At 40.0% G+C, this 136,308-nt stretch overlaps 3 protein-coding genes across 16 annotated transcripts in view; 1 reads left to right on the top strand and 2 right to left on the bottom strand.

The window, feature by feature from the left end:
• Positions 1 to 25,970, bottom strand: part of LOC143027841 (uncharacterized) — a 35,335-nt gene extending 9,365 nt beyond the window's left edge. Inside the window, exons 1-4 of one of the 5 annotated variants that reach the window (XM_076189485.1) lie at positions 25,829 to 25,970; positions 4,447 to 4,731; positions 3,872 to 4,211; positions 2,585 to 2,701 (exon numbers count right to left, since the gene is read on the bottom strand). In XM_076189485.1, the coding sequence (XP_076045600.1) occupies positions 2,585 to 2,701; positions 3,872 to 4,211; positions 4,447 to 4,720 (731 nt within the window). In that variant the 5' untranslated portion in view covers positions 4,721 to 4,731; positions 25,829 to 25,970. Of the gene's footprint in view, positions 1 to 2,584; positions 2,702 to 3,871; positions 4,212 to 4,446; positions 4,732 to 7,608; positions 7,763 to 25,788 lie in introns of those variants that run through there. The other 4 variants (XM_076189484.1, XM_076189486.1, XM_076189487.1 and 1 more) reach the window with 4 other exon arrangements.
• Positions 25,971 to 41,398: 15,428 nt separating this feature from the next.
• Positions 41,399 to 60,221, bottom strand: LOC143027840 (kelch-like protein 26). Of its 6 annotated transcripts, none has more exons than XM_076189478.1 (4): positions 60,112 to 60,221; positions 49,736 to 49,967; positions 45,589 to 45,834; positions 41,399 to 43,340 (listed from the first exon to the last, which is right to left on the bottom strand). In XM_076189478.1, exons 2-4 carry the CDS (start codon positions 49,955 to 49,957, stop codon positions 41,889 to 41,891), a joined length of 1,920 nt encoding a protein of 639 aa, XP_076045593.1. In that variant the 5' UTR covers positions 49,958 to 49,967; positions 60,112 to 60,221; the 3' UTR covers positions 41,399 to 41,888. The 6 variants fall into 6 exon arrangements, with proteins under 6 accessions (XP_076045593.1, XP_076045594.1, XP_076045595.1 ...); XM_076189479.1 differs by having other exon boundaries at positions 60,134 to 60,209; XM_076189480.1 differs by having other exon boundaries at positions 60,119 to 60,207.
• Positions 60,222 to 73,267: 13,046 nt separating this feature from the next.
• Positions 73,268 to 132,418, top strand: LOC143027839 (uncharacterized). 5 transcript variants are annotated; one of them, XM_076189473.1, is made up of 18 exons: positions 73,268 to 73,374; positions 83,749 to 83,841; positions 90,137 to 90,197; positions 90,578 to 90,815; positions 91,096 to 91,154; positions 91,683 to 91,749; positions 98,742 to 98,861; positions 101,816 to 101,910; positions 102,283 to 102,316; positions 102,798 to 102,920; positions 111,061 to 111,189; positions 115,702 to 115,827; positions 119,015 to 119,073; positions 122,293 to 122,391; positions 125,471 to 126,520; positions 127,000 to 127,074; positions 128,122 to 128,321; positions 130,180 to 132,418. In XM_076189473.1, exons 2-18 carry the CDS (start codon positions 83,795 to 83,797, stop codon positions 130,370 to 130,372), a joined length of 2,775 nt encoding a protein of 924 aa, XP_076045588.1. In that variant the 5' UTR covers positions 73,268 to 73,374; positions 83,749 to 83,794; the 3' UTR covers positions 130,373 to 132,418. The 5 variants fall into 5 exon arrangements, with proteins under 5 accessions (XP_076045588.1, XP_076045592.1, XP_076045589.1 ...); XM_076189474.1 differs by having other exon boundaries at positions 73,292 to 73,374; positions 83,676 to 83,841; XM_076189477.1 differs by lacking the exon at positions 98,742 to 98,861.
• The last annotated feature ends 3,890 nt before the right edge of the window (positions 132,419 to 136,308 follow it).

The raw sequence follows: 136,308 nt of genomic DNA, 5'->3' as shown, positions 1-136,308 counted from the left end.
TAAGATAAAGGAGGCAAAGATGAGAGTAGCTGTGAAATGGAGTAAGAGAATGACAGAATTTTTTCTAAAGTAATAGAATGATGTTTTGGAAAGAAGTTAAAAGAAGAAGAGGAGGCGAATCAAGTAGAGAGAAAAAAAGAGGTAAAGGGTGCAGATGGAGATATGATAATGAACGAGACGGCAGCTAGAGGAAGATAGGCAGAGTATTTTAGGGAGTTGCTAAATGTGAATGAGGATAGGGAGGGAAAGTTAGTTGCAGTGTGAAACGCTGAGAAAATGACAGTGATGAATGAGGAAAATGGAGGAGAAATAAGGAAAGATGAGGTGAAAGCATTTATTAAAATGATGAGAGCAGTTAAGGCACCTGGGTTGGATGGGTGTCATGCGAAGTGTATAAAAATGGAGGTACATTGATGGTGGACTGGCTTGTGAGGTTGTTTAATGTTTATCTAAAAGGGGGTAGAGTGCCGGAGGACTGGATGAGTGCCTGTATAGTTCCACTTTACAAGGGAAAAGGGGAGAAGTGTGAGTATAGTAGTTTCAGAAGGACCAGTTTGTTGAGTGTAGTTGGGAAGGCTTATGTGAGGGTTTTGATTGAGAGGATTAGGAGAGGAACAGAGGGAGTTTTGGGGTTGCGTGGATCAGATTTTTGTGGTAAGGCAGATATGGGAGAAAGTTTTAGGAAAAGTTAAGGATGTTTTTGGTCCTTTATGGATTTGGAAAAGGCTTATGACACGGTATTGCAGATATATGGGATAGGGTGAAAGCTGTTAAGAGCAGTCAAGAGTTTTTACGAGAGTAGTAGAGCCTGTGTTAGAATTAGAAATGGAGAGAGTGAGTGGTTTGAGGTACAGGTGGGCCTTCGTCAGGGATGTGTTATGTCGCCCGTTGCTGTCCAATTTATTTATGGATGGGGAGGTACAAAAGGCAAACGCAAGGGTAATAGGGCGGGGATTGGAGATGAACCGGTTGTTGTTTGCTGATGACGCTACGCTTGTGACAGGATCAGAGAAGGGATTGGGGAAGTTAGTGATAGAGTTTGGGAAAGTGTGCGAAAGAAGGAGGTTGAAGGTAAATGTGGGTAAAAGTAAGGTGATGAGATGTAGAAGGGGAGAATGTGGCAGCAAATTGGAAGCGAGTATTAAGGGGAGAGATTGGAAGAGGTGGATAACTTTAGATACTTGGGTGCGAATGTAGCGGGAAAGGGAAGAGTGGAGGTGGAGGTAGCATGTAGATTGAGAAAAGCAAGTAAACGCATTGGGGGGATTAAAGTGTATAATGAGAAATGAATATTTGGGAATGGATGCTAAGAGGAGATTGTATGAAGGAGTGGTTGTACCGACAGCACTGTATGGGGCAGAAACATGAAACATAAGAGAGGAAGGTTTTAAATGCGATTAAGATGTGGTGCCTGAGAAGTATGATAGGGGTTAGTAGGCTGGGTAGAGTGAGAAACAAGGAGGTGAGGAGAAGAGATGGAGTGGAGAGGGAGTTGGGAGAAAATGTTGATAAAAGAGTATTGGGATGGTTTGGACATGAAAAGAATGAGTGAAGAAAGATTAGTAAAAGAAGTGTGGAAGGCAAAGGTGGAAGGAGTGAACATGAGGGGTCGACCTGGGATGAGATGAATGGATGGGGTAAAAGTGGCATTGGGAAAGAGGGGAATGTCTGTTGAGGAAATAAGGGAGAAGACAGAAGATAGGGGTGAGTGGAGAATGGTTGTGTATGGATGATGTGATGCATGAAAGGGAGTTAGCGGGAGATGGAGGGGGTTGGGTGAAGGAGTAAGTGTGAATGATGTTTTGACGCAGCTCAAAAGGATTTTTCACGTCTTCTCTTTTTCTGCAAGAGGCGACGGAGAGGGGTAGTCGCCAATTAAAAGAAACGGCTTTGTTGTGGATTTACTGTGTCCTCCGTCATTGCCTCTGACCCAGGGCAGTGGGCGAGATGCAGGGATGACCAGTCATCCAAGAGGTACCAAGATAAGAGGGAGGAAAGAGGGTGGAGGGGAGGGGAGTATGTTAGGGACGGAATGAGGGGTTTAAATTGGACAAATTTATATTTAAGAAGGAAGTATAGACAAGAACTGGTAAGAGGGTGGGAAAGAATTTGGTATATGTATGTATCATTATTATTATTATTATTATTATTATTATTATTATTATTATTATTATTATTATTATTATTATTATTATTATTATTATTATTATTATTATTATTATTATTATTATTATTATTATTATTATTAATATTAATATTATTATTATTATTATTATTATTATTATTATTATTATTATTATCATTATTATTATTATTATTATTATTATTATTATTATTATTATTATTATTATTATTATTATTATTATTATTATTATCATTATTATTATTGTTATTATTATTATTATTATTGATATTATTATTATTACTATTATCATTATCATTATTATTACCGTTATCATCAGACCAACATGATCTTTACTAATATCATAATTTTTAACATTACATTTATTAACATCATTACTGTTACTGTTATTTTCATCAACACGCATGAATGTATTCCACGCCAGGCCGAATCGGTTATCACCTTGGGTAGACGTAGCGGTAGCGTCTGTTGTCTTTGGGTATCATGTCCAAGTAGACGATGTACAACTTGCACGGATCCAAACCCCGAACCCTCACTTTGATCACCGGGAACATCCGTCTGAGGAATTCATCAAAGATTTTCTGAAGGGCAGGTAGATGGTTAGGTCATCATATTACGACAGCAGGGCAGGACAAGTAGTAATGGGTTTGAATTGGACAAATTTATATTTAAGAAGGAAATATAGACAAGAACTGGTATACCAATAGAGTGATAAATGGAAAAGACCTAATAACCATATAGTAAGCGCTAAAACAATTGGTTGTTTCAAAAGAAGGTTAGATAACTTTATGAATGGGGATGGTAGTATTGGATATGGAACTGCTTAGTGTAGGCCTTATAGTCTCTTGCAGTCTCCTCCATTCTTATGTTCTTATGAGGAGATTAATAATAGATAATATTTCAGTATGAATAATAGTAACCAGCGGAGTCTTGCAAGATTCAGTTCTAGCACCTATAAGCTATGTTAAAAAAACTAATGAAAGGCATAAGCTATTCTAACATGTTTGCTGATGATAAGATCATGAGAAGAATAAAGAGGACTGTCAACTGTTGCAAAAATATCTAAACACCATTTTCGCATGGGGGCAAGACTGGAAAATTAACATCAGTAAGAAAAAAAAATCCAAATTATTACACATAGATCGTGAAAGTAGTAGCTGTTGATCACGAGTTCAAATGTGATCCAAGAGTTGTGAATCACACGCACAGAAACACGTATTGTGTGTAGTGTGTGTGTGTGTGTGTGTGTGTGTGTGTGTATTCACCTCGGATCTGCTGCAGCCTCTTTTCGAGACAGCCAGACACCACCCTACGGCAGTGAGCTCAGAGCTCATTATTAGCAGATCTCTGGGTAGGTCTGAGACCACTCACACTCCACACACCGGGAATGCAAGGTCACAACTCCTTGACTAACATCCCGTACCTACTCGCTGCTAGGTGAACAGGGGCTACACGTGAAAGGAGACAAACCCAACTTGTCTCCGCCCGGCCGGGGAATCGAACCCCGGTTCTCCGGCTTGTGAGGCCAGTGCCTTACCAATCCGCCACCGGGCCGTGTGTGTGTGTGTGTGTGTGTGTGTGTGTGTGTGTGTGTGTGTGTGTGTGTGTGTGTGTGTGTGTGTGTGTGTGTGTGTGTGTGTGTGTGTGTGTGTGTGTGTGTGTGTGTGTGTGTGTGTGTGTGTGTGTGTGTGTGTGTGTGTGGTTATTACCATTATTATCAACACAAACCTGCCATTTTTTGTGATGATCATCTCCGTACCCATTTGATAAAATTTGTTCCAAAGTTCTTTTTGTAACAATTCGACTGTGATTTTGGGTCCGTGATCTGTTCCCAAATTCGAACGCGTCTCTCTGCTGCTTGGGTTGCTATTTCTGGTCATTGACTCTGCGTTTAGGTGATTCTCAACAAACATACTTGCAGTCAAGGGATTGAAGAATAAGTGAGAGTGTGGATGGGAATCTGTGGTGACATGACGCCCTACCACATCTGGGGGTGACCGACAAACTGGAGAGGTTTCAGGAGACTCTATGATAGAAGTGTGATCGATCACGGCATGTGCGTTCGAGTCTGAAGTGATAAAATATATGATTAGATGCACACATTTCACATTGCAAATTGGTTATCAGTAACTCAGATGATTAAATGGCATATACTAATATATATTAATGGGTGTATGTAGAATCGAGATGGACACTTATTAAAAGAAAAACGATTGCAAATCATTTACTAGCAATTTGTTTCATTATTAAACATTCGTTAAAGATTAAATGAAAATTCGCCACGAATCGATAGTATTTCATACCTAAATCTAATTTTTCTTTTGCACACTGTGATTCGGATGATCTCTCACTATCGTTTAGACAACATGAGCCTTCCTCGGGGCTTGTGCCACAGGTCACGTCATTGTCCTCCGCCGTTTTGTGGAAGCCTTCATCGTCCGAGGGACAGTTTAGTGGATAAATCTCCTTCTCATTTGTTGCTGATGCTGCTGTCAGAAGTGTTTCTGTAGTGGGACTCCATGGTGAGTGGCTGAGCAGGGCTTCTATGGTGAAGGCGGCCGCCCGGGAGCTGAGCATGGCTGGCTGCTCTTCGGAAGAAAACAAAAACTTATACAAAGAGGTACATTAAATACTTCGTATAACCCAACCCAACCCCCCCTCTCTCTCTCTCTATCTATCAGTCTCTCCTCAATGGTTGGCAACGCTCCTATAGCTCTTATAGATATATAATTGTTGTCTTTGTTGTATTAGTGGGGGAATTTAGGTGTCACGGGCTAATAGCACTAGGAGGAGGAGGGGAACAGTGAAAAGATGAAGGAAACACAGTTGAAGCTGATAGAGACATCTTGGATCTGGTCCGGGGACCAAGTGTCAGTTCTTCGGTGGTGCACTTACAGATGGAGGTTAGAATGTTGACGAGTTTAAAGAAAACTAGGCAATCTACCCAATTTTCTTTGTCAAGCAGATTTTTACACACGGCAAGTAATATGCAGCTAATAGCTTGCACGCTCGAATTGCCTCTTAACTTGCCCCATGTAAATGAAGCTTTACAGGGTGACAAGTCTAGGAATACGTAACCCATGTTAGACCGATCCAAATACCTATTCGTTTGTCCTTCCCATCTCAAGGTACGTTTTGTTTGGTGTGCGATTATCGCCCATCGATGATCGTTCATGGCTCAATATTTATCGCCAAACGATTGTCAAGTGTGTGTGTGTGTGTGTGTTTATATATATATATATAAAACACACACATATATTATACATGTATATATATATATATATATATACATATATCTACATATATATATATATATATATATATATATAGATATATGTTGAGGCTTTGTGACAGGTTGGTGAAGGTAGGTGAGGAAGACATAAATCAGAGTCCAAGTTTATTTCTAACTAGTTTCGCACAAATAGGCTTCTTCAGAGAAATAATGTAAAAAAGAGAAAATAATACGAACATATACTGTATATGGGGCACTGAGGAGCTCCGGAGAGCTCACCCAGGATCGTCTCTGTATATTTGGGATTTTGTCCTGTTGTCCGTTATTGAGGGGTCTTTGTTCCGGTGGCATAATGTCTTAGTTGTCCTGTTGTCCGTTACTGGGGGGTCATCGTTCCGGTGGCGTAATGTCCTAGTTGTCCTGTTGTCCGTTACTGGGGGGTCTTCGTTCCGGTGGCGTAATGTCCTAGTTGTCCTGTTGTCCGTTATTGAGGGGTCTTTGCTCCGGTGCCGTAATGTCCTAGTTGCTGTTGCTATGGCTGCGGTGGATTTTGTCCATTTGATGTCACCCGTTCTTTGGTTAGTATTTTCATTGGTAGCAATATACAGTGCTTCCAGTACTTTCCTTTTCTGTTTGGTTAAATTTTCTTCTAGTATTTCTGCTGCCTCCCATTTCGGTAAATGACTCTTTTCTTTGATATGATTGACTAAAGCACTAGTGTCGCGATGGTATCTGACATCCGCTCTGTGTTCGCTGAGCCTTTTCTCTAATCCTCTGTGCGTTTCTCCAAAGTAAGAAAGATCACAACTACTACATGGATTTTTTTTGAACAAAATACTTTTTTTTTCTTGTTTATCTTCTATTTTTTTTTTTTTTTTTTTATGTCACCTATCTTTTTACCTGCGTCACTCACGATGGTTAATCCAGTGGATATTAAAGCTAGTCCCAACTCGTCTGTGAATTAGAGAACAGGCTCAGCGAACACAGAGCGGATGTCAGATACCATCGGGACACTAGTGCTTTTGTCAATCATATCAAAGAAAAGAGTCATTTACCGAGTCATTTACCGAGTCATTTACTCAATAACGGACAACAGGACAAAATCCCCAATATACAGAGGCGATCCTGGGTGAGCTCTACGAAGCTCCTCAGTGCCCCATATATATGTTCGCATTATTTTCTCCTTATTACATTATTTCTCTGAAGAAGCCTATTTGTGCGAAACTAGTCAGAAATAAACTTGAACTCTGATTTATGTCTTCCTCACCCACCTTCACCATATATATACATATATATATTTATATATATATTTATATATATATACATATATATATATATGTATATATATATATATACATACATATATAAATATATATATATATATATATATATATATATATATATATTTCTAAACAGAAATGTAGTAGCACATTTGTAGCACAGTTGCCAAGTTGGTGCGGACACTACATCCTCCCCTCCTCACCTCCTCCCTCCCCCGTCACCCCAGTTTGCCCCGCGCCTGAGTGAGGTCAACTGTCCACATCTCTTCTTACTGTAGTTTATAAGTCCCCTCTGTTCTCTATCTTATGTACTTTCCTGAAGAGGGCTACAGTTATATATATATATATATATATATATATATATATATATATATATATATATATATGTGTGTGTGTGTGTGTGTATATATATATTTATATATATACACACACCGGGGCGGCACTTTTTTTTTTCTTTTTTTTCTTTTTGAGGGGGACACTTCTGGTGAAAAGAAGGTAAAGCAATTTCCCCCTTATATACTTTCAATTTATGATTGATTTATCATGAGTTGTGTGTATGAATGATGTGTGTATAAACGTTGTTTTGGGGATGAATGTTACATGCGAATCGTACTAGTGACCATCAGATGTGGAAGGTGGTGGTAGTGGTGGTGTGTGTGGGGGCGGTACTTTTTTTCGGGGGGGGGGGGAGTGAAGTATCACTCCCACGGGCTTTGAGCCCGTTCGGTGGTGCTTATGTAAGACACCCCTTGTGGAGAGGAGGTGGAATAGTGTAGCTATTCAGAGGGGGATAGGGGCAGTAGAAAAGAGAAGCTGCAGCTGTTAGAGCGGAGGCGGACGCTCTGGTAGCTGACGGAGCTTTTCGAATCGCCCCGGAGCGGCACTTACCCATGTCGGGGCCTTGATTATCTGTGATAGTAGGCTGATAAATAATCGCACCCAGCAAAACGTACCTTTAGCTCCTCGTGGATGAGAGAGAGCCCAGACGCCCGCCACACTCTTCGGATTAGAGGCAATGTAGTAACGCAGCACTTCTACATTAGGGCCCAAAAGCTGAAGCTGGTTAACCCCCACCGCTTCATTTCATATCTAGTCGATACAAAGCAGACAAGAACAACTCCTCATTCCGTGCAGTTTCCTTATCCATTTGCAACCATTCTAGAAAGACTGCAGCGTAGAGTAATAAAGGTCATTCATAGATTGCGTGTTATGGGAGCCTGTGTATGTATAATTAATAATAAGAACGTACATATAAATGTGTATGTATATATATATATATATATATATATATATATATATATATATATATATATGTATATATGTATGTATGTATGTATGAAAAAATCCCACTGTCGGAGAAAGTAATCGGATGAAGAATAGAATTAACAGTATATTTCGACCATCCTCTGCGATCTTCTTCAGCAGATAGTTACATGGTGTACAAGTAAGAATTATATAGTCGATACAAAGGGATATAAAGGGAACATGGGAAGGTGGCTCAATTAATTCTGCCTTGGTAACGATTGTTCTCTTCCAGGCCATTTACATTGGGTAAAAGTTTTTTAATTGCTAATGTTGTTAAACAATCTGATGACTATTGTCCTTTTGATGTATTATAATTTGGGTAATTTTTAATTAATGATGACTCGATGATCTTCCTCCGGAAACTGCACTTAGAGTTGTAGATGATTTCTGCTTTCTCCCAATTTATGCAATGGTTTTTTCAAGATATGTAGAAATACAACAAAATTTTCTTGTGCATATTTCACGGAGTTCTTATGTTCTTTAATTCTTGTTTTGAGGTTTCTTCCCGTTTGGCCCCAACAAACTTGTTCACAATCTCTACAAGGCAGAGATTGTGAACAATTAATGGTGGCAGCGGAAGAAATCTGTGAATAGTGAACAAGTTCACAATCTCTGCCTTGTAGAGATTGTGAACAATTAATGGTGGCAGCGGAAGAAATCTGTGAATAGTGCCCTAGTTCACAATCTCTGCCTTGTAGAGATTGTGAACAATTAATGGTGGCAGCGGAAGAAATCTATGAATAGTGCACTAGTTCACAATCTCTACAACAATTAATGGTGGCAGCGGAAGAAATCTGAATAGTGCACTAGTGAACTCTTTAGCATCCCGAGTGTTCGAGCGCGTCTGTTTTTTCCTTTGTCTTTTCCTTGTTTTCACAGTTATGTTCGGCCTACCAAACTCACGGTAATGCAAGGAAACTATTACGAATTTGCAAAAACATTCTTGTGCGACATGGTAGAGTGCTTCATATTTGCGGGACATCTCCACAGCCATTATCGCCTTCGAAGTTTGTGCCTTGTCTCCTGGCTACTTGTTCCCTCCATCGGCCCAGGCTGTATTATCTGCGTGTTTCGAGACTCCTCAACTTCTTGCTGTGCTGTGGTTGATGCGTTTACATCGATGGGTGCGCGGATGTTGTCAGATGAGTATTGACTTTCGGGCCGATTCCGTGCTTGGCTCTCGTCGAGAACGGACCTACACCTGAAGGTGCGAAACTATCGCCGTCAACTACTTGAATCCAGTGCTCGTCGTTAACGACTCGTACCGGCTGTCTCAAGTTGTGTTACAGTGCTACAAACTACTGCGCGCTAGTAAATCAGCCTACCTTCTTATCAAGGCCCTCCCTTCCTCGATGGAATACTCGGGGTCGGAAGCGGCGTCCAGCTTAGAGCAGGACTTAATGATTTCCGACACTGATGACGACATTAGTGTTAACCACTGGCCCGACCTGCCTCGTCCTACCTCCACTCCCCATCACCCTCCAACAACCACCCAGCATGATACCCACCAGTCTACATCGCTCCCCAGTACCAAACGGCGGGCCGACGACACCTCTACCTTCCCCGCAGGAGAATGTCAACCGCCTGCTGCCAAGACGATCAAGGGAACCTCAAGTGAGTGTAATAAGGCTCCTATTCGCCCTACCCTGCCTAATCACAGTGCTACTCCCGTTGCCCCCACCCGACCCTCACCCGCCCTTCCAGCATTTGCTCCCCGAGACAAGTATATTAAGTTGGCCTTTAGCGGGAACCCATCCACAGAAGTTAAACTCCGCTGGCTGTCAACTATCACCAAGACTTTCCACCTGCAACGGGATACGGCCGAGGTTAAGATGGCTGCACTCACCTCTCGATTCATCTACATATCAAGACAACGCACAGACATCCTGGACCGAGTTACTACAAATGAATTTATGTCACTGCCTCTTCTCCCTCAAGACTCCCCCGAAAGACCTCGTAAGTACCCCCAATACCTGCTCACTCGCTATCCCGTTGACGTGGATCACAAGCTTGCCCTACAGCTCCCAGGAGTACACTCAGCCAGGCGCTTCATGCAGAACGGTACCCCCATCAACCGCATTGTTATTGTGTGGAGCCTCCCCGAAACACCCCCCGACACCATTACCTTTGACTTCCTCCCCCTCCTCCCCCCGTGTCAAGTCCAAAGACTCCGTGACGACCGACCCTGGTGCTACAGGTGTTGGGGTATCGGTCACATATCCAGGTACTGCTCCGCCTCCCCTAAGTGTGCCTGGTGTGCCGCCGCCCATGAATCCAGAGAATGTCCCGTCCGAAGTGCGCCCCCGCCCCCATCTGCGACTACTTCCACCTCTGAACCTCCACCACAACCGAACCCATCACAATGGAAGTGCCCCCGATGTCTACAGCCAGGTGTCAACGTCTGGCACGGCTGTACTCGGCGCCAGACCCAGACCAATGGCCCCACCTCAGCCCCACCACCTCCTCCCGCCCGGACTGTTCTCTCTGCTCCCACCCCCCCTCAGCAAGACGCTGCCCTCCGTAAGGCCGTTGCAGCCCTTCAGGCGCGATGTGCAGCACTCGAGGACCGCTTCGCCTCCATTGACACCAGGATTGACAGCCTTGTCTCAGGCCAAACTACTACTGCCACCAGACTCTCCACACTGGCGGAATCCCAACAAACCCTCGTCTCCTCCATCTCCATGCTTGCCGAGAGAATGGAATCCATTGCAACTCGTCTCGACAAACTCTGTAAGTTACAACCCAGTACTAGCCAGTCTTCCTCGAATCGTCCATCCACCTCCACACTCCGGTCTCCTACTAGCAAACGCAACGTTCGTAACTAACATTCACCTAGACCTCCTTTCATGGAACATCAATGGTATCACCAACCACAAAAAGTACACACAATTGAAGGCATATGTACAGACACATCACCCTTGTGTCATTTTTCTACAGGAGGCGTTTCCAAACCGGCCCAACACTGCACCACAGGCACCCTCCCTTCCCGGATATATCCCCTATATTCATACGATACGAAACGGTCTTCTAACATACATACACAATACACTGATACACCGTCTTCTGCGCTCCTCTACAGACCCTGACATAACATTCCAACTCTTCGAGATAGAAATTGGGGGCGGAATCCTACAGCTCTGCAATATCTACTCTGCTCCCGCACGTCTTCGTCCAACCACTCTTCCACCACCTACGATCAAAGGTATAATATACGCAGGGGATTTCAATGCTCGACATCCTGCATTGGGAGATCGTCCTGGCACCACTAACCGCCCTGGTGTTCACCTACTATCCTTCATCCGACAACATCATCTGACCCGCTGGGACACAGGTGGCGCCACACACTCCCGGGGAGGCACCCTGGACCACGTCCTCACCTCTGGCTTGGTATCATCCCGCATCCAGTGCTCCTCAGTACCTGCATTATTCTCAGACCATATTGCTCTTCTCTTCCACTATTCTCTTCCTACGATACCTACACCCCCTATCACACGCCTACGCCTCACCATACCCCCCAAATACTGCCCGACGTACATTTCATACATGACCTGCATACTACCTACCTTAGACTGTTCCTCACCCGACCAGTTATATAATAGCCTTGTCTCCGCCACCCACGACTTTTACAGGCTTTACGTATCACGACCCCACCTCCAACGTCGCCCTCCTCCTCACTCGTGGTACCTAGACACCCGACTTCAGGACGCACAGAAAGAAGCGGAGCGCGTTGGACTCATGTTCCAAACTAACCCATCTCCTGAACTACTTCATCGTTACCAGCAATCCAGAGACGATTTGACAACCCTCCTAGAATGTGTAAGTACTGACTCCTGGAAGAGATTCACGGACAGAATTAATCACCAAACTAGTGTAGCCTCCATGTGGCACCTTATTCGCAGGGTAATTAAGAAGACTCCTGCTACTGCCCGTCATCATTCCCCCACCGTATTTGCCGAACAGCTCATCGTCACGTGGTCAAACCAGTCCAACCCTGCCAACCTACCTACCCCCGTCCAGGATGCCCTCTCCTCCGGTGCTTTTGCTCGTGGACTCCGCTTAGTACATGCTCTGCTGCAAGAGGATGATGAAGAAAATATACCAATAACTGAAGATGAACTACGACGTGCTCTCTTGAGAGGTAAAGCCACGTCCCCTGGGGATGATGGCATTACCTACAATGTGCTACGATTACTGCACCGTGTACCCGGTAACCCCCTCCTTCGCCTCTACAATATGTGTCTACGAGATGGATATATCCCACATGCCTGGACCACGAGTACAATAATCCCCATACCCAAGCCCGGTACAGCAAATTTCAGGCCCATCTCCCTTACATCCTGCTTCTGCAAAGTAATGGAAAGAATCTTGCTCACCCGACTGATGTACCAACTACAAGATCGCCTTTCTCCACGTCTCTTCGGCTTTCTACCCCAACGCAGCACCCATCACTGCCTCGTCGACTTATATTCTCGCCTCTCCCGTGACAGTGTTGTGGCATTTATAGATCTAAAAAGTGCATTTGATATAGCAAACCGAGACGTTATTTTAGATCAATTAATTGACTTTGGAATTAAGGGTAAATTACTACGATGGATTAAGGGCTACCTCAGTAACCGGACCTCCCGTGTCTTCTTTAGCGGTGCCTACAGCTCCTCACGGGATTTTCATCTCGGCACTCCTCAAGGAGGGGTACTAAGTCCATTTCTCTTTAATATACTTATGCATCGTCTCCTCACGTCTTTGCCCACTATTCCTGAGGTCACAATTACATGTTATGCAGATGACCTATGTATTCACTCTACCTCCCCAACACACCTACAACTCTTTCTTACTTCTCTCTCCCAAGCTTCTGCTAACTGTGGCCTTGTTGCTTCCCCACAGAAGAGCAGAATTTTCTCCTACCGCCCTCCTGCCACGCTGCCAGAGTTCATGATTGGAGACTGCATCATCCCACTAAGCTCCCAGTACTGCTACCTTGGTGCACCAGTACGAATCTCGGAAACTCTTTCTGCCCGGCGTCAATCCCATACCGTAATTCGTGAATTGCTAGATCGTCTACAACGTCGGCTCCGGCCTCTCCAGTGGCTCACCAACAACTCTTCCGGTATCTCCATCCCCGTGGCCAGAACTGTCTATATTACTTTTATACGCTCTGTTGTTGATTACCTCTCCCCTGCCTTAATTCAACTTCCTCGATATGCTTTAGAGCCACTGGAGATTTTTCAGAATAAAGCCATGAGAATCATTCTCGGTTGCCCAATGACTACCAGAATTGTCAACATGCAACGGGAATTACGGCTTCCATCCCTAGTTGAGAGGATTTATTCTAATGTCACCTGCCTCACAGTTAAGTGTATACACTTTCCCCACATCTCACCGCACTTCACAGCACTGGTCAGAGATTCTCTCGGCCCCGCTCCGCCCGTCCCCGCCTCATGCCCCCCGGTCGCCGTCTTATAAAGTCTATCTCCTCCTTCATTCGCAGCCTAGATTTACAAGTACCAGTAGCTGACATACCACCAGGCCCTCCCCCGTGGACGCTACCATCGCCTGTGATTAGCTTCACTCCTACAGCAAAATGTGACCCACCTCCTCTACAACTACAGCTAGCCTTGGAACATGTTACCCAGGTAACATCCTCCATCACTGCTCCGCATCGCCTCTACACTGACGGGTCACTACAATCGGATGGTGCAGCTGGAGGAGCAGTCTACTCACCTGACCTACCGCCGCCTCCTGAGGGCTGGGTCGGCCGTCGACTCAGAGATCACTCCAGCTCCACGTTGTGTGAACTATACGCCATCTTAGATGCTATCAGTCTCGTTTGCCAAAGAGGAGTGAATGCTGTCATTATATGTGACTCTAAGCCTGCACTGCAATCCCTCACCGCTATTCATCCCACTCACCATTCTGTTGTACAACAAATCCTTTCCTTTCTATCCCTACTAACTATCCGTAATCTCTGCATTGAATTTATTTGGATTCCATCTCATGTAGGTTTGCACCACAACACCAAAGTAGACCGCCTAGCAAAAGAAGCCTGCCGACTCCCCCGTCGTGGTGATGGACGACCTCTCTCCCTGCTATGTTACCTCAACAGGGTCCGCTCCGCTGCACTTCTGCCTGAGCAACGTCGACGGGACACCGAGAGACCCTTCAGTGTCACCATCACCCACTACGAATCCGTATGCCGCCACAAATACAAGTACCGCCGCAAGGGACTTATGGTTCGTCGCCACAATGTTGTATCAGCCCGACTGCGACTAGGCTACCGTCCACCGTGGCAGGTCGCCGGGGTGGAGGGCGAGCCTGTATTCACAGAATGTCGCCTATGCCACGCTCCACTAGCCAACACCATCGAGCACTACTGCCTAGCGTGCCCCACTGTAAAACATCTAATACCCCAGGGACTACCATTAGATGCAATCTGTCGTCATCTCCTATCACAAAATAGACTAGATGAAATACTTGTCCGTTACCCCCGCTTTGGTGGGTTCTCATAATACCTGATGCCCTGCGTGACATCTCAGTCATATATATTACCTGCAACCCATGTATTTGTTTGTGTATATAAGTGTATGTGTACGTGTGTAAGCATGTGCATACCAGTTGCCTTACTACATTCATTATGAAAACCTCCCCCACTGTATGACGCTAATGCGTAATAAGTTAAATAAAAAAAAAAAAATAAAAAAAAAAGACTTTCGGGCCCACGCGGTATCCATTACTTGCCTCATTCTTTGGCCACCTTGGCAGACTGCAGATGTTCTCCCATCCCCCTTCATCACCTCCTCTGTCTTCGACACCTACACAGAGCACCTCTCCATCACCTCCTCTGTCTTCGAAGCCTACTCAGAGTATTCCTACATCTACTTCTACCATACTTCAATGCAAGTATTGTAACAAAGTAGGTCATTCCAGTGGTTACTGTTCCCTTCGTAAACGTCATGAGCGACAATCTAAACAGCCTCTTGTACGTAGACGTTTTTCCTCTCCTAATCTTGCTCATGACTTTTCAAGATTGTCATTTCAACTACAATCTAGATACTGCCATGTCCATGGACAGTGTAGCCATTCTACTGATCAGTGTTCCAAGATTTTGCAGCTTAGAGTAGACAATAGTTCAGTCCCCAAACATACTCAGTCCCATTTTCACAAGCGCCCGTATCACAATTCTAAAGACGGACTAACTGTGACCAGTCCAAAATCGTCTCTTTAATTGCTGCTGTCTCTTCCCGACTCTTTACCTTTCAGTGTTACGTGGACCAAATGCCTATCTCTATAACAGTAGACAATGGGACAGAATGTAGTATTATCAGTGAGAGAGCATATTCTGCTCTCAAGGATTTGTATAACGTACCATTGTTACCTTCTTGTAGGGCTTTGCAAGCTTTACAAGGCTCTCCCTTGTCTATTCTTGGATTTATTTGCATTCCCTTAAAGTTTTTTTCCCATGTTAAAGTGTTTTATGTTAACTATGTGGTAGTTTCTGATTTCATACTTCAGTGTAATTGTTTTCGGTTTTGATACTTTAGCAACTCATGCTATAGACATATCTCCTCGGCGCCGTATGGTTACTTTTGACAACAATGTAATTTCCGCAATAGCCAGGCCTGTTTCTATCCATAGCTAATCCTCTGTGCATGATCTGCCCAGGCAGTCATCTTCTAAGGGTTAAAAAAAATTAGGCCCTCCTGTACTTTCTTGTGCTGCTATTGTTGCAGTTCGAGTCCCAATGCGTATTTCAGAGGCCCCAATTGGTTCAGACGTTTTATCTCAACCTGACTATGTTCGTGTTAGACATCTTGCTTTAGAGGATACTCTTCCCACTGTTCGTGAGGACCAAGTTACCACGGTCATGATAACCAACGTCACTGGTGATCCCATCATACTCTCTTCTGGTGTTCATTTAGGTTCTTTTGGTGTCGTTGAAGTCTACACTGTTCAGGATCCACCTCTTATAGCAGCTTCTATTCAATCGTCTACACATGCAACTGACACAGCTCATTTAGACTCCCAGTATGCAACATATGTAGGTAACATTGATTTTTCTAAGTTAGGGACCGTCTCATTGCATTGTTATTAACCCATCGTCCAGCTTTGGCCTTACCTGGTAACCGGCTAGGAGTTATGGATCGTGTTGTCCATAGCATTGATCTTAAACCTGGGTTACGTCCAGTCTATGCACCTTCTTATAGGTTGCCTCATTCTCGTAGACTTGTAGTTTATTCTTTGGTTGACGAGTTGTTGAGTGAAGGTGTAATCCAAGAGTCTCATTCTGAGTGGAACTCCCCAGTATTTATTGTACCCAAGAAGAATGGATCATTCCACCCTGTTATGGATTATAGGCATGTCTTCAGTCCATAGGATCAGGTAACAGTGTTCACCACCTTGGACTTAAAGGATGGACTTTTGGTAGATTCCTTTGGAGGAAAAATCTCGTAAGATCACGGCTTTCTCTACTCCGTCAGGTCATTATGAATGACATCGATGCCCCACGGGTTTGCGGAATGGTCCTTTAACATGTCAGCGTCTTATTAACTAAAATTTTCATGGACTAGTGGGTAATGGAATTTTTGTGCATCTGGATTCTAGTTTCCAAGGATGTGGAAAGTCACTTCCATAAATTTTCCTTTGTCTTACAACATCTTACTGAATCTGGGATGAAGCACAAATTACCCAAATGTTCATTTTTTAGGAATACAGATGACAAGAATAAAGCTATTAGAAACTTTCCTACACCTAAGACAGTTGACTACATACGCTCTTTCCTCGGTTTGGCAGGATGCTATCGTGCTTTTGCAAAAGATTTTGCAAAAGGAGACTCGTCTCTAAAAATAAATAAATAAATTAATTAAAAATAATCCTTCCAGTGGCATGATGTTCATTAGAAAATATTTGACACCTTGAAGCAGGCACTTGCTCAGGCGCCTGTGTGAGCATTCCCAAATTATACTATTCCTTTTATCATTTGCATTGATGCTTCTGGTCTAGGTATTAGAACTGTCCTAATGCAGCGAGTAGATGACCGTCGTTCACATGTCATTGCATATGCTAGTCGCAAACTCAACCATGCTGAGTCTCGCTACTCTGTTACACTGGAATCTTTAGCAGTGGTGTGGGTTTTAAAGCATTTTCGTGACATAGTTTTTGGATATCCCATTACAGTTTACACAGACCTCAGTGCTGTTACACAACTTTTCAAAAGCAAAAATCTTTCAGGCCGCCTAGCCAGATGGTTTTTTACTACTGAGGAGTTCAATCCAGTCCTTAATCATATTCCGGGACGTGCAAACAACGTTGCAGATGCAATTTCACGTAATATGCCCATAACTGCTATTGCTGTTATTCAAAACTTCTCCCTACGATATTTAGCCAAAGCTCAACATGAGAACCCTGTTTGGTCTACTGTCATTTACGCCTTAAAATCTGGCGATGATACTACCTTGCCAAAATTGCCTGTTCCTCTGTCTCAATTATCCTTGCAAGACAGTGTTCTTACTCGTAACGCGAAAGCGTTTGAGCAAGATGTGGCGCAGTTAGTGATCCCTGAGTCTTTAATCCCTGTTGTTTTATCTCTTGCTCATGATTCCTCTCAAGCTGGTCGTGACAAAACTCTGGCTATGGCTCGCAAGAAAAATTATTGGCCTAGAATGCGTTTAGACATTGTCACTCACGTAGCTCAATGCGAGTCTTGTGCTCAGAACAAAGGTTCTACTCACACTGCTCCTATTCTAGAGTATCATACTCCTCGTCCCTTCCACACCATCGCCATAGATCTCTTGCAATTGCCCCGTAACATCAAATGCTCAGTGTACGTTCTTGTACGTGTTGATCACTTTAGTCGTTTTGTAATAATGGCTCCCTTGCGAAACAAATCTGCTCCAGAAGTTGCTCATGCTTTAGTCTCCCATGTTTTCTGTCCTTACTCTACCCCTTCAGTGTTGCTTAGCGACAATGGGGCTGAGTTTAAGAATGAGGTCATAGCTAACATCTATGAACAATATAGCATCACCCAAGCATCACCTCTTACCACCCCTCTTCTAACGGTCTAGTGGAGCGGACGAATAGGAAAATACTTGGCATCCTACGGCATGTTGCTAGTAATCTGCAGGAAACTTGGGAAGACTGGCTACCCAATGTCAGTGCCTGTATTAACAGCACTGTCAAATGTAGCAACGAGACAGACACATCATTATATAATTTATGGTTCTGAGAAGAGGTTTCCGTATGATTTTTTTTTTTCATAATCCTATTCGTCCTCTCTACAACTTTGAAGATTACAGTCACCTTTAATGTCATACACTGCATACCATTTATGATTCCGTTAGAAGGAACCTTCAGGAGTCTAGATCCAGCATGATTCAGAAACAACTTAGTAAAGTTACACCTGTTTCCACCTAAGTCGGTGATCATGTGTTTAAACAAATGCAGGAGCGGTAGTCTAAGTTAAACAACAAATTTACTTGTCCTTTTCTGATGACACAGAGGCTTCATCCCAATATGTTCAGGGTTTTTGACCCATCTCAGGGATTTAGTGAGGTTCTGCATTCTGATAGGCGAAGACTCAGGTGCCCATCCCTGCATTTACCCAGCCTCCCCCAAAAGCTCAATGTCCCCATTGTGTTAGCCCTCGTTCACCATTTGTATCATCTACGTTCAAAAAGTACAATGCCTTGATGGTCGAGTGCGGCCTCAGTTGTGCTTGACATAACTGAGGGTGATGTAATCTTTGCTTATATTCAAGAGTTCTTCTCTCTCTCTCTTTATTTTCTGTCCAAATGTTTGTCTATTATCTATTTCATATATATCAGTGTATCTCTTATTGTGTGTTTTGTATCATGTCCCGGACGTCCGGCGTATGAAACTGGTCAGTATGTGTTTGTGTTGTGTATTATATTTCAATATATGTCCATGTCTCTTATGTATTATGTGCTAGTGTGTGTTATTATTATTTTTTTCGTATATCATGTTCCGTGCCCTTGTGTTGTCTGCTCCCTGCCACGCATGTTGTTCCCTCGGTGAGGACACTGAGAGGTGGTGACCGAGCGATGTTATGGGAGCCTGTGTATGTATAATTAATACTTACAATGTCATATAAACGTGTATATATTTATATATATATATATATATATATATATATATATATATATATATATATATATATATATATATATATATATATATATATATATATATATATATATATATAGATTCATTGTCACCCTTTCCTAGAACATCCAGAACAAGCCGCACGAAGAGTGTTTATATTAATTAAGTTTGTATAGTCTCTCGAAACGGAGATTAAGGGGTCTTCAAAATATCAAAGGAATTGGAAACATGGATGTGGAGAAACATTTCAAGATGGACACCTCCAGCGCAATTAGAAGTAATGGATGCAATATTATAGGAAAGCACTTTCATACAGACGTTATTATAGGAAAGCACTTTCATACAGACGTAGCAAAGTACTCTTTCTTCAATAGCGTTGTATATGGAATGATCTACAACCTCATCGACTGTTGCACTGTAGATATTCAAAAACTGTCTCGACAATTACTTAGCTATAAATCCACAACAAGAATTATTTACTTCTAAATAGATTAAGAAAAAAATAAAAGTAATAATAATTGTAATGATATAATGTTAATGATGATAATAATGATAATGATGATAATAACTGTAATAATGACTAAAAATAATAACAGTAATAATAATTATATCAATCATTGATTAGGTACCGAAACAACCATGTAAGTACCAATAGGTCTGTTGCTGTTCGTTTGTCCATGTAACTCTATATTCAATTGTATTTTTGCTCTCATTTTCTTGCTCGACTGACATTCATCTTGCATTTAGTGTCCCCTTCACACAATACATGCGGTTAACCCTCGATTCGACGACCTTCGGTATTACGGTCATTTCGCGACGTTTGAGCCTAGAGATGATCAGTCGTTTCTAGCGATTACATAGTCCTAAAATCCGTAGGATTTGATTCAAATCAGTTTCTTGACGCGTGTCGGCCATTTCTGATACGGGTGGTGGGTTTTCCGTGTTAAGTTGACTCAACAGTGATAAACACAGTCTATCTATCCATATATTAAGGGCTTCTTCCCCTTATAAGGAAGGAAGCCAAGGCTCCCTCCTACAGCAAAGTGGGATGGAGTGATGGGACTAGGTATCCTGCCCTCTGTAAAATTATCCTACGAGAAGATAAACACAGTATTTATACAAAATGCAATTACATTGTGTAATGTGCTGCGATATACATATGTAGTGACTAAAAATGTGTGTTTGTGTATTCTGCTTTTTTCCAGGTATACGTCCAGCTGCCCATGTATTCCCGTGTTATTTTATATCAACAGTGTTTCAAGTATATGTCCACTGCTATTCCTGCAAATGAAAGTGAGTTTTGAAAACATATTCAAGATCAAAATCCCTACTAGGGAAATTGGTGGTCGGTTAAGGGTTATCACACTGGGCTAATTTTCCTTCAACCTCCGAATAATCGGCGGTACCGCCCACTCCCAGAACTTTTTCCACTATTAAAGCACTGTGGCGAATTATTTTGTTTTCTCGACAAAAATACATAAAATGTCATTTGATATGCTGGAGGAAAATTATTTTCCTCCAGCATATCAGATTCTTTGCCGAAAGCTGCGGGCTGCAAATCTGCTCCAACGGTCGAAGGAAAAAAAGCCCAGTGTGATAACGCCGTAAATGACCACTGGATATAGTGAGCCTTCGATTTTAATTATCTACACCTCTACACACCCACCCAAACAACGTTATATCAATAATCTACTATAATGAGTTGCAATGATAAAGCATGCTGACAGAAAACTTTTCGGTCTACAACAAGGTCAGATGAATAGATAGATAAATAGATAAACAAAAAGATAAATAAATGAGAATATTTGGAGTTGTATTTCTGACGTTACGTCCTCACCAGGACTGTGTTTACCTCACCATTACCATTCATTTGTCTTACATCAAATAAATGAATGAATAGATAAACAAATGTTTGAATAAATAAATTAATAGATGAATGGATGAATGTTCAGGTGTTTATCCAAGTGTATTTCAAAGCCATAAACCGGATTACATTTAGCTTCCATTCCTTCAAGACGCGGCTGGTGAAATTGTTTCTAAACACTTCTTAGGCCTTTTAGTATTCAGTATGAAAATACTAAAATTATGTTATCAATTCCCTTTAAACCATGAGTGTTGTATGACGTGATCCCTGACTCATGTTTTGTTTTTGTTGTTTCAAAGAAAATGGGTTAAAATGTTTGAAAATTATTTTCGTAAGTTTTGTTTCTTATATTTGGGACATTTACGTTGTAACGATCCGTAACCCCAGAGTACATGAGCTTCGTTTATCTTTACAAGCTAATATTTGGGTTTTTGGCTGACCCTAACAAGCTCATTCTGAGGAAAGTTAGGTTAAGTTTATCATGATCTTCACTGTTGGGGCGATTTATATTTACAAATTCATTTCTGGGATTGTTACTCTTTACAAGCTAATATGTGGGGTAACTTATCTTTACATGAGTACTCAAATGAGATTTGAGGGACCATGCAACTGTGTGCGAACCAGTGATACACGTAACAGCTTGATTTATATCTGAACTTTTGAGGTCAAAACATCGTACTACCAGTCCCATCAACCTCTGCTTTCTCTGAGGCAGAAATCCAACGTTTAGATGTTTTTAGGACCGTTACTTATAATGATAGCAAGATCAATTTCATTATTCACTTTTTTCCATTTTTTCCAAATAATTGGGGTCATACTTAGGAATGATCTTAACCTATAAGCATAACTTTATATTTACTTGGGTTGAATTTCATTAGCTACGAATATCCGCGTAAACATATATGAAGAAAAGAACATAGAAACAAAGTAGTTGGAGCAGTGAGCATTATCTAGATGTGGATATTCGACCTTAAGGATTTTGCTTGCTCAACAATGATCGTTCATAGATCAACGATGATCATCAAACGATTGTCTGGAGCATTAATTCTTTGTTCTTGAATGGGGATGTTTTGCTCTGATAATTTTAATCGAACCTACCAATGCGTTTACCTAAATATGATGCCAGGTAGTAGGATGCGCGTCGCCCGCCATTAATGGCTGTTAGACTAATAATCGCGCTGAACAAAGCGTACCTTCAGGTCGACACCGAGGTTCCTAAAGTCGAGTACGTGTGGCCCTGGAGGTAGGACAAAGAATCCCTGGGGTTATGCCACTTCTTTGCAGTATTCTACCTAATTTGCATGCGATCGTTCCTGAAAGCCCTGGACAGGAGGGGAGGTGACCTAACCTCGGCCTAAAAAAAAAATAAAAAAAAAACAGCAGCTTGCCGCAAATGACAGGGGTTTTTCACTTTCCACTGCGTGGGAGTGAAATGGTTTGTTTCATTTATACAGTCGAAGGATGAGATAACTCGTGATGATGCAAAATTGAAAATTAGATTGGATTACTCATTATTATTTAATTCATACTGTAACATAATTATTTCACTTAAATGGCAAAAAAGGGTCACGTGGTAGAATAACAGTTGAAACATTATCAAACAGTATTTTTTCAAACTTTCAAAAATAGATTTGATGCAGGCTGCATTTAAATTCACCTTAACATGCAATTGTTTAAAGATTTTTGATTGTTAATGCTAAGAGAGGAGTCCACATTGGCCAGACGATTTAATTCATCTCGGGGGCACTTGTATTGAAGGAATCATAATCCTGTAGATCAAGTTGGTATTTTGTCAACAATAACCTTTGGGAACAAAATCGCACCCAAGAGACGGAGTAATACAAATTAATTTTGCGTGTGTGTGTGTGTATTCACCTCGGATCTGCTGCAGCCTCTTTTCGAGACAGCCAGACACCACCCTACGGCAGTGAGCTCAGAGCTCATTATGAGCAGATCTCTGGGTAGGTCTGAGACCACTCACACTCCACACACCGGGAATGCAAGGTCACAACTCCTTGACTAACGTCCCGTACCTACTCGCTGCTAGGTGAACAGGGGCTACACGTGAAAGGAGACAAACCCAACTTGTCTCCGCCCGGCCGGTGAATCGAACCCCGGTTCTCCGGCTTGTGTGTGTGTGTGTGTGTGTGTGTGTGTGTGTGTGTGTGTGTCTGCGTTGTCGTGTACAAAAAGTAATCAAGGAATGATGAGGAAAATTTGTGAAACGTGATACTTTATGAAACAATATCCTGTCGCAAGGTGTCGTATTGTTTTCTCCGGCCCCTGAATATCTATTTCTCCGATTACCCCCCTCCCCAGCAGCAGTGGGGACAATTCACCCCCACCTGTTTGAGAACCACTCGTACTGAGTATTTTATCAGGACGAAAGGTCTTTATAAGCTGAATAGATTCGTTTGGTGTTAGAACAAAAATAATTGAAGTAAACGTTTGATTTTTTTTTTTTTTTTTTTTTTTTTTTTTTTTTGTCGACTAGATACTTCCAGGATGAGGTTGTAGCAATGGTTATCAACTCATTACAGATCATGAAGCACCATCAGCCTAATCATAATATACCGTGAGTTATCTCTTTCAGCAATGATATAAAAATATACATAACAAATAATTCGGTTTGAAATATGTTTCTTACAAACAAAACTGAGAAATTACACTGAATAGTTGGCAAATGTATTTTCGAGGCGGAATCTTTTATAGAAGTACATACACAAATCTCCAGTTTATCTCCAAATGTAGTGATCCTCCTATGGACCTAGAAGAGAGTCACCGTGGACTATCAGAGATCAATGGAATACACGTTAGCAGCCACCGTAATAAAAGAAAGAAAAAAAAAATAACCGCGATAATTATCTATAAGAATAGAAGCGCTGAAGAAACGTCCGCAATAATGTTGATGATAATTATTCATAATGAACACAGGCACCGATCCATCGTTGGCAAGCAATTGTTTTGTTCGTGTCTTTATATCCCTGAAAGTGGGTCAACAAACTTATTTGTACAAATTTATATTAGTTTGTATTGCAATAATATACAACCCACCTATGATAATTTCCTAAAATATTCTAAAGATATTATCTTGATAATAAACTATATTGATATAAATGGTTGATTTGGTTAAATTTTGCATGTCTTCTTCATCTGCGTTATATGTTTTGGCGGGAGACAGCTGGTGATTGTGTATTTATCTAATTATGACATACTTTTCCGTTTTCTTTTAGTATATTCACTCCTTTAGTTATATACTTTAGTTCTTTAGTTCTTGTACTTCTTTCAACCGTTATACCAAATCCATTCGCAATGCTCTGTGGAGTGAAATTTTACCATTTCGCATAATGATGCATTTCCTTGTCTTTTTCGTGTCATCCACAAGTACTTTCAATATTCTTGCCTGTGGCTCTTTGTCTACATTTTCAGGTTCGATGTTTACTTTCCAATCTTCGGCCCCACCACCTTCATTTCTGGTTTCATTTTTTTCATATATCTCTTTTGTTTTGACAATTTACACTCCACATGTCGGTAACCCCATTATTTTCCCTTTTTTTTTTTATTACAGTTGGTATTTTCCTCTTCCATTTGGCCAATTTCTTTGTTTCTTTCCAAAGATTTATTACATCTGTCCATTACGAGATGAGAATAAGATGATAATATATTTTGGTACTCAAATTATTGTGACAGAATGAAATCAGTATAAAATTTACTGGTTCATGTATTAGTTTTCAAAGAAAGATTATTTCTATTTATCATCTCTGGCAGTAGCGCCCATATTTGAAAAAAAAATTATTTTTCCTTATTTTTTAAATATATATTATAGAGGCTATAGCAATGTAGTTATATGTGGGCCTTTAAATGGTGCTAAAATAATTCAAAACTTTGTTAAAGATGAAGTTTGGATGTCTTAGTTATAAAAAACAACAAGGTGGTAAAAAGTAAGATGCGTCGATCATGATTTGCAACAACGGAAAAGAATTGCGCATTAGAGTGGCTGGTTATTTTTCGTATATACTGTAGTCTTTTGTGTTTTCTGTAGTATTTATTCGCGAAGTGAAATATATACACATTTGTGCAAGATGACCCACATTAGAAAAACTTAAGGTCAGGTTCCGTGCATCAATCTAAATCTAATCAGCTTACGTATTATGATTCTAAACCTTGGCGAATAGAATTCGTATTTTTCCTGCAGGTCTTTCTGATTTTACAAAAGATTGATCTATAATTTCTATATAATTTTGTTATTTTCTTATAAAACAAGTTATACAAGAGAAATATTCAGTACTGAAACTACCTAAGTGTTCTTTGCTACGGTATAATAGGAAGAAACGAAATTTATATATGTACTTATCATATTTGACATGAGCACAAAGTACCTCCACCGATAGAATAAGAAATGTCGACGAAATGTACATTTGGCAAGAAAAAATCAAGGAAATAACTAAATTAATGTATGTAGATGTCTAATCACAGCTTGTTTTGGCGAAGTTTGCTAGAGAATGAATTACCTTAACCGACAAAATAATAAATGCAGACGAAATGTACATTTCTGACGCGAAAAAGAAAATTCAAGGTAGTAATTAAATTCATGTATATGTCTAACATAGTTGTCTTGTTTTAGCGAAGATTTACTAGACAACATTATATCAGCCGATAGAATAAAAGTTTCGATGAAATATTTACCTTTACCACGAAAAAGGAAACTCAAGGAAGTATGAGGAGATATTGTGAAACGTGATAATTATGAAACAGCTGTCCAACAAAATCGTTCGAGTACATCTTCGCCATCTCACAACAAAAAAAGAAATAAATGCTCAATCATATTGCTCCACAAAATAAAGACGGGTACCATGAAATGAGACATAATATATAGGTCTGTCAACTGCTACCTGTGCAGTGAGACGGAGTGGGGAACAGCTGTACGTGAGGGTTTTATGTAAACACGAACAATAACAGCTGTCTACAGGCAGCTGCTGTACAACTGAGTCACACTAATCGCTTATAAGCTACTGGAGAGAGAATGTGTGTGATAGCAGCCCAACCCTTTATCAATTATCGGACCCTTATCAGCAATCAAGCAATCGAATACACTTGACAAATGTCATCTGTGATGACAAGTAGAGGATGATGTGACCCCATCAGATACCCAAGGACTCGGACGCAGACTCTAGCCCCGATGAGCTTCGACTCCCATGTACATTTGCACGAAAAAGTACAAAGGGTATTTTTCAAATATCAGTCTTTTAATATAACGTCTTCTGTATCGTTTTTTTTTTTTTTTTTTTTTTTTTTTTTTTTTTTTGTCCCAAGGAGACCTATTCGTACGTTTCCTTCGTCGCATACTTCTACTAGAACGTCCTGTATGAACATGCAATGAACCTTTATTGTACAAAGTATGCTAACATAACATTATAATTTTCATAATTTTCGTCTTTTTTTTTTTTTTTTTTTTTTTGCACATCTATGTGGGGATTTACTTTTTGAGGGGCTAAGCTCCCCATACGCTCCAGGGGACCTCTACCCCCGCATGAAACTTATGCAACCGATCTTATAGCAGTTTTATTGGCATCCCTGTGGCCCAGAGTCACGTAGCGTCCCAACAAATTTCTTCTTTACTACCTCTACGGTATTGTCCCCAAGTATAGAACCGCTGGATATTGCTGACCAAAAACCCTCATTGGCGAATGACTTCTACCATTAGAAAACGGAATTTTACATGAATCTTCTTATTTGTCTTTTTTTTTCACTGGTGTATCCATAAAATCTACCGGTAATTTGCAGTAGTAGAATGACCAAAATGATACATGGACTCAGAAGTTTGCCTTACGAAGAGAGGCTTAGGCACCTTAACTTACACTCTCTGGAAAGACGCATAGTGCGAGGTGATCTAATAGAGGTGTTCAAGTGGATCAAAGGCTTTAACAAGGGTGATGCAAACACGGTCATATTAAAAAAACAGGGCAAAACTCGCAGTAATGGTTATAAACTGGACAAATTTAGATTTAAAAAGGAAATAGGCAAGAATTGGTTTACTAATAGGATGATCGACGAATGGAATAAACTTAGTAATCATGTAGTAAGCGATGAAACTATTGTTTTAAGAAACGATTAGACACCTTTATGGATGGGGATGACAGGTAGTGATGGATACGGAGCTGCCTAGTGTAGGCTTTATGGTCTCTTGCAGTCTCCTTCATTCTTATGTTCTATGTTCTTATGTATGTTCTATCGCCGATGAAGTTAGTCAAAAATCTAATTTCTAGTGGAAGGCTGTGTTCGCCAGATCTGGCGATATGTTTTTAAGGTACCTAAGTTTGGAAACCTAGTTCTAGGGGCCGGATTGAGTTCACGGAAGACGAGTCTCACCTGACTAAAGTGGTTATCACATTAGGCTATTTTCCCCCAAGATCCTACCTCCAACCTCTATTTGAATAATTAGAATATGACTTCGGTTACAGATATCTAGACTTCTCTAAGAACATTTCAACAGTAGTCTAACATTCGTATAGGTTTGCAATATTTTAGTCATTTAGTTTTGCTATATATGACGTAAAGATAATTTGATATTTGCAGATTTGAAAAATGAAATATTGTAACCGAAGTCGTTTTTACTCAAACGAACTCTCAACGAACGTCGCTGGGGAAACCCGTGGAAGTCCAGTGTGATAATATCTTAAGGAGGGACTTTTATGACGGACAAGCTGTTTTGGAATCTAGCGGATTAGTGCATCGCTACTTGCGGCGGAAGACGAGATGCCAGCGAGTTGGACCAAGGGCATGGCTCGTTAAATTCCACGTTACAAAGTCCTCTGTAAGGGGCGCCGATATAGTCTCCTGAAAAGGAGGAGTTCGTAACGTTAAACCGAATTAATCGCTCTCTACGTGATTGTTAACACTGGACCATCTTGGATTACATGGTCGCAGGATGACCTGGTCGCTGTTTAAGGAGATGAGCATTTTGTCTTGCAATGTGAAGTATCCGGGTGTGGCCCTCAAGGTGGCGGCACACTAGGCATTTCTCGCTAGCATGCTACTTGCTTTTGCTACTCCGTTTGAGTAGAAACGACTTTGGTTACGATCTTTTGGTTTTCAAATTTCCAATTGTCAAATTACTCTTTCGTCAAATACTGAGAAGCTGAATGATGAACTAAGGGAAGTTAAACACATACGAATACTAGACACATTGTTGAGATTTCTTACGGAAGTCGTATCTACTCAAACGAAGTAGCAAAAGTAATTAGCATGCTAGCCTAATATGCCACCACCTTTATCAAGCTTCGAGGCAGACTGTCATTTGACCCAAACCATCAGAGCTGGTCGCTTTTGTGGCCACTTTCCTCAAACAGCTAATTTCGCAATTTTTTAAATGTTGCAACATTCCGATAGTATATAAGTTAGGTTGTGGTAATATTTTTGTGGATGAGATGCCACAATGTAGTTCGTGTCCGCCACAGAGCAGCACTGCTTCCTAAGAATTAGCTATACCCTCCTAAATGTACTGTAGAATTCTTAGACTGATCAGGAGGACAAAAGTGAAATTGCTGATTTGGTCCTCAATGTACTGGCTGCTTTAGGGTAGAGATGCAGTGGCTAGACGTCGCAGCTTTAGGGAACCTGACAAAAGCCTGTCATCCCTCATATTGTAATATTATTAACTTATTAGTGATGTAATACTAATATCTTCATGCCACCACTAACCAGCACCCATAACCTGGGCCGGTTTTAAGTTCATTTGACCGATTTGATCAAACTGGGCCCCGCGCGGGAGTGCTTGAGCGGTATGTCTGTATTTGTCTTAACTTGTATTAGTAAATTAAAACTTTCATGTTGTCTTTCAGTATAGAGTATAACAAACATTTAATGATCTTTGGCCAAGACTGGCATACTACACTGAAATAAAACATAATATTCGAACTTTTGTAAAGTAGAGACTCCGCCAGTTCTAGCGCCGACCCTGCCCACGAGCCATCATCCTCGCATCCTCTCCCCTTCCTTCCACCCATCAGTCGCCACCACCTACCTTCATAGGTGCCGGGGCGGCGCTCCTGCGAGCTTCGGCAACACTTCGCCTCTGCCGTAGGGTAAAGTTCCACCACTTAGTTCACATGTCCGGTACTACGTGGCTCTGGTAAGCAGTAATCCAGCTTGCCAGCGGTGTTCCACAGCATATTATTTACTTTTCTTCGACTAAAGTTCACTTCCTTTCTGACTTTCTCTCATACTACATCTTTCAGTTTACCTCTCACTATTTTTTTCCATGTCTCTATCTTTCTCTACGATTATGTCTCCGACAAATTTCTTTGCTTTTGGTTGATAAAGATGCAAACTTCAATGTCCAAATCTCCTGCCCATGCCTCGTGAGCCACGATACAAGCCCTAATAAATATCCTAGTGTTCAGTCGCAATAGCCCTCTTTTATACATGACAATCACTTCATTTCCCAATAGACTTCTCTTCTACAAAAACCGATCCGGAGCGAGCGGACAGTCTGTTCAAGGTAGCCAATAGTCTCTTGTCCTTTAATTGTATTGTACAGGAACGGACCTACGCTCGTGGTGTCCTGTCTCTTACTTTTCAATTATCATACATGGTTTTGAATTTATGTGGAGCACTATATCAACAGCCTAAACTAAATCTACTTGATCAACTGATTTAATTGATCCAGAATCAAATTAAACTGGCTCTCTGATCCTGGAACGGAGAATAAAATAGACTGCCATTGCGAAAATAAAAAATCAAGATGACTATGGAATTGTGATTGAGGAAGTTAATTGATTTTTTACGCATTTGCAATGGTGGACTATTTTTGCGCATCCACACACATAAACCAACAAACACACACTCACTCGCACAGGGGGAAGAGATTGTAGTTGTATCGGTGGTGACACACTAAGCTATCATGCTACTCGCGAGAGTAATTTGACATTAGGAAATTTGAAAAACAAAATAACATAACCGAAGTCGTATCTACTCAAAGTAGCAAAAGCAAGTAGCATGCTATCGATAAATGCTTAGTGTGCCACCACCTTTATTAGCACAGGTGCACGGCGTTCCAGGGCAATATACCTTACACTCTGAGCAAATTTAGTAAAAATTCGTTGGGAAATGGCAACGTTGCAAACACGGCTCTAATTCATTTATCTATTTTCTATTCGAATGCTGATATCCCCCCCCACTTTTAATTGGAATTATAGCACATTTTGGTGTCGCGTGATCTTTTATACTTTGATACTCTCCAGAGGATGTCAGCTAAACTCGATAGAGGTCCCATATGGCCATAGAGTTTGCAAGTCTTTTTTTCACACACACACACACACACACACACACACACACACACACACACACACACACACACACACACACACACACACACACACACACACACACACACACATACACACACACACACAATAGCTCAGTTGGTAGAGTTCCTGGCGGCTACTACGGTGGTCCGCGTTCGTATCCCGCCCAGGGCTAAAATAATTTCAGTATTGCCGACCTGTGAGTCGTTACTCCGATTCTCGTGGGCGGGGAGTTGGGTGTGTGTGTGTGCGTGTAAGGTCACAGCATTACCCATAGATTGGTCATATGAGCTCTGAGCATCTCTTCCGGGAGGGAAATTGCTGTCTATCACGAGTACAACACGTGATCCAAGACCATGGTGAATCACACACACACACGAAGGTAGTTCTATAAGTAATGCCTATGTTTTTACTCGTAACTCAAAAAGATGAAGAGCTACAAAGATGGGAGTGGTACCACTAAAATGAGCGGACACTTTTACTCGAGAATTTGTTTCCACTTATTCACCCCCCGCCACACACACACACTTTTTTCCAATGCATTTTCGCCAGCGATGAGCAGGGCTTGTGCATGGCTGTCCGGAGTGCGGCTTGTCACTCACATCTCTGTCGCCACTTCGGACTCGACAAACCCTTCTCCTAACCGTACTGACATCAACTGCATCGGTTCCGTAAATGTTCACCAAGCGCCGGAGAATGTCAACTGGTTCCACTTTTGCATGAAGGAATTCGTATCTCCGCTTCTGACGCACATCCATGACATGGGTTACTTTATTAGACTGTCGCACCGTCAATACCTGCAGTAGAGATGAAAAATTAAGGTTATAAGCGTGAAGGTTCAGTCGTCATAACAATCCCCTCGGATCCCTTAGTGCAGAATGATAATGATAATAATAATAATGATAATAATAATAATAAATAGCAGGCATTACTTTTGGAATTACCCTCGTGTATATATATATATATATATATTTATATATATATATATATATATATATATATATATATATATATATATATATATATATATATATTTGTGTGTGTGTGTGTGTGTGTGTGTGTGTGTGTGTGTGTGTGTGTGTGTGTGTGTGTGTGTGTGTGTGTGTGTGTGTGTGTACATACATATACCAATGGCCATTTCCCCCCTTCCAAGGGAGGTAGCCAAAAATACATTGACATAAAATCCACTCCCACTCATTCCATCCCCACATACTCCACTCCCCCTCCCCACTACCTCCCTCTTATCTTAGCACTTCTTGGATGACGGGTAATCCCTGCATCTCCCCCACTGGCCTGGGTCAGAATCAATGTAGCAAGACACAGCACGTCCACAACAAGGCCGCTTCATTTAATCGGTGACACCCTCTCTCCGCCCCCTCATGCAGAAAAAAAGAGATGGAGAGAAATCCCTTCGGGCTGCGTCAAAATATCGTTCACACATATTCTCTCACCCCCCATCCCCCACCCACTCCCTTCCATGCATCACAACATCATCCATACACAATCATTCTTCACTTACCCTTATCTTCTGTCTTCTCCCTTCTTTTCTCAACAGACATTCCCCTCTTTCCCAATACCCCTTTTACCTCATACACCCATCTCATCCTTGGTCGCCCCCTCATGTTCACTCTTTCCACACCTCTTTTACCAATCTTTCTTCACTCATTCTCTACATGTGTCCAAACCATTCCAATACTCTTTCATCCACCATATCTCCCAACTCCTTTTCCACCCCTGCTCTCCTCTTCACCTTGTTTCTCACTCTATCCAGCCTATTAATCCCTATCATAGTTCTCAGACACTTCATCTCAAACACATTCAAACTCCTCTCTTATGTTCCATATTTCTACCCCATACAGTGCTGTCGATACAATCACTCCTTCATACAATCTCCTCTTAGTATCCATTCCCAAATGTCTATTTCTCATTACACTTTTTAATCCTCCAAGGCATTTACTCGTTTCTCTAAATCTACATTCTACCTCCACTCCTCCCTTTCCCGCATATTCGCACCCAAGTATCTAAAACTGTCCACTTCCTCCAGTTTCTCTCCCTTAATACTCACTTCCAATTTGCTGCTACATTCTCCCTTGTACATTCTTCACCCTACTTTTACCTACATTTATTTTAAACTTCCTTCTTTCACACACCTTCCCAAACTCTGTCACTAACTTCCGTAATTCCTCTGATCCTGCCACAAGCGTAGTGTCATCAGCAAACAACAACTGGCTCATCTCCTACTTTTCTCCATTTCCTTTAGCCATCTCCAATCCCCGACCCATTATCCTTGCGTTTACCTCTCACATCACCCCATCCATGTATAGATTGAATAGCCAAGGTGACATAACACATCCCCGGCGAAGTCTCACCTTTACCTCAAACCACTCACTCTCTCCATTTCTAATTCTAACACAGGCTCTACTACTCTCAAAAAACTCTTGACTGCTTGTAACAGCTTTCCTCCTATCCCCATATACAGGGTGCGGCAGAACCGATTGAGCAGTTTTGAGGAGTTATAAAAAAGTAATGGGGGTATATAGAGAAAAAATGTTATTATACTCGAGGTTAGCAGTACATACCATTTATAATCCTTAATTTCTGAAAATAATGTCCTCAAGATGGCGGCCGTTAGCAGCAACACACTGTTGGAGTCGATCTCTGAAGTTTCGTACAGCACGTTCACACATACTGCGGAGTATGGCGTTAACTTCTTCATTGATCCGCTCCCTTAACTGTGGTAGGGTAGGGCGACGTTTAAACACCTTTTCTTTCAGAAAGAAATCACAAACGCTCAAATCAGGTGGCCGCACAGCCCACCCTAAATCACCATTCAGAGACCAGGCGTCCGGGAAATTTTCTTCTAAAAATATTGAGTGAATTTTGGGTTGTGAACCACATGTCCCCAAATCCCTCATTTTCAGCAATCTCTTCCATTCTGGGCTGGAGAAAATTTTGCAATATGGAGACATAACGTTCGAAATTCACGATCACGGTCCTTCCCTCCTCTTTAAAGAAATACGGGCCTATCACGCCAAATTGTGATGTGGCACACCACAAATAGTGGGAATGTAGCAGTGTTTCCTGGATAACACGGGGGTTATTTTCAGTCCAGTGGCGGAAATTTTGCTTATTCACAGCTCCACTAAGGTGAAAATGTTCTTCGTCGCTACTGAAGCTGCATCGGGAGCGATCTGTGCATTTTCTCACACAGATTTTGGCGGTTGGTGTAGTCTGTTTGGTTCAATTCTTGAGCCATCATAATTTTGTAAGGATGAAAATTCAAATCCATATGCAGAATCCTCCTCAGACTCTGGTCGGAGATTCCCAAAGCAACATATGCCTTCGAGGAGAACGTCTTGGCGACTGCACGATCGCTGCTCTCACCATCTCCACATTTTCTGGTGTACTGATGGACCTACGTCGGCCATGCGTATCTCTTCTTAGTGTGCTACCAGTTGCCTCCAACTGCCTAACTCAGGACCGAATTGTGTTCGCCTGAGGAACGGCACCATTGTGCGGAATGTTGAACCGTCGCCGAAAAGCCCTTTGCGTCGCAGTCACAGATTGTTCTCAAAATACGCGCGCACGGCAAAGCCACAATGTGCTCCTGTCCATATCATGTTGGTTACTGAAATGGGGATGTCTATACGGAGTAGATATCTTCATGTTAACAGTTGTCCTAATGGTTATAGTGATCAAACAGGTTTTATGCAAGAAATTACAGCATTACTGTATCTTAATTTGCCATTTTCATTCCAGTGCTTAAGTTTTTAATTACCAAACTAATTTATTCATATGAAACACTTCAAATGAATTGCTCATATGAATGATTGAAGAACTAAAAGAATTTCAACAAAGGGGACCTCAATCAGACAAAAATCAGTAATGATGTGTCAACAGGTTTCCTTGGTACCTAGCCCCCATCAGTAATAAGGGTGCAGTGTAACTGAAGTGTAATGATTGTATATTGCTTGTGTGTGGATGTAGCACAGATGAGAGTAAAAGGGAAGAGATAGGCAGTATGTTTGTGAGAAGAAAGATGGATGTGTTGGCTTTGAGTGAAACTAAGTTGAGAGGGAGGGGCGAGTGTGAGTTTGGGAGTGTAGTTGGGAGGTTCTCAGGAGTGAAGAGAGGACAAGGGAGAGAAGGGGCGGTTATACTAGTAGGTGAAGAGATAGGTAAACATGTAGTGGAGTGTAAGGAGGTTTCTTCAAGGTTAATGTGGATGAAGGTGAAACTGGGAAAGGAGATGTGGGTTTTTGTAAGTGCATATGGGCCTGGTAGTGAGAAGAGTGTAGAAGAAAGGGAATGCATAGAGGGATTAGGGAGAAACGTCAGTGTAATAGTATTGGGAGACCTTAATGCTAGGGTAGGAAATGAACCAATAGACAGAGTGGTTGGGAAGTGCGGAGTTCCAGGAAAGAATCATAGTGGAGAGTTGATGGTTGAGATGTGTCTGGTGAGTTGATGATAGCAAATACAGTGTTTAGGAAGAAAGTGAAGCATAAGTACACATGAGAGAGGGTAGTGGATGGTAGGGTGGTAGACAGAGCATTAATGGAGTGTGTAGTGGTAGATAGGAGTATAATAGGAAGAGTTAAGGATGTACATGTTCCACGAGGAGAGAGTGGGGGATATCAGATCACTTTCTGATGGAAGGTAAGTTGAGAGTGGAAGATAGATGGAGAAAGAGGAAAAGGACAAAAGGTAGGGAGGTGCTTAGAGTGAACTGCTTAAATGAGAAAGAAAAGGAGTACAAGAAGAAGCTGAGAGAGGAGTGGGAGGGAGTGAAGGATAGAGTAGAACTAGGAGTGGAGGAGGAATGGAGATGGTTCAAGGAGGGCGCCACAAGGTGTGCAAAGATGGTGTGTGGAACAAGGAGGATGGGAGGAAATAGCAGGAAAGGTAGTGAATGGTGGATTGAGGAAGTAAAGAAGGTTGTAGAAAAGAAGAAGCGAGCTTTCACAGATTGGTTACAAAATAGGAAAAGGAAATCATATGAGAGGTACAAAGAAAAGAGAAGTAAAACATAAGATAAAAGAGGCAAAGAGGAGACCAAATTTGAAATGAGGTAAGAGTATGACAGCAAATTTTGAAAGTAATAAAAAGATGTTTTGAAAAGAAATTTAGGAAGAAGTGAATCAAGTAGAAAAGGTAAAAGGTGCAGATGGAGAGATGATAATGGAAGAGAATGCAGTAAGAGGAAGATGGGCATAATATCTTAGGGAGTTACTAAATGTGAAGGAGGATAGGGAGGGAAAGGTAGTTGCAGTGGGAAGTGCAGAGAAAATGACCGTGATGAGTGAGGAAAATGGAGGAGAAATAAGGAAGGATAAAGTGAAAGTAGTTGTTAACATGACAGCAGGTAAGGCACCTGGTCTGGATGGATGTCATGCAGAATGTCTAAAAAAAAAAAAGGAGAGTAATACAGCGTGTGTCAGGATTAGAAATGGAGAGAGTGAGTGGTTTGAGGTAAAGGTGGGACTTTGTCAGGGATGTGTTATGTCACCCTTACTGTTCAATTTGTACATGGATGGGGTGGTGCGAGAGGTAAATGCAAGGGTGGTGGGTCAGGGATTGGAGATGGTTTAAGAAAATGGAGAAAATTGGGACATAAGCCAGCTGTTGTTTGCGGACGACACTGAGGAGGGATTGAGGAAGTTAGTGACAGAGTTTGGGAAAGTGTGCGAAAGAAGGAAGTTGAAGATAAATGTGGGTAAAAGGTGATGAGATATACAAGGGGTGAAAGTGACAGCAGACTGGAAGTGAGTATGTAGGGAGACTGTAGGAAGAGGATAGTTTTAGATAATTGGGTGTGAATGTGGCAGGAAAGGGAAAAGTGGAGGTGGAGGTAGAATGTAGATTGAGAGAAGCAAGTAAATGCCTTAGTGGATTAATAAGTGTAATGAGAAATAGACATTTGGGAATAGATGCTAAGAGAAGGTTATATGAAGGAGTGATTGTGCCAACAGAACTGTATGGGCCACATGGAATATAAGAGAGGAAGAGAGAAGGAGTTTGAATGTGTTTGAGATGAGGTGTCTGAGAAGTATGATAGGGGTTACTAGGCTGGGTAGAGTAAGAAATGAGGAGGTGAGGAGGAGAACGGGGGTGGAAAACTGGGAGATAGGGTTGATTCAAGGGTATTGGGATGATGTGGACACATGGAAAGAATGAATGAAGAAAGACCAGTAAAAGAGGTGTGGGAAGCAGATGTGGAAGGAGTGAACATGAGAGGGTGACCTAGGATGGGATGGATGGATGGGGTGAAAGGGGCTTTGGGGAAGAGGGGAATGTCTGTTGAGGAAGGATGGGAGAGGACAGAAGACAGGAGTGAATGGAGAATGGTTGTGTATGGATGATGTAATCCATGAGGTGGAATGAGTGGGGGGTGGGGGAGGGCGAGTGTGTGAGAAAAATTTGACGCAGCCCGAAGGGATTTCTCCCTGTCTTCTCCTTTTCTGCATGAGGGGACGGAGAGGGGGTCGCCGATTTGATAAAGCGGCCTTGCTGTGGATGTGCTGTGTCTTGCAATACTGCTTCTGACCCAGGGCAGTGGACAAGATGCAGGGATAACCCGTCATCCAGGAGGTGCCAAGATGAGAGGAAGGGAGGGGGTTGGAGTGTGATAGGGATGGAATGGATGGGAGTGGTTTTTATGCCTTTGTTTTTTGGCTACCTCCCTTGTAAGGGAGAAGCCTTTGGTATATGTATATTAATTAACATTTTTGGTTAATGATGCCTATCACTGTTCATGCAAAGCACAACTAGGTTAATATCAGGGTTGGCAATTTTTTTTATCTAAATCAGATTTATTTGATTTAGATATTTTTTTTTATAGATTTTAAATATTGTGGGATTCCTATCTGGTATGCGATCTGATTGCTAAAGGACATTTTTAACATATCAATATAAGGAGCAATGTTGTATAGACTTGCCACAAGTATACAAGGAACAGTATAAGCCTACATGTAGCATATATCACTGTGCAGCCCACAACAAGTTTCAACAAGATTCTTGTTGAAACTTGTTCTGGGTAAGCAACCTCTCACCGAGTCAGTGGCTGCTTTGGAATCAACCAGGAAGGATGTCTTCTGGACCTGGCAGAGTAGTTCCTTCAGGCAGAAAAAATTATCCTGTCTGAAATTATTTTGAAAAACTACCAACAACTTCTGGCAAAGGGTACTGAGCTAAATGCAAAGACTGCAGCCAGGAACTACAGGGCATTGTGTCAAGATTAAAATCTCAGAGATAAATGCCAAGGTTAGCCACAGCATACAGAAGAAATTGATGACCCAGGTAAATGATTTTACTTATATTGTGTGCATTTCTCCCTTTTCATATGCAATTATATAAATTTGGTGAACAATGGAGAGCATGTGCAATAAAAATGTGAAGGCCTAAAAAGATGATACTTCAACTTCATTACTTCTTAATTTGGGTAATGACTATATCACTATAATATACTGTATCCACTCAAGTAGATGACTGTTATCCATTTCATTCAACATTATGTAATATATTTCATAGGTTCCATTGGAATTCAGTCTAACCTAACCCAACTAACCCCTTATTTTCAGTGAATTTAAAAGTGGACTGAATCCTGTGTGGGCTGAATTCCAAGCCCACCTATTTCATATCCTGTTAATTATATCCAAATAATTTAGTGGCTTGCAAGAATATGATCATTATTTAAAAAAAGTAACTACTGTACTCAAAAGTAGCCTAAATCACACTATTCATTTATTTATTCATTTACAAATTATGCAATATGCTAAAATTTTATTTTTCCATTTCAGGATCTGTATCAACAGATTTAATCTCTTCATCATCGGTTCCACCTGAATTATCTGCAAACCTGACTCCATTAAAATGGTCACTATCAGATTCCTCCACAGGCACCACTTCTGCTAAATCATTTTCATCTGAAAGTCATCAACATCTCTGGACAGATTTATCATAAAAACTTCAGCCTCTCCAAAGGAAAATCTTGACAAATAAGTTGCAAGAATTATATTTGCTATAAATTCACCATTTTGTCTTGTTCAGCATCCTCAGTTTCTCAAGATGGTTCAGAACCTGAGGCCAGGTTGTATTCCTCCATCCAGAAAAGATATTGCTGATAAGTACCTGGATTTCGTGTATGAAAAGGAATATAAAAAGTGTGCAGATGACCTGAATGATGTAACTGTGTCTTTCAATTGATGGGTGGTCTAACATCCATAATGAGTCCATAATATGTGTCACAACATCCACTGGTCAGATTTATTTAGTTGACACAATAGACACATCAGGGAAAACTCACACTGCTGAATATCTTCTACAACTTGTACAAAATTCGATCAAGAAGGCTGAACAAGATTTTGGTTGTCACATTGTAAGTGTTGTGACAGACAATGCAGCAAATGTCGCCAAGATGAGAAAACTCTTGGAGGAATCGAGTGAACTTGAGCATACCATCCTCACAAATGGATGTGCAGCACACCTACTAAATCTACTGGCTCATGACCTTGGGATTGATAATGTAAAACAACATGTGGTTCATGTAGTTAAATATTTTAGAAATAATCATTATGCTGCTTCAAAGTATCGGCAAGAAGGTGGTCATTGTCTAGTCATGCCCCAGGACACAAGGTAGAACAGAATGTCAGACTGTCTCAAGGCCTAAATAACTGGCCAATTCTAATGAAGATCTGTGAAGTCAACAGGGAAGCTATTGATACTGAAGTAAGAAACAAACTATCAAATTTAGGCCTAAAACGTTCGGCTGAGGAATTACTGGATCGATTACAGCCAATAGCAAAGGCTCTAGATGAGGTACAGAGTGACAAGTGCACTATTGCTCAAGCAGTAGATGTTTGGAAGAAATTACTTGGCCATTTCACAAACAATAAACAAGCTGAAAAACTGGTGAAAAAAAGGTATGAACAGTTTATCACCAAAGCTCATATACTTGCCAACATGCTTCATCCAGCACTTCAAGAGGTGAATATTAATATGGAGTATGCCAATGAGAAATATACAACACTTGTTCTTGTCATTATGAAGTTTCAGGCAAAATCACTTCCTTTCCAGGCATTCAAGTTTACCGAGTCTGTGACCAAGACCCTGATAGACAGTGATATTCTGTTATCAGTGCATCAACTCCAAACTGCAGTAGCCTCATCATCAAGAGTTAAAAGTTTTCTCCTCCTATGGACTTGTACACACAAAATTAAGGAACCACCTCAGTACTGAGAAGGCAGTCAAATCGGTCTTCCTTTTCAAGGCAATGAACTTGAATGTAAATAATGATTAATGTAAATAATGACTTTCTCAAATGTTAATGTAAATAATTATTTTTTTGTTCTAATATATTCAACTACAAAATAATTTATTTTTGCAAACTTGCAAGGTATATAATTTTCATTTTTTGTCAATTCTATACTTCCATAATAAAAATTATGTTCATAATTTCTGTAACTTCTTAATACAATAATAAAACTTGATTATAAAACCCAGTGTCTTAATTTTATTCATGCCATTTCAATTTTCAAAGCATAATACAAAAATCAATTTAAATCACTGATGTTTAAAAAAAAAAATTTGACTGATTAAAATCATGATTTGAATCAAGGGCATGGTTCATTAAATTCCACGCTACAAAGTCCTCCTTGAGGGGCACTGTCCTAGCCTTCCAATAGGGGGCATTTGTGACGTCAAACCATATCATCATCAATTCAAGATGAAAATCAACTCGATTTAAATCAACCAACCCTGGTTAATGTAATAATTTTTCTGTAAAAACACCTATATACAAGAAGATCTGGGCTTTCATGGATTTGGAAAAGGCATATGACCGTGCATTATGGAATGTGTTGCACATGTATGGTATGTCTATTGAGGCAGCCAAAAGTTTTCTTGAAAGTAACTGGTTGTGCAATATATAAATATATATATATACATATATATATATATATATATATATATATATATATATATATATATAATATATATACATGTATATATATTTATATATATATAAATATATATATATACATATATATATATATATATATATATATATATATATATATATATATATGGATGGGATAGTGAGGAAGGTAAACGAAAAGGCAGGGGTTTGGAGTTAGGGAGTGAGATTGGAAATGAAAGACAAGCCAGTTGTAATTTGCAAATGACAATGCACTTGTATTGGAGTCTGAGGTTAGACTGTAGCAATATGTGGTGGAGTTTGGGAGGGTATGTTAAAGGAGAAAGCTGAAAGTAAATGTGGGCAAAAGTAAGGTGATGAGTTGTACAAGAGGTGATGGTGGAGATGGGTTGGAGGTAAGTTTAAAGGGCAAGGGTATGGAGAAAGACAGCTTAAAGTATTTGGGGTCAATGTAGTAGGGAATGGAGGAGCTGGGGTGGGGATTAATTACAGAGTAAGGAAAGAAGTAAATGTCAGGGGGAGGATGAAAAGTTTTGTGGAAAATAGGCATTTGAGGATCAGTCAACCAATCCATTGGCCCTGGTCTCTTCCAGAAGGCATGGGACCTTCAGGTAGCTTGTATATGTATGTATAATCGGTCCAGTATACTGTGGAAAATAATAACTACCTAATAAAATAGAACCAAATAAATCTAAAACATCAATATATCATCAGGTTTCTTTCCCTTACAGGGGAGATAGATATTAGTGGAAATAAGTAAATCAAAGCAACTAAAATGAGCACAAAACTAGAGTTGCAGTGGTAGGGTAGGTGAAATAAAATATCTATATACCAAAAGGCTTCTTCTCACATGGGAACTAGCCACCCTCCCCCATCCCACACCCATGTTTCCTTAGAAAAAATAAAGTAAATAAATAAATAAAATAAATAAAAATAAAAATCATCATCATCTCAGCTCCTTGTAGATGAAGCGCCATCCCTGACCCCCACCCACTGCCTGAGTCCAAAACAAAGCACAAGGGCCCAACAGCTGAAGCTCATTTGCCCCAACTATTTCATTCACACAGACTTTCCCTCCTTGTCCCCTCATAAGTAAATACAGAAGACGAGGTGAACTCCCTTCAGGCTGTATCAACTTACCATCTTCCACAACCTTACTCCACTTCCACCTGCTGTAGTAAAAGCCATAGAAATGCCAAGGAAAACAAATCAAACACCTTGGAGGAACAAAAATCAAAACTGTAATAGGTACAAGACAGTTTTATCAATTTTAGTATGAAGGCTGCCTTGACTGAATACAATCATGTGGTGTCAACCTTAAAAAAATGCCACAGTAGTGAGGAAGCTCAGTAATACAAAACATACTATAGTTCATAGGAAAAAATAGCAACAACAGTGTACCCTGTAGGATACATTATACATCTATCTACAATATACAATCTTGATGTCATTCTAGACAATTGAAACAAACTTCGGATAAGTTCAAAAGAATTTTTGGACAAAAATGATCAATATCAACAAGTTATACACAAAGCTACAAGAAGAATGTAGTAAATCTTAAAAGTAGGACAGTGAACAAAGCTCTAATGTGCAATGATCATTAATGTAGTACACAGTACTACCCAAAATTACACATATTCAATTATGCACAGGATACTGTATACAGTAATTTCCTGCTTGATATTGCAAAGAATACTTCAGCAGTATTTTACATCACTTGGCAATGGGTAGTACATCCATGTCTTCCCGCATGCGTGGCACATACAGAGGAACACAGACATGTTCCCAAATATCATGTGGATACGATACTTCACTTGTCCATGTTTCTGTTTCAACATCAAAACACTCAATAACACCTGTTGCACGATCAAATGTCGCATCTGAATGGAAACCACCCACCACATATAGCCGAGCACCCATGACCACAATCCCTGCATGGTAGCGGGGTGTTGGCACACTTGTCACAGCAGTCCAATCATCTATTTCAGGATCGTACACATCTATAATATCCACAAGCACTCGTGAATTGGATGCTTCATCCTCATACCAGCCACCACAGGCATAAACACGCCCACCATATGTAACGAGACAGTGATCTGCACGTGGAGTAGGCATGTGAGCACAGGCAGTCCAGACACCAGTTGCCGTATCAAGGGCATGACATGAATCCAATACATGATCACCTTCTAAACCACCAGTCACATACAAAAAACGACCTAATGCTGCTGAAGCATGTTGCGTCCGTGCCCTTGGAAGCGCTGGAATTGGTGTCCATGTGTCTGTCTCAGGGTCATAAGCTTCACAGGGGCTTTCATCTTCAAGAGGGGGTCCTATACCCCCTCCACCTTGACCACCACCTTCGTCTGTCGATTCACTCGCACCACCGACAGCATAAAGACGACCTCCTACAACTGTTAGAGAAAATCGACAGCGCTCTCGTGCCATTGGAGCCATGGTGGACCATTTATTGTGTTGTGGGTTATATCGAAATCCAAACGGATGGATGTTTTCTTGTAAGGCTTGATTAAAACATCCACCTACTACGTAGAGTTCATTGTTCAGAACTGCTGTGCCATAGTTACATTGTTCAACATGCGGGATTGTTGTTAGGTGCCGCCACCTACCTGTTGATCCTAGCAAGTATGTTATTTCATTAGTCACTCCAGAGATACTAAAGCCACCCACTTTGACCACACCTAGCTCTAGGCCTCGTGAGTTGACAAGACCTGGTGGGGGTGAGCATCCTCCTGCAGCTTCCAGTGCTGGAAGCTGTTGAGGATTTAACCCCCATTGTGATGCTACACATTCAGAAATTAAAGTTCCTACATGAGGTAGCCTTGCTAAACGGTGCACAACATGATATGGGACCTCGGATAAGTTGACGTGACGTAGGAGTGCAAGTGCATGAACACCACGCTGTGCAGGATTGTGCTGGAGCCATGCGACGACTGCCAAAAGCACCTCTGCTTCACTGCAGTCCACTGGGTAGTCAGATGCTAAAAGCTGTGTTAGTTGTGCACATGAGAGCCTCTGGAAGTCTGATGTACGACTAAACTGCTGCAGGTGACCACTCATAAATGCATAAGCTCCCCGTCGAAGACCATGCAGGCAGTACGTCTCAGCTAATGTAGCCACATCTACACAGTTGTCAAGATCTAGCTGTGTCTGTAAAAGGCAAGATTTTTTTCAATTAATTGAGAATACTAAAAAATCATATTTAATCAAATTTGAAAATCTGAGGAGTGAAGAAAGACTAGTAAAAGGGGTGTGGAAGGCAGAAGTGGAAGGAGTGAACATGAGGGGGTGACCTAAGATGAGATGGATGGATGGGGTAAAAGGGGCATTGTTTTATTATTAATATGATTTTTTTTTTCGCAGCCGACCTAGATATGGATCACAAGGTCTCCTGTCGGCATGCTCCGCCTTTGTAATCCTTTGTAAGAGGGGAATGTCTGTTGAGGAAGGATGGGAGAGGACAGAAGATAGGGGTGAATGGAGAATGATTGTGTATGGATGATGCTGTGATGCATGTGAGAAATAAATTGACACAGCCCAAAGGGATTTTTCCCCATCTTCTCCTTTTCTACATGAAGGGACATACAGGTGTTTATATATTTTTTTTTTTTTTTTTTTTTTGTGCCAATTTAATGAAGTGCCCTTGCTGTGGATGTACTGTGTCTTGCAACACTACTTCTGACTCAGGACAGTGGACAACATGTAGAGATGACCCATCATCCAGGAGGCAAAGATAAGAGAGGGAAGGGGATGGATGGGAGTGGAGTATGTTGGGGATGGAATGGATGGGAGTGTTTTTTATGCCATTGTTTTTTGGCAACCTCCCTTGTATATGTATGGAAATCTGAACATCAAAATAAAAACAGTAACAGGGTGAAGTAAAAATAGAACTATAGAATAAAATTAAAATATACTGTAAATATTACATTAAGAAAAAAAATCTGAACCTGGTTTCAGCTACATTAAGACATATTGATAGGTCCAGAAAAGTGATATATACACGTGTTTGTATTCTAACCTAATTTCACCATAATTCTACCTTTCAGCATCTGGATCTTAGAAGCTAAGTGGATGATGGTTTGAATCCTGCAAGGAAGTCAACACATGATGACAGTGAGGAAATATGGTCTTAAATCCCCAAGTTCTGACAAAGGTATTTGTGCCTAACTACCTCCTCAACCGAGTAACAACTGGAACCAAATTCACTCACCATATTATTTAAGCTCTTATCTATGCCAGCAGAATCATATCATTTGCATACACTAGGCTACCATTCATTATCGCACATCTTCTCCAACCTCACAAGATTCACCTGGAACATTCACACAAGCTTCATGCCCATCATAAAAGCCCCTCAATGCCTCTACAAAATTTCCCCCTATCTTGTACAGCCTCATGGGCTCCCATGTTACTTTCCTATCTATCCTACTTATATTACTTTCTTATCTATTTTATCACCTTCTCTGGATCCATAAAATAGGCACAATACCTTACCTTTCTCAGTTTTCTCACTGAAAATCAGTTCTACATGAACCCTTCCTTTACATTGTTCCTCTCCTATTATTTTCTCTATTAAACTCTCTATTCTTTTTGTTATCATTCTGCTCAATACCTTACTTGGAATGCTCAAAATGTTAATACCTACTAAGTTCTTACAAGTGCACCTACAACTTTTATTCTTATAAAGTGCTACTATGCATGTTTTCTTGCAGTCTTATTACATGACATGCCCTTACTAGCCACATTCTCACTCCCCTCCACACAGTCCATCCAGTCATACTGCCTTCCCATATTCCAAGCTTGCAACTAACTGGAATGTATTTACATGTCACACAAAACCACCACATGCAACTCACTGACAGTCATTGGAAAATTTGTCTATCTATATATATCATAAATTTGTCTATCTATATATATCATAAATTCAGCGACCCCCTGCAGAGGGGTTCGCCGAATTTATGAAGTGGCCTTGATGTGGATGTGCTTTGTCTTGCAACACTGCTTCTGACCCAGGGCAGTGGACAGGATGCAGGGATTACCCGTCATCCAGGAGGTGCCAAGATGGGAGGGAGGGAGGAGGGTGGAGGGGAGTGGAATATATAGAAAATGGAATGGGTGGGAGTGGTTTCTATGCATTTTTCTTTTTGGCTACCCTCCCATGTAGGGGGAAAAAGCCTTTGGTATATGTATGTATACACCAATGGCTTTTTTTCACCTTATAAAGGAGGTAGCAAGTCAAAAGGCACACATCCACTCCCACCCACTCCATTCCCATATAACATACTTCCTTCCTCTCACCTTAACTCCTTGTATCAGCTAAATTAATTAAATCTAAGCTGAGCCTATACATGAACAAATTCAAAATATGGGTTAATACCTAATGCTTTAGCACACCTACCTGGAGATAATTGGAGCATGCCTCAACAACTGTAAGGACCTGAGCATGTGCTGCTGCTGCTAGAACATCCTGAATATTTGCTAGGTTGAGGGCAAGACGAGATGTATATGCATACTCTAGTAGTCCTTGTAGTCCTACTGCACTGACTCCTTTTAAACGAATTTCACTTTGGCCTCGCTCACGCATGGCATCCGTGAACATGGCTCGGAAGTAATCACTACATGATGCAAGAACTACACGATGTGCCTGTACCAAAAGAAAGATATGGATAAAGTAAATTGTTCTGTACACCAGATAAATCATGCATTTGCTTGCAAAGTGTATGAATGGTGATGAGGGACTGTGCCTTCAAATGGTAACAATGAGGTGATGAAAGGAGGGAGGAAAGACCCCAGAGAAACTGCATCCCTAAGGAGGAATCATCCACTAACTAGTCCACCATTCTTGGTAACTCAAAAACACCTACCTCCATCTGGAGGCATGCAGCACCTGATCTCCAGAATAGGCCCACTGTTTACACATTCTTTCAGAACACTCCAGCTTCCTTTCATCCTAAATTTGCTCAATATTTTTTGTTAAAGAATGCAGTTCTCTTTTCCGCAACCCAGCTACACTGAAACAAATCCAGACCCTTCCAAATGCCCAGTGCTCAAGATTCATTGTATATACACCCACACCTTTCCACTACTATTCTTGGGTCCATTAAGAATGCATCACATTTACAAACACAAAAAATAAATAAATAAATAAAAAAAATACACTACAAACTGGATCTTTGGAAGTAAGTCTTAAAGGAGAGAGGCTGGAAGAAGGGGAAAGCTTTAGGTACTTGGGGTCGCATGTGGCAGGAAAGGGAGGAGTAGAGGTGGAGGCAAATTGTAGATTGAGAGAAGCAAGTAAGTACCTTGGGGAATTAAAAAGTGTAATGAGAAATAGGCATTTGGGAATGGATGCAAAGAGGAGATTATTTGATGGGGTGATTGTGCCGACAGCATTGTATGGGGCAGAGACATGGAATTTATGAGAGGTGGAGAGGAAAAATTTAAATATGTTTGAGATGAAATGTCTGAGAAGTATGGTAGGGGTTATAAAGTTGGATAGAGTGAGGTGGTAAGGAGAGCAGGGGTGGAAAAGGAGATAGCAGATAGGTCTGATGAAAGAGTATTGGGATGGTTTGGATACATGGAAAAAATTAGTAAAGAAAGATTAGTAAAAGAGTTGTGGAAGGCAGAGGTGGCTGGAGTGAATATGATGGGGTGACCAAGGATGAATGGGGTGAAGGGGGGTGTTCAGCAAGAGAAATGTCTGTTGAGCAAGGCAGAAGATAGGAGATAGGGGTGAGAGGAGAACAGTTGTGTATAGATGATACTGTGATGCAAGGAAGGGAGGGGGGCGGGGATGGGGGGGGTTTGGGAGTGGTTATGTAAGAATGATGTTTTGATGCAGCCAGAAGGGATTTCTCCCCATTTTCTATTTTTCTGCAAGAGGGGATGGAGAGGGGGGGGGGGGGTCACCGATTAAGTGAAGCGGCCTTGCTGTAGATGTGCTGGGTCTTGCTGCATTGCTTGTGACCCAGGACAGTGGGCGGGATACAGGGATGAGGAGCTAAGATGAGAGGAAGGAAAGGGTGGTGGATGGGAGTGGAATGGGTGGGGATGAAGTGGATGGGAGTGGGTATATGCTTTTTGACTTTGGCTATCTCTCTGGTAAAGGAGGAAAAGCCCTTGTTATATGGATGGTAAGATGGGACAAAATCGATCTGCAGCCTGGACATAACTCCCTGACAAAAGGGGTGTGACCAAGTCAAACCAAACACCCATATCCAATCCATCCAAAACATTCATTGCTCCTCCCATCTTAGCTCCTTATTGATGACGGGTCATACCTGTCCACTGCCACACCATTCCATTCTTATCCAAAACACTGAACACAAACCTAAAATTCTACAAATAAACATAAATGGGATCACAAACAAATGCACTGAGTGAGAAGTGATAAGTGGTGTCCCGCATAAGACCAAAACTTGAGTATGCAGCAACACTATGGACACCCAGTACCAAAAAAGAATATAAGAAAATTAAAAAGAATACAAAGAGCAACAACGAAACTAGTACCAACTCTTTCCAAATTGACATATGAGCAAAGACTGTCCAAACTAGAATTACCAACTTTGGAACAAAGCTGGGAAAGAGGGGACTTGCTGACTATCTATAGAATAATGAAAGGAATGGAAGTCTTAGATAAGAATGACTTGTTAATACGGGATAATGCTAAAACAAGAGGACACAAAAAGAAACAAAAAAAGGATAGTTACAGAAGAGATTTGAAAAGGAACAGCTTCCCACACAGAGTGATAGATACTTGGAACAAATTAGACAACAAAACAGTGTGTGCAAACTCTATTCAAGATTTTAAGAAAAAACTTGATGCTGAGAAATACAAAGACGGGTCACCACAAGCATAGCTCTCTTCCCATATAATACAACTAGGTAAATACACAAACAGTCCATACATATTGCAATAATACAAGAAACAAAATTCACCACAGACCACACTACCAGCCTTAAGAGACTACACTACAATCAGACAAAACAAATCACACATCATAAAGGTGGAATTGCAACACATACTGTACACAAAATCATTCCATTCTCCAACAAAACAAAATAAACTAAACAGTCACTCACAGACAATAGATTAGAAATAACTACCATACAAACACAAAGAAAACAACATACATCACAAATATCTAAATACCGCAACTAATGACTTCAAATACATATATACTGTACATGCTCAAATATACTTCAAATTCTCAGTGACTTAACAAATCAGATATTGAGCAGACCTAAATGCAAAAAGAGATTTATATAAAATGCTGGTTCAACAAAAGATGTAGTGAGGCTAAAGCCAGGAGAGATAAAGCCTGGAAAAATGGAAAAAAGACAAGAAAACATCTAAATGGCAAACATATAAAAAATTTAGAAACGAATATGTAAACATACACAGGATAGAAAAAAGAGAATATGAAAGGGACATCATAGACAAATGTAAGGATCAACCAAAACTCTTTTACAGATATATAAATGACAAACTAAAGGATGAAAATGACATAGTAAAATTGTGCGAAGGAGACAAAGAATACATAGATGACACAGAGGTGGCAGAAGTTATGATCAGGCATTTCAGGTCTGTTTTTACAATTGAGAGCTTACAACCCAGGGAGGATGGACAACTAAAAAGTTCACCCATGATGAAGGAAATAAAAATAACACAAAGTGAAACAAGAGACCAAATAAAAAGCCTAGATGTCAGAAAGTCTCACGGACCACATGGAATTGCAAATTGGATACTGAAAGAGTGTATAGATGAACTGTCAGATAAACTACACAAGATAATTGACTTCTCACTAAAAGTGGGAAAGGTGCTGCAAGATTGGAAAGATGCAAACATAGTACCAATACATAAAGGAGGAAATAGAGAAGATCCTACAAATTTTAGACCGGTGTCCCTCACAAGTACAGTAACAAAAATATGCGAAAAGATTATTAGGAGCAGATGCACCAAACACTTGGAAGAAAACAAAATAATAAATCCCAAACAATTCAGTTTTAGAAGTGGAAGATTGTGCACCACAAATCTAATCTGTTATTACTCAAGACTAATTGAGATAATACAAGAAAGAGATGGATGGGCAGACTGCGCCTTCTTGGACTTGCACAAAGCATTTGATAAGGTACCACACAAAAAATTAATAAGTAAAATTGAAAAAATAGGGGGAATTCAAGGCAAACTGTTGGATTGGGTGAAGGATTTCTTAACTGGGAGAAAAATGAGAGTGATTAGCCATACTGCCAACAGAATTAACAAACCATACATTATTTTGTTGAAGATAACCACTGCTTGTTTGGGAACAGTATCATGTCCAAGAGATGGAGTCAGAGGTTCAAGGATGTTAAAGGTGGATGTTGACAATCCAAATATGACCTGGGATCTAATTATTTTGTCCTTCTTCTTACATGCACTCCTAGTGATGATATGCATCTATATGAGCTCATGCCACCATACTACTTTAATATCCCGTGAATGATATGCATTAAAATCTGTGAATATTAGGCATCAAAGTGTCAAAATGACCTTAACACACCTTGAAAGCTTGACCCCCAGCAATGAGAGTTACATCAAGGAGGAGACCTTGGGATCGTAGTGTATTGAGTCCAAAGAGGAGAGCACCCATATGTGAAGGGTGCTCCACCTGCACAGGATTCAGGGGCCGTTCCTGCTGTAGACTGCTTGATCCTTGGCCACAAGCCCCTCCCCTTCCTCCTCGGTCTGCAGAAGATCCCACTGCAATACCTGCCCGTGTCATGGCCTCATACCTGAGGAAAAACCATCAGTGAACAAAAGAACACCAAAGTTAAAAATAATTTATTCATTGTTAATATAATATTTCACTGATCTAATTTACATTTTTATGATTATTTTCTATGCATCCATCACATATGTATAAATGGGTGTACAGAGAACAATTATGATGAATGTGGAATAGTTATATACTTTGACTCAGCCATCCTCCACCCTTGTGTGTATTTAGCTAGTTGTTTACCTAGTTATATTTTATGGGAAGGGGAGCTATGCTTATGGTGTCCTGTCTTCATATCTCATTTTATCTAGACTGTTTTTAAATTTGTGTATCTTTTTTGCACACACCACATTTTCATCTAATTTGTTCCAAACATCTATTATCCTGTGAGGAAAGCTGTTCTTTTTCAGGTCTCTTCTATAATTGTCTTTTTTTGTTTTCTTTCCATGTTTTCTTGTATCTCTACTATCCCATTTTATTAGATCCCCTCTATCAATAATTTCCTGATTCTATAGTTATCAAGTCTCCTCTCTCTCTTCTTTGCTCTAATGTCCGTAGCTCAAGTTTTGTCAGTCTCTCCTCATATGATAGTGCTGAGAGCATTAGTGCCAATTTTGTAATTGCTTTTTGTATTCTTTCAAGTTTTGTTATACATTTTTTTGTACTTGGTGACCACATCATCACTGCATACTTCAATCTTGGTCTTATCAAAGTGACTAGTATTTTCTTTACCATTTCTTCATCCAGGTATGTAAATGCCACTTTGATTGTTCTTATCAAATTATAAGTTTCTCCAAAAAATTTGTTTACACGTTTCTCAGGGGACATATTATTCATAATAATGACACCTAGGTCCTTCTCAATTTCCAATTTTTCAATTTCTTCCTCTCCCAATTTATATGATCACACTATTCTTTTTCTGCTTCTTCCAAATTCCATTATGCTACACTTCTTAATATTGAATTCATCTCCCACTTCCTACTCCATTCCCAAACTTTATTGAGATCACTACAGCAACTCACAATCTTCTACAGTGTTCACTTTTTTCAACAGGTTTGCATCGCCCACAAAGAAGCTCATATAACTTTCAATTCCTTTATCCATATCATTAATATATATATAGCAAACATTATTGGGGCCAAAACTGTTCCTTGTGGAACTCCACTAATCACTTCATCCCAATTAGAATGTTTGTCTCTTATCACCACTCTCAGTTTTCTTTCATGCAAGAAGTCTTCACCCACTTCAGCAGTTTGCCCTGTATTCCTCCTGAAGTTTCTGATTTCATTAGCAATTTATGCGGCACCTTATCAAAAGCATTTTTCAGGTCTAGAAATGCACAATCAGCCCATCCATCTCTTTCTTGTATTACATCTATTAGTCTTCAATAGTAACACATCAAGTTTGTGACATATGATCTTCCTTGTCTAAATCCAAATTGCCTTGGATTTGGTACTTTTTTTTTCCAAATGCCTTACCCATCTAATTTTGATAGTTCTTTCACAAATTTTAGCTATCATATCTGTAAGAGAGACTGGTCTATAGTTAGTAGGTCTTTCCCTTTATATATTGGTACTATATTTGCTCTTTTCCAATCTTCTGGAACTTTTCCCTCCTTCAATGAACTGCTTATTAGACTATGTATTTTGTCTGTTAGTTCATTCCTGCATTCTCTAAATTAAATTTTGCTATTCTCCTGAACCTTTACCAACCACTTACCTCTTTTGCTATGGACTCTTTATTCTCTTTATTATTCCTCTTTAATTCTTTATTATCATCCTTTATTTCTTTTAACTGTCTCTTTAATTCTTCTATTTTTTTTTATTTAGGTTTTGGTTCTCCTTTAGTTCTTCCAATTTATCAACTCTTTGTGTAATCAGTGCAAGATGACTGAACCTAATCTCCCATAATTCGTTCATTTTTGTTAGTTTTTCCTCTAGACTTGCTAATCAGGGGAGGTTGTCATCTCCCTCATTAAATCCATGGATATATTATCTCCACTTTCTATTGTGCTGCTCTTATCTATATTTCTAATTTCTATGCCTTTATTGATTTCTTTGACTTCACCTCTGTTGTCTATACATCTCTTGTTTGCATTCCTTCTGATGTCTGTAATGGTGACATTTCTTGTGTTTTTATGTACATATTTCCAGTTTTGTTTAATTATTGATATATATATTTATTATTGTATATTTTTGTGAGCATTTTTGTAATCGCAATGCAATTCGTACCTGTTTCCAGCCAATGCAAGGTTGACATGGGTAGTCTTGTTCTCGTCTTCGAAGTGTATGCACGCTGTCTGTGCTTGATAAAATTACTTTAAACAAATAATTATTTTTTTTTATTCAGCCACCCCATACATGTCCAGGGCCCGTTTGTTCCCTTCCTTATTTTCTTCCATTGTCTTCAATAATCCCTCCCCTTCTCCTTTTTCTTCACCTTCCCACTACACCATGAGCTTTCTCCTTCCCTAATAATACAACACAGGCACTCCCTCATCATTGAAATCCATGAAAATTGCATTTTTTCCCATAGTTCCAATCTTCACCGTCAATTCGATGATTGTGTGTTGTGTGTATATACAGTGGTACCTCTATGCGTGCCCTTATGTACACAAAATTTTATTTATGCAGTCAAATTATGGGGAAAATCTTGTTGCTATTAACACAGAAAATTTCTATCTACACCGGCACATTAGTGTCCATTACTGCGCGGAAAATCAAATCCCGCACCACCATCTTGCTGACATCACCATTCATGCGCTGTGTTGTGTCTCCTCCCACCATCTTTGTTGTGTGCACAACTGGTCCTTCTTTCAGCACCTACCCCTTGGTATTGTACTGTTTGTGCCTTTAAAATGCCTCCAAAACAGGTGAGAAGTCCTACTAAAGCTGGTGCTTGTAAGAAAACCAGCATCATGATTGAGAAAAAGCAGGAAGAGATTGCCAAAGCTGCTCAAGGTTTACGCATGTGTAAGCTGGTGAGAGAGTTTGGTATGCCTGAGTCAACAATAAGAACCATTCTTTTAAATAAAGATAAAATTCTGTCAGCTAATGTGTCTAAGGGTATAAGGTATGTGAGCACACATAAGAGGCCAGCATTGTTGGATGAGGTGGAAAGGTTATTGCTTGTGTGGATACAGGAGAAGCAGCATAAGAGTGACAGCTTGAGTGAGGAAATGATCCATTCAAGGGCTTGCCAAGTGTATGCCGACCTGCAGCGGCAGCAGGCTGGTACCAGTGGCCAGCTTACACCACCTTCAGTGCCCTTTACAGCCAGTAGGGGGTGGTTTGAGAAGTTTTGGCAACATACGGGCATCCACAGAGTGACATGGCATGCTGAGGCAGCAAGTGCGGACACGGATGCAGCTGAGGCGTTCATCAAGGAGTTTGAGGAGCTGGTGTGTCGTGAGGGTTACCTGCCACAGCAGGTATTTGTGATGAAATAGGGCACTTTTGGAAGAGGATGCCTAACAGCACCTACATTACTGCTGAGGAGAAAGCTTTGCTGGGGCATAAGCCTATGAAAGACAGGCTTACAGTGATGTTGTGTGCTAATGCGAGTGGCAACTGCAAGATCACGCCACTTGTAGTGTATCATTCGGAGACACCAGGAGCATTCAAGAGGGGCAACGTCCTGAAGAGCAGACTTCCAGTGATGTGGCGTTCCACCCCGACAGCTGTGCCAGGAGTGGCTCGAGGGGGCATGCGGCCGAGATATCAAGAAGTTTCTGCAGGGGACTGGACTGCCATTGAAGTGCCTCCTGCTGCTGGTTAATGGCCCAGCACATCCCCTTGACATGCAGGCACATCTTCCCCAAGACCTGGATTTCACCACAATTAAATTCCTGCCTCCAGACACCACTTCCATTCTGCAACCGATGGACCAGCAGGTCATTTCTTATTTCAAGAAGCTGTACACGCATGCTGTTTGAACGCTGCTGCAATGCTACCACTGACACAGACCTAACTCTGTGAGAATTTTGGAAGTCTCACTTCAACATCTTGCACAGTGTAAAAATGATTAGCAAGAGCTGGGAGCAGGTTACCATCAGGACTCTACAGGCAGTGAGGAAGAAGCTTTGGCCATCATTTGACAGGGAGGAGGATTGAAGGCTTTGAGCCTGCTGGTCCATCAGTCATCTTGGACATTGTTGCACTAAGGAGGGAACAGGGCCTGGAGATGGAGGACAGGGATGTTGAGGAGTTAGTAGGGGAGCACGAGGATGAACTGACCACTGAGGAGCTGAACGAGCTGCATCAAGAGCAGGTCGCCGAACTGGCCTGGGAACAGCAAGAAGGGAGATGACGATCGTGTTCAGGGCCCCACCAGAGAGGAGGTGAAGGAGGCCTGTGCAATGTGGAGGAAGCTCTATGATTTCGTGGAGGTCACACACCTGGACCAGACACTAGTGAGCTGTGTTGCAGGCCAGTTCAATGAACTGGTTATGCCTCACTACCACCAAATCATACACACACAGCACCGGCGAGCAACCATCACAGAGTTCTTCCAGCCTCGTGCCAAACGACAGCGCCCTAATGAGGGTGCCACTCTAGCTGAAGGAGCACCTCCTCCTTCAGAGGGGGGTCAGTAAGCCCCCACCACTCCACCACCTCCTCACCCCCATCCACCTATGCCAGCTGCAAGTCTTACCATCGGTAGGTACAAAAGATTGCTTTTTCATTATATTTTTTACCTTGTAAGTGGTCTTTAACATTGTTTTTTTGGCATTAATGTTGCAGGAACATCATAATCATACCTATTTATGTCCGTTTTGTGACAGGCTTCATCATATCAGAGGGAAAAAGCATTTCCATTTACGTGAATTTCTATTTATGCAGAGGCGTACCGAACGGATTAATCACGTAAATAGGGGCACTGTATGTATATATACAATAGCTGCCATAATTTTGGATGCAATAATGCTGACGTCACTACTTATACCACAAATTGGAAGTCCCTTGCCTTCATTATCCCAAGTGACCTAGAAATTTTTTTGTATGCCTGGTAGCGAGACCAAGGTTGGCTGCCACCACGGCATACTATATTTCCAGGCTTGGTGCTGTTTGAAATTCTGTGTTGCCAGCTATGGATAGTGGATATGAAATTGAATGTGACAAGATTGCTCCCTCTCTAAGACATGCAACACCAAGAGGCCTTTTCAAAGACACTTTTCAGTTTTAAAAGCAATTTTAATAACAGGTATAGCACCACATAGGCTGGAGGTAGTGAATACACATAAAAAAATATATATATCAAACAACCTTATCAACAAGGCTGCAAAGAGTATGGTGATTGGTCTGAATAGCACATACAACACTCCAATCAGGCAAGCAATTATAAACACCAATAGCTGGTTGGCACTTTCATCACAAGAACACCAATTGGGACACCAGGTGTGTTTAGCCTGAAACTAACAAGATGGCATACATTGGCAAGGAGGAAACACTTTTTCATGCATTGGAAGAGTCTTTTGTAAGAACTAGTCATAAGCCACAGTGAGAATTATTTTGAAATTCAGTTTGACAAGTACATTGAGACTAACAATGGAGAAGCAACTTAACACTGAATCCTATGCCTCTTAGCTATCATTAAAGGTAAGCATAGCCTAACTAATCCTCTCAATCACATGGATTTCACAGATAGCCTGGCAGAGCCAGATTGACATTAGTACTGCCTAGCAGGGCAAAAGAAGAGTTGATAATAATGGATGATTTAAGGCCAGATCTACAAAGCCAGGGGTTCATTAACAAATATATTAAAACAAATACCATGTGAAGACAGTCTTTATTAGTACTATGTTTCACTTATAATAGCTTTATTAAGTATACTTGATAAAGCTGTAACAAGAAAAACGTCATACTAATAAAGGCTCTGTCCTTACATGGTATTTGATTAACAGACTTGTCTGCAACTGCCGATTTGATCAAATTATATCCTTAGGCCAGATTACCACAATGCAAGTAAGTTCTACACCTACCACATGATAAGCTATAACGCCTTTATTAAGTCTTTATTTCTCCACTGGGTGTTTATTTTTTCACCCAAGATATTATTGCAAATGCATGATTTTGTAGGTTTTTCAAACTTAACCTCATCATTTATGGTCTTCCTTTCTGCTGAACAGAATTGTAAGTTGCTTCATATTAACCAGAACATATCACCCAAATTAAACAGGTTACTCTTTAAGCATCTTTGGCTGTGAGGTTCTTCTAAACCAGTGGTTCTTACAGTTTTTCAGCCCCGATAACCCAAAGTTCAACTCCAAGTCAACCTAATACCCCCTCTCCAACTGACAACTGACTTTTGATTTACTGTAAAAAAGAAAAAACAGGATGGCTATGAACAAACAGCCGAATTCTAGGGACTTTTTAAATAAATAAAATACAATTCTTACACAAAACTATTAATTTGATATTTTCCAGGATGCCTTTTTGGATACCCCCAAGAACCAGGTTCAATGTCCCCTTGGGGTATTGTGGCACTACTTTAAGAATACCTGTTCTAAACCAAATGAAATTGACAGATATTAGCCAAAAAAAATATCAACACTGTCTCTTTGAGTTAACATGGTCAATCAGACTGGATTTGATTAGGTTCAATTTCAGTAAGATACAGTACTATGAAATTGACTAGATAAACACCATATGAGGACGGAGCCTTTATTTGTACGACGTTTCGCTTATTACAGCTTTTTCAAGTACAAGTTGAGATACAAATGCTTGAGATTAAATAAGGGGAAAGGAGGGAACGGGGAGAGAAAAAGGGGGGGGGAAGGAAGAGGAGGAGGAGGAGGAGGAGGAGGAGGAGGAGGAGGAGGAGGAGGAGGGTGGGGGGATGGACACTGGGAAAGGATGAGAATGCCGGCCCAAACGTCCGTGAGCGAAATGTCCACAAAGGGTGGTTTAAGTATAATATTTTGCTGGCAGACTGCCACTTTTAAGTACTATGAAATTACTATTTTTCACAATCAAATTGATGCATGTACACTGCCACTAAAAAGACAGAGCTTTATCATATTGGTGTAGATCTTTGCAATATGTAAATGCAGTCATACCAAAGACCAACAAACACAGACAAACACCCTATTTAGACAGACAAATAACTCAAAATGACCAAAACCAGACTTTTTTTTTTATTATCATTATTATTATTGTGGGTTGTACTGTATGTGTGTTGTAACTGTAACTTTGAATGATCTGGATCCACATAGAGTTTCAATTTGTATCATTACAAATTGACTAAGTAAAGTATTTATTATTATTATATTATTATTATTATGATGCTTTTTTCATGGCAAAAAACTATTTCTGCTACATCATATATAAAAATTATTGCAACTCACTTAAGAAATAAGTTTTTCTCTGCTGACAAGTAATCCCTGTGCCAAATCACCTGCACCACTCAGTAACAACACTGTGATAAGTGGCAATTTTGTATGCTTTTAAGCATTTTGTGGTCCTCTTCCAACAACTATGTATTGTCTAAAGTATTTATTTACACATTGTATTCTCACTGGGCCAGAGATTTTTGCCAACAGCAGCTAGCATGTGCCTCTCCTCTTGAGTGTGATAAATGGCTAATTTTTATGCTTTTAAATGTTTTGTAGCCCTCTACCAATAATTATACATCTCCTGAAGTATCTATTTACAGATTATCATGTCAAACAAAAACAAACATGGTATCTGAAAGCTCATGTCAAGCTTGGAGTTATTGGTAGTGTATCACATCTTGAATCTTGATATTGATGAGGCCAAATGCTTTAAAACTTACAGATATGATAAAATATAGTGCAAGTAATTAATTTATGCCAATATTAACTAAATAAATTAATATCATCAGAGTTGATGGTAGTTGTTGGTAATTAGTATGGCCCATTAGGGGGTCAACTACTGACAACTACCATCAACTCTGATGATATTGCTTTTTGTTAATGTTGGCATAAATAAATTATAAGTACTATATTTTATCATATCTAAGTTTTAAAGCATTTGGCCTCATCAATATCAAGATTCAAGATGTGATACACCATGGACAACTTAGAGCTTGACATGAGCTTCGAGATGCCATGTTTGTTTTCGTTTGACATAATAATCTGTAAATAAATACTTTGGGTGATACATAATTGTTGGCAGAAGGCCACAAAATATTTAAAAACATATAAAATAACCACAAATCACATTCAATGTGAGAGGCACATGCTAGCTGCTGTTGGCAAAAATCTCTGGCCCAAATCTAGACAAATTAGGAAATAATAATCTGTAGATATAAATGCTTTAGGCAATATATAATTATTGGTTGAGAACCACAAAAAATTTAGAAGCATATAAGATAACCACTTATCACAGTGTTGTTATTAAGTAGTGTGGGTCACTTGTCAGTGGTTCGACACCGGGATTATTTGTGAGCAGAGAAAAATTTATTTCTTTAGTGAGTCATAATAACTTTCATATATGATGTAGCAAAAATAATTTCCACCACAAAAACAAGCATTATGTTAATCTATATGCTGCTTGTCAGTCATTTTGAATTACTTGTTGGTCCAGATATATTACTTGTCAGTCCTTGTCAATCTTTACTAAATGTAAAAGGAAAAAACTATTTTAGACACATTATGCTACTTCAACCTTAAAATTCGGGTCTCACTTATTACCAACCAAACCCAAACAAGGACTGTTTTTGCTCAAATGCACAATTTTATATGAAAAATTAGTATATGGTTGCATTATTTGACCTATTTTCTTTAAAGTGTGTGATTTCGATGTAATTTGATCAAAGAGAAGTTACATTTTTATCCTCTGCAAAATTACCAACCACAGCTACAAATACTGTCCGACTCGGTAATTACCAACCAAACCTGAACAAAGACGGTTGTTGCTCAAATACACAATTTTATATATAAAATTACCACATGGTTGCATTATTTGACCTATTTTCTTTAAAATGCATGATTTTCCTGTAATTTGATCAAAGAGAAGTTATGTTTTTATCCTCTGCAAAAATTACCGACCACAGCTACGATTCATCCAGCCCACCATCTATGATCACTGATGGTATGGATCAAACTACACTCTATTAAGTTTCTTACTATTGTGTTATTAGTGTAACAGATTGCATATAGTTGAATTATTTGAACTATTTTCTTTAAAATGTGTGATTTTCATGTAATCTGACCAAAGAGAAATCATGTTTTTAGCTTCTTCAAAATGACCAACCACAGCTACGAATGGTTGCATTATTTGAACTATTTTCTTTAAAATGTGTGATTTTCATGTAATTTGATCAAAGAGAAGTTACATTTTTATCCTCTGCAAAATTACCAACCACAGCTAAGAATTCCGTTCAGCCCGCCATCTTTGATCACTGTTGATATGGATCAAATTTCACTATTAAGTTTCTTACTAATGTGTTATTAGTGTAATAGATTGCATATAGTTGAATTATTTGAATCATTTGCTTTAAAATGTGTGATTTTCATGAAATTTGATCAAAGAGAAGTTATGTTTTAGCCTCTGCAAAATGACCGACCACAGCTACAAATACCATAAAAAAAATAGCATATGGTTGCATTATTTGAACTATTTTCTTTAAAATGTGTGATTTTCATGGAATTTGATCAAAGGAAAGTTATGTTTTTAGCCTCTGCAAAATTACTGACCACAGCTACAAATTTACCGACACAACACTTACTTTAATCCAGTTCCAGTAGCTCTTAACTGAACCATTCCATAAAGAATTAATTTTTTTCCATGCAAAAATAAAGAAATGAAAAATGTGTTTCCATGATACTGAAATAGAACCCATAAATCCACCTTTGACTGCAATAAAACAAAAATTACCTAAAATGATTTATCCTAGTGTATTTGTTTGTAGATACTTATGAAGTTTATTGAAAGTAAGCAGGTGCTGTACCTTTATGTTTTGCATGTTATATATAGTTTATATGACTACTGAATTATTATTACTATTATTATACTCCACAGACCACAGGTAACATCCTAGCCCATTCAACCATTGCAACACAAAGCACATAATTATAATATAAATATAGCTACTCTCTGGACCAAAAGAGCACATATGTACCATATAATTACCGCACCTATGAACTCATGTACAAAACAGACTAAACAGATTAATATTATGTGTATTTTTTAACTTGCCTAGCACCTTTTGTTTACCAACCTACTGCCACTACACTTCCTTTGTTTTGGCACAGCACTTCCTAAGTTCCTTCACATAATTAGAAACTAACGTAAACAAACCAAGTTCCAATAATATATATTTTTTTATATTTACAACACTGAAATTTAACATATTTCTGATATGATAACGGGATATATGCATCTATGAAAATATAAACATTTGTCTTTAATATTAACAAAAATTGGGAAGTTGGTTTTACTTTCCCATTGCCTTTAAGGAGATTTATAATTTATTTAGTATGATGTACGTCAAGGAGATCTCGGCCTTCATTATATACGTTTCATCTAATTCTTTAGGTTATCATATCACTTATCCAAAAATAAAGTAATTATAAAAAGAAATCGTGTGATTACAAAATATTTAATTCTAAAACCAGTGTTGGGCAATGTAAGCGGTGGAACTTCCTAGAACTATCAAATTACATCTTGTATTCATCATCTTGTATGACTCGTCCTTATCCACAACCTTTGATATTCTATTAATACCCCATATATTATTTCTACTCTAAGTCTAGTGAGTATATTCAAAATTTAACTTGCCTCAGTTGCAAATCTTCAAAATCTTCAGAGCTCTTCGATATATATACATATCTATATATGTATATGTATATATATACGGTATATATATATATATATATATATATATATATACTGTATATATATATATATATACATATATATATATATATATGTATATATATATATATATATATATATATATATAATACTGATGACCCACTTTCGGAGAAGAATAAGCGAAGATAAAGAGATCTGTATATTTCGATCACTTACTGTGATCCTCTTCAGCAGATATGAGTTACAAAGTAGAGAACAATGTGTATTTATAATGAAACAGTGAGGTAGCAAGAAGGGACGGAGGCTCAGGTCACATGCCAGGCACGCGTTGTTCTCTACTTTGTAACTCATATCTGCTGAAGAGGATCACAGTAAGTGATCGAAATATACAGATCTCTATATCTTCGCTTATTCTTCTCCGAAAGTGGGTCATCAGTATTATTTTACAAATGTGCTACGACATATCTTTGTTGTGATATATATATATATATGAACTCATATACATATATATATATATATATATATATATATATATATATATATATACATACATATATGTTCCATGGAACATAAGAGAGGAAGAGAGAAGGAGTTTGAATGTGTTTGAGATGAAATGTCTGAGAAGTATGATAGTGGTTACTAGGCTAGAGTGAGAAATGTGAGAATGAGAAGGTGAGGAGAACAGGGGTGGAAAGGGAACTGGGAGATAGGGTTGATGAAAGAGTATTAGGATGTTTTGGACACATGGAAATAATGAATGAAGAAAGATTAGTAAAAGAGGTGTGGAAGGCAGAGCTGGAAGGAATAAATATGAGGGGGTGTCCTAGGATGAGATGGATGGATGGGGTGAAAGGGGCATTATTAAAGAGAGGAATGTCTGTGGAGGAAGGACGGGAGAGGACAGAAGATAGGGGTGAATGAAGAAGGGTTGTGTATGGATGATGCTGTGATGCATGAGGGGGAGTGGGTGGGGGATGGGGGGTGAGGGAGTATGTATAAGAAAAAAATTGACACAGCCCATAGGGATTTCTCCCCGTCTTCTACTTTTCTGCTTTGGGGATCGCCGAATTTATGAAGCGGCCTTGCTGTGGATGTGCTGTGTCTTGCGACACAGCTTCTGACTCAGGGCAGTGGATAGGATGCAGGGATGACCCATCATCCAGGAGGTGCCAAGATAGGTGGGAGGGAGGGGAGTGGAATATGTAGGGAATGGGTTGGAGTGGTTTCTATGCCTTTTTCTTTTTGGCTACCCCCCATGTAAGGGAAAAAAAGCAATTGGTATATCTATATGTATATATATATATATATATACATATATATATATATATATATATATACATATATAATATATATATATTATCACAAACACACCTCCCGGCGCAGTGGTTAGAACACCCGACTGCCACTACGGCGGTCCAAGTTAGAATCCTGACCAGAACTGAAATTATTTCATTATCGCTGCGCTGCGGGTTGTTACTCCAACTCTCGTGGGCGGGGGAGTTTGGTGTGTGTGTGTGTGTGTGTGTGTGTGTGTGTGTGTGTGTGTGTGTGTGTGTGTGTGTGTGTGTGTGTGTGTGTGTGTGTGTGTGTGTGTGTGTGTGTGTGTGTGTGTGTGTGTGTGTGTGTGTGTGTGTGTGTGTGTGTGTGTGTGTGTGTGTGTAAGGTCACAGCATTACCCATAGATCGGTCATATATGAGCTCTCAGCTTTCTTCCGGGAGGGGAATAGCTGTCGATCACGGGTTCACACGTGATCCAAGACCATGGTGAATCACATAAAATTTTCACGTTCCAAGCACCTGCACCATACGTAGGCACATTGGATCACCCCTTCACATAGGCTTCCTTTTGGATCCGTCCGAATATATTTCACATGACACTGTTCATCCCCCCGTGACATTTACTCGTTTTCCTCAGACTGTTGTTTACCTCCGTTCCCCTCTCTATTCTCTGTACAAATGACCCGAAGTGCTAAAAACTCCCGACTAGCTTTTAACTCATCGCTACTCTCTCCCTTTGTACATCTCATCACCTTACTTTTGCCCACATTTGCTTCCAGCTTTTTCCTCTCACATGCTCTCCCAAACTCGGCTACTCGCTGCTTTAGAACCTTCTTTGACCCTCTCGCAAGTGCATTGTTATCCCCAAAGATCCAAGGGTTCATCTTCCCATTCTCATTAAACAGTACCAAAGCTATCACCCTCGCATTTATCTCCCGTACAGCCATTGTGACATCACACAACCCTGCCGTAGCCCCACCTCCACCTTGTGGAGGATATTATGACTTCCTACAAATTTCCCATCCCTTTTAATACGTAATGCTGACGGTGTATGTTCAATCTAGGTGACCGCCCCGCCGAGTTCATTCTGGAATACTCTCGTGAATTTTCACAACGTTCAGAAGCAAAAAACTACATACCTGTGATCGGCAGGGACTCGACGATCCCTGAAAAGTACAATGGCATCACAAAGCATCATGTATCTGTGAATGTGTAATAATTTCACCTTTTCTGCTTTGTTTGGACATTCCATTACAACATAACTTACCGTGGCTTTGGGGCCATTTGGTGGGTTTCTTCCTCTTTGTTATGGTGTTGATGGTGTGTGGGAACGGAAGGAAGGATGAAGGTATGTATTGACGGGAGACTGGTTCTCTCATAGAACTCGCCCCCTCACTGCTTTAGCACACGCTTCGTCGCATTTGCACTTCACACTGTTGGGTTTATATGAGGTCTGTGATTAGGGGTAAATTTCACATCACTCCCCAGTCACGAATCCTCCGTATTACTATTTGCCCGGAGAGGGTACAGGGCTGTAGTTGGATCCCCCAGGAGGTCCCTGAAGTGCTGGAAGTGTTGCCCCAGGGCGGGGCAGGTGAAGAGACAGTGGTTGAAAGAGGCTAGCTCCTTGCCTGATGGGAACCCGGGAAGCTTTCCCGAGTTTCTGATTGGATGCCGGCTGGCTGGCCTAGACGTCTTTGCGAACTACGCTTGCAAACTACAGCGAGTATATAAGCCTAGCTCGAGTTGTGTGACGGCCAGTCTGGTTTTTACCAACGGCGCGTCACTACACTATTGACCCTGTCATGAATATCTTCCAGATCCATAAAAGCCCAACAGATACTCTTATATTTATATATATATATGTATATATATATGTATATATATATATATATGTATATATATATACACACACACACACACACTTCAGCGAATGGACGGCTTGGATGACGTTCTGAAGAAAACTGAAGTCTGTGGATCCCAACGCAAAGAGAAGTGCCTAGTGTTTTTACAGGGTGGGGGGGAAATTGCTCGTGGAGTAGTGGGAAAGTAGGGAAAGAGGAAAAGGGGAGGGATTACTGAGGGAAATGGAAGGAAATGAGGAGGGAGTAGACTTTGCCCAGCCAGACAAGAGAAAGGTAAACAAAAGACTGAGTGAGGATGAAATGTTTAATAAAAATGTAAAGATTAGAAGTATAGAGAGGAGCAATACAGAAGAAAGTGACGAGAATATGTTCCAGGGATTTAAAGAGGGTGGGGGGGACACAACCCCCCCCCCCGACTGATAAGACTAGAGGAGAGAGTTGATAAGGTGATCGAGGACTTGGAACGTAAGTTAGGTAATGTAGACTCCATTTTCCAGAGAATTGAAAGGTTGGAACAACTAGAGAAGGCTAACAGAAACTTAACTGAAGAAATAGAGGACCTAAAAAGACAGTTAGGAAATGTAAAGGAGGAGAATGAGAAATTGAAGAAGAATAGTAATGAAAACAGAGAGAAAATAGCTACAGAAGCTAAAAATTGGAGAATAACTCAAGAAGGGAATAAGGTTTCATTCACTGACATAGTCAAACAGCAATTGAAAGAACATAATGAAGACTCAGTTATTAAAGTGATGAGACAGAAGGAGAATATAGTAAGAGAATTAGCTGACAAAAAGAAATGTATAATTATATTAGGAATGGAAGAGAAACATAACCCAGATAGAACCGCAAGAATCAAGGAGGAAAATGAAAGAGTAAGCAGTTTATTAAAATTAGTCCAGGAAGATGAACCAGAAATCATAAAGGAAATTGAGGAAAAATTCAGACTCGGAAAATATAGTACAGATAAGACCAGACCAATTAAGATTAAATTCAGGTCACAAACAACGGCAGAGAAAATTCTATCCAAGACAGGGAAACTAGCAACAAATGATCAATATAAAAAAGTTATGGATAAAAAGAGAAATGAACAAGGAGGAAAGAGAGGCAGAAAAGCAGAAAAGAATTGAAGCTAAGGCAAAAAACGAGGAAAGAACGGAGTCAGAGAAAGAGAGATTCTATTGGAGAGTAGTGAACATGAAAATAAAACAGTTCGACATACTAAAGAAAAACATAAGGGAAACAGAGAACACAATGGAAGTGGCAGAAAACTAAGAGTGTCTTACACAAATATAGATGGATTGATAACAGGATTGAATGAACTGAATGATTATTTGAAAGAAAAAGAACCGGACATAATGGGAATTGTAGAAACAAAATTAAAAGGCCCACTACCACCCAACAGTGTAGGACATGATACATACAATTATTGGATTAGAAACAGAGAGAAAAAACAAGGGGGTGGAGTTATGTTCCTGACTAAGAAGGATATAAACGTGAAAGGTGTCATATATGGAAAGAATACAGTAGAGATGATTATGATAGAAGTGGAAGACCGAGATAAGAAGAGCAGAAAATTTGTGATAAATTATGTGTCTCCGAAAACAGCCTCATGGGAGGAGAGTGAACATAAAAGTATGTTAGAGGACACAAAGATAGCATTAACTAAAATAATGGAAGACGGAGGAAGAATAGTTATGATGGGCGACTTTAATTGCAAAGAAATCTGCTGGGAAGAAATGACAGTAAAGAGTGGTGATGACTCATGGGGAAATGCTCTACTTGAGATGATTACTGACCATTCAATGACACAATGGATACAAGAGAACACTAGGTATAGATATGAAGAAGAACCATCGAGGCTAGACTTAATAATTACATCTGAACCTAGAATAGTGGACAAGATTGAATATAAAACACCAATAGGTAAAAGTGACCACATATTGATTGAACTGGAACTTAATGAAGAAAAATATATGAAAAGAAATGAACAATATAGAAAAGGAAGAATGATGTATGAAAAAACAAACTTTGATAAAATAAGAGAATTCTTCCAACAAGAAAACTGGGAAGAAATATACAAAGAAGAAACATCAGTGGAAGAGAAATGGAATATTTTGACAAAAATTTACAAAAAAGGAGTGGAAAAGTATGTCCCAAGACAAAAACAAGAAAAAGAATATGTAAAATGCTGGTACAACAAAAGTTGTAGGGAGTTAAAAGACAAAAGAGACAAAGCCTGGACCAGATGGAAAAAAGACAGAAGACCTGAAAAATGGAAAATATATACTGGTTATAGAAATGAATATGTACAAAAGTGCAGAGAGGAAAAAAGAAAATATGAAAAAGATGTTATAGAAAAGTGTAAAGATCAACCAAAACTATTCTACAGATTTGTAAACAATAAACTGAAAAACAAACAAGACTTGGAGAAATTAAGACAAGGAGGAGTTGAATACACTGAGGAAATGGAAATGGCAGAAATTATGAACAAACATTTTAAATCAGTGTTTACAAGGGAAAATATACAACCTGAAGAGATTGAGTGGAAGGAAAAAGTCCCCCCTATGGAAGAAATAGAAGTAACAAAGAATGAAATATTGACACACTTGGGTAATTTTGATGTCAGAAAATCGCATGGGCCAGATGAAATAGCAAACTGGATTCTGAAAGAATGCAGGAATGAACTGGCAGACAAAATACATAGCATAATAAGCAGTTCCTTAAAAGAAGGAAAAGTTCCAGAAGATTGGAAAAAAGCAAATATAGTACCTATATATAAAGGAGGAAATAAAGAAGAACCTACCAACTATAGACCAGTCTCTCTAACAAGTACAATAGCAAAAATTTGTGAAAGAATTATCAAAAATAGATGGGTAAAATACTTGGAAAAAAACAACGTACTAAATCCAAGGCAATTTGGATTCAGACAAGGACGATCATGCGTCACCAATTTAATATGCTTCTATTCAAGGCTAATAGATATAATACAAGAAAGAGATGGATGGGCTGATTGTGCATTTCTAGACCTAAAAAAAGCTTTTGACAAAGTACCACATAAGAAGTTGCTTAAGAAATTAGAATATGAAGGAGGAATACAAGGTAAATTGCTAAATTGGATGGAAGACTTTTTGCAAGAAAGAAAAATGAGAGTAGTGATAAGAGATCAGCACTCAAAATGGAATGAAGTAATAAGCGGTGTCCCGCAGGGAACAGTTCTGGCCCCAATAATGTTTGCTATATATATTAATGATATGGATGAAGGAATTGAAAGCTATATGAGCTTCTTTGCAGATGATGCAAAATTACTGAAAAGAGTGAAAACTGAAGAAGATTGTGAATCACTACAGAGAGATCTAAATAAAGTACAAGAATGGAGTAGGAAGTGGGAGATGGAGTTCAATACAAAAAAGTGTAGTATAATGGAATTTGGAAAAAGCAAAAACAGAATAACAGGATCATATAATTTGGGAGAAGAAGGAATAAAAAGAGTAGAAAATGAGAAGGACCTGGGAGTCATTGTTATGAATAATATGGCACCTGAGAAACATATAAATAAGATTTTTGGAGAAACTTATAATTTAATAAGAACAATCAAAGTGGCATTTACATACCTGGATGAAGAAATGGTGAGGAAAATCCTAATCACCCTGATAAGACCAAGATTGGAATATGCAGCAACGATATGGTCACCAAGTACAAAAAAATGTATAAAAAAACTTGAAAGAATACAAAGAGCAATTACAAAATTGGCACCAACACTCTCAAAACTATCATATGAAGAGAGACTACAAAAACTTAAACTACAGACACTAGAGCAAAGAAGAGAGAGAGGAGATTTGATAGCTATTTACAGAATCATGAAAGGCATAGAAATTACTGATAGAGAGAATCTGATAAAATGGGATGACAGAAATACAAGAGGACACGGAAAGAAAATAAAAAAAGACAGCTATAGAAGAGATTTGAAAAAGAACAGCTTTCCTCACAGAGCAATAGACAGTTGGAACAAGTTAGATGAGAAAGTGGTGTGTGCAAAAACAATACATGAATTTAAAAATAGTTTAGATAAAATGAGATATGAAGACGGGACCCCACGAGCATAGCTCCCCTTCCCGTAAAATACAACTAGGTAAATACATATATATATATATAATCAAGCTCTTCTAGGTATTCTTTGCGTCGGTGCGTTTAGTTTTAATGGCGACGAGTATGAACAACACAGAGGTCTCGCTATGGGTATTCCTTTAAGTGCAGTGATGGCCTCTTATGCATGGAGTTACTGGAAAAAGAAAACTTTATCAGAATTAATGATAGAGGATCACACTGGTTTAGATATGTAGACGACGTCCTCGCTATCATACCCGAAAACACTAACGTAAATGATAAAGTGAGAATGCTTAACGCGGTCAACAGCGATATCCAGTTCACCGTGGAAGAGGAACAAAATGGACAACTGCCCCCCCTAGATACATTAATACGACGAGTAGGAAAAACTGTCTTTCTCAGTATTCAGAAGGAAAACAAAGAGGATTTGGTACATTACTTCTCCGCACATGATGATACGACAAAGAGTGGTATAGTAATAGGCTTTTTTTCTTAGGACACTACGAATATGTAGCAAAGAATACCTATAAGAATAATCTGATTATATTGTGAAAACCTTTGACAAACTTGGATACCCAGAGGGAGTATTGAGGAGAATAAAAAGAAAAGCAATAGATATTTATAATCGTGGAAAGAAAGGGAGAAATGGTAAAGATACTACCAATTTTGTATCAGTACCTGGCTCAGAAATTTTACCAATGATAGACAAATATTTAACAAAAACAGGCATAAACATAGCTAAAATGACTAATAAGAGGATAGGTGATTTGGTAAAGACTTCCGAAAAGAGAACCAATTCCAAAAGCAGTGTCATATACAAAATCCCGTGCAATAGTTGCACAATGGCATATTATGGCGAGTGATCAAGGGGATTAAATAAAATAATTTATGAACGTAAAAACGACATTAAAGCACATATGACATTAATTCTTTAGTAGTTCATGCTGAAAGATTCGATCATTTACCAAACTGGAGAGGAGCTGCAGTGCTGCATAAAGGTTTTGATAAATTCGCTAGAATTGTAGAATCAGCATATATTTCAACTAAGATGTCATCGAACCATCGAGGAGGATTTATCAATTTAGCAAAACAAACTAGTATTTCAATTCTAGAACACGCCAGAAAAACGATTTTTCCCAAGTATCCGACAAGATAACTAAGTTTAGTACATACACTTCAATTACAGTTTTCCGTACACTCTCTGAAGAAGTTCTACGTGAACGAAACGTTAGAGTGTTTAGGGTTCCGTGCCTTCCCCTGTGTTTATGTTCTCCATCATCCAAAACATCTTCCCATTACTACCTTTACTTCCATTACGAGGGGTGATCAAAAAGTAATGACAGTGATACCATATATTTTCACGGTACAGAGGTAAATCCAAATAGTGGCCTACATTCCTTCAAAGTACTCCCCTCCTGCCTCTATGCAATGTTCCATCCTCTTTCGCCACTTCATGAAGCACTCACGGTACTCAGAAGCCGATATACCTCGTAGCTCTGAATTGACTGCTCGCGCCAGATCTTGGATGCGATGAAACAGCTTCCCTGCGATCGCACCCTTGATCTTTGGAAACAACCAAAAATCACAGGGAGCAAGGTCAGGCGAGTAGGGTGGGTGGGGGAGAAGTGTGATCCCCTGCTGCTCCAGGAACTGCACAGTGAGGCGAGCTTTGTGGGGGGCAGCATTGTCATGGTGCAGCAAAAGGCGCGATCGGCGACGGGTTGGTGCAGTCTTGGCCTGATATTCCAGGACTCGAGGAAGGACGTGATCAGTGTAGTACTGGGCTGTGATAGTACACTGTTGAGGCATTACATCCACACACATTGGTCCTTGTGAATTGAAGATGGTGAAAAGGCGCTTCCTGCTGCGAAATCCTTCCTTCAGAATCTGAGGTCGAGGTTCTTCATCACTCAACCACACCATGTTAGACTGCTTGTCTCTGGTGGTGAAGAAAGAAATCCAACACTCATCTCCGGTAGCTACATCTGAGAACCGTTTCGGACCATTTGGCTCGAATTCAGCCAGCCATAGACGACAAATCCGCACCCGTTCGCTCTTCTGCTCTTCCGTAAGCAAATGAGGTATCCATCGAGCACACTTCTTCCTCAGCCCTAAGTGTTCGTGCACGATGTCATGTGCGCTCCCATAACTGACACCGAGCTCCAAGGATAAGAATCGAAGAGTAACAGTTGGATCTTCGTCAATGATGGCCCGCGCACGGACCGTCGTTGCTTCGGTCACGGATGTCCGAGGGCGGCCAGGACGATGATCATCTTCTAGCTGCAATTTTCCGGCTGCGAAAGCTCGAGTCCAGTGATGGAGTAGACTCGGGAAAAACTTGCAACAATTCCTCTCTGATCTCCGTTGCTTTTTTCCCGAGTTTCCACCTTGTGAAGGTGTAGAATCTGCAGCCTTCTTTCGAAAAATCCATGTTTCCGGTTAGAGAGGCAAACCAACAATGACGCAATCGCACAGCGCAACGATAAAATGTAAGCTAGACAAACAGCGACAAGCTCAAACATGTAACAACAGGCAACACTTGCTGCCCCTTGCTCCCCGCCCCCGAACACTTATAGTCTCTCAGCTACGAGTCCGACTGTCATTACTTTCTGATCACCCCTAGTAACATGTGTCCGTCTGGACCCTTTTCAATTTACTCTCTGCCTGACTCACCCTCTCCCTCTCTTCATTTCTTTCCAAAACCTTTACATTATTTCCAAAATTAACTGTCAATCTCATACACCACTTTACATCTACCCTCCTCTTTGCCTCCCTCACCTTGCGTTTTGCTTTTCCTCTATTCATGTGCCTCTCATATGCTTTCCAGATTCTACCTTGCAACCAGTTCTCACCCGCTCGCCTCTTATCTTTCACCTCTTCATTCCACCATTCGCTGTCTCTCCATCTGTTCCCTCTTGCCCTCCTCGTCCTACATATAACATTCGTGCACTTTATCACTTCATCTTTGAAAGAAATGGGTGTGGGATGGGTGGAGGGTGGGAGTATGCCTTGGTTAGCTACCTCCTTCGTGAGGGAGAAGAAACTCTTTTGTATGTAGATAGATAGGTAGATAGATAAGCCACTTCCTCCTTGAAACGGACCCATTGTTATTTTTTCCCTCATCATTTCCCACACTCCTCTCAGCTTCTGATAGTCTTTCCATTTATCCTTCTCATTCTGGTGCGCTGGTGGCGTGATCGGAAGCGCGCTGATCTCGCATTCGTTTAGTTACGGGTTCGAATCCCACATTTCTCTCCGATTCCTAGCAGTGACTGTTACCTGCACAGTAGGGTGAACCTGGTGGCTTCAGCCGCAGCTACTCACATCCTGGCTTGTGCTCCTCACCATCTCAGTCTGATTACTCTCTGTATTTCTCGACTTCCCGTCTTTTCCTCATGTTCCACTCCTTTAACCTCCCTTTTCCACAAAAATTATCTGAATCTTCCACTCTCTCCCCTGAAAACATTAATGACCAGAGCTCTTCCACTCCTCCTTCTATGTACCAATACACAGTCCATCAATGCTCTATCAACCACCCTTCCCTCCACCACCCTTTACCATGTATAGTTATGTTTGGCTCTCTTCTTACTTAAACACTGGGTTTGCTGTCATTAATTCCCTTTCTAAACACACATAATCTCTCCACTATAATTCTTAACATATATAGCAAACCTCCTAACCATTCCATCTATTAGTTAATATCCTACTTAAAAATTAAAATTCCCCATCACCATTGGATTTACTTTCCTCCCAAAAGATCTCAGTACACTCATTTAATTCGACCTCAAAGGCCTTCCATTGCCCCTCATTTTTCTTACTAAAACCCATATTGTTCATCCTAATTTCATCTTCGTCCACATTATCCTTGAAATCCCTTCACTCCGCCGTGCACTCTATCTCGCTACTTACCAACAAAGGCACTACTTCCCTCCCTCGGTTACTGATTACTCCCAACATACTCTAATACTTAAACTCACCCCTCCCTTTCAGCTCAGTTCCACTTAATACTAACACATCCATCTTCTTTCCTTCTCACAAACCGCCAATTCTTCCCATATATCCTCATCTGTACCACAGCCACACGCATTTATTGGTTCAATGATATTTATGGTTGGATTCTTGTGAGGGATAGCTGAAACCGTTATGTTTTTATGACGATACTTAACCCCAGGTGTTGATAAATATTTACCAAAAACCAATAAATAACAATGATGATGACGACCACCATGATGATCCACTGAATCCACTATGATGGCAGTGATGGTGAATGACCTGTTCTGAATAAGAAAGCATGTAGATAATTTTTTTTTATTATCGATGTACACAATCCAATTTCCACTCAATGAGTTAAAATGTTGCTGAATTATAAATTTCACTTTTCATGTGTACTTTTAACAACCATAAATGTCAAAAGAACACTTTGGCTGAAGGAGAGATGTAAATGGGAATGGGACGAAACCGGAATCATGAAATATTTTCAGAGGTGGTAAGAGATAGTTTGTCAGAAAGACCACGACTGGCTTCCTTAACGGAAACCCATAAGTTTGGACTTTGGACACCAAAATTATGATTCTACAACAATTAGAAGCAGAGATACAATGAAAACCACAATTGTACGAACTGCTTCGGACTCTTACGGTTGACGATATAAATTAAAATATGTTAGAATTGCAAAGAACATCCCAGTTTATTCATTATTCCTAGTCTAATTCGGATAAAAGACACGCTTCGGTAAAAAGTATTTTCGCTCTGTCTTGGGGAGTGGGGTTCATGGGATCGGGTATTGGCCGGTGGCCTAAAACATTGAACCTAGAAATAATACCATAGAAATGTAACGGTACGCAAAGTAGGGTGACCAGATATCTTATGCGGAGTTATATTAGACGGTAGCTAAAATTATGCTATATTATATTGGTAAGAATAATGCTAAATATTTTGTTCCTCGTACTACGTTTGGATTATGTTACATTCTTTTATCAATATAACACATTCAGGTAATATACGTTGTATCGAGCATAACTGTGCTTTTGTTCATCCTACTTTGACGTTGGTTACTGACTAACACTACAGACTGGCAGAAGTTGCGAAGCGTCGCCTTGCAGGATGTAAGTAATTCGATTAACCCCAAATAATAATCCAATACATCTTTCTAATTACAAAATGTTGTAAATGGAGAGTTTAACTAAATAGTGTATAAATTATGCTTCTATATAAACAAAATATACTTCTTTGGTATATTTTGAATTGTTATTTACCGGTTGAAGGGAAATTATATGTATGTATCGCATTTTAAAAATGTAGCCTCTAACCGAGCGATAAACTCAAATCAAAACAGCAACAAACCAGCGAAGATTTGAATGATGTTTGTACACTAAGTGCATGTTGACACCGTACCAAGGTGATTGACGTAGTTATGTAGCTGTGGGTACATAAGTAGGAGAAATCATAGTAGTTGTAGTGCTCTGGGTGACTTATCAGTATAACTTACCAGGATAATTTTGCGAGATTGACTGCAACCATTGCTGCTTTATCATGCTCACCCCCTAAGACTAGTTACACTTTTAACATATATTCATTCTAGATATTTATCCTAACTTATCATATCTATGTTTAAATTCATATGCTGTGGTCGAGGTAAAATTCTAGAATCACGCAAACTTGCCTCATTTAACATGAAATTTACATTGTCCAATAACTCCTAACATAACAACATAACCTAATCATTCCATTGATTGTATTTCAAAGCAAAGTTTGAAAAATATAGACCTTTGAAATGCAAGAACAGAATAAGTTAAAAATGTGTTTGCATGATACTGGAATAGAACCGTGTTTACTACATAATTTTAAATTTGGTATCTCATTACAAGAACCACTGTTAAAAAAAATATATATAAGTTTTTCAAAAACTTATATATATTTTTTTAAATACTGAGTAAATCTCCAGAGATGCACACCAAAGTGATATATCAAGAAAATATATATTTTGTAAATTATGATATATCAATGTAATGTATATTTATTAGTGGCTGAAATAAATAATAAAGAAATTTGCTAAAAAGTCATACACAAAGTTTGAAGGTACAACACAGAAGTTTGAGATCCTGTGTTTTTGTTTGTTGTCAAAGACAAATTAATGGAAGCCTTATAAATTGGTCAAGTCTAACCTAACTTGGCATAACCTAACCTAACCTTTTATGGGGTATGCACTTAGTATCCCAAGAAGTTATAAGATCAGACTAGATCAATTTATTAGACTTCCATTAGTTCATCTTCGTCAAGAAACATGGTGTCTCAAACCTCACCAACATTCAAGTTGTAGCTAGTGTACCACTTTTACCAGTTTTTTTAGTTATTGATTTCTGCTACTAAAATGTATATTACATTGATTTATTTTAATTTACAAAATTAGTATCTAATTTTTTACTAATATATTGCTTAGATGTGTATTTCTGGAGTAATACCAAATTTTGTGTTCATTTCCTCTTAATCTATTGAAATTCTCTTAGAAAAAGATAATAGTATCTACATTCTCTATTTTGTCAGTTATTGACAGCTGAGATGGATCTCCACTGAGGCCAGCCAGCTCTTTTCCCTATATGATCCAGCGTAGTAGGCTGTTGTAGTTGGACCGTGGGTATCCTGGCATAGGTAGTTGGTCTGGAATCTTGGCCAACCATACAGATTCCTGAATTTTGTCAGGATGCAGTTGAAGAGATGTGTTCCATTGTAGATGAAACTGTGGTGTGTCAAGGTCCTAATTTTTTTAGACGTTCTTTGGGTGCTCCTGATACAACACAGCCTTCCTCTTCTAGCATGCCCAGGTCTCAATTGGATTGTCCCAACTGGCCCACCTGAATGGCTGAGCCTGTCCTCACTTTGGTATCCCACCTACCAATCCACAGTTTCCTGGGCCTCCGGGGTGGCAGTGTTTGTCCCTACTCTGGTTTTTGCTTGCTGATTTATCATATCCTGGGCTTCCTGAGCCTTTTCTGCCCATTCATCATTGCGGTATTTTGCAGTATAGCACCTCTCACAGGTGTACCTCCTGTGTATTTATGAGACACATCAGCTGGTACAGGGGTAGATGCATGCTAAAAAAGTGTATCCAGTTATTGCAGTCATTGCAACAAATGGTATGATCTAAATAGTCGTCATTACACGGCCCTCACATGCGGGGGTCAGGGGGGACATATGCCCTTGGGCGGCACATTTAGGGGGGGGCGGCAATTCTAGCCTGGACATGCTGCCCACAAGGCTGACAAAATAATTATAATAAAAAAGGTCAAAAGAGCCCTGAATATTTTACTGTAATATATGAATTTTGTGTTAGAATCAACAGAATATGAAATATTTTCCCTTATCCTTTCTGCAATAGGGACATTAAATACAATTTTTAAAATCCATTTAATTATTTTGCAAGCCAATAGCTAAAACAGGCTCTAAGGGATGGTGGAGATGGGAAGTGGTGATGGGGAGAGGAGGGGGGTGTCACTGAAAACTTTCCCTGGAGCGGCACTTTGCTGGGGGGGGGCAGCAATTTGTTGGGGGATGGAACTTTGCCGGGGGCGGCACTCGGGCATGTAAGGGCTCTGCATCCTTATCACATGCTGCACAAATATTCTTTTTCTTGTTTGTTTTGAAGTGGCAGTGTTGGTGGTAGCCATTTTGTTCATCTTGGTCAGGTAAGGGAAGGATAAAAAGAGGAGGAGGTGGTTTGAATGGGGAAATAGGATGGAAGAGATTTGGGTTTTTGCTTGGATGAGGGTAATAGTAGGGAGGAGGAGAAGGCTTGGATGAGGGAATAATAGGGAGAAGGAGGAGGAGGAGGAGGCTTGGATGAGGGGAAAGTCAGGAGGAAGAAGAGGAGGAGGCTTGGGAGATATGAGCATCAGTTGTCCATAGCTGTTTGCTGTCATTGGGTGAGGTGGATTCGAAGGGATTATAACCTTCCACAATGGCACCCTTGCTCTGGTTATGACCAGGCTAGTGGCTGTAGAACTGATCTGGGCCATGATAGTTTTATTCTATTTATTTTATTCATTCATTTATTTATTTAGCCACTACCAGTTATTTTAACCATATTAAATGCATAAGTGAATCACTCATAGATCACTTCTCTTACCTTTCCCCTCCTGTGGCACACACCCTCTGTGTTAAAAACATCAAGAACACAAGAACTACACACTCATCTACACTCTACTGCTGATATGCTCAGTCCCTTTATTATTTTCAAAGTATTTTATCTCCTTCTCCTTTCATCTTTTACAACATTCTTGATACCTTTTGAAGATCTCGGCAAACATGCGTCAGTTACAGGAATTGCCGCTCTTTGCTCCCTGGTTGTATTGCCTCCAGTGAAGTGGTACATGATGCACCAGCTTGTTGTAGTACAGGATATGGTGTTCTTCAGGTAGTTGAGGAGACTACTGAAGAGCTTTGGGGCCACTCTGGTGAAGGAGTTTGCTTGGAGTGATATTGTGTTCCTAGTACAGCTGGCAATTCCTTCAACATAGCAAGATCTCCTTCTTGTTCTTGCTTGGCTGAGTGTCACTCCAACTTAGCACAGTTTATACACCTTTTTTAGTGTAGTTTATGATACAGTGTTGTTTATTATCTTTGGCCGTGATCAATCATTCTGTTGTCCCAGATCTCTCTTACAAGGGGCCCATAGTTCCCCAGTACCCAGTAATAGTCACAAGCCACTCAAGGAAGAGATATTGTGTTGTTTGGGCATGGCTAGAATAAGACAATGTAGGATGTATTCATTGTCTTCTGTATGGTGATTGACCTTGTTCTTTCTGATAAGTTTAAAATAAATTTCCTTCTTTAGGTTTTCTATTCATTATATATATTTCAGTCTTGGACACAAGTTTGTTTTTCACGAGCTGATAATTTTATCTCAACTTTACAATCTAAGTTTTTGCATTTTGCCGTTTATCTTTGTCAGTTCATTGTATTTTACACTTTCAACTTCATATATATATATATATATATATATATATATATATGTATATATATATATATATACACATATGTGTGTGTGTGGTGTGTATTTACCTAGTTGTATCTTATGGGAAGGGGAGCTATGCTTGTGGTGTCTTGCCTTTGTATCTCACAGTGTCTAGTTTGCTCTTAAATTTGTGTATTCTTTTTGCACACACTATTGTTTCGTCCAGTATGTTCCAGGTGTCCACCACTCTGTGTGGAAAACTTTTTTTCTTTCAGATCTCTTCTATAACTATCCTTTTTTAATTTCTTTCCATGACCTCTTGTGTTTCTCTTATCCCAATTTAGTAAGTCCTCTCTATCAATTATTTCCATGCCTTTTATGATTCTATAGATGGTCAGTAGGTTGCCTCTCTCTCTTCTTTGTTCCAAAGTCGGTAACTTCAATTTAGCCAGTCTCCTCATATGACAAGGTTGAAAGTGCTGGGGCCATTTTTGTGGATGCTCTCTGGATTCTTTCAATCTTCTTTATATTCTTCCAAATGGTGTCATGTATTCAATTTTATCTACAATTTCAGGTTTTGTTGTAAATATTGAATCCAGTCTTGATGGTTCTTCATTACTTCTGTGGTGTTTTCATTGACCCATTGTGTCATTGTATGTTTCATGGTCATGTCCAGTAATACATTTCCCCATAGATCTTCTTTGCTCTTCTCTGTCATCTCCCAACAGATTTCTTTGCAGTTAAAGTCCCCCATAAGTACCAGGTTACCTCCATCCTTTAGTGTCTCATTTAATGAATGCCTTGTATCTTCTAACATTTTTGAATGCTCATTCACTTTCCAAGAGCCCATTTTTGGGGGCACATAAATCACCACAAACTTTCTACTTTTCATATCTCTGTCTTTGACTTTTAGCATGATCATTTCTACATTATTTTTATCCTCAGTAACCTTTGTCACATTCAAGTACTTCCTGGCCAAGAACATATTTCCATCTCCCTGTTTCTTGTTTCTGTTTTTAATCCAATAAATGTATAATCTATGAATTTTTTTTCTTTCTCCATCTTGTTTTTGTTTTGCCCACTCTGATGTACCATTTTCTCAGCCTCATGTCTAATTTTCACATTTAATTTCTGTTATATCATTTTTTATTATCTTGAGTTTGTTCTGAGTTCAGAGTTTGATTTCTTCAGATCAGATATCTTGTTGTTAGCTTGGGTGAAACATTCCATTAATTCTACAATCTCCTTTCTTAATTCAGTGACTTCATTTGCCACCATTTTCTATTATTACTCATTTCCCTTTCCATGTCTAAAATTCGACTCAAATTTCTTCTTTCATACTCACCAAAAAACCGGAAAAGGAGTCTTCATTATACAGTCTACATCTTGCTAGTGTTTCAATTCCTCAGTTTACATTATACTTTGGTGTGGTGCCCCTAGATGGCTCTGCTTTTGAGTCGACATTCGTCTCAAAATCATCGTTTTTATTTTCCTGCATTTTCTCTTATTAGTTCGAAATAACACTGCAGAAAAATAATTTTGGGTAACCACAATTGCTCCCCCTCCCATTCAGTACAAAGCAGGCCTCCTGTGTTCCTTGCACTATTAAGAATTTATGTCTTCTTCGGCTGGTGTGTGTGTATTTACCTACTTGTGTGTCTTCTTTGAAAACTTTTTCCCAATTTGCATTTTGAAAGAATTTCTTAAGTTTTCCAAAGTCCATTTTGTTGCACATCAGTCTTCCTTTTCCATATTTTTCATTTCTACGTATATTTCCTTTAGTTCAACCTCTATTAGTATGTGGTCATTCTTTCCAAATGGTGTCTTGTATTCAATTTTATCCACAATTTCAGGTTCTTTTGCAAATATTTAGTCTTGATGGTTCTTCATTTCTTCCATATCTGGTATTTTCATTGACCCATTGTGTCATTGTATGTTCTATAGTCATGTCAAGTAATACATATCCCCATATATCCTCTTCACCTTTCACTGTCATCGCTTCCCAACAGATTTCCTTGCAGTTAAAATCTCTCATAAGTACCAGGTTGCCTCCATCCTTCATCATCTTGTTTAATGAATGCCTTGTATCTTCTAACATTTTTGAATGCTCATTCTCTTTTCAAGAGCCCATTTTTGGGGGCCCATAAATCACCACACACTTTCTACTTTTCATGTTGCTGTCTTATGATCATTTCCACACTGTTTTTACCCTCTGTAACCTTTGTCACATTTAAGTTTTTCTTGGCCAAAAACATGATTCCTCTGCCCTGTTTCTTGTTTCTGTTTTTAATCCAATAATTATATAACCCATGCCCAACACTATTTGGTAGTAGTGGAACCCATAATTTCGTCTCCACAATTCCCATTATGTCTGGTTTTTCTTCTGACAGGTAATCATTTAGTTCACTCAATCCTGAGATTAATCTGTCCATATTAGTATAGGCCACTTTTAATTTTTTTCTTCTCCATCCTGTTTTCTGTTCCTTTTGTTTTGCTTACCTTGATGTACCATTTTCTCAGCCTCATGTCCAATTTGTTCCAAGTATCTATCATTGTGTGGGAAGCTTTTTTTTTCAGGTCTCTTCTGTAATTATCTTTTTTAGTTTCTTTTCGTGTCCTCTTGTTTTTCCATTGTCTCATCTCAATAAGTCATTCTTATCTAAGATTTCTGTTCCCTTCAGAATTCTATAGATAGTAAGTTTCCTCTTTCCCTTCTTTGTTCCAGAGTTGGTAATTCTAATTTGGACAGTCTTTGTTCATATGTCAATTTAGAAAGAGTTGGTGCCAGTTTTGTTGTTGCTCTTTGTATTCTTTCTAACTTCTTTATATTCTTTTTGGTACTAGGTGTCCATAGTGTTGCTGCGTATTTGAGTTTTGGTCTTATTATTGACCTCAATAAATTATAGGTTTCTCCAACTATTTTATTAATATGCTTATCCTGTGTCATGTCTTTGCTGATCATCACTCCAAGGTCTTTTTCCGAGTTTACTTTTTTGACCTCTTCTTCACCAATTTTATAATCTCTCGATATTCTGTTTTTCCTTTTTCCAAATTCCATTATACTACATTTCTTGATATTGAATTTCACTTCCCACTTTTGAGTCCATTTCCAGATCTTGTCCAAGTCTTGTTGTAATGAGTTGCAATCCTCCTCGGTTTTTACTTTCTTTAGTATTTTTGCGTCATTTGCAAGGAAATTCATATAACACTCTACTCCTTCGTCCATGTCATTATTTATATAGCAAACGTGATTGGGGCCAGTACTGATCCCTGCGGAACACCACTTATCATTTCTTCCCAATTTAAGAATCTGTCTCTAATTACTACTCTCATTTTCCTCCCAGTCTTTCATCCATTCCAATAATTTTCCTCTGATGCCACCTATTGATTCTATCTTCCTTATTAGTTTATTGTGTGGTACCTTATCAAATGCCTTTTGTAGGTCCAGAAAGGCACAGTCTGCCCAACCATCTCTCTCTTGTATTATGTCTATTAATCTTGAGTAGAAGCAGATCAAGTTTGTTGTACATGATCTTCCTTGTCTGAATCCAAATTGATTTGGATTCAGTATAGTTTTTTCTTCCAAATGTTTAACCCATCTATTTTTGACGACCTTTTCGCAAATTTTTGCTACTGTGCTTGTCAGGGAGACCGGTCTGTAATTTGATGGGTCTTCCTTGTTTCCTCCCTTATAAATTGGTACAATGTTTGCCTTCTTCCAGTCCTGTGGCACTTTTCCTTCTTTAAGTGAGAATTTAGTTATATTGTATATTTTGTCTGTTAATTCTTCCATGCATTCTTTCAGTATCCAATTTGCAATTCCGTCTGGACCATATGATTTTCTGACGTCAAGGGTTTTGATTTGGTTGCTGATTTCCGTTTGTGTTACAATTATGTCTTTCATCGAGGGGATCTCTCTATTTCCTCACAGTTAGGTGAGTTTTCTATTGTGTGTATTTGTATTTACCTAGTTGTATTATAAAGGAAGGGGAGCTATGCTTGTAGTGACCCGTTTTTGTATCTTGTAACATCTAGTTTGTTCTTAAATTCTTGTATGGTGTTTGCACACAACATTGTTTTGTCCAATTTGTTCCAGACATCCACCACTTTATGTGGATTTTTTTTTTTTTTTCCAGATGTTTTCTATCACTATTCTTTTTGAGTTTCTTTTCATGTCCTCTTGTTTTTCTTTTATCCCACTTTAATAAGTCTTCTCTGTCAAGGACTTCCATGCCTTTCATGATTCTGTAAATAGCCAATAGATCACCTCTTTCTCTTCTTTGTTCCAGGGTTGGTAGTTCCAGTTTAGACAATCTTTGCTCATATGTCAATTTGTGTATTTTACCTAGTTGAATTTACCTATTTGTACTTTACGGGAAGAGAGCTATGCTTGTAGTGACCTGTCTTTGTATCTTTCAGCATCAAGTTTGTTCTTAAATCCATGTATAGTTTTTGCACTCACTGTTTCCTTATCCAATTTATTCCAGATATCCATCACTCTGTGTGGGAAACTTCTTTTTTGGATCTCTTCTATAACTGCCATTTTTAAGTTTCTTTTCATGTCCTCTTGTTTTTTCTTTTATCCTACTTTAGTAAATCATCTTTATTGAGGGCTTCCATCCCTTTCATAATTCTGTAGATGGTCAGTAGATCTCTCTTTCTTTGTTCCAGGGTTGGTAGTTCAAGTTTGGACAATCTTTGTTCATATGTCAGTTTAGAGAGTGTTGGTGCCATCTTTGTCGTTACTCTTTGTATTCTTTCTAATTTCTTTATATTCTTATTAGTACTAGTGTCCATAGTGTTGCAGCATACTCTAATCTTGGTCTTATCAATGTAACTAATATTTTTTTTTACCATTTCTTCATCCAACTAGTCAAAGGCCACTTTCATTGGTTTTGATAAATTGAATGTTTCTCTGACTATTTTGTTGATATGTTGTCTCTTTGCTGATGATTACTCCAAGGTCACTTTCTGAGTTAACTTTTTTAACTTCCTTTGTACCAATTTTATTTTATCCCGATACTCTATTTTTACTTTTTCCAAATTCCATTATACTACATTTCTTGATGTTGAAGCACTTCACACTTATGACTCCATTCCCAGACCTTATCCAGGTCTTTTTGTAGGGATTTACAATTTTCCTCTGTACTTACTCTTTTTAGTAGTTTTGCATCATTTGCAAAGAAGTTCATATAACATTCCACACCTTCATCCATGTCATTTATATATATGGCAAACATTATTGGAGCCAATATAGAACCTTGTGGGACTCCACTTATCATCTCTTCCCAGGTTGAGTTCTTGTCTCCAAGTACTACCCTCATTTTTCTCCCATTTAAGAAATCTTCCATCCATTCCAATAACTTTCCTTGTACTCCACCTATTATTTCAATTTTTCTTAGTAGCTTCTTGTGTGGTACTTTATCATATGCTGTTTGTAGATCTAAGAAGGCCCAATCTGCCTGTCCATCCCTTTCTTGTATTATTTCTATTAGCAAATCAAGTTAGTGGCACATGATCTTCCACATCTAAATCCAAATTGTTTTGGATTCAGTATATTATTGTCTTTCAAATGTTTAATCCATTTACTTTTGATAACTTTTTCACATATTTTTGCCATTGTGCTAGTAAGGGAGACCGGTCTATAGTTGGTTGGAATTTCCATGTCCCCTCCTTTGTATATTGGTACAATATTTGCATTTTTCTAATCTTGTGGTACTTTTCCTTCTTTGAGTGAGAAATAAATTATTTTGTGTATTTTGTTCTTTAGTTCATCTATACATTCTTTTAATATCCAATTTGCAATTCCATCAGGCCTGTGTGATTTACTGACATCAAGGTTTTTTATTTGGTTGTTTATTTCCTTCTGTGTCACAGTTATTTCTTTCATTGGGGGGGATCTTTCTGTCATTCCTCCCAATTTTGTGTACTTTCAAGTAGGAATACAGGTTTAAAATATTTGTTCATAATTTCAGCCATTTCTACATCATCCATATTTTCATCATTCCCCTGATGCAGTTTCACTATTTCATGTTTATCGTTTAGTTTGTCATTCACATACCTGTAGAATAGTTTAGGTTGGTCCTTGCATTTTTCCATTATGTCCTTTTCATAGTTTCTCTTTTCTTCCCTGTGTATTTTTACATATTCATTTCTTAGTTTGATGTATATTTGCCACTTGCTCTTCTTTGTATTTTTTCCATCTTTTCCAGGTTTTGTCTCTTTTGTCTTTAGCCTCATTATATTTTTGTTGTACCAGCACTTTATGTACACCCGTTCTTGTTTCTTCTTTGGTATGTATTTGTCTATTCCCTCATTATAATTTTCTTTTAATATGTTCCATTTCTCTTCCATCTTTGTTTCTTCATTTAAGAAGTTTTCCCAGTTTGCATTTTGAAAGAATTTTCTGTTTCTCAAAATCTATTTTGTTGTACATTAGTCTTATTTTTCTATGGTTGTTGCATCTTGGGCAGTTTGAATCTGGCTGGGCCTTTTTTTATTGGTACTGTCTTAATGCCAGATGGTGTTCTGCATGCAGGTGTGCCAGTGTGGTTTTTGTCTGGGGTGGGGAGGTTTTCTCTGTGGGGCTTCTGATATGAAAGTATAAGACAAGATCCCTGTGAACATTGCTACTATCCTAAGTATTACAAATAGGTACTTTGCATGAATTTATATTTAGACAGGTTTATATATTAGAATTAGTGTGGGTGCACACACAAAGTTTCAAATACCCTTTATTTTATATGTAGATACTCAAGTATAACCATCGTTAAGAGAAAAGAAGTAATAGGAAGTGTAAAGAAAGACAAGTTTTATTTCCAGTGTGAGTACAGAATTTTCAACGACAGCGGATATTGAGCAAGTAGTGATGGAGGTTGCTGGAAGAAAACTCAAGGATTTAAAGGATTTACCATTGTAAGTGAATAGCTTGGAGAATTAAGTAGACTTATTGATATTATTATTAGTTTTGGTTTGTTTTTACCACAATACAAACAAAAGTCAAAGTCTGTACAAGAGTTTGAAAAGAAAAATGTAGACAGAGCATGGAGGAGACAGGTTTTATTTTTCAATTACAAAGCCACTTTTTAGTATTACAAAACAATTGTTCAATATAATATGGCATTCTGAGGGAGGGGAAATAATAATGATAATACTGTAAACTACAACTGGGTCATAAGCATTAAGGTTTTCATCCAGGAGTCCTCTCCTCATTTGGATAAAATCATTTGGCATCAGTTTAGAATTTATAAAGGGCATTTTTTGGGTAAAATAAAAATGAAAACTAAACAAGCAAAAAAAATACTGAAGTACCTGGAAGGCTATCTACCTGAGGCCTCACTGTCAAGTGTCTCAAGTTAAAAGGGTTAAGATATAGAAAGCACTTAACTGCTAGTTAAACAAGTAAGCAGTATTTATTGGAAATGTATAAATTGTTATATGGGCTTAACTTTGCACTGACAAAAATCCCATGGGGTAAGGTTAATGGATATTGCATACATTACAGGGCTTTTTAACTCCCTTAACACAGCATTTTGCTTTGCTTAATGCTTAATTAACCTATTTCTCTTGGCTTACTGAATTAAATTTTTGTTCTGGATGAGAACTGAGGATGAGGGTTGCACTCAGTCTTATGAGATAGGTAATGGAGTGGGTTATAATATGTCCAAATGCAAAGGACAGTACAATTCTCTTATTCTTGAAAGACATTTTGCAACTGGTTTTCATTAACACCAGTAAATTAAATTATCCTAGCAGACATGTCTTCTAAAGCTAGAGGTTTAGTTGAATAAACATTAGCTTTTACATGATGCTATAAAAGAAATCCAATGGAGCTAAACCTTTCAGTTGTGCAGGCCAAAATAAGTACATACATATACCAAAGGCTTTTTCCCCCATACAAGGGAGATAGTCAAAAGCATAAATCCTCTCCCACCCATTTCATCCCCACATACCCTAATCCCATTCACCACCCCTCCCTCCCTCCCTATTTTCTTAGCTCCTCCTGGATGACAGGTCATCCTTGCATCTCACCCACTGGGGAAAAAATGGAATGATAAAAAGTAGACAACTTTGCAGATGATGCAAAACTACTAAAAGTATGGAAAAAGATTGTGAATTGCTACAGAGAGATCTGAACAAGGTCTGGGAATGGAGTCAGAAGTAGGAAGTAGACTTCAACATTAAGAAATATAGTATAATGGAATTTGAAAAAAAAAATCAGGATAATATAAAATCAGTGCAAAGGAAGTAAAGACAGTTGATTACTTGGATGAGGAAATGGTAAAGAAAATAATAGTCACACTAATGAGACCAAGACTGGAGTACACAGTGACACTATGGACACCTAGTACAAAAAAGAATATAAGGAAAATAGAAAGAATCCAAAGAACAGCGACAAAGATGGCCCCAATGCTTTCAAAACTGACATAGGAACAAAGATTGTCTAAGCTGGAATTACCAACCCTGGAACCAAAAAGAGAAAGAGGTGATATGTTGGTCATTTATAGAATTATGATAGAGAAAACTTATTAAATTGGGATAGAAGAAAAACAAGGAGAGATGAAAAAAAATCAAAAAGGACAATTATACATACATACATACATATACCAAGGCTTTTTCCCCCTTCCAAGGGAGGTAGCCAAAAAGGGAAAGGCATAAAAACACTCCCACCCATTTCATCCCTAAATACACTCCACACCCCTCCCACCCTTCCTCTCATCTGAGCACCTCCTGGATGACGGGACAATTATAGAAGAGATTAAAAAAAAAGAAAAAAGAAAAAAAAAAGCTTTCCACACAGATCAGTGGATGTCTGGAACAAATTGGATGAAACAATAGTGTGTGCAAATACCATACATGAATTCAAGAACAAACTAGATGTTGCCAGATACAAAGACCATACATGAATTTAAGAACAAACTAGGTAAATATTCACACACATTACAGATAGACCTAGATAAAATCTGGAAATGGAGTCAAAAGTGGGAAGTGAACTTTAAGATCAAGAGGTGTAGTATAATGGAGTTTGGAAAAAGTAAAAATAGAACATCGAGAAATTGTAAAATTGGTGAAGGAAAAGTAAAAAATGTGAGCTCGGAGAGACACCTTGGAGTAATAGTCAGCAAAGACTTGTCACTAGACAAACATATCAATAAAATACTCGGATAAACCTTAAACCTAAGGTTGATGAAATTGGCATTTGACTATTTGGATGAGGAAATGGTTAAGAAAATATTAGTTACACTGATAAGACTAAAATTGGAGTATGCTGCAACACCATGGACACCCAGTACTAAAAAGAACATAAAGAAATTAGAAAGAATTCAAAGAGCAACGACAAAGATGGCACCAACACTCTCCAAATTGACATATGAACAAAGATTGTCCAAATTGGAACTACCAACTCTGGAACAAAGAAGAGAGAGGAGATCTACTGACTATTTATAGAATCATGAAAGGAATGGAAATCCTAGATAGAGATGATTTATTAAAGTGGGACAATAGAAAAACAAGAGGACATGAAAAGAAACTCAAAAAGGATAATTATAGAAGAGATCTGAAAAAAGAATAGCTTCCCACACAGTGGTGGATACCTGGAATGAATTAGATAGGCAACAGTGTGTGCAAACACTATTCAAGATTTTAAGAACAAACTTGATGCTGAAAGATACAAAGACGGCTCCCTTCCCATATAATACTAGGTAAATACACACACACATTATCAAAAATGTCATATGAAGAAATATTGTCAAAGCTAGAACTACCAAATCTGGAACAAAGAAGAAAAAGAGATGATTTGTTGAACATTTACAGAGTTATGAAAGGTCTAGAAGTCCATGATAGAGACTTACTAATTTGGGATAAGAGAAACACAAGAGGACATGGAAAGAAGCTCAAAAAGGACAGTTATAGAAGAGACATGAAAAGAAAAAAAATCTTTCCCCACAGAGTGGTGGATGTATGGAACATACTAGACAAAACAATAGTGTGTGCAAAAACAATACAAGAATTTAAGAGCAAATTAGATGCGAGATACAGAGACAGGACACCACAAGCATAGCATCCCTTCCTGTAAGATACAGCTAGGTAAACTAGGTAAATACATACACCATAGAGCTTTGCAATTAGAGATGTCAAACTTACGCAGAACCAATGATGAGATAATCAGAGAATTAAACAATCTAAAAAGTGAACTAAGTATGATTAAAAGAGAATGAAAGAAAGGAAAAAAGAAGATAGGAACAAAAATGAAGAACTAAAGAAAGGTCAAAGAACTATTACAAGCAGTGACTGAAAAGGTGGGAGAATCAATCAAAGAGACAGACCTTATTGAAATAAAAAATCAGTGGAAACAGGAACGTGAAAAAAAAAATCTTTCAAAGAAATAGTACAACAGCAGGTAGAAGAGAATGCAAAGGAAACAGTAATTAAGGTAATCAAAGAAAAGGAAAACTGGGTGAGAGACACAGTGGATAAAATGAAGTGCATTGTGGTTTACGATATCAAAGAAAAACATAATGATGGGGAAATGTTTATGAGGCATTGAATGTCAGTGAAGTACCAAATGTCATTATAGAGCAATGTGTCAATAAAGAACAAAATTATAAGGTAAGGCATCATGATGAAATACAAAACGTGTCAAAAAGAAATAACCACGAGTTTCTTAATACCATGTATTTTAATGCTCATAGTATTAAGAATAAATTTCAAGAAATACAGGCATATGTCAAAAGTGAAAATCTCGATATGATAGGAATAACCGAGACATGGTTAAATGGTAAAGAGTTTGAAGCTGAATTTAATATTGCAGGATTTAAACACTTTCATCAGGATAGAAACCACAAGAAAGGTGGGGGTGTTCTGTTATACATTAAAAGCAATGTCCATGCCTGTGTTTTAGAGAAAGTAAAACAGGATGCATATGATAGTTTGTGGGTAGAATTAACCCAAACAAATGGACAAAAAATGAATGTAGGTGTAATATATAGGCCAAAAACATTATCATTAGCAGATGACAAACTGTTGTTTCAAGAACTGTCTAGTTTCTGCAACCGGGACTTATTGATAATGGGTGATTTCAATTTTACTGACATTGATTGGATGACCCTTGAACATGGCCATATAAGTGATTGCCTGATAGATTTTCTTGGTGACAATTACTTAGTTCAGCATGTAAAAGAACCCACAAGACATGGAAACTTAATTGATCTATTGATCACTAGTCGTGAGAGCATGATAGCCAATGTGGAGGTTGGTGAAACTATTGCAAATAATGACCACAACTTAGATTCAAACTGCTAAAAGTTTTTAGAATAGATGCATATACATTTAAAATACCCGGTTTTAGTAAAGCTCAGTTCATAGGACTACGTCAGGAGCTTCAGCTTACAGATTGGGAGGCAATTTTAAGCGAAAGACCTGTAGATCAGATGTGGGAAATATTTCAAAATACGTTTACTAAGATGATTCATACATCCCGTTTAAGGACAGACGTCCCCCAGATCAGGCTCGCCCAAAATGGCTCAACAAAGAAACTGAAAAAAGTATTGCCAAAAAGAGACAGGCTTATAAGAAATACAAGAGCTTGGGTGCACCTAACGACTATCAAAGTTATGTAATAATACAGAGAGATTTAAAAAAGACAATAAAAAATGAAAACGACAATACGAAATGAATATCACTGATAAATCCAAAGAGAATCCCAAAGAATTATACAGTTACATTAGAAATAAAAATATTATTAGGAATCACATTAGCCCACTATTATCTGCTAACAGTTAACTTGAGTATTCAAACGAAAGAATGTGTAATATTTCAAACAACTATTATAGCTCGCCATTCATAAACGAAACACCTCAAAGTGAACTCCAAACTGAAAACTGTGAAAATCTAGGGTAAACTTACTGTGGTAAATATAACAAAAGAAAAAATTAAAAGGTGTATAGAGAAACTCAAAATTAATAAAACACCAGGGCCTGACAGTTGTCATCCAAGAATCTTAAAGGAAATGAAAAATTAAATTGTTCTTCCATTAGAAATTATTAAAAAAAAAAAAAATCATATCTGGAGATGTCCCAAGAGAATGGAAGCTAGCTAATGTCACTCCAATATTTAAAAAAAGGTGACAAAAAGAAACCAAATAACTACAGGCCTGTAAGCCTGACTTCATTCGTAGGAAAAATGATGGAAACTATCATCAGAGATGCTATTGAACATCATTTAGAAAGTAACTGTTGGATAAAGGATAGCCAGCATGGATTCAGATGGGAGCATTCTTGCGTGACTAATTTACCCGAATTCTACAACACAGTCATCTCGAGTTATGACAAAAGAAACAATATAGATTTAATATATTTAGACTTTGCAAAAGCTTTTTATACCGTCCCCAACAAAAGACTACTTACTGAATTAGCTTCACACGGAGTAAGTGGCATTCTATTAAGTTGGACTAGAAATTGGTTGAATGATTGAAAACAGTGAGTTGTTTTAAATGGCAAAACTTCTAGATGGAAAAGTGTTACAAGTGGAGTTCCTCAGGGTTCTGTTCTTGGGCCACTTCTATTCATAGTATGTATAAGTGATATAGACCACAGACTAAAATCTATTGTTTCCAAATTTGCTGAAGATATAAAATTGTGTGGGATGGCAAATGATCACTTCAATCATTTAGATATTCAAGAAGATTTAGATGAATTACAGCAATGGTCTGAAAAGTGGCTAATGAAATTTAACACAAGTAAATGCAAGGTTATGCACATAGGTAAAAATAACAGTATGTATGATTACAAGTTATTTGGAAATTCGTTAACAAAAGTGGATAGTGAGAAAGATCTAGGGGTAATTATCAGTAACGATCTCAAATCACCTAAACAGTGTATTTCAGCCTCTGAGAAAGCAAAATAAGATTCTAGGACTGATTGCACAATCTTTTGACTTCAAAAGCTCATCTCACATTATGAAGCTATATATCTCATTTTATCTAGACTGTTTTTAAATTCATGTGTGTGTGTATGTATCAAACTGCAATATTCCAATCAGTGAAACTTAAAGCTGTAATTATTTTACGTATTGTTTAAAGGTAAGTTAGAAAGGTTCATAATGTTAGCTATACAACATTTGCATATAAAAAAATATAATTAAATTACCTTTATTTATTTATTTTTGTTTTTTTCCAATTGAACAAGTAAATAATTCTATGTATCCTACACAGACATGTCAAGCGCACAGTGATGAGGAGGACGTCTGTGGGGTCTTACAGTAAATCACTCATGGTAAGAAGAATTTAAGAAATAATGATTTATAGTTAGATGATAAGTAATTGGTTTCTTAAAGTAGGTATGGTTTTTGAAGACAGGTGGCAGGGAGATGGTTCTTTCTGGTGTCTGTTTTGATCACCACTTGAAGGTACCCATCATCGGTCTTATCTATCTATATACCAAGGGCCTCTTCCCCTTACTCATATAAGGGAGGTAGTCAGCTAAAGCACTTGCCCACTCCAAACCATTCCCCTTCCATCCACCACCCATTGATTACCTCTCACCTTAGCTCCTCTCCCTGCCCACTGTCCGGGTCAGAAGCAATGCAGCATTGGTTCTTTGATCCTATTGGTCCTATTATTGATTAAAAACTCTGTATTGATATTCCATTTCAGATGAATTTTGACAGAGATGCAGCAGCTGGGAGTCCCCAGTTGACTTCACATGGTATGCCAACCTTATCAAAGACTATGGATAGTTTTAGAAAGAAAAAAGTATATTCTTATGAAGAAGAGGAAGCAAATTTAAGAACACCTTCAGATGCTGAGGAACTTGGTCAACACTTAGAGCAAAGTCAGATTCTCGAGGACCTTCAGGAAGAACCTGATGACTTTGATGATGAAGTTAAGAGAGGTGTGTGATGCAGTGAAAAATAAAGGAGAAATGAGAGCAGAGGAAGAATGTGTATGTTTCAAGGAGAAAATGCTAACGTGTGCAAGGATTGTGTTGGATTGGAAGGAACAGGAGAGACCATGAATGGTGGGATGAAGAGGCTAGGACTGTGGTGGCAAAAATAGAACTCGTTGTTTTTAATTATTTTTGCTTCATGCTTATATATTTGTGTACATAGGGAGCTTTTTAGCTACATGTCCATTGTATGTCTGTTTACTCAAACTATTTTTTTTTTTACCAGATCGAGTTGCACTAAGAGAAATATCAGACTGGAACCAGAGAAATCAATCACTTCAAAAGGCATGTATTTTGCAGTATGCAAACCCAAAGTATCTCTCTCCCTCCTCTCTCTCTTCCTCCTCTCTCTCTTCCTCCTCTCTCTCTTCCTCCTCTCTCTCTTCCTCCTCTCTCTCCCTCCTCTCTCCCTCCTCTCTCATCTCACTCTCCCCTCTCTCCCTCCTCTCTCCCTCCTCTCTCCCTCCTCTCTCCCTCCTCTCTCTCTCTCCCTTCCCTCATTCTCTCCCTTCTCTCTCTCTCTCTCTCTCTCTCTCTCTCTCTCTCTCTCTCTCTCTCTCTCTCTCTCTCTCTCTCTCTCTCTGTTTCTCTCTCTATCTTCCTTTCTCCCTCTCTCTCTCTCTCTCTATCTCTCTCTCTCTTTCTTTCTCTTATCTTTTTTTCTTATCTTTTTTATATATGAATTGCTTAAATTACTTCATGTACTGATGTTATGGGTAACAATATTTTTTATATGAATCATAGATTTTATGTATAGATGCTGTCTCTCCCTCTCCTGTTGTTAATATTTCTAATCAAGTTATTATATTACAGACTCCCTTCAAGACAGAGTCATTTTCATTGTTAGAATCTAGAAGTAACTACAAAGTTGAGCAACAAAGTGAGTAAACCTTTTAACCTTTATAGTACTTAATCTATTTGTTGTGCTAACTCTCTTGCAGGAGGCTCACAGCCACTGAGTCAGATCATAAATCTCTCAGTGAAGAGATTTTGTGTTGCATTTTGAAAGTAGTGAGTTTAAGACCATGTAGTGTAGGATGCTCTGTGTATAAATGCTTGATGGTTGCATCTGGGGCTATTGGTATTTGTTGCCAGGTGTCATGGACTAGCCTCTGTGTTTGAGTTGATGTATCAAATCTCAGCCGTAATTTGAACAGTTCCTCATTTCAGTACCTAGTATGATAATTTGCCTATTAAAGCAGTTTTCTTGCTTTACAAGGACAACAAAAGGGTGAGGTGCAAAACAAACTATTTAGTTCACATGATATAAAAATATATAATTTACCTTAGCCAGGTGTATATGGGATATGTGCATGGCCACTGCCTGCATCTCTTAGATTTATACTAAGACCACACAACACAGTGCCAATGGCAAGTGCCAGTTTATTATAAATATAAACCTAACCTACCTCTATTTGCCTGGTTTCACACAACCTATCCACTTCTTTATTTTTGTGCAAAGAAGGCTTACAAATTGTCAATTTCTAGTTATCTAACAAAAAAGGAGAACACGTATAATAATTTGGACGCTACTTTTTTGCGTCATCATTCATGGTGACCTCCAGCCTCAGACAGAAGTGCCTGAGTTGTGAACTCCTCTGCCGCTGGTTTGTAAGTCCTCCTGCAACTGGAACACTCATGTGAGAGAAAGCCTAATTCACATTTAAATCTTATCATCTAATTTAAGATAACCTACTAATTGGTTTAATTTAACGTAATAGGCATTTTCATTAAGGATGGTGAACAAATATGGCTTATGCTAGAATGTTGCTTATGGTGCCATATTCACAACTTTGTGTCAGTAACACGTCATGGAACATGACACAGGTCATTTCTGTGTTGGTACTGTTTTAGTGCCTGGTGATGACTTGAATGTAGGTCTCTTATTGCATTGCTTTATTGTCTTGGGAGAGATTTCTTCGTGAAATTGATTTCTGGGGGAGTTTGGAGAAGTATAGGAATTGGTATTCTATTGGTAAAATTCTTGTCTTGAGTGTGCCGGTTTTCATATTGATATTATGGAGCACCAGATGGTAACTTATGTTAGATTTTTTAATAGAATATTGCTGGAGTTGTTTTTATTTTGTGTTTGGTGGGGTGTTTGTGTGACATGTGTGAGGGGGATGGATTCAAAGGTTTGCATAGGACAGGGTACCTATTATTCTCATATGATCTTTTATAGGAAGAGTTTTGGTTTTGAGTGGAGATATTCTGTTGATGTTTTGATGCGGCTAAATGGAGAGAGTGAACTTGAGGGGATGATTGAGGATGAGATGGATGAACAGAGTGAAAGGGGCTTAGAGCAAGAGGGGAATGTCAGTTGAGCAGTGAAGTAAGTAGGCAGGGGATAGGGTATGAGTGTAGAATGGTTGTGTATGGATGATATTTTGACACGGCCCAAAGGGATTCCCCCCCCCCCAAGTCTTCTGTATATTCCGTTTGAGGAAATGGAGGGGAAAGGTTGCCATGTAAATGAAGCAACCCAGCTGTAGATGTACTGTATCTTGCTGCATTTGCTTCTGACCCAGATTCCACAAGGAGCTAAGATGAGAGGAAAACAATGAGTGGTGGATGATGGGAGTGGAATAGGTGGGGTGGGTATGTGCCCTGACTGGCTTGGTATTTAGATAGATAAACAGTTATTATTTTTAAGGCTTTCATATTGTTTGTAGGCTCTTTTTCTTTGTTGTTGGATACCATACTATGGATGCATAATTAAGCATAGATAATTAGTACAAACATCTATCTATATACCCAGAGCTTCTTTCTCCTTCTAAGGGAGGTAGCCAACTCAGAGGCACATACCCAGTCCCAACCATTCCACTCCCATTCACTACCCTTGTTTCCCTTCCATCTTAGCTCCTCATGGATGAATGATCATCCCTATCTTCTGCCCATTGTCCAGGTAAGAAGCAATGGAGCAAAACACGGCTCATCCACAGCAGGGCTGTTTCACTTATATGGTGACCCCCCTGTCTGTCTCTTCATGTGGAAATTAGAGAAGACGGGGTAAAGTCCCTTTGGGCTGCGTCAAAATATCATCCACACACAACCACTCCCTCCTCCCCATCCCACGTACAAACATACATATATTATAATACCTTTTTATCTTTATTAAAGAGTGTCTGACTTAAAGCATAACCCACCTATCATTCCCATTTTAACACCTCATGATTAAGGCGACTCTTGTCCCCCATCAAATTGCACAGGTCAAATGTAGTGCAACAAGACACAACTTCATATTATGGTGCCTACCTGCCCCTCATCCACTTGAGAAATTTACAAAGCAGGTTAGACAAACCTCCCTTTGAGTCACATTGTTTCCTCATTCATCTACAATCACTCTATTTTTGCTCTTCCTTTATCGCTCACTCTCCTGTGCTCAAGACATTCCTTTTGCACCCAGTGTTCCCTCCTCCTCTCCAACCACCTCATTCTTAGTCTTCCCACCCAGTTTACATCTGCTTGCTGGTCTTTCCTCACTTATTATTTCCACATGCCCAACCATCATGGCAGTCTTTGATCTACCCTATTGATGGCTCGTTCCACCCATGCTGTCTGCCTCACTTCTATATTTCTCCCTCTGTCCATCCCCCTTTCACCTTCCATGTTTCATAAATACTTCATCCTAAACATGGTTAGGCTCTTCCTTTCTGTCTTTATATCCGTATACCAAAAGGCTTCTCTCACCTGACAAGGGAGGCAGCCAGCTAAGACATGCACCCTCTTTCCACCCATCCCACATCTATTTGTTTCCTTTTTAAAAATCTCTTAGCTTATTGTTGATGAAAGGCCATTCCTACCCCAGATGTAGGTTTTCCACTTTGTAAAACTTAACCACTTCAGTACGATGACACCTATGTATAGGTATCATGAGGCACCAATGGGTACAAGAGGATACTGGTGTCGGCATCTTGATTATATATATACAGGTAAACGTCGACTTACGATGGCCGCGACTTACGATTGTTCGACTTTACGATGACGACGACGACGACGACAATATGATAATTTAACCCCTTCCATACGGTGCCGCACACGTAGGCGTCATGAGGAGCAAGTGGATTCGCGACGCTGCCATATCGGCGTCTTGATTATATTTATTGTAGTCGCCCGTGTTTTTACATTCTCTCAAATGTGCCCTGAATCCCATTCTCTGTGGTTTTCAAAATTCGCGGGTGAAAGAGAGAACGATCGATATAAGCGGTGACTATATTTTATGATGCGAGTATTATTACGTCACGTCGTACGGCTGGCATTGGCTGCTGCCCGCGAGATTTAAGTCCCGTACTGAAAATACATATTATAGTGTTTGAATATGGTAAAAAGGATAAAAATAATTAAATAAACTACTGCACATGTTTAATAGGCTATATTCAGTATCTCTGGTGGTTAATATACAGGTAGGCTAGGTACAGTGACCATGGAACAGAGTGATACACAAATTGGGGATCGACTTACGATGAAATCGTCTTACGATGGCTCTATCGAAACCTAATGCCATCGTAAGTCGACGTTTACCTGTATATATATATATATATATATATATATTTATTTATTTATTTATTTATTTATTTATTTATTTATTTTTTTTTTTTTTTTGTAGTTGTACATGAGTTACCCATAGATTCTGTGAATTGGTATGATCACATTTTCTGCTTCTGACCCAGGGCAGTGGACAAGGTGCAGGGATGACCCGTCATCCAGGAGGTGCTAAGATTTAAGGGAGGGTGGAGGGATGTGGAGTGTATTCAGGGATGGAATGGGTGGGAATGATTTTATGCCTTTTCCTTTTTGGCTACCTCCCTTATAAGGGGGAAAAAGCCTTGGTATATGTATGTATGTATTACACTGGGTAACAAAATTTTTTTTTTGAAAAATTGTCCAGGGTTTTCCAGCGGAATTAGACTAATTGTGATACTCTGAGTCCGAAAATGCCCTTGGTTTTTCTCAATCAGGTCAGGATTGTTCGCTACAGACATTTAAGAAAAAAACTATTTTTCGTCCAAAAACCTAATTTCTGCGGATCATAAAAATTCGGTTTTTCCGTTTTCCTGGGGAAATAAAAGTCAACGTATCCAAATTCATTCATTTTTTATATACTCGATTACATTTGATAAGCTTAATACATGTACATGAGCGTTACGTGACACAAAAGTTCAGAGTTCACGGCGTAAATCACCATTTCCTCGAATTCCATGTGTGAGCAGCTGCTGGGTTGTCTCTCTTCAGCGACCAGCAGTAGTCCGCGAGCATGACTGCGTCCCACCTCCCCTGGTACCTCTCCTCCATTTGACGCATGTCCTGATGGAACCTTTCTCCCTGCTCGTCGCTGACCGCACCAAGGTTTTCAGGAAACTTCTCCATGGAACAGGAAATGCATCTTTATACTCATCAAACACCCGAGGTTTTGGAAGTTCTTTATCATGCTGTTGATGAGTGTGGCTCGGTTTGCTGCCTTCTTGTTCCCCAGGAAGTTGTTCACCACCTGCACAAACGACCTCCAGGCGGCGCACTCTAGCGTGTTCATGGAGTTTTCGAACTCTGTGTCCTTGATGAGCTGCCGTATCTGTGGGCCATCGAGAATGCCGGCCTTCAGCTTCTCAATGGTCACTCCAGGGAAGGCTCGCCACAGGTAGTTGAAGCACCTCCCATCCTTGTCCAGAGCGCGCGTGAACTGTTTCATTAACCCAAGCTTGATGTGAAGCGGTGGGACCAAAATCTTTTCCCAGTCAACAAGAGGTTCGTTTATGATGTTGCTCGCCCCAGGTACTAACTGCTCTCGCGCCGGCCACTCTTTCTTCACATAGTGCTGGGCTCTGTCTTGACTGTCCCACTTACATATAAAGCATGGGTACTTTGTGTACCCGGACTGCTGACCAAGTAGAAAGTTCACCATCTTAAGGTCGACGCAGATGAGCCATTGGTGCTGCTCATATTGGATTTTGTCGAGCACGTACTTGACTGCTTCATATTTCTCTTTGAGAGTTGTGGAGTGCGCAAGAGGAATTGAGGCGAACTCGTTCCCGTTGTGGATGAGCACACTCTTCAAAGAGCGCTTGCTACTGTCTATGAAGAGTCGCCAATCTCTCGGATCATATTGAGGAGCGCCGAGTTTAACAAGAAGACCGGCGACATCTCGGCAGTACACGAGGACTTCCTCCTGGCAGAAGTAGCCCATGTAGTCCTGATGCCTTCTACGAAAGAACGTGATACGCGCGTCCTCGCCGAGTAGATTTTTCTCTTTGAGTCTGGAGGCCAACAGCTCGGCGGAAGTCTTCGACAAGCTGAGATCCCGAACCAGATCATTAAGCTCACATTGTGAAAAAGGCTGCAGACCATCTTGTGTTTCATACTCTTCTTCTGTATCTCCTCCCTCATATGCAGTGGTGGCCTCGTCGTCGCTGTCAGGAAGCTCTCTGCACGCTGGTACAGGAAGTTCTTCGCAGTGAGCAACTGGACGGCGGGCAGATGGAAGGTCGGGGTACTGGAGGCTGCTCCGATTCTTCCGGTTGATGCCAGTAGTATTGATGGCGCAGAAGTAACAATCCGATTCATGGTCAGACGGCTCCCTCCAAACCATCAGAATCCCAAACTTCAGTGAAGTTTTCGTGCCCTTCGTCCACCGCCGGAGGTATTCCACGCACGTCATGCACACCGTGTGCGGTGCCCAGGACTTATCTTGGTCACCCAGCTTGACTTGAAAGTAAGCCTGGTATGCGCGCTTCACAAAGCTTGTGATGCTCTTCCTGTGCATTGACAGCGTGTATTCTCCACAAATGTAGCAGAAAATGTCAGGATTATTCCTGCATGACTGTCGCGCCGAAGCCATATCAATACCCTGAAAAGAAAAAAATAAGTCAATTAGTCAATTTCAAACAGAAACACACCAGAAGCAACCATTTATATATGAATAATTCGCTATATTCTTCAAGAAAAATAGGATTGAACTCAAAACCCTTCAAATTATCATATGTATAGCTCGTCAGGTAGGCCTATGGCTGTATTTCAAAAAGTTGACCTGATTGAGCAAAACCAATGTGATATTCGGACTCAGAACACCAAAATTAGTCTAAATCAGCTGAGAAACCCCTGACGATTTTTTGGCTATTACCCAGTGTTATTACATATATATGTATGTTTATTATTACTCAGTAAAAGAGAACGGGTAATACAGCAGTGACTTTATATTTTATAATGCGAGTAGTGTGATGCATCGTTCATATGGCAGCCAATGCTGTGCACAAGAATTTGATTTGTACTGAAGTGGTTAAGGCTATTTTCCTTATAAGGGGGAAGAAGCCCATTTTGTATATAGATAGAAATTAGTAAGGTGATGAGTTGCACAAGGAGCAATGATATTGGTGAGGTGGATGTGAGTTTAAAGGGTTAGGCACTGGTGGAAGTAAAGGGCAGTGAATATTAGGAATCACATGTGACAAGGAATGGAGGTAGAGATGAAGTACTGTATAGAATAAAGGAAACAAGTGGTTGTATGGAGGAGAATAAAAAGTGTTTTGAGAAATAGGTATCTGGAGATGAATGTAAAGAGAAGGTTGTGTGAAGGAGTGATATGCTCAAGACACCATGTGGAGCAGTGATATGGAATTTGAATGATGCAGAAAGAGGTGGAGAGGAAGGGGTTTGCATGCCTTGGTTGGCAACCTCTCTTATAAGAGGGATGAAGCCTTTTAGTACATAGACAAAAGAAGAGAGGATGTTTATTGTATGATTAGCAATTTATTTTGTTGGCAGTGGTTGTCATGGATGCTTTTGTAATAATTGGTGAAATTTGTGAGATGATGCACATGTAGTACATTGGATGGTTGTGTATTGATTAGATTTCAGTTATTTCTATATATATCTTTTCAGAGAGGAGAGAGAAATTAAATAATGAGAGAGATATTCCTCAGTTTGATACAGAAAAGAAGCTGTATCCCAGACCACAACTGACAAATATGTCACCTGAGCATAGGAAAGTAATGAGTTCCAGTAAGTAGTAAATAATACTCTTGTATACTATACATATCTATGGGCCTGCCTGGTGGCCATTATTGGTTACATGAGACCCATGGGTCTACTGCAAAAGACCCTGGTGATTGATTGTGTGTAATGCAGGTTGCAGATGGTTGAATAGTGTGCTGTTGACATTTTTCTTCTTTGTTATCTTTGTTGGCTTGTTAGGTGTAGTTGGGAAGGCTTATGGGATGGTCTTGATTGAGAGGATTGGGAGAGGGACAGAGGGAGCAGTGTGGGTTTAGGACAAATGGGGTTTGCGTAGATCAGATTTTTGTGGTAAGACAGATATGTGAGAAAGCTATAGGAAAAGTTAAGGGTGTTTTTTGGGCTTTAATGGATCTGGAAGAGGCTTATGACAGGGTAGATGGGAGGGCATTGTGGGAGGTGTTGCAGGTGTCTGGGATGGGGGTAGAGCTGTTAAGAGCGGTCAAGAGTTTTTGCGAGAGTAGTGGAGCATGTGTTAGGATTAGAAATAGAGAGAGTGAGTGGTTTGAGGTAAAGGTGAGAGTTCATCAGGGATGTGTTATGTCGCCCTGGCTATTCAACTTATACATGGATGGGATGGTGTGAGAGGTAAATGCAAGGGTAGTGGGACAAGGATTGGAGATGTTTAAAGAAAATGGAGAAAAGTGAGATATAAGTCAGTTGTTGTTTGCTGATGACACTGCACTTGTAGCAGGATCAGAGGAGGGATTGAGGAAGTTAATGACAGAGTTTGGGAAGGTGTGCAAAAGAAGGAAGTAGAAGATAAATGTGGCTAAAAGTAAGGTGATGAGATGTACAAGGGGTGAAAGTGGCAGCAGACTAGGAGACTGGAAGTGAGTATTAAGGGAGAGAGACTGAAGGAAGTGGATGATTTTAGATACTTGGGGGCGAATGTGGCAGAAAATGGAGGAGTGGAGGTGGAGGTAGAATGTAGATTGAGAGAAGTGAGTAAATGCCTTGGGTGATTAAAATGTGTAATGAGAAATAGACATTTGGGAATGGATGCTAAGAGGAGACTGTATGAAGGAGTGATTGTGCCAACAGCACTGTATGGGGCAGAAACATGGAACATAAGAGAGGAGTTTGAATGTCTTTGAGATGAATTGCCTGAGAAGTATGATAGGGGTTACTAGGCTGGATAGAGTGAGAACCCTCAAGGTTCTGTATTACCTCCAATAATGTTTGCTATACAGAGGAGAGGAAGACAGGAGGAGTTTGAATGTGCTTGTGATGAGGTGTCTGAAAAGTATGATAGGGGTTACTAGGCTGGATAGAGTGAGAAATGAGGAGGTGAGGAAGAGAATGGGGGTGAAAAGGGAGTTGGGAAATAGGGTTGATGAAAGAGTATTGGGATGGTTTGGACACATGGAAAGAATGAGTGAAGAAAGACTAGTAAAAGAGGTGTGAAAGGCAGAGGTGGAAGGAGTAAACATGACGGGTTGACCTAGGATGAGATGAATGGATGGGGTAAAAGGGGCATTGGGAAAGAGGTGAATGTCTGTTGAGGAAGGAAGGGAGAAGATATAAGATAGGGGTGAATGGAGAAGGGTTGTGTATGGATGATGCTGTGATGCATGAGGTGGAGTGGGTAGGGGTTGGGGGGGTGAGAGAGTATGTATGAGAAATAGATTGATGCAGCCCAAAGGGATTTCTCCTCGACTTTCTCCTTTTCTGCATTAGGGGACAGAGAAGGGGGGTCATCGATTTAATGAAACGGCCTTGCTGTGTCTTGCAACACTGCTTCTGACCCAGGGCAGTGGGCGAGATGCAGAGATGACCTGTCATCCACAAGGTGCCAAGATAAGAGGGTGGAGGGGAGTAGAGTATGTTAGGGATGGAATGGGTGGGAGTGGTTTTTATGCCTTTGTTGTTTGGTTACCTCCCTTATAAGGGGGAAAAAAGCCTTTGGTATATGTATGTCATCTTTTTCTTCTTCAAGTTTGTTGTATGTGTATGATGTAAAGAGATGGGTGACTAGGGTTGAGAGTGCTTACATAAAACTATGTACTTATTGTTTTCATGGTGGAGGATTTTGGTTTCTGTATGCAAATGTTGTATTCGGGTGTTTTTGGTATTATTATTATCAATGTTTTATTTTGTGTAGTTTGAAGGATATCCTATTATAGAGCAAAGGAAGCAAGTAGATACGTGGAAAGACAAAAGGTGTCATAAGAAATAGGTATCTGGAAATGAGCGCAAAGAAAAGGCTATGATGATGTGATTGTCCTCACACTGTACTGGGCAGATATTTGGAATTGAAGGGAGGCAGAAAGGAAGAGCTGAAATGTGTTTGAGATGAACTCTTTAAGAACTATGATGGTGGTTACAATGATGGATAGAGGGAGGAATGAGGAAATTAGATGGGGGGGGGGTGAAAATAGAGCTGGCAGAGGTTGATCAAAGAATGCTAGGATGGTTTGGAAGAATGAGTGAATAAAAAAGATAACAAAGAGAGTGTAGATGGCAGAGATGGATAAAGCGAACTTTAAGAAAAGGCTGAGAATGGGATAGAGTTATCTTTCAAGGAAGGAAAGAAGGGAACAAGAGATAGGCATGAGTGGAGAGTGGTTGTGAATGGATGATAAATTGATGATGTCCAAAGGGATTTCTTCCTGTCTGCTCTATTATTTCTTGATTGGATGAGGGGTGAGAGTTGATGTGTAATTAAGTGGTGGGATAAACTAGCTTCAGTTGCCAAGACCTGATGTGAAGGTGCTCTGCCTTGGTGCATTGTTTCTGACCCAAGTAGTGGGCAGGGGACAGGGATGACCCTTCATCCACGAGGAGCTAAGAAAGGGAAAACAAATGGAGTGGGATGGGTGAAGTTAGGTGCATACCTTTGCTAGCCATCCCTGTATATATAGAAATAGCTATAGTCACTCAAGTTGCTTACATAGATGCATTTGTAACATTAAATTTTTTCTCTCTCTCTCTGTCTCCAGACAAATTTCAAGGTGGGACCGTTTCTCTGACTGCAACACTTGGCAGACAAAACAAGGATTATGTTGTCACTGAAAGGAGACTGGAGGATGAAGAGGTATGAAAATGGGATTATGATGATATACATAATGTACTGTAGTATTCACTGCATATTGACATGCAGTCAGTATTTTATTAGATGTTTTGGGGCATCCATACAGACTAGAGCCTTATATCATTTGTGAATTTTAGGGTAAAATCTCTACTCACAAAGGAATTATATGGTTTTGTGCTTTTGATGTTCCTGTCAAATGCTGGACAGACCTATAGTTTACTCAGAAAATAAATTGTATAGGGATAGTGTGGGGCAGTTACCACCCATATATAGGGGAAAATGCTCTTGATGTATTGTTTGTATTTTATACTAATCTTTTGGCATGCACTGTACTGTATCACAAAAAGACTATTCATGACATGTTTTATATTTCAGAAAATGAAGGAGAACATAGAATTCGAACCTAAAAGTAAGTTATAATTTAGATATGTAAGGAGATATTTTTTCTTGATTATAGTTTAATCGAAATGGAGAAGGCAGGAGATAGGTGTGAGTGGAGAATAATTGTGTATGAATGATATTTTGATGCAGATTGAAGAGATTTCTCCTTGTATTTTCTCTTTTTTTGCATGAGGGGTAGAGGTGAATTATAAAATGAAGGGAATCAAATATATGTTTAGTGAGAATGAAAAGTATCTGAAGATGAATACAAAGAGAAGATTGTGTAAGAAAATGGTTGTGCCCACAGCACTGTATGGAGCAGTGACCTAGAATTTGAAGGAGACAAAGTGAGAGCCTAGATATGTTTAAGAAGTTTATATGTGAATACTGGAGTAGTAGTACTTTATGGTTTCCACTACCCTGACTGTGGTTTAGGCTATGTGTCCCAACTATAGTATGTTTTATTGAAATAAATAGCAAATGGTTTTTACATTTTCCATCACTTTCAGGGTTTGAAATCACAAGGGAGAGCCCTCAGGAAAAACAACAAAGAGCTTATTTACCACTGAAAATGTCTTCTTTATGCCGTAGCTCAGGAAAATCTTCAACCTTCCTTTCAAGTAACTTTAACAGTAAGTTGGTCTATGAATCATTGTATCTGTATACATACATACATATACCAATGGCTATTTCCCCCTCACAAGGGAGGTAGCCCCCTCATGTTCACTCCCTCCACATCGGCCTTCCATACCTCTTTTACTAGTCTTTCTTCACTCATTCTTTCCATGTGTCCAAGCCATCCTAATACTCTTTCATCAACCCTATCTCCCAACTCCCTTACCACCCCTGCTCTCCTCCTCACCTCCCCATTTCTCACTCTATCCAGCCTAGTAACCCATATCATACTTCTCAGACACCTCATCTCAAACACATTCAAACTCCTTCTCTCTTCCTCTCTTATGTTCTGTGTTTCTGCCCCACACAGTGCTGTAGGCACAATCACTCCTTCATACAGTCTCCTCTTAGCATCCATTCCCAAATGTCTATTCCTCATTACACTTTTTAATCCACCAAGGCATTTACTCACTTCTCTCAATCTACATTCTACCTCCACTCCACCTTTTTCCTGCCACATTTGCACCCAAGTATCTAAAACTATCCACTTCCTCCAGTCGCTCTCCCTTAATGCTCACTTCCAGTCTACTGCCACTTCCACCCCTTGTACATCTCATCACCTTACTTTTACCCACATTTATCTTTAGCTTTCTTCTATCACACACTCTCCCAAACTCTCTCACCAACTTCCTCAATCCCTCCTCCGATCCTGCCACAAGTGCAGTGTCATCAGCAAACAACAGCTGGCTCACCTCCCACTTTTCTCCATTTTCTTTAACCATCTCCAATCCCTGACCCACCACCCTTGCATTTACCTCTTGTACCACCCCATCCATGTATAAATTGAACAGCCAGGGTGACATGACACATCCCTGATGAAGTCCCACCTTTACCTCCAACCACTTCTTTTCTCCATTTCTAATCCTGACACATGCTCTACTACTCTCGTAAAAACTCTTGACAGCTCCTAGAAGCTTTCCTCCTATCCCGTATATCTGCAAGACCTCCCACAGTGCCTTTCTGTCTACCCTGTCATAAGCCTTTTCCAGATCCATAAAAGCCCAAAAAACATCCTTACCCTTTCCTATAGCTCTCACACATATCTGTCTTACCACAAAAATCTGATCTACGCAACCTCTACCCGTCCTAAATCCACACTGTTCCTCGCGAATTGCTCCCTCTGTTCCTCTCCTAATCCTCTCAATCAAGATCCTCCCATAAGCCTTCCCAACTACACTTAACAAGCTAATCCCTCTGAAACTACTACATTCACACTTGTCCCCTTTTCCCTTGTAAAGTGGAACTATACAGGCACTCCTCCAGCCCTCCAGCACTCTATCTTCTCTTCAGCAAACATTAAATAACCTCACCAGCCAGTCCACCATCACTGTACCTCCTTTTTTTAGATATTCTGCATGGCATCCATCCAGACCAGATGCCTTACCTGCTCTCATCATCTTAACAGCTGCCTTGACTTCATCCTTCCTTATTTCTCCTACATTTTCCTCACTCATCATGACTATTTTCTTAGCACTTCCCACTGCAGCTATCTTTCCCTCCCTATCCTCCTTCATATTTAGCAACTCCCTAAAATATTCTGCCCATCTTCCCCTTACTGCCTTCTCTTCCATTATCATCTCTCCATCTGCACCTTTTACCTTTTCTTCTCTACTTGATTCGCCTCCTCTTCCTCTCTTAATTTCTTTCCAAAACATCTTTTAATTACTTTAAAAATTTGCTGTCATACTCTTACCCCACTTCACCTCTGCTCTCCTCTTTGCCTCCTTTACCTTGTGCTTTACTTCTCTTTTCTTTTCTTTGTAGCTCTCATATGACTCCCTCATCCTATTTTGTAACCAATCTGTGAAAGCTTGCTTCTTCTCTTCTACAACCTTCTTTGTTTCCTCAACCCACCATTCACTACCCTTCCTTCTATTTCCTCCCGTCCTTCTTGTTCCACACACCATCTTTGCACTCCTTATGACTCCCTCCTTGAACCATCCCCATTCCTCCTCTACTCCTAGATGTACTCTATCCTTCACTCTCTCCCTGTCCTCTCTCATCTTCTTGTACTCCTATTCTTTCTCATTTAATCCCTTCCATACGGTGCCGCCTACATAGGCGTCATGAGGAGCAAGTGGATTCGCGATGCTGCCATATCGGCGTCTTGATTATATTTATTGTAGTCACCCCTGTGTTTTTACATTCTCCCAAATGTGCCCTGAATCCCATTCTCTGTGGTTTTCAAAATTCGCGGGTGAAAGAGAGAACGATCGATATAAGCGGTGACTATATTTTATGATGCGAATATTATTACGACACGTCGTACGGCTGGCATTGGCTGCTGCCCGCGAGATTTAAGTCCCGTAGTGAAGTGGTTAAGCAGTTCACTCTAAACACCTCCCTACCTTTTGTCCTTTTCCTCTCTCTCCATCTATCCTCCACTCTCAACTTACCTTACACCAAAAAATGATCCGATATTCCCCCACCCTCTCCCCTTAGCACATGTACATCCTTAACTCTTCCTATTATACTCCTATCTACCACTACATAGTCCATTAATGCTCTATCTACCACCCTTCTATCCACCACCCTCTCCCATGTGTACTTATGCTTGGCTTTCTTCCAAAACACTGTATTTGCTATCATCAACTCTCTACAAACATCTCCACCATCAACTCTCCACTATGAATCTTTCCTGGAACTCCACAATTCCCAATTTAGACAATCTTTGTTTGTCAATTTTGAAAGTTGGTCCCATCTTTGTCATTGCTCTTTGGATTCTTCCTAATTTCTTTATATTTTTTTTTGTGCTGGGTGTCCATAGTGTTGCAGCATACTCCAATCTTGGTCTTATCAGTGTGACTAGTATATATATATATATATATATATATATATATATATATATACATACAGTGCTCGACAAAAGTTCGCGGCGCCTCAGCGAATCTAAACAAAAATGCACAAAAATGTAATTAATCATTATATTTATTGGATTTTTACTCACCTAATACTTGGTTGGGAGTCCTTTGCGCTTTAACGCAGCCTCAAGACGACGTGGAAGTGAAGCAGCTAGGTTGTGGAGGGTTGTAGGCTCAAAATTATCCCAGATTTCCTGAATGGCTGCCTCGAGCTTGGGTATAGAGCTGACGTCTTTGCCTTGTAACCTCTTCTTTATAATGTGCCACAAATTTTCAATTGGGTTCAAATCAGGGCTATTACCTGGCCAGTCCTTTATGAAGTTCACTTTACAGTCGTTGAGCCAATTAGTGATGGATTTAGCAGTGTGGCAGGGGGCACCGTCCTGCTGAAAAACTGTGGCACCTGTTTTTTCAAATGATTCAGGTAAATTTTCACACAGAAGCTCGAAGTACACGTTTTGGTTCACTTTTAAGTTCTTGGGTAACACTACTAATGACCCCAAGCCCTTGCCGCTGAAACAGCCCCACACCATTAAAGTATCAGGGAATTTGACAGTACCCTTGACGTACTGAGGGTCAAGTGGGTCACTTCCATGTCGCCGGTACACCTTTGCACCACGGTTACAGGTGACACTGAAGGTGGCCTCGTCAGACCACAAAACGTCAAGCCAGTCGTCCTCAGTCCAGTGAGAGTATTTCTTGGCAAATTCAATCCTTCTGGCTTTCTGCTTCTTGGTGACAAGTGGCTTAGCAACAGGCTGGTGACTCACGTACCCAAGCTCATGCACCCTTCGTGACACTGTCCTCACAGACACCTCACCAAACACCCCAGGGCTCTGTTCCCTAGAGGCATCTCCTCGTAAGATAGCAAGGGTAGTGAAGGAACAGAACCCTGGGGTGTTTGGTGAGGTGTCTGTGAGGACAGTGTCACGAAGGGTGCATGAGCTTGGGTACGTGAGTCACCAGCCTGTTGCTAAGCCACTTGTCACCAAGAAGCAGAAAGCCAGAAGGATTGAATTTGCCAAGAAATCTCTCACTGGACTGAGGACGACTGGCTTGACGTTTTGTGGTCTGACGAGGCCACCTTCAGTGTCACCTGTAACCATGGTGCAAAGGTGTACCGGTGACATGGAAGTGACCCGCTTGACCCTCAGTACGTCAAGGGTACTGTCAAATTCCCTGATACTTTAATGGTGTGGGGCTGTTTCAGCGGCAAGGGCTTGGGGTCATTAGTAGTGTTACCCAAGAACTTAAAAGTGAACCAAAACGTGTACTTCGAGCTTCTGTGTGGAAATTTACCTGAATCATTTGAAAAAACAGGTGCCACAGTTTTTCAGCAGGATGGTGCCCCCTGCCACACTGCTAAATCCATCACTAATTGGCTCAACGACTGTAAAGTGAACTTTATAAAGGACTGGCCAGGTAATAGCCCTGATTTGAACCCAATTGAAAATTTGTGGCACATTATAAAGAAGAGGTTACAAGGCAAAGACGTCAGCTCTATACCCAAGCTCGAGGCAGCCATTCAGGAAATCTGGGATAATTTTGAGCCTACAACCCTCCACAACCTAGCTGCTTCACTTCCACGTTGTTTTGAGGCTGTGTTAAAGCGCAAAGGACTCCCAACCAAGTATTAGGTGAGTAAAAATCCAATAAATATAATGATTAATTACATTTTTGTGCATTTTTGTTTAGATTCGCTGAGGCGCCGCGAACTTTTGTCGAGCACTGTATATATATATATATATATATATATATATATATATATTTTTACCATTACTTCATCCAGGTAATTAAAAGCCACATTTATTGATCTTAGTAAATTGTAGGTTTCTCCAACTATTTTGTTTATATGCTTGTGTTGTGACATGTCTTTGTTAATAATTACTCCTAGGTCCTTTTTGGAGCTGATTTTTACTTCCTTAGTACCAATTTTATATTGCCCTAATATTCTTTTTTTTTTTACTTTTTCCAAACTCCATTATACTACATTTCTTGATAATGAAGTTCACTTCCCACTTTTGACTCCATTCCCAGACTTTGTCCAGGTCTCTCAGTGATTTACAGTCTTTTTAGGTACTTACTTTCTTTTGTAGTTTTGCGTCATCTTCAAAAACGTTCATATAATATTCCACACCTTCATCCATGTCATTTATATATATACATACATATACCAAAGGCTCTTTCCCACCTATAAGGGAGGTAGCCAAAAAACAAAGGCATAAAAACCACTCCCACCCATTCTATCCCTAACATACTCCACTCCTCTTACCCCCCCCCCTCTTATCCTGACACCTCCTGGATGACGGGTCACCCCTGCATCTTGCCCACTGCCCTGGGTCAGAAGCAGTGTCGCAAGACACAGCGCATCCACAGCAAGGCCGCTTCATTAAATCTGTGACCCCCCCCCCCTTCTATGTCCCCTCGTGCAGAAAAAGAGAATATGGGGAGAAATCCCTTCGGGCTGCATCAATTTATTTCTCACACATACTCCCTCAACCCCCATCCCCCACCCACTCCACCTCATGCATCACAGCATCATCCATAAACAACCATTCTCCATTTACTCGTATCTCCTGTCCTCTCCCGTCCTTCTTCAACCAATATTTCCCTCTTTTCCAATGTCCCTTTTACCCCATCCATCCGTCTTATCCTAGGTCGACTCCTCATATTCCTTCCTTCCACCTTTGCTTTCCACACCTCTTTTACTAGTCTTTCTTCACTCATTCTTTCCATGTGCCCAAACCATCCCAATAGTCTTTCATCAACCCTATCTCCCAACTCCCTTTCCACCCCCGTTCTCTTCCTCACCTCATTTCTCACTCTATCCAGCCTAGTAACTCCTATCATACTTCTCAGGCACCTCATCTCAAGCACATTCAAACTCCTCCTGTCCTCTCTTATGTATAACAGACATTATTGGAGGTAATACTGAACCTTGAGGGAATGGTAATGCCCACAGCTTTGTATGGAGCATGATCTAGAATTTGAAGGAGACAGAAATTAAAAACCTAAATATGTTTAAGAAGTGTATGTATGTTTGTATGCATGTATGGGGATTTTTCCCTGTCTTCAGTATTTCTGTATGAGGGGTCAGAGAAAGGGGGTTGCCGATTTAGTGAAGCGGCCTTACTGTGCATGTGCTGTGTCTTGCAACACTGCTTCTGACCCATGGCAGTGGGCAAGATGCAGGGATGACCCATCATCCAGCGGAGCCAAGATGAGGGTGGAGGGAGGGTTGGTGGATAGGAGTGGAAAGGGTGGGAGTGAAATTATGCCTTTGACTTTGGCTACCTCCCTTGGAAGGGGGAAAGAGCCCTTGGTATTTACCCATAACCACTCCTCGTTTAACGACCTACTCGGTTAACAACAACGTGGAGTAACGATGGGCTTTATGACAGACCAATATTCATTTAACATAAGTCTCCCGAAGTTACGACGTCGTGTACGATAAGTTGGCTGAGGCAAATTTGTATGATGTTATAAATGAACTTGTACGGTGGATATTAGCTGTGAGGTAAAATGTTCTGAAGCTTAGGTCTACATTACCATCCTGCAAGCTGCAAAAACTACCTGGGGTACAGTATATATCGGTATTGGTAAATTTTTAGTTTTGACCATGGGCGCAGTATAGCAATAGAAAATTAGTTATTAATTTTGTGAATTATAATGTATCAACGTAATATACAATTTTGTGAGCGGAAATAAAAAAACAAAAAAGGTGTTAAAGCAGATTTCGTAAGTAACGAAGTTGTGTTGGACGAATGGTACGCCATGTTTGTTATGATAGATGCCGACGTCGAAGAAATGAAAAGATAAATTCGTCTAACCTAAACTAACCTAACCTAATCTGTGTGTAATAAATCATTACCTGCAAATTAAATGTCATCTGGCTCGTCCTCATTGTCGTCGTCATGAGAGACGTTGGCGGGCTTTTCAACCACTCTCTCAGCTTGTGGGGTATACAAAGTTCTTGCAGCTTGAAGGAATGCATGTATCTCCACTCCATAACATTCCTTCAAGAAAATGTACCTGGCGAGGTACTATCGGAAGTACTGAGGCCATCAATTGACAGACGACAAGATGGCGTCCCGATCCTATGCTACCGACTTTGTTCATTAGCATATTTGCTTGTAGCAAGGTATTTTTTATTTTCATTTCCGCCCACAAAATTGCATATTACGTCGATACATTTTAATTTACAAAATTAATAATTAATTTTCTATTGCTATGTTGCGCCCATGGTCGAAACTAAAAATAATATCCTGGTATTTAATATGGAATGTCAGCATACGCAGATTTGGTCATACACAATAATTTCAGGAACCTAACCACCGCGTTATTTGAGGGCTTTCTGTACTATCAAAACAGTAAATAAAGCTTTAATGTACTGTATAAAAGAGGGAAAATACACGAAAATAAAGATACATGTATTGCTGGACATTGTACATACAGTACATGTACGTATATATATACACTTTCGCTTAACGACCAATTCGGTTAACGACGGCGACGCTGGTCTCAATTGTCGTTGTTAAACGAGGAGCGGTTGTAGTTGTATTATACGGGAAGGGAGCTATGCTCATGGTGACCCATTTTTGTATCTCAGCATCAAGTTTTTTCTTAAAATCTTGAATAGTGTTTGCACACACTTTTTCTTTTTCTAATTTGTTCCAAGTATCTAACACTTTGTGTGAGAAGCTTTTTTTTTTTTTCAGATCTCTTCTGTAATTATCTTTTTTTAGTTTCTTTTCATGTCCTCTTGTTTTTCCATTTTCCCATTTCAATAAGTCATTCTTATCTAAGATTTCCATTCCCTTCATAATTCTGTAGATAGTAAGTCTCCTCTTTCCCTTCTTTGTTCCAGAGTTGGTAATTCTAATTTGGACAGTCTTTGTTCATATGTGGATGCTTGCTGTCCGAGAAGGTTAGGGTGTCTCTACTTGTGGCAGTGGTTGAGGTGGTGGAGATGTGAGCCCTGCCCCAAGCAATTTGAACTAAGGGTATGGTGTGTTAGATTCCATGCTACAAATTCCTCTGTAAGGGGCACCTTCCTAGCCTCCTGATAGAGGGAGTTCATGATGTTAAATTGAATCATCAATCATCATGTATGTATGTTAGAGTAGTGCCTTATAGTTTCCACCACCCTGGCTGTGGTTTAGGGTATGTATCCCAACTATAGTATTTTACTTTGAAACAAATAGTAAATTGATTTTTCATTTTCCATCACTTTCAGTGGTTACAATCCCACCAGAAATGGCAAGAAGAGCAAAGGAGAGACTTCATGAGAGACAACAAAAAGCTAATTTGCATTGGGAAAAGTCTCCTTCATGCCGAAGCACAGGAAAGACTTCACACTCTAACAGTAAGTTGGTATATGAATCTTCTTCTCTTCTTCTTCTTCTTCTTCTTCTTCTTCTTCTTCTTCTTCTTCTTCTTTGAAAAAGTGACCATGTTACAAATGAATGTCAGCTGGATGATGAGGAAATAGAGCCAAGGAATGAACCACACAGACAAGGAATACTCAATTTTAGGAATGCAGATTACTTACGGTTGAGAAAATTCTTTGAAGAAACAAACTGGGAGGAATTCATGAATACCACAAGAATAAGGAGAAAATAGGAAATCCTTATTGACATTTACAGCCTAAGAGCAAACAAACATGCCAAAGAATAGAGAAGGGAAGAAGCAAAAACAGGATTGGTTTAACAAAAAATGTGAGATTGCAAAAAAGGCCAGGGATGTGCCTTGAGTAAAATAGAGAAAGAAAAGAAGCAGTAAAGCAAAAGAAGCTTGAATGACTATACAAGAATTTGTAAGAAGGAAGAAAACAAATTTGAAAGAGGTGTAGTATAAAAATGTAAAGGTGAACCAAACCTGTTTTACAGGTTCATACATACATACATATACCAAGGCTTTTTCCCCCTTCCAAGGGAGGTAGCCAAAAAGGGAAAGGCACAAAAACACTCCCACCCATTTCATCACTAAACACACTCCACCACCCTCCCTCCCATCTGAGCACCTCCCGGATGACGGGCCACCCCTGCACCCTGCCCACCGCCCTGGGTCAGAAGCAGTGTCACAAGACACAGTACATCCACAGCAAGGCTGCTTCATTTAATCGGCGACCCCCCCCTCTCCGTCCCCCCTTGCATATAAGGAGAGGACGGGGAGAAATCCCTTCGGGCTGCGTCAAAATTTACTCACACGTACTACCCCACCCCCCACTCCCCTGCCCATTCCTCCTCATGCAATCACAACATCATCCATATACAACCATTCTCCACTCACCTCTGTCTTCCGTCCTCTCCCTTCCTTCCTCAACAGACATTCCCCTCTTCCCCAAAGCCCCCTTCACCCCATCCATCCACCTCATCCTAGGACGTCCCCTCATGTTCACTCCCTCCACATCTGCCTTCCATACCTCTTTTACTAGTCTTTCTTCACTCATTCTTTCCATGTGTCCAAACCATCCTAATATTCTTTCATCAACCCTATCTCCCAAATCCTTTTTCACCCCTGTTCTCCTCCTCACCTCCTCATTTCTCACTCTATCCAGCCTAGTAACCCCCACCATACTTCTCAGACACCTCATCTCAAACACATTCAAACTCCTTCTCTCTTCTTCTCTTACAGGTTCATAAATAATAAATTGAGACACAGGGAAGATATCACCAAGTTAACAGGAGGTACAGTGATGGTGGACTGGCTGGTGAGGTTATTTAATGTTTGCTGGAGAGAGGGTAGAGTGCCAGAGGACTGGAGGAGTGCCTGTATAGTTCCACTTTACAAGGGAAAAGGGGACAAGTGTGAATGTAGTAGTTTCAGAGGGATTAGCTTGTTAAGTGTAGTTGGGAAGGCTTATGGGAGGATCTTCATTGAGAGGATTAGGAGAGGAACAGAGGGAGTAATTGGTGAGGAACAGTGTGGATTTAGGATGGGTAGAGGTTGTGTAGATCAGATTTTTGTGGTAAAACAGATATGTGAGAAAGCTATAGGAAAGGGGAAGGATGTTTTTTGGGCTTTTATGGATCTGGAAAAGGCTTACGACAGGGTAGACAGAGGCACTGTGGGTGGTTTTGCAGACATATGGGATAGGAGGAAAGCTTCTAGGAGCTGTCAAGAGTTTTTATGACACTGCTTCTGACCCAGGGCGGTGGGCAGGGTGCAGGGATGACCCGTCATCCAGGAGGTGCTCAGATGAGAGGGAGGGTGGGAGGGGTGTGGAGTGTATGTAGGGATGAAATGGGTGGGAGTGTTTTATGCCTTTCCCTTTTTGGCTACCTCCCTTGTAAGGGGGAAAAAGCCTTGGTATATGTATGTATGTAGTAGAGCTTGTGTCAGGATTAGAAATGGAGAGAGTGAGTGGTTGGAGGTAAAGGTGGGACTTCGTCAGGGATGCATTATGTCGCCCTGGCTGTTCAACTTGTACATGGATGGGGTAATGAGAGAGGTAAATGGAAGGGTGGTGGGTCAGGGATTGGAGATGTTTAAAGAAAATGGAGAAAAGTGGGAGGTAAGCCAGCTGTTGTTTGTGGACGACACTGCGCTTGTAGCAGGATCAGAGGAGGGATTGAGGAAGTTGGTGAGAGAGTTTGGGAGAGTGTGTGATAGAAGAAAGCTGAAGATAAATGTGGGTAAAAATAAGGTGATGAGATGTTCAAAGGGTGAAAGAGGCAGCAGATTGGAAGTGAGCATTTAGGGAGAGTGACTAGGATGAGATGGATGGATGGGGTGAAGGGGGCTTTGGGGAAGAGGGGAATGTCTGTTGAGGAAGGACAGAAGACAGGGGTGAATGGAGAATGGTTGTATATGGATGATGTTGTGATGCATGAAGTGGAATGGACAGGGGGATGGGGGGTGAGGTAGTGTGTGTGAGCAAATTTTTTGACGCAGCCCGAAGGGATTTCTCCCCGTCCTCTCCTTTATATGGGGGGACAGAGAGGGGCGGTTGCCGATTTAATGAAGCGGCCTTGCTGTGGATGTGCTGTGTCTTGCGACACTGCTTCTGACCCAGGGCAGTGGACAGGGTGCAGGGATGACCTGTCATCTAGGAGGTGCTAAGATGGGAGGGAGGGTGGAGGGGTGTGGAGTGTTTTCAGGGATGGAATAGGTGGGAATGATTTTATGCCTTTTCCTTTTTGGCTACCTCCCTAATAAGGGGGAAAAAGCCTTGGTATATGTATGTATGTATGACTGGAGGAAGTGGATAGTTTTAGATACTTGGGTGCAAATGTGGCAGGAAAAGGTGGAGTGGAGGTGGAGGTAGAATGTAGATTGAGAGAAGCGAGTAAATGCCTTGGTGGATTAAAAAGTGTAATGAGGAATAGACATTTGGGAATGGATGCTAAGAAGAGACTGTATGAAGGAGTGATTGTGCCAACAGCACTGTATGGGGCAGAAACATGTAACATAAGAGAGAAGGAGTTTGAATGTGTTTGAGATGAGGTGTCTGAGAAGTATGATGGGTGTTACTAGGCTAGATAGAGTGAGAAATGAGGAGAACAGGGGTGGAAAGGGAGTTGGGAGATAGGGTTGATGAAAGAGTATTAGGATGGTTTGGACACATGGAAAGAATGAGTGAAGAAAGACTAGTGAAAGAGGTATGGAAGGTAGATGTGGAGGGAGTGAACATGAGGGGACGTCCTAGGATGAGGTGGATGGATGGAGTGAATGGGGCTTTGGGGAAGAGGGGAATGTCTGTTGAGGAAGGACGGGAGAGGACAGAAGACGGGTGAATTGAGAATGGTTGTATATGGAGGATGTTGTGATGCATGAGGTGGAATGGGTGGGGGGATGGGGGGTGTTGTAGTATGTGTGAGCAAAATTTGACTCACCCCGAAGGGATTTCTCCCCGTCTTCTCCTTTTATGCATGGGGGAACAGAGGGGGGGTCGCCGATTTAATGAAGCGGCCTTGCTGTGGATGTGCTGTGTCTTGCAACACTGCTTCTGACCCAGGGCAGTGGACAAGGTGCAGGGATGATCTGTCATCCAGGAGGTGCTAAGATAAGAGGGAGGGTGGAGGGGTGTGGAGTGTATTCAGGGATGGAATGGGTAGGAATGATTTTATGCCTTTTCCTTTTTGGCTACCTCCCTTGTAAGGGGGAAAAAGCCTTGGTATATGTATGATGTATCACTAACTGGCACAATAGTGAAATTATGTGAAAGGATTGTGAAAAATCAATGGACCAAATATGTTGAAAAGATGAACATTCTAACAGACAGATGGTTTGGCTTCAGATCTGGAAAGTTGTGTGTGTTGAAACTTTTAAGCTTTTACTTGAGAGTGATTGATGCGCTGAGAGAGAGAGAGAGGGGTTGGTGGACTGTGTGTACCTGGACCTAGAGAAGGCATTTGATAAAGTATCTCACAGATGACTTATATGGAAAATGGAGCATATTGAAGGACTGAGAGGCAAACTATTAGAATGGATTAAAGACTTTTTAAAGGAAAGATACATGAAGATCATAGTAAAGGACAAGATATCAACCTGGAGAGCAGTAATGAGTGGAGTACCACCTCCCAAATACACTACTGACTATATTTGACAGACTAATCCCTCTAAAAGAACTGCACTTGTACACTCATACTTGTCTCCCTTCCCCCTTGTGTTGTCGAACTATACGTGCACTCTTCCAACATACCAGTACACTGTGTTTGTTGTATTACCTCTGAGCCAAGCAGTGTAGTAGAAAGTTAAAACGGGAAGGACAACAAATGGATTTTTGGACAAGTACAGGATGGATATATGTTAGGTGTATGCTTTGATTTGTGCCCCACCTCCCTCCCTCCCTTTGTAAGGAGTTCCATATGACCCATCCCACTCATGTGTGTTCTTAGCTTTTATCTTTTTCACTGCCACCTGTATCTTCCAGGGCCAAAATTGTCAGATGATTTAATGAGAAAAGGACAAGAGCGAGCTTTGGAAAGACGTTTGAAACAAGCAATGTCTCCCTTTCCACAACCCTTGAAGTCACCTTACTGGGGAACTTGCTCAAATAGTAAGTAAAAATGTAACTTTCTTTAAAAGGAAATGTGCATTTATCGTATTGTAAAATACAGGATAATTACATGCGTATAGGTGTCCTACCTGTTTCTTTCAATCAAACTTTGTTGTCTGACTATTGTCTGACCATTAATGCTTCTTCCCCATTACTCTACAAATTAGGGCATCAGTCCCAGATCTCTTTTGCCAGACCTACAATTTCCAAGCTATTTCAGGAGTTGATTGATCTATTTTAGAATTTTTTTTTTTTTTTTTTTTTTTTTTTTCTCCACTTTTGTCTTCTTTCTCTTCATTGTCTCTTCTTTGTTTCTTTTTTGTTTCTTCTTCAGTTTGTTCTCTTGAAATCCTGTCCCAGACCAATATATCTCAGTTTTATCTGTTCCCTTTAATGATCTGAATATTACTATTAAGGGGGTACGCGACACCTGGAGGTCATTTTCTAAAATATTTAGAGTAAAGAGCTGAAACTTCTCAGGTAAATAGGTATTCATATTGCCTACATTTTAGGTGAAGCAGAATGATGTTTGTACACATGTACACATGTACACATGTACGTATACCAGTAGCAACATTTAAAAGTGCACAGCACCATAATACGTGGACCAATTTGTTTTATATTTTGGCTATGATTAGTCAGTAGGCACACCTAGGGCCGGTCATTGAGTAATTGAACAATTTCCTTTATACTTTTGCATACAGGCATTTCAATTTTAATGTCTGGCAAAAATCGTGAAAAATACAATTTTTTTGCTCTTGTTTCCATTATTACTCCGAACTCTTTCATCCTATTCAAAATATTCGAACGATCGGCCCTAGCAGTTACTAAAAGTAATATTCCCTGTAAGTTTCATCTAAATCTGATGTATATTAGATTTTTTATGATTAAAAAAAAGTAGAAAAATATCAAACGGAGATATGGCAACTTGAAATATGAATATATCTGTAACTTGCTTATAGTTTCACCAATTTGACTGATTTTTTCATGGCTTAATTCTTATTATATAATAAGTAAGTACAGTAAAAAATATTAACATATTTTAATTATAAGTACTTTAAATACTGAAAAACTAAAGTATAAGTATGTCACAGTAGTGACGACGCACAGACGACAACATCATATAATTTGCTTTTTTGCACCTTTGGCGGTTTCTTCATATGAAACCTCTCTGCTGGGGGTCTTCAGGGTATCTAAATCATTGGAAAGAGGTTTATTTTCCAGTAGTGGGCGCTTTCTCTTTCCTCATCAGATTCCCCTCGCCAATCTATGTTGGTAGGGCACCCCCTCCAGCATCATATGATGTCCCTTCTTCTTTCTTCTTCCTGTATAGCCTTGATCTTTTTCCTCTTGCTTTCTTCTTTGGATTTAATCTTCCTCTTTGAATTGTTTAGTCTAATGTTGTCCTTTACCTCTGTCACCGTCACAGAGGTGCAGGTGAGGGCGGTGGTGGAGTGAGAGGTGGTGAGATCTTTAGTCGTCTTTGACTGCTTGCCATCTTTAACTGCTGTTTTTTGTCATTGTGATGTTCTTTTGTTCTTTTTGCTACCCATGATGACTGTACTAAAGAGTAATATGTACTAGCTAAAGTAATAGATTGCAATGAGAGCTCATGAGACATGCGTACTTCCCTTTTCAGAGCTAGCCGGGAACTAACGCTTAGTTTCGCACAAAGTTGGCGAAATATTCTCCCTCCACCTTCCTCCCTTCCCCTCCACAATCGTATTGGCCGTTGATACACTGGGCGAGTATAAATTCAATCAAATTTCAAAGTTATTCGCTGCGCCTGAAGGTCCTAAGTGGCACGCCTCCCTCTACTGTGGGTTGCGCCTTTAAATCTGTCCCTTTAAACCTAACCCAGGACCTTTAAATTGCGCGCGGCTGGAAAATTATTTGTCGGGATTTATTTCTAAGTGGTATACGAACATTTTGAACACAGTTTTGAAAAATGCCATATCTTGACCAAATTCACCCCCCCAGGTGTCGCGTACCCCCTTAAGTTGCCTCCTTCTCTTCTCTCTTTGAATGGCGGTAGATCCATTGGTTTTAATTTATATACATTTCAACTGTATGGGGCAGAAACATGGAACATAAGAGAGGAAGAGAGAAGGAGTTTGAGATGAGGTGTCTGAGAAGTATGATAAGGGATAGAGTGAGATATACTGGATATACTGGATAGAGTGAGAATTGAGGAGGTAATGAGGAGAACAGGGGTGGTTAGGGAGTTGGGAGATAGGGTTGATTGAAGAGTATTAGGATGGATTGGACACATAGAAAGAATGAGTGAAGAAAGACTAGTAAAATAGGCATGGAAGGCAGAGGTGGAAAGAGTGAATATGAGGGGTCGACCAAGGATGGATGGGGTAAAAAGGGCATTGGGAAAGAATGGAATGTCTATTGAGGAAGGAAAGGAGAGGACAGAAGATAGGGGTGGATGGAGAATGGTTGTGTATGAATGGTGCTGTGATGCATGAAAGGGAGTGGGTGGGGAGGGGGGGAGGGAGTATGTGTTAGAAATTGATGCAGCCCGAAGGGATTTATCCCTGTCTTCTCCTTTTCTGCATGAGGGGACGGAGAGGGGGGCTCGCTGATTTAATGAAACGGCCTTACCGTGGATGTGTTGTGTCTTGTAACACTGCTTCTGACCCAGGGCAGTAAGTGAGATGCAGGGATACCCTCTCATCCAGGAGGTGCCAAGATAAGAGGGAGAGAAGAGGGTGGAGGGTAGTGGAGTATGTTAGATCTATCTGCATACATACAATGAAATATTTATTTTCTATTTTCAAACTTGCACTCTAATTATAATTATATTTCTGATCATAAACACATTGGGTGAGAGTGGTTTTTTATGCCTTTGTTTTTTGGGTACCTTCCTAGTAAAAAGGAAAAAGCCTTTGGTAAATGTATGTATATACATATCCCAAAGGATTTTTCCCCCTTATAAGAGAGGTAGCTAAAAAACAAAGGCATAAAATCCATTCCCACCCAATGTGTTTATGATCAGAAATATAATTATAGTTAGAGTGCAAGTTTGAAAATAGAAAAGAAGTATTTCATTGTATGTATGCAGATAGATCTATCAAAATGCTTCTTCCCCCCATATAAGGTGTGTAGCCAGTCAAGACATGCATAGCATGTAAATTAGTATACAAAATACTATGTTGAATTAAATTTTGATTTTTCACAGAGAAATTCTTCAGTGCAGCTCGTGGATCAGGAAGAGGAAAGATGAATAGAATTGAACAGGTAAGACAAGATATAAAGTTCATCATACTAATAAATAAGAATACTAATATTTTTTCTCAATGGCTGAGCAATTTATTGCGTTGATACTTAGACCAGATGTCGAGGTGACGGCTGTTCAAACTTGTCACCAGCAAGCTGGACCAAGGGCATGGTTCATTAAATTCCACACTACAAAATCCTCCATAAAGGTTACTATCCTAGCTTCCAGACAGGGGAAACTTTGCAATGTTAAACCAAGTATTATTTTTCTCACTAATGCAGATCCAGCCTAGTAACAGTATTTGACACCTAGTTAGTGGTGGAATTTGGGAGGATATGAGAGAAGGTGCTGAAAGTTAATGTATTCAAAAGTACATACATATACCAAAGGCTTTTTTTTTTTCGCTGATAAGGGAGGTAGTCAAAAAGCAAAAGCATAAAAACCACTCCCACCCATTCCATCCGTATCACACTCCACTCCCTCCACCCTCTTCCCTCCCTCTTATCTTGGTACTTCCTGGATGACAGGTCATCCCTGCATCTTGTCCACTGCCCTGGGTCAGATGCAGTGTTGCAAGACACAGTACATGCCTAGCAAGGCCGTTTCATTAAATCAGTACCCCCACTCTCCGTCCCCTCATGCAGAAAAGGAGACGGGGAGAAATCCCCTCGGGCTGCGTCAAATTTTCCTCACACATGCTCCCTCACCCCCCATCCCCCATCCATTCCACCTCCTGCATCACAACATCACCCATATACAACCATTCTCCATTCACCCCTGTCTTCTGTCCTCTCCCATCCTTCCTCAACAGACATTCCCCTCTTTCCCAAAGCCCCTTTTACCCCATCCATCCATCTCATCCTAGGTCATCCTCTCATGTTCACTCCTTCCACATCTGCCTACCACATCCCTTTTACTAGTCTTCACTCATTCTTTCCATGTATCCAAACCATCCCAATACTCTTTCATCAACCCTATCTCCCAACTCCCTTTCCACCCCCACTCTCCTCCTCCAGCAGACTGGTAATGAGAGACTGGAGGAAGTGTATAGTTGTAGATACTTGGGTGTGAATGTGGCAGGAGAGGGAGGAGTAGAGGTGGAGGTAGAATGTAGATTGAGAGAAGCAAGTAAATGCCTTGGTGGATTAAAAAGTGTAATGAGAAATAGACATTTGGGAGTGGATGCTAAGAGGAGATTGTATGAAGGAGTGATTGTGCCAACAGCACTGTATGGGGCAGAAACATGGAACATAAGAGAGGAAGAGAGAAGGAGTTTGAATGTGTTTGAGATGAGGTGTCTGAGAAGTATGATAGGGATTACTAGGGTGGATAAAGTGAGAAATGAGGAGGTGAGGAGGAGAATTGAGGTGGATAGGGAGTTGGGAGATAGTGTTGATGAAAGAATATTGGGATGGTTTGGACACATGGAAAGAATGAGTGAAGAAAGATTAGTAAAAGAGGTGTGGAAGGCAGAGGTAGGAGTGAATATGAGGGGTCGACCAAAGATGAGAGGGATGGATGGGGATAAAAGGGGCATTGGGAAAGTGGGGAATGTCTGTTGAGGAAGGGAGAAGACAGAATACAGGGGTGAGTTGAGAATGGTTGTGTATGGATGATGCTGTGATACATTAAAGGGAGTGGGTAGGGGATGGGGGGGTGAGGGAGTATGTGTGAAAAAATAATTTGACAGAGCCTGAAGGGATTTCTCCCTGTCTTCTCTTTTTTTGCATGAGGGGATGAAGAGGGGGGTCGTCGATTTAATGAAGTGGCCTTGTGGATGTGTTGTGTCTGGCTACACTGCTTCTGAACCAGGGCAATGGGTGAGATGCAGGGATGACCCATCATCCAGGAGGAGCCAAGATAAGAGGGAGAGAGGAGGGTGAATGGGAGTGGAGTATATGGGGATGAAATGGGTAGGGGTGGATGTTATGCCTTCGTTTTTTGGCTACCTCCCTTGTAAGGGGGAAAAAGCCATTGGTATATGTATGTAGTTGTAGCTCAGTGACCCCATATTCTGTGAACAGGCTTGATAGCATTTTCTGTGGCTATAAACATTTGGGTGAAAGAGAATGATTATAACAGCTGTAACTTTATATTTTATAATGCTTGTGTTGTTATGTATCATTGTGCATCAGGCAGCCGGATGTGCACACAAGTATATGACTCGTATTTAAGAGGTTAAAGGGTTAGAAGAAGAGCTTAAACATGCTTAAGATGAAGTGTATTTGAGAAACAAGATGTGTGTTATGAGGATGGATAGAGTGAGAAAGTTGGAGATAAAGTAGAGAGCAGGAGTGCAAAAGTACATAAGAACATGAGAATGAAGGAGACTACAAGAGTCCATAAGGCCCACAATAGGCAGTTCCATGTTCATTACCACCTGTCATCCCCATCCATAAGGTTATCTAGCCCCTTAAAATAACCAATAGTTTCAGCACTCAACACATCAAAGAATGCTGGGGTGGTTTGGGCATATGGAAAGAATGAATGAAGACAGAGTAGTTAAGAAAGAATGAGGTGGATAGATGGAGTGAAGGGACATTCAGTGTAGGAGGAAAGTCTAATTAGGAAGAAAAGGAAACGGCAAGAGATAGATATGAATAAAGGCTGGTAATGAATGGATGAGGAAGTAATGTAGCCCTAAAGAATTTGCTCTTTATATGTTCTTAAGCAGATGAAGTTGTGAGTGTGAGAGAGGGGGGAGTATGTAATGAAATAGTGGGAGTGAACCAGTTTCAGCTGTCAGGCTTTGTTATGTCTTCCTGCATTACCTCTGATCTAAGCAGGTGTGGCAAGGGACTTTGTGTGTGTGTATGTGTAGCATGGGGTGGCTGTATAATGAAATGGTGGGGCAAACACACTGGTTGTCAGACCCTACTGTCTTGCTGCATTATATTTGAGCAGAGTACTGCAGAGGGGGATATGGATGAGCCTTTATCCACAAAGTGCTTAGATGAAAGGGGCAACAAATAGGTTTTGGATAGATGTGGGATGGATGTATGCTTTGACTTGGTGTTTATGCAAATATCAATGATTCAGTTTAACGTCATAAACTCACCCTATCAGGACACTAGGATGGTGTCCTTTACAGAGGACTTTGTAGCATGAAATTGAATGAACCATACCTTTGGTCCAACTTGTTGGTGGCAGGGTTTGAACTGTTGTCACCACAACTTCCTGAAGAGTTAGTGATGCTCTAACCGCTCAGCTAATAATTAATTTTCTCCCCCTCCCCCCAGGAACACAGACGCATGCTGGATTTCGAAGTGGAGGACTTGGAGAAAGATGAAGATATCACTACACCTCTGATGTCAATGGAGGAGGGTGATGACATTTTGGTAATTTGATTTGGTATTTGTAGATTGCCTAGCCCCTTCAGCAGAAGAGGACTGTCTTGAAAAACTACATTTTAAAGTGAACAACAAATCAATCTCTCATAAAAGAGAACTCTTGTAAAACTACATTTTAAAATTAACAAGTGTGCTATTCAGTTGAAAGGGAAGATGTCTAGTATGCTTTATAATTGAGTTAATCATATTTGGGAATGTTTATCTTTAAAACATGCATACATACATATACCAAGGGCATTTTCCCTTTTACAAAGGATATAGCCAAAGTCAAAGGCATAAATCCACTGTCACCCATTTCATCCCCATATATTCCATTCCCATTCACCACACCTCCCTCCCTCTTTTCTTGGCTCTTCCTGGATGATGGGTCATCCCTACGTTTCACCCACTGCCCTGGGTCAGAATCAATGCAGCAAGACATAGCACATCCACAGAAAGGCTGCTTCATTTGATCAGCGACACCCCTCCATCCCCTCATGCAGAAAAAGAGAAGACGGGAAGAAATCCCTTTGGGCTGCATCAGAATATCATTCCTATATACTCCTTAACCCCCCATCCATCACCCTCCCTCTCCCTTCCACTAATAAACATACATATACCAAGGGCTTTTTCCCCCTTATAAGAGTGTTAGCCAAAGTCAAAGGCATAGATCCACTCTCAACCAGTTCATCCCCACATACTCCACTCCCATTCACCACACCTCCCTCCCTCTTTTCTTGGCTCCTCCTGGATGATGGGTCATCTCTGCATTTTGCCCACTGCCTGGGTCAGAAGCAATGCAACAAGACACAGCACATCCCTAGCAAGGCCACTTCACTTAATCGGCAACTCTCCCCCCATCCCCCACCCACTCCCTTCTATGCATCACAGCATCATCCATACACAACCATTCTCCATTCCCCCCCCTATCTTCTGTCTTCTTCATTTCTTCCTCAACAGACACTCCCCTCTTTCCCAATGCCCCTTTTACCCCATCCATCCATCTCATCCTTGATCATCCCCTCATGTTCACTTCCTCCACCTCTATCTTCCATACCTCTTTTACTAATCTTTCTTCACTCAATCTTTCCATGTGTCCAAACTATCCCAATACCCTTTTCATCCACCCTATCTCCCAACTCCCTATCCAACCCCATTCTCCTCCTCAACTCCTCATTTCTCGCTCTATCCAGCCTAGTAACCCCTATCATACTTCTCAGACATTTCATCTCAAACACATTCAAACTCCTCTCTTATGTTCCATGTTTCTGCCCTGTACAGTGCTGTCGGCACAATCACTCTTTCATATAACCTCCTCTTAGCATCTATTCCCAAATGTCTATTTCTCATTACACTTTTTAATCCAAGACATTTACTTGGTTCTCTCAATCTACATTCTACCTCCACCCCCACTCCTCCCTTTCCTGCCATATTTGCACCCAAGTATCTAAAACTATCCAGTTCCTCCAGTCTCCCTTAATACTCGCTTCCAGTCTGCTGTCACTCTCTCCCCTTGTACATCTCATCACCTTAATTTTGGCCACATTTATCTTCAGCTTCCTTCTTTCACACACCTTCTCAAACTCTGTCACTAACTTCCTCAATCCCTCCTCTGATCCTGCTACAAGCGTGGTGCGTCAGCAAACAACAACTGGCTTATTTCCCACTTTTCTCCATTTTCTTTAACCATCTCCAACCCCTTGCATTCACCTCCCACACCACCCCATCCATGTATAGATTGAATAGCCAGGGTAACATAACACATCCCTGACGAAGTTCCACCTTTACTTCAAACCATTCACTCTCTCCATTTCTAATCTTAACACACAAGCTCTACTACTCCCGTAAAAACTCTTGACTGCTCTTACCAGCTTTCCTCCTATCCCATATATCTACAATACCTCCCACAGTGCCTTCCTGTCTACCCTGTCGTAAGCCTTTTCCAAATCCATAAAAGCCCAAAAAACATCCTTACCTTTTCCTATAGCTTTCTCACATATATATCTGTCTTACCACAAAAATCTGATCTACACAACCCCTACCTGTCCTAAAACCACACTGTTCCTCACCAATTGCTCCCTCAGTTCCTCTCCTAATCCTCTCAATCAAGTCCCTCCCATACACCTTCCCAACTACACTCAACAAGCTGATCCCTCTGAAACTATTACACTCACACTTGTCCCTTTTTCCCTTGTAAAGTGGAACTATACAATCAGTCCTCCAGTCCTCCGGCACTCTACCCTCTCTTAAACAAACACTGAATAACCTCACCAGCCAGTCCACCATAACTGTACCTCCTTTATTCAGACATTCTGCATGGCATCCATCCAGACTAGTTGCCTTACCTGCACTTATCATCTTAACAGCTGTTTTCACTTCATCTTTCCTTATTTCTCCTCCATTTTCCTCACTCATCACTATCATTTTCTTAGTGCATCCCACTGCAACTACCTTTCCCTCCCTATCCTCCTTCACATTTAGCAACTCTCTAATGTACTCTGCCCACCTTCCTCTCACTGCCTTCTCTTCCATTATCATCTCTTCATCTGCACCTTTTACCTTTTCCTCTACTTCATTTGCCTCCTCTTCCTCTCTTAATTTCTTTCCAATACATCTTTTTATTACTTTAAAAATTTGCTGTCATACTCTTACCCCATGTCACATCTTCTCTCCTCTTTGCCTCCTTTACCTTGTGCTTTACTTCTCTTTTGTTTTCTTTGTACCTCTCATAGGACTCCCTCGTCCTATTTTGTAACCAATCTGTGAAAGCTCTCTTCTTCTCTTCTACACCCTTCTTTGCTTCCTCATCCTACCACTCACTACCCTTCCTTCTATTTCCTCCTGCCCTCCTTGTTCCACATACCATCTTTGCACACCGTATGACTCCCTCCTTGAACCATCCCTATTCCTCCTCCACTCCTAGTTCTACTCTATCCTTCACTCCCTCCTGCTCCTCTGTCAGCTTCTTATACTACTCCTTTTCTTTCTCATATATATATTTATTTATTTTGTTTTATTTGATTTGATTTATTTATTTTATTTTATTTATTTATTTTATTTTATTTTATTTTATTTTTTTTCCTTGCAGAGAAGGATGTCAATTCTGCAGCCTCCTGTGTTAAATGAGAAATCTAATTATGCAGAAAGTGCATCCCATCATCAGCAAAAGAGGTTGGAAGAAGTTCCAAATAGAAAAACTTTGGTAAATCAGGGTAACTTCCATGTCCAAGGTGTCTCGAAAATAAGCATTTTTGATTACACAAACAATAGCAGTGCCAGAACCAGTTCTCTAAAGAAGCAGGACACAATCAGCAAGAAAAATATTAACAGAAGGAAAAGTGCTTTACCCCAGTTTGGTAAGGTGTCTTCCAGCAAGAAACTTGCCAAGAATAGAGTCACAAGAGAAGGATTTCAGCAACCTTCTGCATTAGATAAGAAACCTAATTCTGCTGAAAATGCATCCCATGATAGGCAAAGGACTTTGGAAGAAGCTTCAAATAGAAAAGCTTTGATAAATAAGAGTGACTTCCATTCGCAAGGTATCTCTAAAATAAACACTTCACCTAACACTAACAATACTAATGCCAGGGCCAGTTCTCTAAAGAAGCAGGACACAACCAACAAGGAAAAGATTAAGAGAAGGAAAAGTGCCATTCCCCAACTTTATAAAGCGTCTTCAAGCCAAAAACTTGCTAAGAATAGAATCACAAGAGAAGCAAACCACAGTGCACAGAAGCATAAGCCAGTTATTAAAAAGCCACAGCAAACATCTGTGTCAAAACCTGTCTTTTCTTTTAGAAAGCGAGTTTCTATTGGAATCTCTACCAGCAGAGGCAAACATTATAGAAGTGCTAAGAAATGTTTACTTCCAAAAATTGAAATTACAAGAGCTAGTACAGATAGCAGTAATTTGGAGACATCTTCTGATACATCAATTACAGACAAATTGCAGGATGACAAAACACCATGTAAGGAATTGACAGAAAAAAGAAGTAAATGTGATGCAACAACTTCGCCTATGCTGTCTATCACAGAAAGGAGCGATATGCTTTCACTCTTGAAAAGGTTCCTGGATGATCTAAACCATCTTTATCAATCTTTAAATCTAAGTGAGGAACAGGAAAGACTTGTTAAAGAGGTAGGTTCTACATTTGTGATTCCTTTATAGAAGCATTGGTATATGTATATGATCAGTCCAAAGTGAAGAATAATAGATAATTTTTTTCAGTGATCATGATATAAGAATGTTCATAGCTTTACTGTTGAAAGGGACCAATGATGGGTACCTGCAAGAGGTGTTCTGGTGAGAAGAATGTCAGCAAGTAATCTCCTTGTTGCCTGTCTTCAGACCTTGTCAACTTCTTCCGTTTGGAGGTGCAGCTCCAGGGGGTTGATGATTGGTTGTTGGGCTGGGACCAAGCTTTTTCTTATCAACTTTATTTTCTCTTTTAACTTGAGGAGAGCTGATAACCATTGACGTAACAGTCCTATGGTAATACAATACAGACATAATCCAAAGGTGTCCAGTCAGTGAACTCATGGTAACAATTGATTCATTACTGTTGAGAAAGTTATTGAGATTCCTCAACTCATGCAAAATGTCTGTATCTTTAACAGCATACCCAGTCTTCATCTTTCCAAAGGCTTAAGCAGATGTTGAAAGAGAAACAAGAGTCTTGTAAGAGTATACAGGTAAGTAAGTTGTGATTAATTGCTGAGTAACTGATGGTCTTGCACAATTTAACTACAAAATCCACAGACTGAAGGGGAGGTTGAATGAACTAAGAGTTATAGTCCAGCATAGCAACTATAACACAGCTGCCAGAAACACACAAATATAACTTGACAAACAAGAACTGTGGCTGAAACAAAACACTGTCAACTTCCCCTCATTGACAATGGTCACCCCAGATATCCATGAATCAAAGAAACATCCAACAGTGAAATCAAAGCCTCACTTTTGACATATGTATATTTCAGCTGTGTCTTGCTGCATTGCTTCTGACCTAGGCAGTGGGTAGGAGACAGGGATGACCCTTCATCCATGAGGAGCTAAAAGGAGAGGGAAACCAAGGTGGTGGATGGGAGTGGATGCATGCCTTTGACATGGCTACCTTCCTTATAAAGGGGAAAAAGCCTTTGGTATAGTGAGTCCTCCTTATACGGTAATTCTTTATCCGGTAAATTCACAGTTATGGTATTTGGTAATTACTACCCTCGATTCTATTTACGGTAAGAAAAATTCACAGATACAGTATCCGCTCATGTTTTGGAGGTGAAATTAGACATTTTGAAGGGGAAAGAGCAGGGAGAAGGTACGTCTGCCATAAGTCGAAACTTGGGTTCGGTATACAGTAATTTCAATTTGCAGTAAGGTTTTCAGGAACGCATATGTACCGTATAACAAGGACTCACTGTATATGGATAGATATTATTTCAGCTGACACATCAATGGCCTCACAATAAACACTAAGATCAGTAGCAATCAAAGGTTTTGGCTAGCAAAAAGAAGCATAAATCATTAGTACCAAGCAGCCTTTTCCTCCTTTGAATGGGGATGGTTAAGTCATACCATATTCCTACCCCACACCCAGCCCATACACACATACACATTCCTCCCACCTTAGCATGTCATGGATAAAGGGCCATCTATGTCCTCTTGCAACACGGTTCATGTTAGAGGCAATGCAGTGAGACACAGCTGTATCAATAAATGTATGTAAAACTATTATTCTTCAGAATGTTGCTGCTGAGAAGACAGTGAGGTTTCACAACTCATCACCCATCGAAGTGGGCCATGAGGAAAATGCAAGTTGTAGGTCCTCAGCGAACAACACATCAGATTCATTTCAGGATAATTCTAAGGATCTAGATGACAAGACTAACTCATCAGAGGCTGACACACCAACCTCTTTCGATAACTCAGATGATACAGACAAGTAAGTTTTGTTTTGTTTTTCTTTTCTTTCTTTTTTATTTTATTTTTCTTTTCTTGTTTCTTTTTCATTCTTCCTTTTTTCTTTAATATTATTGTTTTATTTATTTTTGTTTTATTCTTTTTTATTGTATTTCTTCTTCTCTCCAGATCTGGTGTTGATATTCTTGCACCTTGATACTGAAATATGAAAGAAGTCTGGAGTATTCCACCTCTAGTCTTCCTATTAACCTGATTCCTGTGTTGTTCAATGAATTCACCATATCTGCTAACAATGTAGACATACAGTTTTCAAATTATGTACTATGGCTCACTTTCGCTTTTTCAATATATATACCCAGGACATCTTCCCCTATATAATGGAGGTAGCCAAGTCAAAGCCATGCATCCACTCCCATCCACCACTTATTGCTTCCCTCTCATCTTAACTCCTCATAGATGAAGGATCTTCCCTGTCTCACGTAATCCTCTCAATCAAAACCCTCCCATAAGCCTTCCCAACTACACTCAAGAAACTGATCCCTCTGAAACTACTACACTTGTCTCTTTTTCTCTTGTAAAGCAGAACTATACAGGCACTCCTCCATTCCTCTGGCACTCTACCGTCTTTGAAACAAACATTAAACAACCTCACCAGCCAGTCCATCACTGTACCTCCCTTCTTTAGACACTCTGCATGACACTCATCTATCCCAGGTGCCTTACCTGCTCTCATAATTTTAATAACTGCTTTCACCTCATTTTTTCTTATTTCTCCTCCATTTTCCTCATTCATCACTCATTTTTTTAGTGTTTCCCAGTGCAGTAACCTTTCCCTCCTAATCCTCCTTCACATTTAGCAACTCCCTAAGATACTCTGCCCATCTTCCTTTTACTGCTGTCTCTTCCATTATCATCTCTCTAATTGCACCTTTTACCTTTTTTTCTCTACTTGATTTGCCTCCCCTTCCTCTCCTAATTTCCTTCTAAAACATCTTTTTATTTCAAAATTTTCTGTCATACTCCTACATCATTTTACATCTCTTCTTTTGCCTCCTTTATCTTATATTTTACTTCTCTTTTCTTTGTACCTCTCATAAAATTCTCTCATCCTATACTGATTATATATATATATATATATATATATATATATATATATATATATATATATATATATATATATATATATATATATATATATATATATATATGTATGTATGTATAGAATAGAAGGAAACAATTTTTTTTAGAAGTGAGCAAACCAGGCACCAGCCCTTTGGAGACCACTGGAGGGTTGGTGGCTGTCCCATGAGAGGTGCTCCTCTTGGGGGCCACTGTCCATTTCTTGAGACAGTGTGTCCATGGAAAGATCAGCCAAATTCATAGAGAAACATGAACCAGCAATCATTATGACCGGGCATTTCTCCCTTAGCTGAATAAAATTCAACACATCCACAGTAATACCATTTCACTTAATCTGGGGTCGCCGATTAAATGAAGCAGCCTTGTTATGGATATACTCTGTGTTGATACATTGCTTTTGACCCAAACAGTGGGCTGAAGACAAGGATGACCCTTCCTCCACAAGGAGCTAAGATGATAGGGTAACAAGGGTGGTGGATGGGCATGGCTGCTTACTTTTGACTCAGCTACCTCCCTAAAAGGGAAGAAGCTTTTGGTGTATAGATATAGAGAGATAGAATAAAGCTGCCTTTTGTTTGTCAAAGGAAAATTGTATGTGCCATTACTCTCTTTATCAAAATATGTGTCTAGATATACATAGAATAAAGTTGGGTTTAGTTTGTCAATGGAAAATTGTTATGTATGCCATTATACCTCTTATCAAAATATACATTCATTAAATATTTGTTCTTCCTTTTCAGTATATTTAGAACACCGCATCTTCCTGTAAGGGTAGCACAGACCAAAAATATTACCTATCAGGATTCCCCATTCTCAGCAATGGTAGGAGATTGTGAGAGACCATCACTAGCTCCCCTTACACCCAAGACAAAACAACAAGTGTGGGATCTAAAAGAGATGTTCAAGTGTCAGCTAGACTCCCTCTATGAATAGTGCATTGTGTCAGTGAATCTCAACCATTTTTGTCCCACCCTGTAGTACCCTTCTCATCATATCGCAGACTGTCATCATTTCCCCACAGATGTATTTACCTAGTTGTATCTTACAGGAAGGGGAGCTCCGGTCGTGGTGTCCTGCCTTTGTATCTGGCAGTGTCTAGTTTATTCAATACTCCCCCACCCTGTTTTTCCTTTCTATTCTTCGTCCAACAGTTGCATAGACCTTGTCCCACAGTATTTTGTGGTAGATTACTTTTTAATCTTTACTATTCCTATTATGTCTGGTCTTTGTAATGCCAGATAGTCATTTAGTTCATTCAGTCCTGAAATCATTCCATCTATGTTGGTATAGGCTAATTTTATTTTATTTTATTTTTCTATTATCATTATTTATTTATATTTTATTTTCATTTTTTCTCGTCTTTTTCTGTTTGCTTTGTTTCCTTTTTCCTGATATGCCATTTTCTCAGCCTCAGGTCCACCACCTAAAAAAAAAAAAAAAAAAAAAAATCAATCTCAGTTCTTTTTTCATTTGGTTCATTTCTAAGTTCCTTTTCTTTTTCTTCATCTCTCATTTCTTTTTTTATCCATACATTTTTGTGTTTTTCACTACCTGCTAGTTTTGTTATGACCTAAGTTTCACTTTTAGTGGCCTATATTGTTTTTCTTTTGAGTATCTATCTATTCTATAAGTCTCTTCAATTTCTTTATGCATATTCCAGTTTTGGCCTTATCAGCGTTTGTAATATTTTCTTGATCATTTCCTTATCCAGATATTTAAAGGACACTTTTATTGATCTCAACAAATTGTATGTTTCTCCGACTATTTTATTTATATGTTTATCCAGTGACATGTCTTTAGTGATGATTACTCATAGGTCCCTTTCAGAATTCACTTTCTTTACTTCTTTTCCATCAGTTTTATACTGTCCTGTTATTCTCTTCTTGCCTTTTCCAAATTCAATTATACTGCACTTCTTGATGTTGAATTCTACTTCCCATCTCTTGCTCCACTCTGAGACTTTGTTCAGATCCTTCTGCAATGAGTCACAGTCTATTTCGGGGTTTATTTTCTTGAATAATTTTGCGTCATCTGCAAAGCAGTTCATGTAACTATCAATGCCCTCATCCATGTCATTTACATATATAGCAAACATTATCGGAGCTAGTACTGACCCCTGTGGGATGCCGCTATTCATTTCTTTCCATTTTGAATATTTATCTCTGAGCACCACTCTCATTTTTTTTTCCATGTAGGAAGTCCTCCATCCAATTCAATAGTTTTCCATGTATGCCTCCTATTGTTTCCAGTTTATATAGTAATTTTCTGTGTGGTACCTTATCAAATGCCTTTTGTGCATGATTTTGTTTTACCTAGTTGTAGATAGGATGAAAGCTGAGCTCATTGGGCATATCTGAAGTCCCAATGGTCAATTCTGACCTTAAATTGTCCCATATTATTTTACTTCATTATTCCTTCTGTTAAGTAAGGAAGGGTGAAGGATGGTTATATATGGATGATGTTTTGATGTAGTCCAAAGGATTTCTCCCCATCCTCTTTATTTCCCACATGAGGAGATGGGTGAGGGGGGTTACCTTGTAAGTGAAGAGGCCCTGTTGTGTTGTGCTATGTCTTGCTGCATTGCTTATGACTCAGGCAGTGGGCGGAAGACAGGGATGACCCTTCATCCACAAGGAGCTAAGATGAAATTGGATGTCAGATGGGGGTGGGGACATACCTTGGCCTACTACCTCTCCTATAAGGGAAGCTTTTGGTATACAGATAAATTAAACATTTATCTATGTACATATCAAAGGGTTCTTTCACATTATAAGGAGGGTAGTATTCCAACTTCCTGTAATAAAAATATACAGTAATAAAAAAAAGTGCTACATCCTGTAGGTTGTGTACATTGTAGTATTAAGAGTAAAAAATCTACAGTCCCCTATCACCCCATCCCTCTGGATTAGGTAGTTGAAAATTTGTGTATACATAGGGGAAAAATTATATTTTATTTGAAAATAAATGTTTTATTATGGATTTGTTGATCAATTCCCATACTTGGTTGATCAATATATACAGTAGACTTCTCACATACACAAAATATCACTTATTTGAGTAATGGTTGCAGCTAATCCATGAAGTCTGTCATGCATCTTGAAGTGCATTACCAATTTTAAGATACATCAGTAGATCTTAACTTCAACTGTATTTCTCACATTTTTTCACACATGGAGAGCTGATAACCAGCAACTCCTCTCCTCTCCCTACCACTTCTAGATAGTGACATAGAAACAGTTCCAAATTGATACAACACAGACAACAGTCAAAAGTTTCTTCCCAGAGAAATCTGTGGAAGGTTTCAAAGACTGTTGTCAGCCACTGGGCTGCAGGTTTTCTACTTAGTGGAACTTGAGGCAACAATTGAATTATATTGAGTAACCTCTCATGCAGCCACCCTTCCTATTACAAACAGATCTTGCCAGAAATGGTTGACTTGTTCCACCCATGAGTTCTGTAGGTGCCCCCATCATCTCCACTGAGAGAGATGTCTCTCGTGGAGGTAACCCAGTGAATGAGATACCAAGGAAATGTGCCAAGTGTCCATATAGCTGGAGTTGACATTCACAATTTATGCTAGTAACAGGCCTTCATTGGGTCTCAAGATTCATTGGTTTGATATAGAATTGTGCCAGTAAAACACCGTGATTTTCCAAAGGCACTTGGTACCAAAGATAACAGATGCTTCTCCAAGCCAGCATTGTGTCCATGTCTCTTAGCCATACAGCAAGACAAGAAAAACAAACAAATTGAAGATTTAGATCATAGTCCTCCTACATAAATAGCAATATCATATGCTCTAGTTGAGTGAGTCCAAAAACAATGTGGACCATGTCAAGTCTTGGAAAAACTTCCTGACATGACCCGCACCTAGACTGAACCCCAAATTCCACACTCCATTTAATCCCCAGACATAAACCTATATGAGAAAAGCCTTCCAAGTTGTCACATCCTTAGCATGAATAGAATCATGTGGTTGTGCTGTGTCACACCCTTGCGTGAATAAAGTCTCCTGTTTATATTTTTAAAGCACGCCTTGCATGAATAGGATGTATTGTGTATTATCATTGTTATTATTGTCACTTGTGGATTTTTTTTTTTTCATATATTTTATATGTGTTAAAGTGAACCATTACACAATTCCCATCTGTTAGGGTGCACTTCCAATACATTCTGTCAGATGACACCAAGCTCAGAAAATGTTATATAATTTGGCACAAAAGCATGTTCTTTCTCATTGATTGGAGGTGGCTGAACTACCTTGTTTAAGTACATTTCTACATCCAGGAAACATAATCACTGATTCCTGGGCTATATAAGGCCAGGCAGAGAGCAACTACACAGAGAGACCCTGTGCGGAGATCCAAGCAGAGAGAGAAGACAAGAAAAGAAGCAGACGCCCATTATTCATCTGAATGTACATAGAATTTTTCTATATTTGTCAATTATGACAACTTGACTAAACAAGTCCTTTGGACCTCTATGATTGCAGTACACAATCTTTAAGTACCAAACCCATGAATTGGCAATCTCCACGTGATGTGCCAGCCTTTGCTTTTCTGTATTGTTTTGGATATCTTCCAGACTACTGCTGGACTGAAGCTATATATATAGCAACTCTGCACTCTCTGTTATTTCTTGGCTACAAGACACCAACCTATCATCTATGTGTTCCCAACTAACAGAACTTATCGTGCATCAGTGCCCATTGATGTGAATAATCCATTGATTTGGAGTGGTTTTTGAGTGGCGTAGTGATTGCTCAGCACTAAACAACAGCGCCAAAAACACTGCAAACACAGCTAATTAACGTCCATTAATGAGAGGCAGTACTCTATCCCAGATATAGTTCCTGCAGTCCTACTCCGACTTGCAGTTGTTGCCACAAATTTGGACATAGTATCTCTGAATGTAGGAAGAGGCCCAGTAATCAAACTTGTTCTCAACCAATGCTTGTTTCAAATAATTACCCCAGTCCAACTAGCTACTGTAGCCTAGCTTGGAACAATTCGCAAAGTAAGCTGTCCTCCCAAAGTATGTCCAAATCCACTTCCTCAGTTCATGTTAAAACAGAATCTTCAACTTCCATCCTATCCCACAATTCACCAACTGAACTGAAAACTGTACTAGAACCCCATTTTGCTCCTTTTGTGATGAAAGGAACTATACAGGTAAGTTCTGTAATACATATACCAAGGCTTTTTCCCCCTTACAAGGGAGGTAGCCAAAAAGGAAAAGGCATAAAATCATTCCCACCCATTCCATCCCTGAATACACTCCACACCCCTCCACCCTCCCTCTCATCTTAGCACCTCCTGGATGATGGGTCATCCCTGCACCTTGTCCACTGCCCTGGGTCAGAAGCAGTGCTGCAAGACACAGCAAGGCCGCTTCATTAAATCGGCGACCCCCCCCCCCTCTCCGTCCCCCCATGCATAGAGGAGAAGACGGGGAGAAATCCCTTCAGTCTGCGTCAAAATTTGCTCACACATACTACCTCACCCCCATCCCCCTGCCCATTCCACCTCATGCATCACAACATCATCCATATACAACCATTCTCCATTCACCCCTGTCTTCTGTCCTCTCCCGTCCTTCCTCAACAGACATTCCCCTCTTCCCCAAAGCTCCCCTCACCCCATCCATCCACCTCATCCTAGGATGTCCCTTCATGTTCACTCCCTCCACATCTGCCTTCCATACCTCTTTTACCAGTCTTTCTTCACTCATTCTTTCCATGTGTCCAAACCATCCCAATACTCTCATCAACCCTATCTCCCAACCCCCTTTCCACCCATGTTCTCCTCCTCACCTCCTCATTTCTCACTCTATCCAGCCTAGTAACCCCCATCATACTTCTCAGACACCTCATCTCAAACACATTCAAACTCCTTCTCTCTTCCTCTCTTATGTTCCATATTTCTGCCCCATACAATGCTGTTGGCACAATCACTCCTTCATACAGTCTCCTCTTAGCATCCATTCCCAAATGTCTATGCCTCATTACACTTTTTAATCCACCAAGGCATTTGCTCGCTTCTCTCAATCTATATTCTACCTCCACCTTCACTCCACCTTTTCCTACCACATTTGCACTCAAGTATCTAAAACTATCCACTTCCTCCAGTCGCTCTCCCTTAATGCTCACTTCCAGACTACTGCCACTTTCACCCCTTGTACATCTCATCACCTTACTTTTACCCACATTTATCTTTAGCTTTCTTCTATCACACACTCTCCCAAACTCTGTCACCAACTTCCTCAATCCCTCCTCCGATCCTGCCATAAGCGCAGTGTCGTCCGCAAACAACAGCTGGCTCACCTCCCACTTTTCTCCATTTTCTTTAACTATCTCCAATCCCTGACCCACTACCCTTGCATTTACCTCTCGCACTACCCCATCCATGTATAAGTTGAACAGCCAGGGGGACATAACGCATCCTTGACGAAGTCCCACCTTTACCTCGCACCACTCACTCTCTCCATTTCTAATCCTGACACATGCTCTACTACTCTCATAAAAACTCTTGACAGCTTCTAGAAGCTTTCCTCCTATCCCGTATATCTGCAAGACCTCCCACAGTGCCTTTCTGTCTACCCTGTCGTAAGCCTTTTCCAGGTCCATAAAGGCACAAAAAAAAAATCCTTCCACTTTCCTATAGCTTTCTCACATATCTGTCTTATCACAAAAATCTGATCTACACAACCTCTACCCGTCCTAAATCCACGCTGTTCCTCGCGAATTACTCCCTCTGTTCCTCTTCTAATCCTCTCAATCAAGATCCTCCCATAAGCCTTCCCAACTACACTCAACAAGCTAATTCCTCTGAAACTACTACATTCACACTTGTCCCTTTTTCCCTTGTAAA

The sequence above is a fragment of the Oratosquilla oratoria genome, chromosome 8 (assembly GCF_046742065.1).
Source record: "Oratosquilla oratoria isolate Oo_2021 chromosome 8, ASM4674206v1, whole genome shotgun sequence".
NCBI lineage: Eukaryota > Metazoa > Arthropoda > Malacostraca > Stomatopoda > Squillidae > Oratosquilla > Oratosquilla oratoria.
This window is presented reverse-complemented; position numbering and strand designations above follow the sequence as displayed.

Excerpts from the sequence above, each read along its gene's own strand:
- LOC143027840 (XM_076189478.1), bottom strand. The coding sequence starts at position 49,957 with ATGACACGGGCAGGTATTGCAGTGGGATCTTCTGCAGACCGAGGAGGA. Across the intron at positions 45,835-49,735 it reads CTGGGGGTCAAGCTTTCAAG|GCACATCGTGTAGTTCTTGC; the intron begins GTGTGTTAAGGT and ends CTTTTGGTACAG. Across the intron at positions 43,341-45,588 it reads CATGCTCCAATTATCTCCAG|ACACAGCTAGATCTTGACAA; the intron begins GTAGGTGTGCTA and ends TGCCTTTTACAG.
- LOC143027839 (XM_076189473.1), top strand. The coding sequence starts at position 83,795 with ATGGAGGTTGCTGGAAGAAAACTCAAGGATTTAAAGGATTTACCATT. Across the intron at positions 101,911-102,282 it reads GGAGACTGGAGGATGAAGAG|AAAATGAAGGAGAACATAGA; the intron begins GTATGAAAATGG and ends TTTATATTTCAG. Across the intron at positions 102,921-111,060 it reads CCTTTCAAGTAACTTTAACA|TGGTTACAATCCCACCAGAA; the intron begins GTAAGTTGGTCT and ends CATCACTTTCAG.